Source organism: Daucus carota, chromosome 9, assembly GCF_001625215.2.
Source record: "Daucus carota subsp. sativus chromosome 9, DH1 v3.0, whole genome shotgun sequence".
Lineage (NCBI taxonomy): Eukaryota > Viridiplantae > Streptophyta > Magnoliopsida > Apiales > Apiaceae > Daucus > Daucus carota.
This window is the reverse complement of record NC_030389.2, coordinates 3,232,318-3,356,007: the sequence shown is the minus strand read 5'-3', so window position 1 is coordinate 3,356,007 and position 123,690 is coordinate 3,232,318. Positions and strand designations below refer to the sequence as shown.

The 123,690-nt window shown below is 32.6% G+C and overlaps 13 protein-coding genes and 1 non-coding gene across 23 annotated transcripts; 6 read left to right on the top strand and 8 right to left on the bottom strand.

Annotated features, from left to right (window-relative positions):
- Positions 1-6,410: 6,410 nt before the first annotated feature.
- LOC108201041 (pentatricopeptide repeat-containing protein At1g63330-like) lies at positions 6,411-9,040 on the bottom strand. The gene has a single exon (XM_064084321.1). It carries the CDS (start codon positions 8,857-8,859, stop codon positions 6,976-6,978), a length of 1,884 nt encoding a protein of 627 aa, XP_063940391.1. The 5' UTR covers positions 8,860-9,040; the 3' UTR covers positions 6,411-6,975.
- Positions 9,041-9,846: 806 nt separating this feature from the next.
- On the bottom strand, positions 9,847-18,348 carry LOC108202011 (protein XRI1). The gene is made up of 9 exons (XM_017370369.2): positions 18,207-18,348; positions 12,740-12,789; positions 12,530-12,643; positions 12,219-12,442; positions 11,175-11,229; positions 10,997-11,099; positions 10,851-10,885; positions 10,539-10,622; positions 9,847-10,344 (listed from the first exon to the last, which is right to left on the bottom strand). The coding sequence occupies exons 2-9, from the start codon at positions 12,783-12,785 to the stop codon at positions 10,076-10,078; spliced, it is 930 nt and encodes a 309-aa protein (XP_017225858.1). The 5' UTR covers positions 12,786-12,789; positions 18,207-18,348; the 3' UTR covers positions 9,847-10,075.
- Positions 18,349-22,319: 3,971 nt separating this feature from the next.
- On the top strand, positions 22,320-27,804 carry LOC108203149 (bifunctional riboflavin biosynthesis protein RIBA 1, chloroplastic). 3 transcript variants are annotated; one of them, XR_001803305.2, is made up of 8 exons: positions 22,321-22,541; positions 23,279-23,657; positions 23,748-23,969; positions 24,245-24,567; positions 25,119-25,248; positions 25,354-25,650; positions 26,111-26,441; positions 27,464-27,804. XR_001803305.2 is itself a non-coding variant. In XM_017371909.2 (7 exons), the coding sequence occupies exons 1-7, from the start codon at positions 22,492-22,494 to the stop codon at positions 26,366-26,368; spliced, it is 1,659 nt and encodes a 552-aa protein (XP_017227398.1). In that variant the 5' UTR covers positions 22,320-22,491; the 3' UTR covers positions 26,369-26,860. The 3 variants fall into 3 exon arrangements, 1 of the variants encoding a protein (XP_017227398.1); XR_001803304.2 differs by having other exon boundaries at positions 27,431-27,804; XM_017371909.2 differs by lacking the exon at positions 27,464-27,804 and having other exon boundaries at positions 22,320-22,541; positions 26,111-26,860.
- A 5,975-nt stretch (positions 27,805-33,779) lies between these two features.
- Positions 33,780-37,441, top strand: LOC108200177 (purine permease 1). Of its 6 annotated transcripts, XM_017368227.2 has the most exons (4): positions 33,780-33,857; positions 33,950-34,002; positions 35,572-36,330; positions 36,789-37,441. In XM_017368227.2, the coding sequence occupies exons 3-4, from the start codon at positions 35,578-35,580 to the stop codon at positions 37,185-37,187; spliced, it is 1,152 nt and encodes a 383-aa protein (XP_017223716.1). In that variant the 5' UTR covers positions 33,780-33,857; positions 33,950-34,002; positions 35,572-35,577; the 3' UTR covers positions 37,188-37,441. The 6 variants fall into 6 exon arrangements, with proteins under 6 accessions (XP_017223716.1, XP_017223718.1, XP_017223714.1 ...); XM_017368229.2 differs by lacking the exons at positions 33,780-33,857; positions 33,950-34,002 and adding an exon at positions 34,574-34,706; XM_017368225.2 differs by lacking the exons at positions 33,780-33,857; positions 33,950-34,002 and adding an exon at positions 35,048-35,297.
- Positions 37,442-38,694: 1,253 nt separating this feature from the next.
- On the top strand, positions 38,695-38,778 carry TRNAL-CAA (transfer RNA leucine (anticodon CAA)). Its single transcript has one exon. It is a non-coding gene; the product is annotated as a tRNA-Leu (tRNA).
- LOC108200530 (pentatricopeptide repeat-containing protein At5g09450, mitochondrial) lies at positions 38,770-41,962 on the top strand. Its single transcript, XM_017368719.2, has 3 exons — positions 38,770-38,922; positions 39,052-39,316; positions 40,755-41,962. The coding sequence occupies exons 1-3, from the start codon at positions 38,888-38,890 to the stop codon at positions 41,649-41,651; spliced, it is 1,197 nt and encodes a 398-aa protein (XP_017224208.1). The 5' UTR covers positions 38,770-38,887; the 3' UTR covers positions 41,652-41,962.
- A 4,726-nt stretch (positions 41,963-46,688) lies between these two features.
- On the top strand, positions 46,689-49,602 carry LOC108203159 (root phototropism protein 3). Its single transcript, XM_017371923.2, has 5 exons — positions 46,689-46,873; positions 46,977-47,128; positions 47,285-47,354; positions 47,456-48,718; positions 48,889-49,602. Exons 2-5 carry the CDS (start codon positions 47,016-47,018, stop codon positions 49,429-49,431), a joined length of 1,989 nt encoding a protein of 662 aa, XP_017227412.1. The 5' UTR covers positions 46,689-46,873; positions 46,977-47,015; the 3' UTR covers positions 49,432-49,602.
- A 763-nt stretch (positions 49,603-50,365) lies between these two features.
- LOC108202711 (uncharacterized) lies at positions 50,366-51,166 on the bottom strand. Its single transcript, XM_017371229.2, has one exon. The coding sequence runs from the start codon at positions 51,038-51,040 to the stop codon at positions 50,543-50,545; it is 498 nt and encodes a 165-aa protein (XP_017226718.1). The 5' UTR covers positions 51,041-51,166; the 3' UTR covers positions 50,366-50,542.
- A 2,351-nt stretch (positions 51,167-53,517) lies between these two features.
- LOC108202710 (transcription factor bHLH143) lies at positions 53,518-56,847 on the bottom strand. Of its 2 annotated transcripts, none has more exons than XM_017371230.2 (4): positions 56,708-56,847; positions 55,682-56,281; positions 55,392-55,548; positions 53,518-55,292 (listed from the first exon to the last, which is right to left on the bottom strand). In XM_017371230.2, exon 4 carries the CDS (start codon positions 55,274-55,276, stop codon positions 54,209-54,211), a length of 1,068 nt encoding a protein of 355 aa, XP_017226719.2. In that variant the 5' UTR covers positions 55,277-55,292; positions 55,392-55,548; positions 55,682-56,281; positions 56,708-56,847; the 3' UTR covers positions 53,518-54,208. The 2 variants fall into 2 exon arrangements, with proteins under 2 accessions (XP_017226719.2, XP_017226720.2); XM_017371231.2 differs by lacking the exon at positions 56,708-56,847 and adding an exon at positions 56,591-56,685.
- A 6,259-nt stretch (positions 56,848-63,106) lies between these two features.
- LOC108200259 (probable sphingolipid transporter spinster homolog 2) lies at positions 63,107-69,781 on the bottom strand. 2 transcript variants are annotated; one of them, XM_017368354.2, is made up of 16 exons: positions 69,452-69,781; positions 68,793-68,924; positions 68,484-68,585; positions 68,208-68,312; positions 68,011-68,086; positions 67,747-67,821; positions 67,434-67,536; positions 67,287-67,352; positions 66,901-66,952; positions 66,688-66,785; positions 66,531-66,607; positions 66,224-66,337; positions 64,837-64,956; positions 64,527-64,655; positions 63,772-63,850; positions 63,107-63,451 (listed from the first exon to the last, which is right to left on the bottom strand). In XM_017368354.2, exons 1-16 carry the CDS (start codon positions 69,499-69,501, stop codon positions 63,318-63,320), a joined length of 1,512 nt encoding a protein of 503 aa, XP_017223843.1. In that variant the 5' UTR covers positions 69,502-69,781; the 3' UTR covers positions 63,107-63,317. The 2 variants fall into 2 exon arrangements, with proteins under 2 accessions (XP_017223843.1, XP_017223844.1); XM_017368355.2 differs by having other exon boundaries at positions 66,901-66,949; positions 69,452-69,712.
- Positions 69,782-80,884: 11,103 nt separating this feature from the next.
- On the top strand, positions 80,885-84,404 carry LOC108203150 (glutamyl-tRNA reductase 2). The gene is made up of 3 exons (XM_017371911.2): positions 80,885-81,352; positions 81,898-82,139; positions 82,692-84,404. The coding sequence occupies exons 1-3, from the start codon at positions 81,085-81,087 to the stop codon at positions 83,820-83,822; spliced, it is 1,641 nt and encodes a 546-aa protein (XP_017227400.1). The 5' UTR covers positions 80,885-81,084; the 3' UTR covers positions 83,823-84,404.
- Positions 84,405-97,021: 12,617 nt separating this feature from the next.
- LOC108201040 (AT-hook motif nuclear-localized protein 1-like) lies at positions 97,022-98,758 on the bottom strand. The gene is made up of 5 exons (XM_064084493.1): positions 98,608-98,758; positions 98,022-98,089; positions 97,809-97,940; positions 97,371-97,532; positions 97,022-97,132 (listed from the first exon to the last, which is right to left on the bottom strand). The coding sequence occupies exons 1-5, from the start codon at positions 98,756-98,758 to the stop codon at positions 97,022-97,024; spliced, it is 624 nt and encodes a 207-aa protein (XP_063940563.1).
- A 10,593-nt stretch (positions 98,759-109,351) lies between these two features.
- Positions 109,352-110,276, bottom strand: LOC108202086 (22.0 kDa heat shock protein). Its single transcript, XM_017370462.2, has one exon. The coding sequence runs from the start codon at positions 110,100-110,102 to the stop codon at positions 109,530-109,532; it is 573 nt and encodes a 190-aa protein (XP_017225951.1). The 5' UTR covers positions 110,103-110,276; the 3' UTR covers positions 109,352-109,529.
- Positions 110,277-114,728: 4,452 nt separating this feature from the next.
- Positions 114,729-116,036, bottom strand: LOC108201928 (UDP-glucosyltransferase 29). Its single transcript, XM_017370270.2, has one exon. The coding sequence runs from the start codon at positions 116,034-116,036 to the stop codon at positions 114,729-114,731; it is 1,308 nt and encodes a 435-aa protein (XP_017225759.2).
- Positions 116,037-123,690: the final 7,654 nt, after the last annotated feature.

Sequence of the window (123,690 nt, the reverse complement as noted above, 5' to 3'; positions counted from 1 at the left end):
ATTTTATATTATAAAAATCTTGATGTAATACCAATACTAATATATAAAATTGCAAAATTGGACTATAATTCATGGTGAAAAAATGAAAATAAATTTATACACGTAATTAACAATTTAAAGCACGACGAATCTTAATTTTATTTGTGTTTTTTTTTTTGAAAAGTAATCATGTTCTTACATTGTCACCTTTCTCCAATTTTTTTGGATTGATTGTGCACAAAAACATCTAACTTAAATCTGTGAGGTTGTAATATTGAGTGAGAGTAGGTTGTGTTTAGATGATCCAAAACCCTACAATCTATATGGGTATTTATAGATGCAGAGATACTTGTGTGCTACTCTTTCTCATAATTAAATAATCTGAAACAAAATCAGATTAAAACTTTTAAGCTACTATTTTTTGGATTGATTGTGCACAAAAACATTCAACTTAAATCTGTGAGGTTGTAGTATTGAGTGAGAGTAGGTTGTGTTTAGATGATCCAAAACCCTACAATCTATATGGGTATTTATAGGTGCAGAGATACTTGTGTGCTACTCTTTCTCATAATTAAATAATCTGAAACAAAATCAGATTAAAACTTTTAAGCTACTATATTCCATAAATAATCTGAAACAAAATCAGATTCTGAAATTTTCTTGCAATATACCCGAAACCAAAAAAGGTAGTTCTAATTTTTGATATTTTTCATCCAAAAATTCCAAAAAATTATAAAAATAGAACGGAGCGATGTGAGAGGCGCCACCTACACGCCCCTCGCTTCTCCACCATATTTTCATGTATAAAAAATAAATCATATAAAAATTAACAACAACAAACATGTCCGATGAACAAAACAAATATTATAAAAGAATAACCAATAAACATACATCACTAATAGTTAATTTATTGATATCATCCATCAATATCATGTCAAGACTATATTCTTTTCCCATGTTTGAATTTGTCGACTCCCGCATAGCGGTCTAAAACTACCTTTGCTTGCAACAACCTTTATTTTTTTAATACTATATAAAGAGCCTTCACTTATTGTTGCAGAAGAATAGCACCACCGAGTTAGAAATCAAGCAAGCGAACTATCATTAGAGAGGTAGGGTTGTGGTATTGAGAGAGAGGAGGTTGTATTTAGATGATTCAAAAACCTACGATCTACCGGGGTATTTATAGGTGCAGAAAGACTTATGTGCTACTTTTTCCCATAATTAAATAATCTAAAACAAAATCAGATTAAAACTTTCAAACTACTATATTCCATAAATAATCTGAAACAAAATCAGATTCTGAAACTTGCTTATAATATACCCGAAACTAAAAAAGGTAGTTCTAATTTTTGATATTTTTCATCCAAAAATTCCAGAAATTTAGAAAAATAGAACGGAGCGATGTGAGAGGCGCCACCTACACGCCCCTCGCTTCTCCTTTATATAAGTATATTGATGATTTTAGAGTGTTTATAAATAAGCGAAATTATATTTAACAGGTGTATTTAATTGGGATTTTTAAAGATTTTTCATTCGTGGTATTCAATTGGAATTTTATATCTACAATATATGGTGGTATTTAATCGGATTTTCAATTATGCTATAAAATCTAACGGTATTCAATTGGGATTTTTTAAAATCCATTGAAATGTGATGGTATTCGGATACTGATAGATTTTTTTGAACTTCATAAAATGATATATGGTCGGTATATTTTGAACTTTTTGAAATTCCACCAAAATATATAATATTTTAAAGTATTGTGCTTAAATCCTAACAAAACTATACCAGTTAAACGACATTTTATTAAGAATCCGCCCAAAATCACATACAATCTATTAACATTCATAAATTAATCTATTAAAATCACGACGAATACACCTTCAACTCCCTTAGTTTAATATTCAACATAATTCATATTTCATAGAATTTGTAAAATATAATAATTCAATATATATATAATTTATAGTTTTTTATGGAGTTTCGTGGTAAGTCACTATAAATTCTTAGTTTTATTACAAATTCTATTATCTAATACATATGAAACGTGAATCTAGTATATAATAAATACAACGTCATATATATTATAAATAACATATTTAAAATTTGAAAAAAAAAGGATGATTTTTGAACCTCCTAATGAGCAGCCTAACACAACCCATGTATCGGTCAAAGATACACTTGTGACGATTAAGGGGTCATTTGTTAAATCTGGATCATATTTTCTGGATGAATGAAAATTCTGAATGAGTAAATATCTGGATGATTGTATTTTTGAATCATTTGTTAAATTAAATCTGAATGACTTAAAATTATATATTAAATTTATTTAATAATTATTTTTATTAGAAAATAAGATTTATAATGGATAATTCATTAAATTAACATGAAAAAAATTTACAATACAAATTTCTTATCAATTATCTCTATATAATAATAAATGCATTTCTTTTAAAATAATAATCGATGTGTTAATATATAAGCCACTATTTTATAAGATTCAAATCTTGTTAATTAAAATTAACTATTTATTTTATTAATTTTATAATCATAAATATATTATAATATAAGAAGTTATTATATAAAGCAATTATATGTTAAATTAGCACACATATTCATCAACACACTTACACAAGCAAGATATATGAACCATCCAGCGAAGTTATGTAGCCTCTTTCGTCCAGCGAATTTTCCAGTCGTTCAGTTGAATTACGACAGCAACAAACAATCTGAATAGCTAACCTTTTTCTCGTCCAGCTATATCTGTCTCGTTCACTCGTTAACAAATGAGGCCTAAATCACAAGTATATGGTGGTCCATGAAAATCATGTAAGCTCCTGAGGTGGGCACTCTGGTACTTGCAAAAATAAGACGTTGAGAAGAATTTATTGAACTTGCAAGAGTGGAGGTCCATATTGATAGGTTTGTTGCAACCTATCAATAATGGAACAATACCAGGTTCAATTAGTCTCATTATGCTGAGCTTCTCGAACCAGTGCTCAACCTCCAGAAGTTTGTCATGGGAGATAACCCCCTATAGAGAATGGTGTAGGTAACAACATTTGGCAAAAGAAGACGCTTCATGAAAAAGCATAATAAACTCTATTCAATTGACAACAATAATTAATGACGGTATTAATGGTATATAGATCAACTGGAATGGAGAAACTACAAGTATCAGTAAAAAGAAACAGCAACAGTGTATGGTTATGTTTCAACGATGGCGGATAACAGTTGATTGAAGTCAATCACACAAGAATAGTTAATCAAAACAAACCTCATATTCCGAATGAAGTAACTGCTGAAGCTGCAAATGAGGCATTGATGAAGGAATATAGGGGGATTTGAATACTGGGATTAGGATCAGGTAGTGAAGAAATGAAGAAATGGCAAAGAGACAACGAATAGAATATATAATACAAATAACTAATACATCAATAAATAAATGGAAATAAATGGAAATGTTGGTGTACTTCACATTTGCTGCACTCAAGACACCATTATGCAACTACATGTTAGCCCTACAGTAATTAAGTTAAGTCTTAGCAGCCTGCCAGAAATAAAAGACAAACTTACAATGTAATGCAAGTAAATAATAATGCTGCAGAGTGTTTGCGTCATGAGATTGCAGTACCCATGACAAAATTTTCACCGCAAAGCAAGAGTAGAAGGGTCCAGGTAATTTGTTCCGTACAGGTCTTGTAATGTAATATACTGGTGGTATGCATCTCCAGAGAACCCAGCTTCCTGCATTTGGTCGAAGAAAAAACACAAGCTTTATCATTCTTTTCATTTTGTCAAATAATGCAAATACAACCCAGACACCATTTGCAAAGCTGATATTCAACAAAATTACATATTATCAACTCCAATATCACAATTGCTATTGACGTCAAAGTTTGTAACAAATTATTAGTAAGTCCTGGCATTTTAAAAGTATTTTGTACCATAATTCACTCTCTCCTTGATGTACTCAAGGCATGGAGGTGGTAGAGGCATCTGCTCTTTTGAATGCAGCAAGTCGAATAGCATGGAGGTGGTAGAGGCATCTGCTTTAAAACCATGAGCACAAATCTCATCTATCAGCACATAACCTCCATCATACATCTTATTCTTAAAGCAGCCACGGATAAAAGTGTAGTATTGTAACTTCATTAGGCAAGCAATTATTTTCTTTCAATTCCAAAAGCATTTTATATGCTTCTTCCAGCAATTATTTGATCATAAAGTTGTAGGATATCACTGTAGGGCGTAAACCCTTCAAAGGAAGACTATGAAAAAGGTTTATAGCCTCGTCAACTTTCCCCTCCTTGAGAAATCCATGAATCAGAATGAATCCAAAATAATACCGTAAGTTTCAACAGTAGGTGTTAAACCTTCAAGGGATATCACATTAACACATTATGACATTACTGCAATACTAAACAAATCAACGTTAATGGAGAAAACACACATATCACAACAGAGGGATAGAAAAATGGAACACTATTTAATTCTGACCAAGGTCACTAATATTCAATTAAAGATGACGAAAGAAACAGAGGTTAAATCTGATGCATTTTATATATGCATCAATGAAAACAAAAGTACCACTAATATATAAAACCCTGATCCGAGAAACAGTGAATTGATTCAAGGAGCACTTGAATCCTGCTCTCTTGATTCATCTCGCGGAGTCGCAGGATAATGCAAGCACAGATGTGTTAGACTTAATAACAATTAGTCTGATTATGCTGAACTTCTCAAACCAGTGCTCAACCTCCAGAAGTTTGTCATGGGAGATAACCCCCTATAGAGAATGGTGTAGGTAACAACATTTGGCAAAAGAAGACGCTTCACGAAAAAGCATAATAAACTCTATTCAATTGACAACAATATTTAATGACGGTATTAATGGTATATAGATCAACTGGAATGGAGAAACTACAAGTTTCCGTAAAAATGAACAGCAACAGTGTATTTCATATTGTGGAATATCGGATTTGTTTGGTGGAAGCCTTAAATATGAGGTTTTTAGTTTTTTGGAGGTTTCTATATGGAAGAACTCAAAATAACTTGTAGTAAGTCTGAATGTACTTTATCTTTTGGAATACCGGATTTATTTAGTAAAAGCCTTAAGCATGAAGGTTTTAGTTTTTAGAGGTTTCTATATGACAACACTCATGATAACGATAAAAATATTAATAATCAGGAGATGATACTGTAATTTGACTAAGATGTTTATTCATCACGATGTATATTTCGAAGAATTCTTCATTTCTTAGTTGTCATTGCCCCAGTTTGGGAGAGGGAAGCCGAAACTACTTCTTACTTCTGCTTTACTTGACTAGTTTATGTAAAAAAGTAAAAAGTATTTTTAAAAAATCGTAAGAAAGAAGTTGGAAATAGAAAATGCCACTTCTCTTTATAACTTCTATTTCTTTTGCAAACACTTCAACAACTTATAACTATTTATTTACTTCTCACTTCTACTCAACTTTTTTACTTCAAGCAATAATTCACTTCTTTTAAGTTAACCTAAACGGCCTCATTATGTGTATTTCAAAGAATTTTTCATTTTCTTATGATTGTCGGAGTATAACTTTTCTTTCCAAATGTATAAGAGTAAATATGTATTCAAATGTCTAAATATGTGTATAAATACACATATTTTTGTATTGTCACATTTTATTATATTATTATTTTTATTTAAGTCGTGTTTGTATAAGAAAAAATCTGAGAAAAAAATTGAAAAAATTAATACATAATAATAAGAAAGTTAAACAAAAAAAAAAGATGAGTATCAATATATCACATACTTTATTGGGGATGCTCTTGCAAATTTAAAAATATCATTTTTTTCTGGTTTTTATTGTATATATGCTTTTCACATGTAAATGTTTTTTTGTTTTGGACAGATTTTCATATGTAAATGTTTGAGATATAATAGATATGAAAATTTTAAGGAAAAGAAAAACACCCTGAACCGATTAAGAAACAGTGAAACTGATTCAAGTAGCACTCTTAATTCAAGTTCAATAGCTTATAAATTAACTGTTAAGTTGCGAATGAGGTATAGATGAAGCAGGAGTATAGGGGCATTCAGGATCATAGCTAATTTCATAGCGGAAACTGCTAATGGCCAGCCTAACACAACCTATATATCAGTTAAAGATAAAACTGAAACTGCTAATTCCTAAAGTTACTAATATTGGGTATACAACCTTTCATCTTCATATATTTCAATAATGCACAACACCAGGTTTAATTAGTCTGATTATGCTGAGCTTCTCAGACCAGTGCTCAACCTCCGGAGGTTTGTCATGGGAGATAACCCCCGATACAGAATGGTGCAGGTAACAACATTTGGCAAAAGAAGACGCTTCATGAAAAGGCATACTAAACTCTATTCAATTGACAACAATAATTAATGACGGTATTAATGGTATATAGATCAACTGGAATGGAGAAAGTACAAGTATCACTAAAAAGAAACAGCAACAGTGTATTGTTATGTCTTAAAGATGGCGGATAACAGTTGATTGAAGTCAATCACATAAGAATAGTTAATATCAAAACAAACCTCATATTCCTAATGAAGTAACTGCTGAAGCTTCAAATGAGGTATAGATGAAGAAGGAATATATGGGGATTGAATACTGGGACTAGGATCAGGTAGTGAAGGAATGAGAAATATATGTTGCAGAATCACAATTTTTCATACCACATTTCAACAATATTCAGAGTAACAACAATTTTCATAATGTTGGATTGTAGCATTAATACATGGTCTCACAGAGTCTCAGGATAATACAAGCACGGATATGTTAGACTTTATGTTTAGGTGAAGTGTTAAGCATGAGGGTTAAAAAGGTTTCTATATAACAGCACTGAAGATAAGGGCAAAAGCTTTACTTCAAATTTCTATTGACTTCAAATTTCGTAGCAAACAATTACAAAGTTAGAACGATTTAGAAGTACTTTGTAGCTTACAAAACTCTTTCCTTGATGTAGTCAAGGCATGAACTTCTTCTTCATAGCAAGGAGTGCGGGGTCCTGCTCCTTCGATTGCAGCAAATCAAATAGCATGGAGGTGGTAGAGCCATCTGCTTTGAAACCATGAGCAAACATCTCATCTACAAGTACACAAGCTCCATCATACTTCTTATTCTTAAAGCATCCACGGATAAGAGTGTTGTATGTAACTTCATTAGGCAAGCAATTGTTTTCTTCCATTTCCAAAAGTATTTTATATGCTTCTTCCAGCAACCCCTCTTGACAGAATCCTTGGATCATAATGTTGTAAGATATGAAATCAGGGTGTAAACCCTTCAAACGAACATTATGAAGAAGGTTTCTTGCCTCGTCAACCTTGCCGTCCTTGAACAATCCATGAATCAGAATATTATAAATGTGTATATCAGGAAGTAAGCCACATGACTCCATGTCATGAAACACGGACATTGCTTCACCAGCAAGTCCATTGCAGCAAAGTCCATGCAACAAGATCCTGCATGTCACTATATTCAGTTTAACACCTTGATTTAACATATTCTTATAAAACTTATGTGCTTCATTAAGCCTACGCGCACGAAATAACCCATCCAGAATAGTATTGTACGTTTCAACTGTAGGTGTTAAACCTTTCAGGGTCATTTCTTCTAAGAGATGTATCGCTGTGTCTACTTTCATCTTCTTACAATAACCATTGATCAATATGGTATAGGTCTGAGTGTCAGGAAAAATCCCCTTACTTATCATGGTACTGAGCACTGCAAACGCTTTATCCAATTCTCCTCTCAAGCAGTATCCATCCATAAGTGCACTGTAGGTGACTACATCAGGATGTTGGCCTCTTTGAATCATCAACTCTATAAAATGTTCAGCATCTTTGACCTTTCCATCTCTGGCATGTGCATCAACCAATATACTGTAGGTATGCTTATTTGGAGAAATTTTGTGTCTGTCCATATCTTTTAACAATTGTGTTATATCATCCCACCGATTGAGGTTGCACATGCCATGAATTAAAGAGCTGTAGGTTACAACATCTGGTTGAATGCCTTTGTCACTCATTTCAGCAAGGAGACCCAAAGCATCATCGACTAATCTGTCTTTGGACAAACTATCAATAATAGTGGTGTAAGTCACTAGGCTCGGCATACAACCTTTCTTCTCCATGTATCTAAGCAACCTCATAGCTCGGGAAGTGTTGCCTATTTTGCAGAGGCCGTCAATGATGGTTGTAAAGATAGCTGCATCAGGCTGAATCTGATTGTGCTGGAGAAGGTAAGAGAACATAAGCTCAGCCTCGAGAAACTTGTCCTGGGAAATGAGTCCCCTAACAAGAGTTGTGTAGGTCACAACATCCGGGACAAAACCACGCTTAAAGATGGCAGCCAACAGCGCAAAGCCATAATCAACGCGTTTCAAATGGCAACAACAGTTGATTACAATACTATAAGTAATTATATTAACAGAAATGCTAAAAGAGCACATATCTGAAAAGACGGAGACAGCCGCAGAGTAATGTTTCATCTTGACAAGGGCGGCCAAGAGTTGAGTAAAGTGGATGACAGTAGGAAGAGGCTTCATACGGAGCATTTTGTCAAACACAACAAGAGCATCGTCGAGCTTATCAAAACCAAGCTTACATTTCTCGTTAAGTAATTGTTGAAGTTCCGTGTGATGATTGGGTATGTGATTAGGGTTAGGGCAAGTGGAGGATTGACAAAGTGAATGCAAACGAAGCAATGTAATAACACGACAAGAAGAACTAGTAGTAGTAAGAGCAGTAGTGCCGTGTCTCAGAAATCCAAGAGAGCCCTTGTGAAAAATAGCGTCTGAGCTGAAGCAAGCACTGGAAGCGCTTCTCAGTCTCACCATCATCTTCGTCATTTTAAGCGTAGATATAAGTGATAAAATTGAGTGGTGGATAAGTTGTATTCATCTTCAAGTTCAAATGATATATATAGCTGCTTGGAGTCTTCAACCGTACCCTATTTTCATGGAGATCAAGTTGCTAGCTTGTAGGATGGAGATAAGGTTGTTATTGACCTTTATCTCCTGTTTTGTATGAAAACCGGCTGATATATTTTGATAAATGATACTCTCTCTGTCCCATTTTAACTGATGTTTGACTTTTTAACACGTATATTGAGGTATAAAAAAATAATATCTACACTCAATAAAAAAATTCAATTCTTATATCAAATAAAAGTTCATGTTTAGATGTAATTTTTTTAACATCTTGAAATACGTGTAAAAAAGTCAAAAACAGTTAAAATGGGACGGAGGGAGTAAGTAATATTCTATTAAGGTGATGATTTGAAAACCATCATCCACGTCATCTTAAGTAGACTTGTCAATCAAGTCGTACCGTAAACCATCATCTTCATCACTTTAAATAGACCCGTCAATCAAGTTGTGTTGTCTACTTTATTGTAATGTATTTTCATGTTTCGTGTAATTCAAAGTGAAACCAACCCATATTCGTGCCAAAACATGTTCATGTTGTTTTTGTATAGATTTAATATAAATATATCTATAATTATTACAATATATGTTATATAAACATACGACATTGTGCTTCCGTACAACACCATTTGTGTCATTTGGAAGCTATTGCAGAGCTGGATACATTAGGACAGGATTCATACAAGGATAGCACTCTCATTATGCAGCTTCTTCAGGACAATATGTCAAAATAAACGTACTCTCTAAAAATTTTCTCTGTAGAACTCTAATTATATGCTGAGAGAGAAATGCAGCCTTGGCTGCACTTGCACGGCAAATAAGACAGCTTAAAACACAAGGGTTTTTACTTCAATGTATAAAATTAAAATCCATTGTTTCCAAACAATTTATTTTATGCAAAAATTCTGATGAACAAAAGAAATTATGCCTCGACAAGGTTCTTTCAGGCAGACAACTGACCTCACGGCACAGTTGGTATAAAACAACAGGTATATGTCGCTAAGGTAACCACATTTTTCACTTACTGTGACTATGGAACACCTTAACGATTAAATTTTAATCCAATTATGTACCAGGTGAAATTAAAAGAGAAAAGTGCAAGAACCAACAAAGGATGGCAGGAGAATTATTCATCGAATCAGCCTTTTGTTCTCAAGATTGTTATACAGCCTTTTCCTCCTTCGGTGTGAATTTTCATCTGACCAACAACAGGCTTTCCAGAGAAAGCTGAAGTAGGATATATAGAAGAAAGATCTTCTTTTTGCTTTGACATTGGTGGGGTGCAAATCCGCTGATTGATGTCCTTTAGAGTCATTACTCCATTAACACCACAAGGTTTGATAAATGCAAATGGATACACAACAGAAGATGTTGCCTTTGTTGGAGTTTGCATGTATGACTTCTTACCTGAGATGAAGATTGTTTGTTATAGAGTTATTCTAAGATTACTATCTGCAGCAATTTCACAGCAATATTTATGCATGTTGTGATTATGAATGTGAAGTTGAAAGTTGCACGTTATTCAAAGCATAGGCCTTTTCACAGATTTTGAGCTGATTCCTACTATATTCCAAAAGAGAAGTCTAAGAAGAGAAAAGAACCTTTAAAAACAACATTTTGACGAGATTGAGGGTGATTCTTTTGAACTGCACTAGCCTCCTGTACTGGGAGGGTTCCAGATGACCCTGCAATAGTGTATATTACCAGATGTTAACAGAAATACTAAATTAGATAGCAAAAAGATAATGAGAACAGAAATGACTAAATATATATAAATCTAGAGTACCACAGAACAAGTGAAAAACATAGTTTTTTTGCTATTCAAAGTAAATAGCTTTTATTGGCACTTATCATGATTATAAAATTAGTTATGCACATATGTGATGATGTGAAATATTACTATAAAAAAGTACCAGCATTGTGAGCTTTGGATGCACCAGACCTAACCCTGTAGAAACACAATATAATTCAAAGAAATTAATTTTCCTGGCAAAATAATTACCATAAAGCCACCAACAGTTCCATTAGATGTTATAATGTCAAGTCAGGAGACACTTACACATTATCAGAGTTAAACTGGATCTCATTATTATGAAAGCAATTAGCTAGCTGTCCTTCAGACGATTGAATCAGGTCCTTGTAGCCATACGATGATGCATCCCCTGAGGATCATATTACATATCAAGTTTCTATAATAACATCAATCTATATTCATCTCAGAATTGCAAAAGACAAACCTCCAGGAACCCACTGTGCAATGTTGGAAAACTCTTTTTGTGTATCTTCTCTATCCTAAAAATAGAGAGCACCAAACAGATCTTAACACTAGCCGTGCACCAAAACCATAAAAAAGATCAAACACGCCAACCAATGCATTTGTCTATAATTTCTGCTCATGCTCAAAACAAAATACCAGCAATTGCACTTGCCGTGATATATTTCGTAGAAGATAATACAAATTACAAATGATTAGCTTATATCCTGTTTTATTATACTTCAGCAGAAAAATTATAGCTAGTTTAGTTAATTGTATAAGTTTTAAGAAACAGTATTATGAATAAAACTACAATGACATAACATAACAATGCAGTCTAAAACAAATTAAAGGGTAAAAACAGGAAAAGGGAACTGCATAAGATGTTACTCGGACTCGGGTACGGAGTGTCGGACACGACACATATCCGAGTGTCGGACTTGGGAACTTTGAAAATTGGGGACACGGGGACACTGTCCTATTTTTGGACACGGGTACGGGGACACATCGTAGTACACTAATAAACAAGTATGGTAAGTTAGACAACTTAACAAAAAGGAACAATATAACTCAAATTAGACATGATTTTGTAGGGGATTTTGCAAATTAGGCGTCTTCTGTACTTAATCCCATTCTTGCTTCTTTCTTTTTTCTCACATATTTCTTTTAAATTGTAAAGGTGACTCATATTTGATTTTTAAATTGGTCAAAGTGTCCACATTTTAGTCAAAGGATCCAACACAAAATAAGTGTAGTGTCCGAGTGTCCAAGTGTCCGACACGGGTACGGCAACCTAAAGAGAAGAGTCGGAGTAACATAGATAACTTCCTCAATTCTTCTCTACTAACTTTTCGGGAAATAAGGACACTGCTGATGGGAGAAAACAAGGGGATAAAGACACCCAGTACTTTTCTAGACATTAGACAACTAGAAGCAAACATATCTTGAATATACATGATTATATAGGAATATCGGAATAGGATAATACGGTTAACTATAGACATGGGATATATAAAATGATACAAACCTTTTCTCCTAGGAATGTAGGTGGCATCTCTTCACTGCAATGAGGACCCCGTAAAATTTCTTCTAGGGATGTAGGTGACATCTCTTCATTGCAATAAGGAATCGGTAAAGCCTCACATTCAAATTGCAGCGTCCGGCGCCTTTTTGCTTGTGAACAGTTCATCATGTCCTCCTTCCTTCCCTCCGTATTATCAGCAAATATTCTCTTAGAACTAGATATGTCTCCTGCATATAGTCCATAAGATTCAAGAGTATTAGCATCAACATTATCTACTGTTTATTTCTTATTGAACTTGAGGGGAGTAAAGTTACCACTGTTGGCATTATGGTAAGCCGAATCTCCACAGACTTTTGCTGGAGTGATATCATTAAACCCAAAATATAAGCTTTCCTCACTTTGGCCTAATTCATCCCATATAGGTATATCTAGTTACCCCAAAAAGGGAAGGATACAAATCAGCAATTAGCATCATTAACTTAGACAAGTTTTGTACTTGGTAAAAAAAGATTTGAGGGACTCACTGATGTCATCTTGGAGAAAAAACTCATCATCTTGCCATTCCCCCATTTTTCTGTAAGCATATCAAACAGGAAATATTAAAATGTCAAATTCCCATATAATAAATCACCTTGCAAGGAAACAGGAAATTATACCATCCCATTATGATCTCGATGAATGAAGTACATATTTGAATACAAATATATGTACTTAATTGTACGAATACAACTACAACTTGCAGAGTTTTGAAAGAACAATGCACGAACTGGCAGAAATATAAACTTACATAACTTTAAAGAAAGAATACAGATAGAAAACTAATATCAAGCATTAATATCACAAAAACTTCCGCATAACTACTTCATATCTGGCAAGTGATATAGCAAAGCGAGCAAATATATCTAACATTAATTTATAACTGAAAATGATTTATTATAAATTTTTATAATAAATAATATGGTCACATGTAATAGAAAGGTAATCAACTTGCTTCTAACAAACTTAAAAAAATTAGTTATATCAAGAAAAGATTATTCTATTATTTTTCTTATTTCAATTAAATGGGTTTAATATTTAAATGTACATATTTTAAGTAAAAATATATTTGAATTTTTTAAATTATTATATGAAAAAAAAAATTACATAATTAATTTTGACATTTTGGTTTATTGATAATCATAAGCATTGTACTACTTGGTTCAGCTCTTTATATGTCATTAACATTCACCAACCACATGAAAAATTCAGTACAAACACTATATATCTTTTAGATTAAACTAATAATAAAACATTGAGGAATAATAAATACTAATAAAATATGAACATAACTTTTTGTATAATAGATATGAAGTACTACACACGAAAATCTAAACCGATCTAATTCAGTTCAGTTCAAGTTTTTATGACCAAAAACTGAAAGGTACCGAAATCTAATTCAAACACAAATCGATCTTAATCCTGCATGAAAATCCAAATTATTTGTGTAACAAAAATCCACAAAAAATACATGCTCCACATTATATAATGATTTGTATTTATGAAATATGTTACACATTCAATATTATATTAAATTTTACATATTCGGCAGACTGTAAATGGTTTCAAGTTTCGGCTCACTCAACATAAAAATTGAATCAAAACTTAGACCTTGTCAGTTCAAGACAAAACAAATAAATCGAATAGGAAAATCAGGTTTCGTTTGATCCAATTTTTTGTTCGATCCAATTAGGTTGGACCAAATTGGTGTCTTATATTTGTCATCTTAAAAGCACCCAAACTAGAAAATGAACATGGCCAAATTGATCACCTGAAAATTAATATGTTAATAACAAACAGGTACCGTAAAATCTTTGAGAAAAAACTATATGCACGTCGAGAGTAAAATAAACAACAAATACACGAAATAGTTAATATGGAAAATTATGAGATAGAAAGATAGAGATATAGAGAGACAAGGAGAGAGAGAGTTACTTGAAGAGATAGACCAAAAGATAGTGTTGATGAGATACAGAAGTAATTATATAGCAGGTGAAATAGGAAAATAATGGTTGGGGATATGTTTGCACATTAATGCTACACATATATTTGAGCCTAGTTCCACACCCAAAACTGGAAATAAGTTGATTGTATGAAATGCATCTTACACCGTTAAAAATTACTATCAACGGATTAGATTACGAAATGAAAAACCTTCTTTTCAAGATATTTTTATAGCAAGGTAAATCATCTTTAGATGGACGTTTTTGTAAATGATTATTTAAGTTAGAAAAATCTAACGTAAGGCAAAGTGATGCATACGTTACAAAATGAAACTACTATTGTTTGTCTTAATTCCAAATTGGGGCCCAGCACATACAAAATGCCGATAATCTCAAAGTAACAAAATTGATTGACAAAGCAAATTGAAGAAAAAAACACGGATCCCAGCTATCATTTCATTTATTTACACTATCTATAAAATTTATATGTAATTAAAATAATAACCAAAAATGAGTTAATGGAAATTCAGATAATTAAAAAAAATTATAATATGACAAAGCACTAAAATGACATAACTTATTTCCAATAAATATTTATAATTCTTATAGTGCGAACGAATTCCTTTTCTCGAAAAAGGAATAATTTTCCTCATTCAACTTAAATGTATACAACATTTATTTAAGCATTGATTTAAAAACAATCAGACACTCGAAACAATTTAAAATATTATTTGTACAACACTATTAAGTGTCTCAAATATTAATAGTGGTTGATCGGTTGGTCTGATAGTATTTGACCTATGCTAAAATAACAGGAATATAATTATTAAAACTTTAGTTTGGGATAGACTTAATAAAAAACAAAAACGGATCTTAAAATAAGATATTGATTGGTAACAAAGTGAAAAATATGGGCTTTTCATATATAGGAATTAAAAGCCATGTAATTTACTTACAAATACTTTTTATAATCAACAAAAGATAACTTTTTTCTAAGTAAGATTATAATTGTATATAAATATAGTATTGCTAGATCAATAATATAGTTCTATAATATCTTTACATGTTAATTTTATTTAAGATTTAATTCTAATCACAATCATAATTCTGATTTAAAATCTACTATAAATCCAATTATAGCTTTGACGCCACTTAAATCCACTTTAAATTCAATTATAGCTTTTAATCCATTTATGTAAAATTATTATTTAAAATTTAATAAAATAGTACATATATATAATACAAGTTGTGATTTTTTGAAATTTATTCACATCATAATAATATACAGATTATTTAGCACTCGTACGGGCTCTCAGCCATGTTTATAGACATCATAATGTTAAAGTCAAAGATTTATTATTTGGCGGTCAGTTGTTCGAGATTTTATTTAGGTAAAATGACAAGAAACCAGCTTATAACACATGCGATGCACGAAGGACTTATAATATGTATAATTTTATTGTACAAGTTTTAATGTTAAATCTTATTTCGAAGTTACATTTATATTTTTTCTATAAACAAGATATTAGATTCATATAAATGAGTTAAACTGTTACCTTCTTTTTTTTAACAATATCTATTAGCAATTGACTCATATTATGATATTCCATATATGTTCATTCATATTTAATATTTCTTTTTAATTATATATACATATATTAATATTTATTAGTTTAACTAATTAATGTTAATATACATTCAGAGTGGCTATATATGGTTCTTGTATAATTAATTTTCATATTTTGCTAATTATAGTGTATGCATTGTACAACTTGATTTTATTATTTTTATGTAACTTTCGCTTCAACGAACTTTAAAAAAAAAAAATCGACGCAGATGATAATTCATTATCAAATTGAATCATCAATAAAATAACCAACGATAGTATATAATAGATATAGAAAAGATATCACATATTGTTAACCTGTTAGGAGTTGTACCACATCAATTGTGGGAGGGGCAAATTGTTAGAATACAACCAGATAACTGGAGGTGCCCAAAAATAAATCTGCCCGGTCTCGGCCCAAGGCGGACATTCAATATCATACTATTGTGGAGTTATGGCTCACTTAGCAAGCTTTACAGTGGTATCAGAGCCAGTTATAACGTTCTGTACAATCTTGCAGCAAGATAACTCCATGAGTATAAATCTCGCAGCCAGATAACTCCATGAGTATGAGGCCTTTTGGGACGTGCCTAAAAACAATTTTATGCGGGCTCAGCCCAAAGCGGACAATATAATAATATTGTGGAGTTATAGATCACTTAGCAAGCCTAACATATTCGACATAAAGTACGCTGAAACCAATTTCAAATTCACTACATTTTGTAGTGCATTAGACTATTTTTCTTTCAATTAGACTTCAAGATATTCAGCACTAAAGTAAATAGAGTAGCACTTTTTCGCTTGGATGCATTATTCAAAATAGAGTAAATTGCAGTGTCTAACTTGTATTAGCAAATATAGTATGTTAATAAATTCAACCACTTGTCCTATGTAGCTCATAAACTTTTTCTATATACATAAGTTGTTTACCTTCCGCTAAAAAGTACCTGTCTTCTACTATAAAATCTCTTCCTTTTAATGCATATTTTAGTTTTCTATTAGCAAAGTGGGTTAAGTGCAGCCTCTCTAAATGTGGCTCCTAGAGTTAGAGGTTTAATATAAGTAACAACTTATAGTAACTTAATGTGTACATAAAAATGTATGAAATTAATAAAATTTGATCATAATATAAATGTAATATATGTAATGGTATCCCAACACAAAAAAGAGTAACAAAACTGAAAAATAATTTATCATATCAACACATAACAAAAAAAAGAAGGATAAAGGGAAAAAAATATTACAACAGTAGAAATTGTTTTAATATTTGGTTGACCAATAACCTTTATAGAAATATTACAAACTGGATTTGAAATTAACGAGGCCTGCTTCACCTGTCTACCCCGGTTTTCAAGCTGCCTCAAATCAGACAAGCTATTCGGAAAAGCGAGGCAGCATTGTGCCTCTCACATAGGCGTGCCTTTAAAAACACAAGCATTTGGAATATTTTTTTTATTTTTTTTGTTTCTAGTTCTTACACGATTTTACTAGATTTTGAGTTTTTCTAAGCTGGGCTGGTATATAATTTTAATAGCACACAAAGAATAAGTGCTAGATTTCTCATGACCCACTCTTAGCATGTACATAGTGTGAAAATCCAATAGAAAAAGAATGTGCATAGCTTATACCAAATACCTTGAACCATTCTTATGATTTGGATTAACAAATTTTAAAGTTACTTAAGGCCCTGCATATCTAAATAAATGTGATGCAAGAAGTATTTGAATAAAAGAAAAGTCTGCCTAATGATTTCAAGGAAGTCTTTAAACAAGCCAAAGAAGATTAAGTAATACACCATGAACAATTGCCGAATATCAAACCCAGGCTTGCATAAAAAGGAATCGCAGAACATATAACTTACATACGTTCACAATAGGTATCTACGCCAACACATATATCAAGAGCACGAATACCTTAAAATAATACACATAAGCTACTTCATTTAGAGTTTAATATGCAACAAAGATAGTGAATAGCCAAATATAATTAATGTTACTATTTCGGAAATCAAGTGGTTTCAATCCTCCAATCCTAACGGCTACCCGATAACCAATTACACAAAAGGAAATGGTACTTCCAAAACCACCACAAGGTACCAACTATCTAAATCAGTCTACAAAAACATTAGCCTCAATTCTCCACTAATTTAGCTAAAAATCAACAAACATTTCAATACAGTCATTACCAAAGCACTCAAGAAACACAAAAACTAGAAAAATGAACATGACCCATTTGATCCATTGACAATTTAACACATTAATCTCAAAAGGGTCACCCTTAAATCCCCCAGACAGATGTTATATGCACATAGAGATTAAAATAAAATTACAGAAACCAAGAACATGGCATATATACATGTAATAAAAACAGAGATATAGAGTTACTTTAAGAGAGAGATTGATATACCTTGTTGACTGTGTTCGATGAAGATAAATAATGATCGTTGAAATCGGCAGAAAAACTTGAGGAAATGTAAGAAAACTGCTGGGGGCTGCAACGCAAGGGAGTGAGAGATGTTGAAGCCCAACGAGTAGTTTGCTTATATATGTTCTCCTGGTGGTCCTATGGGCTTCAAATATTTGAATTTCTTTAGGTTTGTCTCGGTAGTTGGGTTTAAAATAAAATTAGGGGCCGTTTTGGGGTTAATTAATAAAAAAAGAAAAATATTGTGAGGGTTTGTTGGATAAAATTATTATTTTTTATTTTTTTTAATTTTAGATTTATTTAATATATCTCCTTATTCATTTTCATCCTTAGTAGATATTCGCTTTTCCTTTCTTATTTTTCTCTTTTTCAATTGATAATTTACATTTGAAATTATTAAAAAACTAAAAATAATATTTTATATACAGAAAATTTAATTTAATTATTAAAAATTAGAAATTAATATAATTTATATATCTATTTAGTAAAAAATTAAATAAAAATTTATATTGAATTTAAAAAATTATTAAATTATGTTATTACACTATCATACGATAGTGATTTTTGAAAATTTCTGGAAACACTTTTATTTAGTAAAACTAAATAAATTTAAGTCATTTTTCATTAGACTACATCCTAAATTTTCAGGGCACCCATCGACCTTGTAACATAGCTCGTTGATCTTAACATAAAGTCTTCTTTATTTTATCGTTTATCTTCTTCACATGAAAATTTAAAATACTAAATATTAGAAGATCATCTCATACCAAAAATACAGACACAACAACTATTATAAAATTACGAGTAAATGACACTTTGCACTCACTAACTTATAGCGCTTTTTCGTATTGGTCTTAAAAAAAAATTGCAGAACACAACTCATATTTTTAATCTCGCTTCGATTTGCACCCTTTGACCACCTCCCGTTAGATTTGACCGTTAACTCTAACTGTGGCGGTTTATTAATGTAATTTACTAACTCTAACGGCTCTAATCGATGTTTAGTATAAACATAAGAACCCTAGACTTCTTATACATAGTCAGACACACACACCCCCATATATCTACATCTTCCATGGTGAAAATCCATGGCTAGCAACTGCTATTATGGGAAATGGGCGGTTCAACAAGCGGCGTGGACAACCGCAAATGCTGGGCGAAGATTCTTGACATGTCCTTATCGTTGTTGTAATTATTATTTCCGGTGGATAGATCCCCTTTGTGTTCACGTGCTCAAGCAATCATTCCTAGTCTTATAAGAAAGATAAACATTCTTGAGGGTGAAAAAAGAGATGGAGAAGAAATGGAAAGGATTGCTGTTGGCAATGTGGAAAAAAAAGATGGTTGTAGCAAGGCCCTGTTGCTACTACTCTGTACTTGATTTATGATTTTCTTGTATTGCTTTTCATCATGGATTGTAGACGAATCTGTAACATCTCCTTTGTCACTGAATGCAATGTAGTTGATCTCTTATTTGTGATTTTATTGTTGTGAAATTGTTGAACATGAAGTGTATATATTTGCCTGTGAATAATGGAAAATAGAAGAACATGTGTAAGAAAGTTCAGATAGATAAATATGTTCGAAAGTATCATAAAGTCTTAGACAAATTTACCAAATGGCAGTTGCAACACTTAAAAGCAACATTTACTGCAAAGCTACCACCAACTCAATAAAATCAAGGATTCAAATCTAAGAACATCATACAACCATAAATGTCTACAAAAACAGTTGGCCAAGAAATAAAGTCTGCAGTGGGTGGTAACTTTGACAAAAACAACTTCTGCAATGTTTCAAATTTTGCTCTTTCTTTTACCAGTTTTCCTCTCATGTAGTGTATCTTTCAAAATTTTAAGAGATGTAAACTTCTAGCCATGTACACTTGTGGTCGTGGTAGATGGTATGATCTTGCCACCACTTTTTATTGGTGAAGTCCTAACATGTTATTGGCCAATTGCTTTGTTCTTGGTGAAGTCCTAACTTCTGTGGTCTGTCCATCCTCTTTGTTGCTTGCAGGTGTGTCTTCGAATTGCACCTTTTTTTTTACAGGAAATTGACAAGTTTTAAAAGTTCTATCATTGACAAAATATTTACACCAATATTAAAAGTTCTTAACATTATACCTTTCTGTCAGCAGCACTAGGTTCCTTTGAGCTAGTAATTGCTCCCTCCTCTTGTAATTTTTTCTCCTCATCAAGTTTCTACCAATTAAGCATAATTAGAGCTCCTTAGAATTGCATAAAAAACATAAAATAAACAAGATAAGTAACATCTTAGAATTGCAAGTCCTAGCGTTTTGTCTACACCGATAGTTTAGTTAGCAAATTACAGCAATAACCCTCCCACAGTTAGAGTTGATGGTCAAATCTAGCGGGAAGTGGTCAAAGGGTGCAAAACGAAGCGAGATTAATATCATGAGTTGTGTTATGCAAAATAAATTCTTTACGACCAAAACGAAAAAGCGTTATAATTTAATGGGTACAAACTGTTATTTACTCTAAAATTACAATTATCTCCAAAGTCCGTTTAAATCAATATAAACACCGGCGATTAGGAAAGATTGAGTAATAACATAAATATAAATTTAATCTAAATTATGCCCTCACATAGTTTTCATTCACACGGGCAAGTTTCAGGCTCTTTATTCAATAATTTAACCAGACCCCCATATTTAGAGAAAGCCTTCTTCACGTAACCACCCGTAGACAACCATACGAAAGACGCATACAAATCCTCTTCGTTCAAACTTCAAAGTGAAAACCACGTACTTAAAGCATATCCCTGATTATAATCGTTAATTGGTTAAATCATACGACATACTTAAAGCATATCCCTGATTATAATCGTTTGTTAATTGGTTAAATTGGATTTGTAAATTTGATGACATCAGTTATATTAGTTAGTTACTACCTCCGTCCCTTTTTACTTGTCACTTTGACTTTTTGCACGTAACTTAAGGTGAGTAAAAAACATAATTCTACTTATTATTTTTAAAATTTTCTTTTTGTGAATAAAAATATAAACTATAAGCTTTAATTCAAAAAAAGAAAATTTTAAAAATAATAAGTAGAAGTATGTTATTTAATCACCTTAAGTTACGTGCAAAAAGTCAAAGTGACAAGTAAAAAGGGACGGAGGTAGTATAATTTAAAAATAATATGTTATCACTTATTAATATTTAGATTATTAAAATAAAATATACAAGTTTAATATGATAATAAATGATATGCAATCTTTGTACATATTTTTTACATACCTATAAAGGCTCGAAAAATATAATATCCACAATAGAGGTATGGATGTTTAAATTATTGTGGATGGTTGGAGTATGATATTTTCTCGGCTTATATTTATATTTTTATATGTTAACTCAATGTTTAGTTAAAAGGTTTTTCATGATTGAAGATATTTTTATATTTAAATATTTTTTTTAAAAAAATATATTATTTAATGATATGTTTGAATATCATAATTTTATTTAAAATTTTGAATTTAAATAAATAAACTGTTTAAGAATATAAATTGTGTTTTCACTTAAAATTCTGTATATTCAAATGTTAGTATAATAAAAAAATCTTATTCTTAAAATACAAATAATTATTATAATCAAAACTCTTAAATTCAAATAAATTAAATAAATTTTAAATTATTTGTTTAATCAATTGTCTTACAAGTTTGGAGCCGCTCAAACTAGCCTAACAAACTCTCACTTATATTATACATAATTTTTTTGACATTTTATACGTAATTTAAGACGCATATTGAAGATATTTTCAAAGTTATTTTTAACATTTTTTCGTATGAACATATAAATCAAAATTTTTATTCATTAAAAAATTTCAAAAACATTAAACAAAATATCCTTTTTATACGGTTGAGAGTATCATTTTGTGAAATTTTCATTCATACTATGCATGCACCTACCTAACCTACCTAACCGTGGACTTTCACTTATCTGCACATGATTTCACTATTTCACGTTATTGGCATGCTTAAACTTCTCGTTTGATTTAATGAAAAATTAATTAAGATAACCAAAAATCACACCAAATCCTCTTGATAAATGCTTATAATATCATTTTTTTCATTAAAGAATCCTGGTTGCTTGGCCCACTTGTTGTTTTGTGTGCTCAAATCTTGTTCATCCTTATAAATCCTGCATAAAGCAAATGAAATATCCAGTTGGGTGTTTCACATATTCCCAAGATTTTGAAACCTCAAATTTCCCAAATAAAGTTTAAGGTTTTAAGGTTAGGACAGAACACAAATGGCTGCCATGAATATGTCTGGTCCATCATCAGCTTTTCCCAGATTACAGTGAGTTCACTCTGTAAATCTTTACTTTGTTTTGATTTTGTTGTTTGCAAATGTGTGTATTGTGATGTTTTTTGACCCCTTTTGTTGATTTTGTTTTAATTGCATGATTTTCTTTAGTTGGTTTAGTTTAGAAATGAGTTCAGAGTGAATAAGAAGAAAATATGGTTCTTTGCTGACTTGTAGATCCAAGATTTTGATGTTTTTTGAAGTTGATTCTGTTACATTGTTTTGTTGAATTAGCAATGCTATTCCAGTTGCTTTGATTGATACAAGCTTGAAATGAGTATATTCGAAACTTTATGTATCTTGTAATTGTTGCTTTGATAAGTGATTACCATACTTTAAGTTGGGATGGGAGTTGTGAAGGTAAAGTTAATTTGATTAGAATATCTTTGGAATGTTACTGCTTTTGGCGGTGTTTTCAAACGGAGAATAACACTGAATTTGGCGGAAAGGGTCAAAGGGGGATTTTTTTTCTCTTACTGATGGCAAGTAGGGTCAAAGCCTTTTCCATTTTATTTTTCTTAGGTGAAAGTTTAGCTAATCATTTAGAGATTGCTATAGGTATTTGGGTGACCGGATGCACGATCGAATGCCATTTACAAGTTTTGGACTGCAAGAATGATCTAACCCATTCATTTTTTTTGCCCGTCTTTGATATGATATTTGTAGCAATGTTACTCACTTCTATTTGATCACCGAGTCTTCATGTGTTCTGATGAGAGTCTCATATGCAGGACACAGAAGGTCTTTTCTTTGTCCAATGCACAACTCGTAAATCTGACTGAGGCAAACATATTTACATCAGACTCTTCTAGTGCAGTGGGTAGTAGATCTGGTTTTTGTATTAAGGCTATTAACAAAGTCAATTCCACTCTACCATCTGGAAGCAGAGGCCTGTATTCTCATCCTAAAAGCTGGAGAAGTACTCTTCACTGTTCATCTTCAGCTGGGATCGAGGTACAGCCTGATTCGATAGCTCTAGGAACACTTTCAGCAGACACCTCTCCTTCAGGCAGTATTTTCCCTGTTGACAGTAATGAATATGACTTGGATCATCCCACAGTTGGATTGTCATCCATTCCGCAGGCCATTGAAGACATTCGTCAAGGAAAGGTTGGTTCTTACTCAGTTATCATGTCGGGCACTTTTTTTAATATATTTGCATCTGTGTAAAAAAATTTATGCTTCATATTAAAACTGCAGATGGTGGTGGTTGTAGATGACGAGGACAGAGAAAATGAAGGAGATCTAATTATGGCGGCATCAAAGGTTACGCCCGAGGCTATGGCTTTTATTGTTAAACATGGAACTGGAATTGTTTGTGTGAGCATGAAAGAAGAGGACTTGGAGAGGTTGCAGCTTCCTCAGATGGTTACTCATAAAGATAATGAGGAGAAACTTACTACTGCATTTACAGTGTCAGTGGTATGTAAATCCCTTACCAGCCTTATTTATACGTCAAAGATATCGTTCCAATATTATTTTTAAATGTTGTGCTTACTGCTTAGTAATATGGCCTATTATTAAAATTCATTAATTTTAAAATCATTAAGTGCACCCCTTGAATTATTATTAAGTGCAAATCTTTGTTTGAAAAGACAGTAGCATGATAATTATTGATCAGATTGTAACATATTTGTGTTGGGGGTTATTTCAGCATTAATTTGTTGACACTTACATCTGCTCATTAAATCCTGTAGGATGCTAAAAAAGGTACAACTACAGGAGTCTCAGCTCGTGATAGGGCAACAACAATACTGACCCTTGCATCCAAAGATTCAAAACCAGAGGATTTCAATCGTCCAGGCCATATATTTCCATTGAGATACAGGGAGGGAGGTGTTTTAAAGAGAGCTGGTCATACAGAAGCTTCTGTTGATCTTACTGTGCTGGCTGGACTTGAACCAGTTTCAGTTTTATGCGAGATTGTAGATGAAGATGGTTCCATGGCTCGATTACCAAAGCTTCAGGAATTCGCAAAAAAGGAGAACATAAAAATTGTGTCTATCGCTGATCTTATCAGGTAGGCTAGGAAATCACATTACGATACATTCTTCAGTGACATTACATTATTATATGGTTCATTTAACATTTAGGTTAGAATTTCAAACATTTCTTTGAATCCTGAATGGAGTTGTAAAAGTATCCCTGGTTATGTGGAGTCGTGGCTTGAGAGTTCTTTTTGAAAATGTGGCATATATATTCGATCTTGTTGCCTCTTTCATTTATAGCCGAAGCCTACAATCTAGTATTTAGTGGTTACTATTATACCTAAGCACATCAGTGATCAGACTGTATGCGTCCTGTATACTTTATTGTTTTATGTAAGAAATTTACCATTGTTTTGCACATATGCTACAGTATAGCAAGGGGAATGTACTTCTAATAAGAGATATAAATGGATTTCCACTAGTCCGTATTTCTTGATCTAAATTATTGTTATGTCCATCTTTTATTGTTTTATATTGGATATTAAAAAGTTCAGACCTCATGGCTATATCAGATCGCATATGCTCTATGAACTTGTATCTACTTTGGTGGTAGCATGCTTAGCTAAGGATTTGTTTTTTGCAGATATAGAAGGAAGAGGGATCACCTGGTGGAACGTGCTTCTTCTGCCAGAATACCTACAATGTGGGGACCATTTACTTCCTACTGTTACCGGTCAATTATAGATGGAATTGAACATATCGCAATGGTTAAGGTGAGTAATTTTCAACTGTTTCTAATTGCATGCACTTTTGGCTGGAAGTTTAAAGTAGCAAACTGGTACTTGGGCCTATGTTCAAAGTTTTTGTGTATTACACAGGGTGAAATAGGGGAGGGAGTAGATATTCTCGTCAGGGTACACTCAGAATGCCTCACAGGAGATATATTTGGGTCCGCAAGATGTGATTGTGGGAACCAGCTTGGACTGGCGATGCAACAAATTGAAGCTGCAGGAAGGGGTGTATTAGTATACCTCCGTGGGCATGAAGGAAGGGGAATCGGATTGGGCCACAAGCTCCGTGCTTATAATCTGCAAGATGATGGACGTGACACTGTTGAAGCAAACGAAGAATTGGGCCTACCTGTTGATTCAAGAGAGTATGGTATTGGTGCTCAGGTATTGCCTAGTGCCTAGTTTCATCACTGATGATTTAATTACAGTGTGGCGTTTGCATAAACTAGTTAAACTAGATATTAATAGAATAAAAGAATAATGCCAATATTCAAATACATTAGTTAATAAAACTGCATTCACATAGTCTTCTCCTCAGTTATATATTATTGACGATTTGACACTGAATAGAAGACCATCAAAAAATAGAAATTTATGAAGGCGTCCTATAGTATGCTTCAGATGTGTGACAAACTTAAGTAAATTATTTTCTGAAAGAAGTTAGCAACTCAATAATGAACTTATGTCTATTAGAATATATGACTGAGCCACATTTTACAAAGATTAAAAGAACATAAAGTTTTTTTTCTTTCTTCACTGTGTGCTACAACAGTAGAATACTTTTCTTGTTCTATGCAAGTGTATTGTCATTTGTCCATAATTCCTACCTCTTTGATTATTTCAGATACTAAGAGATCTAGGGGTTCGAACAATGAAACTAATGACGAACAACCCTGCAAAATATATAGGGCTCAAGGGTTATGGTTTAGCAGTTTCAGGAAGAGTTCCCCTAGTGACCCTTATTACAAAGGAAAACAAGAGATATCTAGAAACAAAACGTGCAAAAATGGGTCATGTTTACAGCCAAGGATTCAATAGCAATGTCATCAATGTTGTCACTGAAGATGGCAAACCAAGCACTGGAGAGCAATCCAAGTTGTAATGTGCCTTCTTCCGATTCAGAAATGACACAACTGAGATGTTTACATAGCTTTTTCTTTAGTATCAACTCAAAGGTAATATATTATATCGTTTTATTGATTAGATTCAGTAAGATCGTATTGATGAGAAGAGAAATCTACAATACAATGCCATAATTATCAAAGTTTTAGCCAAAGGGTATATTAGCCAGTAACCATGACATATTGCATTGGCATAAAATTGGAAGTTCTAATACTACTCTGAATATGGGTGTGGGGAAACCAAGTACAATCAACATTTGTTCTGTCTTAAGCTCTATGGTCCGCAGATTATGATATCTGAAGCAAAATGTAAAAGATATACTGCTAGAGACCCTGAATTGTGTCCCAAAAAAGAATTCCCGAAAGATGTGGCATATGTAACGTGGCCGTATGGTGTATTTTAATCGGTGATATTGATGTGCACATAAGATACGATCTTATTTAATTGCGAATGCATATGATTAGAGAGGTGATATTGATGTGCATATAAGATACGATCTTATTTAATTGCGAAGGCATCTAATTAGAGATTGGCACTCGGGATTTGGGAACAAATGTGGGGTATAGCATTTTTCTTGAAAAAAATGTAAAAATAATTCACCTAGATAATGGTGGATGACTGGTTGTGTGTGCTTCCAGTGACCAATTACTTAAAACTATAAGGGTTTGTGAGCATTAAAATCTATGAATTTTGTGTATTTTGATTGGTGTGGTTGTTGTGAATGCAGGAGGTCTGTCATTATTAAAAAATGTAAGTCAATCAAAATAATGTAAACTTATTAATTTTTGTGCTTATTGTTTGTGCCCACGAGCACACCATTAAAAACCGAAACCGTAATCGACAATAACAAGAAAAAAAGATTCTAATAAGATATCCAAATGATTTAAAGACTAGCCTATTAGAATTCAATATCCATCTAGCTGTTATGCAAAATTTTCAATATATATTAGCAACATACATTGCCAGTTCATTCGCCAAAACTCTCATAACATTTCTATCAGAATGTCACCCTCCTATAATCTTCCTGTTCTCATGCTAGCAGCATTGTTATTTGGATCTCTGATCTCTCATGCAGCGGTGCCACGATCAGGCTCTCCGCTTGTGCAACCACCTTCTCTTATCCATGCTCCGACCCCGACTCCAGCCGTACTACCTTCTCCAGTAAAATCTCCGGTGCCAGCTCCTGAAGGAGGGCCTCCAGTGGTTCCAACACCGTCTCCAGTCATTTCTCAGTCGCCTTCCATGTCGAAACCTCCTGTAGAAGCACCTGCATCAGAAAGCGGTGCTGCATTGAATTGTGTATCTGTTGGATTTGTTGTTTTGGGTGCATTTGTAATTGCTTTTATGGCATAGATTCATGAATGATTTGTTGGAAATTTGTCCTGCTACTTATAATGAGATCTTTTTTGATGCGTTCATGATTTTGCATTATTATTCTTGTCGATATATAATTGGTTTTTAATCGCATGAATCTTCTTTTGATTGAGGCTTAACACGGCAATAACTTGTATGTTAAATCGGGTTAATTTTTGGTTAAGTTTTACGTTTTAGGGTCTAAACGTAAAACTTAATCAAAAATTAACCCAATTTAACATACAATCAAGAACAGTCTCAAATCAGACCATGTACAAAAGTTACGATATTTCTTATGCATCAGATTTACGAAGATGTTCAATTTGAAACCTACTTATTAATGGTTCACTGTTTCTTTGTAATAATCTTAACCTTGATCATCAGAAAATTGTCACTTTACTATTAACACACAACTAAGGTTGCAAGATTTTAAATATGATTCTCAACATAATTCTGAAGTGCAGAGTGATAATTACATCAACTCTGACCGCTAGAGATGATAAAATAGAGTACCAACAAAAAAAAGGAGATTTAGCAAAAAAAGAAAGGGAAAAAGAAAAAAAGGAGGGGCCTGGCAAAGGGAGACACCAATTTTGTTAATGTTTATAAATGGATGTTATCTTTGTTGGAATGATAAGTTTATATATATAAGCAATTGCTCAAATACAAATCACTAAAATAAACACTAAATACAAATCAAAAAAAACTCTACCTAAATGCCATCACTCATCCCCTATATGTCATCACCCATCACGTAGGCCCACTCCCGCCTTCATTCCACCTGGGGCCCGTTAGGGCCTTGCCAAGGCGCCGCACAAGCCTTGAACAGGCTCCAGACAGCCTTAAGAGCCAAAACTTGACCCCACCATAATCCCACTAGGCCCCGCCCCGACCCCGTCTATGCCCATCTCGGGGTCCATTCCTAAATCGTAATAATAGACCTCTTACCACCATTACCACCAGACGTTTCTATAACTGATTTCTAGGCTCATGATCGAATAGAAACCACTCTTAAAATAAAAACTAGAAACCAGTTTCGCTACCACTATTTATGACTACGGGTATCACTAATTTATACTGCACTAAAGACTGTTTTTATACAGTATGTAAACAGCGATTTTTATTATCAAAATTGAGAAAATCTACTTATTTGAACTATTGATAATCGATTATAGATGATCAATTTCATCCGTAAGAAGGTTCTTGGCGGTAAGAAGCCGCAAGAGAAGTTGTATGATGATGATAAGTAGTCGTTAATTTTGTAAGTTATGATAGAAAGTGTATGTGACAATTGGTGATGATAGACAATGGTGGCAAGTCATAAAAACGTCTGGTAATGGTGGTAAGAGGTCCATTATTACGATTTGGGTGAAGATGATGATCATATACGTTGCATATATGTGTATATATATATTGAGTCCTGCTCCAATACAAACCAAATTAGCCTAAAAACTAAAAACCAGTTTCTGGTCAGTTTTTTATCACTATTTTTAACTACAGAAATCACTAATTTGTACATAACATATCACTAATTTATATATAGCATATCTCGCGAATATAAATATATAGACACACACATATTTGCAATGTATATGACCATCATCTTCACCCGAACCGTAATAATGGACATCTCACTACCATTACAAGACGTTTCCATGACTTGCCATCATTGTCTACCATCACCAATAGTCACATACACTTTCTATCATAACTTACCAAAACTAACGACTACTTACCACCATCATACAATTTCTCATGCGGTTTCCTACCACCAAGAACCTTCCTACGACTGAAATTGATCATCTATAATCGATTATCAATAGTTTAGGTAAGTAGATTTTCTCAATTTTAAAAATAAAAATCGTTGTTTATATACTGTATAGAAACAATGATTAGTGCAATATAAATTAGCGATACCCGTAGTTATAAATAGTGGTAGGGAAACTGGTTATTAGTTTGTATTTAAGAGTTGGTTTGTATTTGATCACTTGCATATATATATATATATATATATATATATATATATATATATATATATATGCTCATGATCAAATAGAAACCACTCTTAAAATAAAAACTAGAAACCAATACAAGTTAGTGATATTTTCAGTACAATTTAGTGATATTCTCTTTAGGATTTAGTGATCTGTGTTGCAAGAATTAGTGAAAAGTTGCAGAAACCGCCCAGAATCTCCATATATGTTTCAAAAATTGCTCAAATCTCCAGATCTGTTCACGTTTTCGATTCAGATGGTGGTGACGATGGTGGAGATGGTGGAGGTGAAGGTGGAGATGGAGGAAGGATGATTGTAGCGAAGGTGTGGGCGGCTTGAAGTAGGGGGTTGGAGCGTTGCCGGAATAGTGGTGGCTCCGCCGCGTTGCCGGAATAGTGGTGGCTCCGCCGTGTTTTGAAGTTGAGCCGAGGTGGAGAAAGAAGTATGAACGGGGCTGAAGGAGGTTGAAGCAACGACTAAGATGGGGTTGGTGAAGATGGAGTGGAGATTGTGTTATTAGAGAAATAATGGAGGTAGAGGTGGAGATGGAGGGGGCGGGCAGCATAGAGGTGGTGGTGGTTATGGAGGATGGAGGAGGTGACGACGGAGGTGGTGGCAGTGGCGGATGTGGAGGTGGGGTTGGTGAAGAACTGAAGATGGAGGTGGGGTTGGTGAAGATGGTGGTGGAGATGAGGTTGTTTAAGAATTTAGTGGTATTTGCTTTAGGATTTAGTGATATTTTAGCTTGGTTTTTAGTTTCTAGAATAAGGAGGTTTCTATTGGAGTATGACTATATATATATTGGGTAGCACTCCACAACATACCCTCTTATATGGAGTTACGTAGCACACCGTTATAAATATATACATAATATATATGCTATTATATTTTTTTATGAAATTTAATTGCAAATTCTAATTATTAAACCGAAAACGAAGTTATACAATTTTTTAATTCCAAAGATCATCTAAAATTATGCAATATCTCAACATGATTCTATAACAGAATAATAATCATCCAGAATTATTTTGTTGTAGAATCAGTTTTGAAAATATATTTTTTTTAATCAAATTTTAAGTGTTAAATTACTTAAAATAGATTTATTTTATAGTATTCTATATTAGAATCACGTTTTATATGTATTCTATAACAGAATTTATAATAAAATTGATGATTTATAGTGGCGCACTATGTAACTCCATATAAGCAGTCCCTCTCTGGAATGTTGGCCTATATATATTTCCGACCCATTAATTTCATTTTATATTAATAATTAATTTATATATAATGATATAAATATAGATAAAAAAAATGCTTCCTGAAACTCATATTCATACATCCTATTTGGATAATATTGTAAGCCCGAATCAAACAACCTTGCTATCTTAATACTTCACATGTCTCACTATAAGAGTCATTTTGACTTTTTACACGTAATTTGAGGTAGGGGTGTGCACGGGTCGGTTCGGTTCGGTTTCTCTCTAAAACCGTTACCGAACCATGTATTTCGGTTCGGTTCGGTTTTTAGGTAGAAACCGTAACCGAACCGTTTGAAACGGTTTTTTTCGGTTCGGTTAACCGTTGGTCGGTTTCGGTTTTTTCCGGTTTTTATATGATTATAAACTAGTATATACAAATTTAATACTATTTTTAATTTTAGAAAAATATTTATATACTTATAATATCAATTTCTCTTATTAAACTATATAAATAATATATTGTATCACACACATATATATAATATGTTATATATAATAAATATTATATTTTTATTATATATTATATAAGCGGTTCGGTTTTTCGGTTCGGTTTTAAGAGTAAAACCGTAACCGTAACCAAACCGTTATGTCGGTTCGGTTCGGTTACGGTTTTTTTCGGTTTTTGTCGGTTACGGTTTTTTTCGGTTTGGTTTTTCGGTTTTTCGGCTCGGTTTCGGTTTTTCGGTTTTTTTTGCTCACCCCTAATTTGAGGTGTTCAAAAAACATACTTGTACACATTTTGTTTTAATTTATTTTTTCAAATAAAAGTTATCAATTTATACTTTTATTCAGAAAAAAAAATATTTAAAAAATAATATGTAGAAGTATGTTTTTTTACATCTCAAATTACACGTGTCAAGTGTTAAAGCGACTCTTATTACGAGACAGCGTGAGTAAATGATTTCACATGTCTTTCATGTCCGTATCCCCTCAACTGCTCACCCCTGGTTGCCGTTTACGGACTCAACTTGTTATAATGTCAATTGTTTTGGCATTCTTATCTTATGTGCAAATGTTATCGTATTTTTATCTTAACATTTTCATTCCAGTAATTCCAAATTATTTTAGGGTTAATTATCTTGTTGGTCACTGAAATGAGCTTAATGTATCAAGTTGGTCACTGAACTGAAAACAGTATCAAGATGACCACTAAAGTTATCATAAATATTAAACAAGTACCACAAAATATGACTTTAAGCAGTAAAAATACTATTTATAGAGTTTTACACATTATTTTTAAATGTTACCGCAACCAACTAAAAAGGTTTGATTTCTAACATTTATGACAATATATCTAGATTTTATCAAGTTTATTTATTATATAGTTATTTTTTTTTGTTTTAATTAAAAATAAATAATAAATAAACTTGATAAAATCTAAATATATTATCCTAAATATTAGAAGTCATAACCTTTTACTTGGTTACGGTAACATTCAATAATCATGTGTAAAACTCTATAAATAATATTTTTACTACTTGAATTTATATTTCGGGATACTTGTTTGATATTTATTGTGATTTTAGTGACCATCTTGATACCATTTTCAGTTCAGTGACCAACTTGATACATTAAGCCCACTTTAGTGACCAACTAGATATAATTTCTTCCCTTTTATGATTGACATTCTTCATTAAAATTCGAATTATTATTACTTTTATATAATTGACAAATTTATCATATTTACGTTCTAAAATTTTTCTTTCGATATGATTGCGGGACTAGTCACCAATCACCACCTATCTTATTTTAGGAAAGGGTAATCAATTGATATTTTTAAAGATTATTTAATTTATGAAATCCGGATATATTTTACGGTGATTTTAAAAAAGTATCACAATCTTGGGTATTCACTATTTTTTTTTGAATTATCTTGGGTATTCACTTAGTATCTTAAATTAGTTTATAAAATATGGTGATATTCAATCAGTATTTCAATTTATATTTTAAAATTCAATGATATTGATTATGATTATTTAAAATTCTTTAATTTTGATAATATTCAGATATTTTGATGGATTTTTTGGGACTTATGAAATTGTTCGGTGTATTTTAAATCTTTTGAAGTCCCACCAAAATTCATGAAATTTTGAAGCGGAAAAATGCTAGGCACTATAAAAAAAATTTCTCTATTTTTTTTTACCCAAACGATATGTCAAAGTTAGGATTGACTGTAGTCACTCCAATAATGATGAGACCCCTTTATACATACATCAATCACTCAATCACAATTTTCCACTTGTCTGCCACATCATTTGATAAAGAAATTTAAAAAAATTTCTTAGGACACGGAGTATTATCCTTTGAAGCACCTTTCTTGAATATTAAGATTTTGCATGCGATATTTTATTTATAATTCCGTGTAAAATCAAAATCAAATACAATCTAATAAAATTTCAATTAAATATACTTTTTAAAATCTGATATAAGAGTTTTTGTTTTTTTACAACTTTTAACTTGCACATATATTTTAAATTTTAGCATATTTTCATTTTTAATAATGGACCCGACTCACATATCCTGAACTTTTGGTAAGGATCTACAAAATCCAAATTATTGACCTCCGATAAAAAAATTTGAGATTAACCGAATTTGTCCGCATGTATAAACTAATTCGCAAAAGGTTGGACTTAGACTTGGACTATAATAAGCACAAAACGGGGAACGTAACAACTTTCAAGAAACCAACTTAAGTATTAAATGCATGGATTTGTTTGTTTCCGTTAATTGATAAACATTAACAATTCAATTCAAATGTCAATAAAACAAAATAAAAAATATTAAAACCTAGCTCACTCTACACTCCTACGACTACTAAACACTATAAGCATCAAATATTCTCATCGTTCTTGGATTCTGAAACGTGGGTTTGTTTGCATATGTGTTTGTTTCTTACTAGGACTAATCTTTTTGTTGATTCTACTGATTTTTTATTTTTTATGTGAGTTTTTGCAGATATTGCATTGAACTATAAGGCCGGTTGTGTTCTTGATTCATCATCTCATCAGGTATGCTTATGAATTGTGATTTTTGATTAAGGGGTTGTTTTTATTTTGCGGAATTTCGATTTATGCTATAGGTTTTTACATAAATGGCATGATGGGATGGAGTACTTGACTTTTTTAGTTTCGAAAATGTTGCTTGTTTATGGCTAATTTGATGATTTGGCACATGGGGTGTTTCTGGTTGTGGGAAGTGTTTGTTTTTAAGCCTTAGAGGGTAGATTGATCACATTCACGGACCGTAGCTAGTTGATCATTATCCGGAACTAAACATACCCAATATGTCCCACTCGGTCAGGGGAGGGGGATAAGAATTTGGATGTAGGCATTATACATAATGTTTGGTTCACGTGTTTGTTGAATTGTAATAAGTTAAATTCATTATCCGCAACTAAACATATCCAATATGTCCCATTCAGTCACGGGAGGGGTATAGGAATTTGGATTATACACATTATACATAACGTTTGGTTCACATGTTTGTTGAATTACTTTTCCAAGCTACCAAGCCGAACGCTTGCTCGAAATTAGTAGTTACTGGGGTCTAGCTACTATATAACTCTAAAGCAAGTTGCAAAGATTCCACTCTTTCTATCCCTTTTGGTTGTGGCTCCATTGGCCCATCCTAATTCTTGATTGTGAATTTCAATGATTGATACTTATGAGCAAGATTCCTTGATCTGTGGTTCTACTCTCTTGATACGGAAAGTGTATGTTTTATTACATGAGTGAAATCCCCTGAAAAGTGAATTTCCATCGATCTGTAGAACAATATTATTTTGTTAACAATCTCTTTTGGCTGTAGCCTGTAACACTCTGATTTATTCTTTTCTGATGATTTGCTATCCTAATTTGTGATTACTACATTCTGATGTTAATTTATATGTTGGGACATTAAAGTTTTAGCTTCGCGGCACTGCAATGATTTCAGAATTAGAGTAGGTTGCTAGTCACTCACTCACTCCTTGTCATCATTGATGAAATTGGGGCCAGTCAACAATGTTGGCTTGATTTGTATAATATTGTCCAAGATATGTTGGCCCATAGAACTAAAAGTCACTGATGCATATGCTATATTAGACGTGTTTCGGCTCCTTTAGTTGTAGCAAAGTCTTTGATCTTATATCTATAAGATGATGCAAGCTTTACAAATGTAAGGTGGGCGTTTGTTATGTGTAGTACAAGCCTTTACGTGCTAGAGTTATCAATTTATTCTTGTACTATACAAGTATATAGTCAGAATCAGGGTCGGTGTGAGGCCTCGATTATACACCAGCAAGTTTATATGGTCAGCTGAATCGGTGAGACACTAAGTTACAGTTGTATTTTGTTGCACTTGATGTAAAATATATGTAATCTTCTTCTAGTTCCTGTAACTAAGAAATTACAGAATTTGTGTCTCTATCGACATTGAATCTGCTTGGTGTTCCTCTGTCCGATAAATTCGTGCAAACTGCTTGGTATCTTGTTCATATGTAATTTTATACTTAACTGTGTGCATTTTATTCAACATCATGACTGTGATTTCTTGTTTTACATACTTTTCGCTGCTAATATAATAATTTTCTGAAGCAGCTACTCATGATGGAGGACGGTACACATATAGGCAATCAGTCAAAAGAACCAGAGGCAAAGGGCATGAGCAAAAATATGAAAAAGTTTCTGTTAGTATTCAACTGCTTGATACTAAGTATAGGCAACTGTATTGCTCCTCTTACGAACCGGCTGTATTCTGTCAAAGGCGGAAAGAGAGTTTGGTTGATGTGTGCTTTAGAAACAGCTGGTTTCCCATTTCTCTTGATTCCAATCATAATATCCTACTTTCATCGTCGAAGGAAGGGAGGCCCAAAAACTAAATTTTTTACAATGTCGCCTGTCCTCATCCTTCCATGTATTGTCATAGGAATTCTCACTGGTGCAGATGATTATATGGACTCTGCTGGTGTTTCCCGTCTTCCTGTTTCTACTTATTCTCTGGTACTAGCCAGCCAATTAGGGTTCACTGCTTTCTTTGCCTGGATTCTTGTTAAGCAGAAGTTCACTTTTTTACACTTCAACGCTATATTACTATTGACAGCTGGAGCTGTAGTCCTTGCATTTCATTCAGGTTCCGATCTTCCAGCTAAGGAATCCAAAGCGGATTATATATTAGGATTTTTAATGACACTTGGAGCTGCAACGTTGTATGGATTTGTTCTTCCAGTGATAGAGCTCGTGTACAAGAAAGCTAAACAAACCATTACCTATTCTGTTGTCATGGAGATGCAATTTTATATGGCCTTGGCTGCTACTGCCTTTTGCATGGTCGGGATGAAAATAAATCATGATTTTCAGGTCAGTATCACTTCCCAGTTTTTGCCATCTGCATACCATGGCTAACATTAGGATAACTATATGCTATGCTTCCGTTTTATTTTTTCAAAAACGATAGAAATTAAGAGAAACCTGCTACTACTGCTAGTTGTGCATGATGTATGTTGCAACTTATCCCTATTTAGGATTAAAATAAGAAAAATCTTGACTCTGATGTACAGCATTGATCAAATCAATAATAAATAAAACAAGAATCTTAGTACTCCACAAGCAGTGAATCTCATTCTTTTTGTTAAAGCTCTTTTAACTTAGATCTGCTTCGATCATTTTTTCCTGAATTTAATGATTAATGCTATAGTCAAACATCTATTTTCCATCTAGTACAATAATTATAGGGACAGGATCTAAGCCTAAGATGAAAAAACATATAATTTTCTCTACTGTGTTATATATATTGCTAAATATAACTACTCATACAGGCAATTCCCAGAGAGGCAGAGAAATATGAGCTCGGCAAAGCCATGTATTATTTGGTACTAATAGGCGATGCATTTCTTTGGCAACTATTTTTCTTGGGGGCAGTTGGAGTCATATTTTGTCACAGTTCGTTACTCTCTGGTATACTGATATCAGCTCTGTTACCTCTTTCGGAAGTCTTGGCAGTATTTATCTTCAATGAGAAATTTACACCTGAGAAGGGAATGTCTCTTTTTCTTGCTTGTTGGGGCTCCTTATCCTACTTCTATCAAGAAATTCAGTTAAACAAGAAAAAGACGCTTGCTGCAGAAAACGAATGTAAATCCATAGAAATGCCTGGAGAAATAAAGAAAGAGAATGGCATCACGGAAGATGATGGTCAATCCTCAGATATTCCTTGAAAATCAGTATGGCAAAATTAATATTAGGTATCGAAAATAAGCTAGCCTTGTAACCTGACTATATCTGATTCTTCCACTGTAGGCAGGTTTCTATTGGCAATAGTCGTTAGATTCATATTTAAGTATAGTACATGGAAGAAACAGCTAGACTTGCAGTGTTTTTTCAGTTCTGTTTTTCTTATAAAAAAAATCTGTGTAATAGTTTTCAAAACTTGTTCAGACAACTTATGATCAAACGGGCATTATTTTATCTATTTTCAGCCTAAATTTAGAGAAGGTATCTGATTGCGGTCATCACTTCATGTGCAGTACCAACATGTCCAATTTTTTAAATTTTGCATGTCTAGTGTGGTGCTTATGCGCGATCCTGAGTTGAAAATGAATCACAGGTTGCACAAACAAAACAATTCAGGTAAATTGGTACTATGTTTTCACTATAAAAGTTTTAGACAATGTGATTCCTCCCCATTGAACTGAAATTCAGGATCCTGTTCTGTGTATACACCTCTCCTTGCTATCAAAACAATTGGATATGCAGTGGAAGTCCAGTTAAACTTTCATAAAGTTCTTATTGTTTCTCAATGAAAAAAGCTTCAGATCGCGCTCCTAAATATACGTAGTCTTATTGCTACTGAATGTATTCTGATATGTGATCTCAGAGGTCATTCCATCCCAAGTCCCTCGAAATAGTGCTTTTCAACCTTTAGTTGCTCATTTTTCATAATTTAGTGCAGCATAGCTAGTGTGATAGATATATGTTTAAGTAAAACAATTCTCAGTATGCTTTCACATGTAAACATTGCACTTTTCAGAAGTTCATCCAGAGTCATATTACAAAACCATTGAAATTCTATATAGTTGATGAACACACATCTGATCCTCTTGAAGCAATGCAAAACCTCCAGACACAAGTTGATGCAGTGCAATCTCATATTTCCATTAGATTGGATTTTTCAAGCCAATCAATTCTTTTTATCAAGACCAAGTTCCCCCAGCACAAAAATTAAGTATGATAACTTTATAAATCTCCTTGCAAATATAGTTGATAACTTTGCAGACTAAACTGATTCTCGATTTTACAAACATATAATTATATACATATAATTAATGACCCTTATGTTTTGGAAGTGACGCGTCTAGATGATTTATGATTAGTTCAGCAATTCAAAAACTATGTCAAACAATCTTAATTACAGATTATGCTTCGTTCAGTTCAATTTGTGTCATTCACCCGTTAACAAATGAGACCTAAATCATCAATAAAAAAATTAAATGTTTATGATTTTTCATTAATTTAAAAATGATACAAAATTGATAAATTTCCAAATCCAACACAACACAATAAAGAGACCGGGAGAAATCACTGGGTTTAATCACAGGCCTTTGGTTTCACCCAAACTGCATTTTACATTTTTCATCTCTCAACTTCTACAGGATATGTATTAATATCATATATATAATATTGATATAATATTGATATAACTTGAGAATGAAATATTTTCACATTGTCAGGATGGCCGAGTGGTCTAAGGCGCCAGACTCAAGTTCTGGTCTTCGAGAGAGGGCGTGGGTTCAAATCCCACTTCTGACATTTGTTTTCCCAAAATTTTTCCACCTCCTTTTCCACTTTTTTCTCAGCTTTTTAATCAAGTCCAAACAACCCCTTAATTCTCTTCACTCCAAAGACGCACAGAGCAAAAATGGCAGCTCGCTCCATCTTCACAACTTTCAGCAGGTATTAATACACTCTTATACATGGTATATTTTTCTGTATTTGAGTAGTTAACACAATACCCACTTGTTATTTTTGTGTTTTTATGTGAAAATGTATTGATTTGAGCTTCTTGATTGTATGTTTCTATAGAAATTTGAGGAAGGAAAGAAATTTACTTAGACCCTTTTCATCAGAAGCTGCAAAACCCCAGATCATGTATGAACAAGAGCCCTCAGCTGATCAAGAATCAGTTGATGATTTGAAAAGTAGGATTTTTAGGGTGAGACTTCCCAAGCGTAGTGTTACTAATGTGCTTCAAAATTGGGTGAGTGAAGGGCGTGAGATTGGCGTTTCTGAGCTTCGTAAAATCACGAAGGAGCTAAGACAGTCACAGCGTTTTAAGCATGCCCTTGAGGTAGTTTCTTGGTTGTGGATTTTAGTAAAGATTGTATCTTTTCGTGTTTATAGTTGAATTGAATTGGTTGTTTTGAGAAGTTTATGCCTTTAAAGTTTGTTTCTTTATGCGTTTGTGTTGTACAAAATGTTAAATCGGTGTTTAGTTTGATCTGAAAGATAAAGAAATGTAGAATAGCCTTTGACATAAAGTTATACACTTAAACTTGTGGTACATGACACAAGAATCTTGGGGGTGGGGGTGAGTTCAAGATGTTTTGAATGCAAAAACAGCAAGTTGCAAAGTGACACAAAACTTGTTCTCAGTCAGAATTATTCATTGGCCCAAAGAAAAGAGTCACAAGACCAGGTAGAAATAGGTAAAATCGGTAAGATTGATTCTGCAAAAATGTATTTGTTGACTAAACCAGGGGCACTGGATAGAATCATTAAGATTAGTATAAGAATCTTTATATTATTAATTAGTTACTGAGGGCAATTACCCATTTACCCTCACTACAAATATTGTATCTCCGTCTTTGGTTGCTATAATCATGTTGTCTTAATCTGTTTGTATTGTGTTGTTTCTATGCCCTAGAAATCTAAAACAGCAGCCACCTTTATGATATGGAATAATGAATATCAGAAATGACTTTTTTGAGAATGGTGCGCCTTTTTAGTGATTATTGATTAGTTTTTTCCGTACTTTTGTGCTGTCCAAATGATTTTCATCCGTCTAGTTCAATTTAAGAGAATAACAAAATTGAAGAACAGATCATGCTCTTATACTTTGTTGCATACTTGCGTTTTACAACCGGCTTATCTTTGACATGAGTTGTTCCTATTAGTTATGAATTGTATATATTGTATGTCAAAGTTGTTTGTTGTACATTTTATACTGCATTAGTTTGTAAGGGGATGTCATATGTTGTAGCTATGTAGAGGCTGGAGATCGAAGATAAAATATATTTCTAATTTTCTATGGCTTCTTGCTTTTAGTAAATAGGGTATGAGATCCTGAATAATGGTTAATTTCCTGTCTAAAAATAAAGTATCATTCGAATGGGAAAACTTAACTGGACTAGCTTCATGATTCTAGTATATACATTAGGAGCATATTTGGGTCATTGCTTTTACACATTTCTCGTGTGGTACTTCTGAGTTTTGATGTTTCATGACATTTACTTGTCATTTCGTATTGTAAGCTAAACTTGATTTTGATATACTAGGCTGTATCGTGTCATATATGAGTTTTGAACATATTTTAGTTGTTTCCGGTTGTAGATTGTTTCACTATATCTGTTGGCTCCTATGTTCAAAAAAATTGTTCTCTCATGAATTATATTATTGAAATCGTCGGACTACAAAATCTTTTGAGGTTATATAAGTTAAACGTATATCTCTTGTCATTTCATACTGTGAAATGACAATGTTGAATGGTGAGTGATTTTTAATTGCAGTTATCAGAGTGGATGATTGCTCACAACGAGTGTCAGATGTCAGATTCTGACTATGCAGTCCGCATTGAGTTGATGACCAAAGTTTTCGGGGTTGATGCTGCAGAGCGCTACTTTGAGAGTCTGCCTCCCAGAGCAAAGACTAGTGAAACCTACACATCTCTACTCCATTGCTATGCTGTGTTAAAATTAACTGAAAAGGCTGAGCAACTATATCGAAAAATAAAGGAATCAGACCTGTCTTTTACTGCCATTACCTACAATGAGTTAATGACTTTGTACATGTCGGTAGGGCAAGTTGAGAAGGTATCCGCTGTTGTTGAGGACTTAAAATGTCAAAATGTCGCACCAGATCTGTTTACTTACAACTTGTGGATAAGTGCGAATGCGGCAGCTCTTAAAGTTGATGAAGTCAGAAGGATACTTGATGAAATGAGTCATGACCCTAGCTTTAACGATGATTGGGCAAGATATGTGAAGCTTGTAAAGATTTATCTATCATCAAGCAACCTTGTTAATTCAGAGACAAACTCTGTGGTCGAAACTGAGAAAGGAATTACTCAAAGAGAATGGATAACTTACGACTTTCTTATTATTCTTTACGGAGGTTTAGGAAACAAAGATAAACTCGATCAGATTTGGAAGTCTTTGCGTATGACCAAGCAAAAAATGACCAGTAGAAACTTTCTCTGTATACTTTCTTCATATCTGATGCTTGGAAATTTGAAAGAGGTAGAAGAAGTCATTGATCAGTGGAAGTCATCTACAACAACAGAGTTTCATGATTCCACCTGTAGAAGTCTATCAAAAGCTTTTGCTGAACTGGGATTACAGGATAAGGCAGCAGCTTTCAGTATGATTTTGACCGAGGAATGTGAAATAGTGGATGAATCACAGTAACGTGTATGGGGCCATTCTTGGTGTTATATGATACAGAACAAGATTCTATGTTGATGCATTCTAATGAAATATGCGGATCACCAACATGAATAAACAGCAAATGACGGTACGAGGTCAATTTTTCTATTAATCTTTATTTTTATGACCTAGTTCTGAGATTAAATTGGTTAAAACAGCCTCTTTTTCCTTCAATAGCTGTCAGTTTTGTTTCAATTCAACAGTGCTGTTGTTGCTCTACGAAATTGATAATGATTTGCAAGAACGTGTACTAGCTTGATAATGATTTTATGAAGTTCAGTCGGATTGCACTACATTGTTGTGTAACATATAGACTTTTTCATTCATTGTTTGTAATCAACTCATCATAACAGGGTCTTCATTAGGGGTATGTTCAAAATGTGCTCCAGTCTTGTGGATTTATCATAAAATTTTGGAGAATTCAACGACCCAATTGATATTTAGGAAACAAATGTCATGGCTCTTGGAAAACATTCTATTGTTTGTTCACTATTACATTAGTCAAATTAATACTCCCTCCATCTCAAATTAGATGGCCCCGTTGACTTTGGGCACACAATTTAAGGTTCATTGACCGCATGGATACGTGTCTTATTTTTAAAATTTTATTTTTGTAAATTAAAATTAAAATATGAAATTTTCATTTATAAAAGAAAAAATAAAAAATTAAATTTCGGAAGTAGACGGTCAATGCACTTAAAGTTACGTGCCCAAAGTCAACGGGGACATATAATTTGGGATGGAGGTAGTATCTTTTTATGATCAAGAGGCCTGGGAACTTTGGAAGGTCTGTGAATTAAGATTTTTTTTATTCAATGAACAGTGTGTTTTAAATTAAAGTTAAAATTAGTTGCAAGAACGAAAGGAAAGTGAACAACAGCAGATTAGAAAAATAATCTGTTTTTTCCTTAAACGAGAAATTGTATGGAATATATATATTTCCTTTCCAAATTTTATGGAATAAATCCGCAGTAGCACCGGCTAATATAACTACGTATTCTCCGGGTTCAATTCCTGGCTGCGGAACATTTTTTTTCTCGAAGCTATTATTTTAATTAAATTGAGATTTTTTCTACCGATCAAAAGGCCACACAAACTTATAAGATCTTTGAATTAAGATTCTTTTATTTAATGAACTACGACCGGAATAATTGAAGGGTTCAATTTTATTTTAATAAAAAAGTGTCGAGGCGCTAGAAAAAAATATTGAACGGTGTGTTTTGAACTAAAGTTAAATTTAGTTGCAAGAACAAAAGTTATAGTGAGACTCTAGAAAGTGAACGTCAGATTAGAGGAATTTTCTGTTTTTTCGCTGACGAGAATTTGCCTTTTATAATCTTGTAATATATAGATTTCTTTTCAACATTTTTATTATCGAATCCGCAGTAGCACCGGCTAATATAACTCAGAATTAAAGTTATCTTCCGGGTTCAATTCCTGGCTGCGGAATTTTTTCCCAATTCCTTATGTAACTCTTTTGCTTGTTGCCCCTCAAAAACTCTGACTTCACTTCAATCTCTAGGACTGTAAGCTTTCAGTTATGGCCATACCAAGGCTTTTAACAGAGAGACCTTGGCTTTATGTTGTATACAACAAACAATAGATTTTTTTGCCACCCAACTTATTATTTGTTTAGAAACCTACCACTGAACTATAATTTTTTTCTTTTTTGTCACTAATGTTAGGTTCGGACTTTTTTTTGTCACTAACGTTAGATTCGGATTTGATTATTAACACTATGTTACTTTTTTAATATTATTAAAATATAGTACTAGTCTGCAATATAATGACGATATGATATGTGTCTATATCTTTATGTAGTGTCCTAGGTAGTTTATCTTGGAGAACGAGAGTTGGACACGCATTTTGAGACTCCAAAAAATTTCAAAAATTATTTTATTTTATTTTTTCTGAATAAAATTTAATGTTGGTTTTTTTCCCTTAAAAAAACGTTGGATTTTTTTTTGTCACTAACGTTATGTTTTGATTTGATTATTAACAATATGTTATTTTTTTAGCATTATAAAAACATAATGGTAGTCTGCAATATTATGATGATATGATATGTGTCCATAACATTATATACAGTCATCTATATGTCCCTTACCTAGTTTACCTTGAAGTACGAGAGTTTAACATGCATTTTAAGAACCTAAAAAATTTAGTTTTATGAATTATTTTAAGACTCCACAAAATATATAGTATCACTTGATTTTATAGTTCTTTACCACTACTTGTCACATATTTTAAGGTTCCCACTTTTAATAAATATAGTTCCATAAGTTAATTTTGAGATTTCCTTTCTGAGTAAAAAAATCCGTACTCTCGTCCTCTAAGATAAGCTACCTAGGATACATATGGAGTACTACATATAAAGATATAGACACAGATCACTATTATATTGCAGACTACTGAAAAATAGATTTCTGAAAAATATCGTTTAGATGGTCAAAAAATTTAAATAAAAGTTTGATTTTAATTAAATATAATAAAATTTCCCAAAATGCTCCTTCAAAAGTTAATGGTAACGGCAGAAGATAACGAAAAGGGTGCAAAGTGTCTACGGGTTAAAAGTAAAGGGCTGCATAGTGTTTATTCCAAAACTATTAGGTGTAATGTGCAACATGCTGAAATCAAAGGGGTGTCAAATGCAATTAACTCTAAAAAGAATAACATAGTGTTAATAATCAAATCCGAGCCTAACGTTAGTGACAAAAAAAATCCGAACCTAACATTAGTGGCAAAAAAGAAAAAAATTATAACTCAGTGATAGGTTTCTAAACAAATAATAAGTTGGGTGGCAAAAAAATCTATTTTCCCAAATATTTTGCCAACAAATAATGGTCCCAAAAGAAGTTCATCTCATAAGCTACTTTTGAAGTTTCAGCAGGGCTTGTTTGGCAGAACCCCGACAAGAATACCATTGCATGCAATTATGCAGATGCAATTTGGTGGAAGGCAACCCTGTCCTAGACTCCTTGTCAATTGCTCAAATAATTCTACACGATATTACTATTCATGCCGGTATTTTAGTTATCCGAGAAACCATCTTTTCAACACTAAAAAAAAAAAAAAGATGAATATAATTTGCAAGAAAATTTAGAAAGCTAGTAAAAAGAGTCGTTTCAAGCTGTTCAACATTATATTGATATGAAACAATGTAGTAACAAAAGTGAGTTTCAAGCGGTTTAACATCTCATCGATATGAAACAATGTACTACCACAAATATATATGGGTCTCGGTCGATTGTCACGGACCTTTTAAATGACTACCGTCTACCGGAGAACTTTTCAATAACATGTTAGTTTCTGGCTATTGGATCCAGCAACCAAGGTTATAACAAAATTTTAATACATCCGGAGTTTTTCAACCATTGGACGGATAAGATGACCCCGTCCAGCGATCAAAAAGCCCTATGCATAAAAAAATGTTATAATCATGGCCGGTATCTATTCATGCAATGGCCATAAACTAACATGCCATTTAAACAGTCTAGACAATCGACTGTCAATGACGAGGACCTAATATACAAGAAAATCAAAGGTGACAAGATCTTTATTTTCTAGTTTCTCTAGATTTGTACAGAAACCATATGAAGTTCCAAATAATTCTGCAATTGTACAAACAAAGGACCCTACAATTTAGCCGAAAAGAGTTCATCTCAGCCACACATTTTCGAAAATTATGTCCAATGTTCCAACTCTTCTTCATTGGAAAGTGATGAAAGCTAGTTGTCATGAGCAGATTTGTGTGGCACAATCAGCCTCTACAATGACCATTCATAAGCTTCAAGTTAGAAGATAATCGTTATCTACTGAATGACAGGACTTCAGATAAATATAACTTGAGAAGGATAGTTGGGATCAACTCTAGACCCATCTGCCATAGCTTTCGCAAATATTTTAAAGATTTTATTGTGCATTATGTGCCATTTCGACACAAAAGATTGATACAAATTCAGTGGCGGATCTGACTATGAAGTTAAGGGGGGTCAATTTTTTTGTAAAAAAATTAAAAGGGGTCACAAAAAAATTAAGGGGGGTCAATTTCAATTTTACAACCTAAAAATATGTATAATATTAACAAACAAAAAAATTAAGGGGGGTCAGTTGCCCCCTCTTGCCCCTTCTAAGATCCGCCTCTGGATACAATTATCATGATTGCGACTCTCGCACTCAGTGATGAGTGATGGCCTAGAGGTTTAAATATCATGTTCACTGAAATTTATCTTGCAACTGGCAGATAAACAATTTATTGAATTATTACAGGGAAATGGATGACTAACGAGACGAGCTCTCAGGAACGGCCTTGAGATTTTGCGGGGCTCTGGTGAAAATCTGTTTTAAAGGCCGTAATCTGTATATAATTCTACATATTTCATACATTTACGTATAAAGGATTTCTTAAGCATTGGGGGTCTTAGGCGCAAGTCTTGTCCACTTATAGCGAGACCACCTCGGAGCTGAGGAGTTTAGCAGCTAGTCCTTTCTGGATGACAAAATCAATAATCAGAATACTTTGATGTACTTGCTAATATTAAGTGCGTGTATGGGTAACTATTAGAAGTGCTTATAATGGGGCTTGAGAAGCCTAAAAAAAAGTTAGGAAACCTAGCTTTTTTTAGTTGCAAGCTTCTTCTAACTGAAAAACATAACTTACAAGTCACGGTATCCAAGCACTTTTAACAATTTATAAGTCCAAACCAGCTTTTCACTTATAATCCACTTCTTTACTTTAAACAATAAGTCATTTCTTTTATGACCAGTCAAATGGCCCTGTAACCGTAAAAGTGAAAAAAGCTATAGAAAGTTAAGTTAGTTACACTTTAAAAACATCTCAGAGCTTGTCATCAGTCATGTCAGGTGGTTAGATACATGAAAAATTAATGATTGAAAAGACCTTGAATTACTCATCTACCTCCACATCCACAGAATAAATGGTCCATACCAGAGAGTGCAGAAGTTTGTAAGTATTTATCAGAATATCATTCATTCAAGGTAGAAAGTTCTTACCATTCTATGATATCTACCTTTTTATGTTACAGTGGAACTAGTGCTTCAGACACATCATAAAATTGAGAAACAAAATTATTAGCCAAATGCTCCAAAAATAATAGCATGGCCATTTTGGCTTCACAGCCTGTAATAAGGCATGCAATTATGTAAGAAACTGACAACTAAAGATAATTCCAAGCAAATACCATGTGGGGATCTTTCCTTTTCTCATTTCTCTAGCCATCACAATTTGTCTCCTGTTTTTCCCTTCATGCTCTCTGTTTTTCTTCTGAAAATACCCTCCCTTTTCAGTCTGTAGGATTTCTGGAGTTTTTTTTTCGGGTTTTCGTGATGTGGGATTCAGAGAGTGAAGCAGCTGGAGGGAGAGACTTTGTCACAGGAGAGCTTAACAACACTAAGCATGGTGTTCAGAATGATGGATTTGAACTAAGAGGCCAGTCTTGGTATGTTTGAAGTTTATAGATGAAATTCTGTTGTAATAAATACCAACAATATTGCTTAAGTGATAGAGTTATAAATGAGATTATAGAAGTGATTGTTTTAGTATAAGGTTTGATTGTTTCCAACTTCATATTTGTGTGTGTTTCTTGCAAATTTAGGTTTGTTTCAACAGATGTTCCAACTGATTTTCTAGTTCAAATCGGAGATATTAGTTTCCACTTGCACAAGGTAGCTATTATTTTATTCGATATGAGATATCTGATCTTATGAACTTAAAGGTCTAAGAATAATCCATTAAGGTGACTAATTATTGAATTCATTATGTTTAGTATCCTCTTCTTTCTAAGAGTGGGAAGCTTAACAGAATTGTGTACGACTCACGAGAAGGAGAATTAAACAAGATAGCCTTGGATGATCTTCCAGGAGGGCCAGAGGCTTTTGAGTTGGCAGCAAAGTTCTGTTATGGAATTGCTGTTGATCTAACAGCAACAAACATATCGGGGCTAAGATGTGCGTCAGAATATCTTGAAATGACAGAAGACTTAGAAGAGGGCAATCTGATTTTTAAAACAGAAGCGTTTTTAAGTTATGTAGTGTTGTCATCATGGAGAGACTCGATTCTTGTATTGAAAAGCTGTGAGAAGCTATCGCCTTGGGCTGAGAATCTCCAAATTGTACGAAGATGCAGTGAGTCTATTGCATGGAAAGCTTGTGCCAATCCAAAAGGAATAAGATGGCAGTATACAGGGAAGCCTCCAAAGGTTCCTAGCCCGAATTGGAATGAAATGAGGGATTTAAGTCCAAGTAGAAACCAACAAGTTCCTGCTGATTGGTGGTTTGAAGATGTTTCAATTCTTAGGATTGATCATTTTGTGAGAGTCATGACTGCAATCAAAGTAAAGGGCATGAGGTTTGAACTGATTGGAGCTTCATTAACACACTACGCAATCAAATGGCTCCCGGGGTTCTTAAAGGAGGGCAGTGGCTCTGATGGTAGCCTTAGCAGCCACAGTGATGTTAGTGCAGGTTGGAACGGTGGACTTCATTTGATTGTTGCAGGAACAAAAGAACAGCCACAAACAGTTAAGACTAAAGATCAACAGATGATTATCGAGAGCCTTATAAGCATAATCCCCCCTCAGAAGGACAGTGTATCTTGCAGTTTCCTTCTCCATCTATTGAGAATGGCAAATATGGTGAAAGTGGCTCCTGCTTTGGTTACTGAGTTGGAGAAACGTGTCGGGATGCAGTTCGAGCAGGCTACATTGGAAGACCTTCTCATACCTTCTTACAGTAAAAGTGAGACTATGTATGATATTGATCTGGTTCAAAGACTTTTGGAGCATTTCCTTGTTCAAGAACAGATTGAAAGTTCTAGTCCGAGTAGGCAGTCGATGTATGAAGGATCCCAGAGGAGTCATAATTCGAATGCCAAGATGAGAGTAGCAAGGCTAGTGGATAGTTATCTTACTGAAGTTTCAAGAGACAGAAATCTTTCTTTGACAAAATTTCAAGTGCTAGCAGAGGCTTTGCCTGAGACAGCAAGAAGTTGTGATGATGGACTGTATCGAGCAATTGACTCTTATCTAAAGGTTATATATCTCTAAAACTTATTAGAATAGATTCTTTGAGATCTCCTATAAAAGAATTAGGCATATCTAAAAAATTAAATCAGTTTCTTTTCGAGTGAGTTGTGTGATTTTACTAGTGTCCTTGTGCAATACATTAATACAGTAACCAAAATAATTCTGTATCCTGACAGGCACATCCAACACTGTCAGAGCACGAACGTAAACGCCTCTGTCGTGTGATGGACTGTCAAAAGCTTTCCATTGATGCATGCATGCATGCAGCTCAGAACGAACGACTCCCCTTACGTGTAGTAGTCCAAGTCCTCTTCTCCGAACAAGTGAAAATCAGCAATGCACTAGCCAACCAGTCAGTAAAAGACACTGGAGAATCGCTGTACCAACCGATGGTATCAAACAGGAAGACATTACTTGAAGGAACTCCACAGTCATTTCAGGAAGGATGGGCTACCGCGAAAAAGGACATAAGTACTCTTAAGTTTGAACTCCAGACTGTGAGTGCCAAGTATCTTCAGCTACAAAATGACATGGACAACTTACAAAGACAGTTTGACAAATTGGTGAAGCCAAAACAAGGATCAGCATGGAGCAGTGGATGGAAAAAACTGAGCAAGATGACCAAAATGAGTAATCTAGAAAACAATGATTTGGGGTCTCAGATAAATGCAGAACAGACTAAAAAGACTAATAGAAGGTGGAGGAACTCCATTTCATAGTTTCTTTTGAGGGAGATTGAGTTTTCTACTCTGTTTTTCTTCATTGCATTTGCAAGTCAAATATTCATATGCTTATGAGATGTACTAGTAGAGTAGAATATGATTTGGATCCAATGTGTTTGTAACTTTGAAAGGGTGATTTCAGAAGTTGATTTTTCCGCCAATTATTCAGATTTCTTTTTCCAGTTTTAAATTAAAGCATTACCACACATCTGATCAATGCAAAATGTTTGACCTGAAATGTTTATGTTTGCGCATTTGATAAAAAAAGTTGATGCAATAATGTCATAATGTCTTATATTATTGAGAGCGTCTAGTTGTTTGAGCGTCTAGCTGTTTGATTGTGACGTATGACTTAACTTGACTTAATATGATACGTTAAGAGTTTAAAATGTTAGTTTGGATAAATTCTGACTTGTTAATAATTTATAAATGATTAAAAATGTAATTTAAAAAATAAAAATGATTTATAGGTAAGTTATTTATGAGTAAATTTTATCAAAAAAAAATTTAAATTTTTTAAATTGACGAAAAAAGTAATTCAAACTAAATTCTGACTTTAACTCAGTTTCCGGCTTATTTATGATTTTAAGTCGGTTTTCGACTTATTTTTGATTTTAAGTCAACTTCTAACTTACACAAACGTACATTTTCGGTGTACATTTTCGGTGTTAAAGTCAGAAACAGTTTTAGGCAATGCTTAAAGCTGGACAACCTCTTAAACCATATTTTTAAGTCACCTCTTTTATTATCTTATCTTATATTTTACAATAAATTATTCACACTTTTTCGGTCTTTCAACTTTATATTGTGCTTTATTAAATTATAATAAGTATAAGACTCATTATTGAAATTGAAGATAAATATGTCTTAATTATTAGGACATACTTTTTTATACTATACTAAAGAACTTCACTAACATGCCTCCAAACCGTATCTGGAATTAATTTGTATACAAGTCATATAAGTTATACATATCTGCCGCCATTTCTACATGGTAGAAATAAAACACACCAGCTACTAGCCTACTACGTATAAGAGGTACAACAATTCTCTAATTGTGCGCAAACATTTCAATACGTAAAAAATGCTGAGAAAATCTTGAAAATCTTCATTCAACCGAGCGCATCGATTTCTGGAACATCACAACCGCAAGCGTGACAAGCGAAGCATACACCGAACTCGGAATTCTCCGCACCACTTTCCCCACATGCGGCAGCCCTTCCGTCGCTCTCTTCGTAAGCAACGCAACAGCAGGCGCCACAGCCATACTAATAATCAGCCCCTGACTCACAACCACAAGCGTTTCCGCCGTCAACTCTGTCATAAACCTCTCAAACTCCTCCCTGTCCAGTTCCTGATCAAGGTTCATGTCGCATTCCCTCATCAGATCCCTCACTCTCTCTTTTGTCGGGGGGTCGACATGCGGCCCTGGCAACCGCTTGTTGAGTTCATTGAATGTCAGCAACACGGCAATGTAGAGGTCCTCGAATGTTGGACTAGGTTTTCCAGTTTCAGTCTCTAAACAGTCGAAGAACTTGTCGGAGATCTTCTTTACTTGCTTTTGCCTCCACTCTTTTCCTTTGAATTTGTCCAGGATTTGTCCCATTTGTGTTTGTGTATTGAGAGCATGGAATAGATAAGGAACGAGAGGTTCTGCCCTGGGGATTTGCAGCCATATATAAAGTGTTTACAGCCTGGTATTTGAAGGTATGGAACAAGATATTGCACCTGTCAAATTTTAGAAATACTTTCATAATTTCGATAAAACATTTATATAAAAACAATATGAATTTTAGTTGGACGATTTAAGTTTTGAGTAGCTAAAATTAGTCATGAGAGACGTTGGCTAAACAATTTCACTAGTCATGTCATATAATTCAATATTTTAATTAATTAAATAATCATATTATAATAAGTACATAAGAGAGAATAGGATCATAAGGTTATCCTTTGATATTCTCCCTGAGATCATGCAAATCAATATCCTGAGTACCACAATTTAGCTAATGGGAATTAGGGTTATATTTTTTTTTTATCTGTAACTCTATATATTCTAAGGTTGTCAAAAAAATCTGATATCAGTCTTGAAAAATCCGTTACCGTATCCGGAAAAAAACGGATATAATCCTCATCTGAAATAAAATAGATATCATCCGTATGCGAATCTGGAGATTGCGGATGCAGATATGAATATGCGTACCCGAAATTATTTATATATATATATATAAATAATTATATATAATAGTACTTATATGAATTTATTATATATGAATTTGTTTTTATTTTATTTTGTATATTTTGAACAAGAATTAATATTTTAAGATTAAAGAGAAACATTAAGTTAAAAACAAAAAGAAAATAGAATGGATATATTATATATGAACAAAGTTCCATGTAGTCCACATATTTACTGTAGTACCGTAGACCACGTATGTTCTGCAACTATCGAATGGCATAAAAACATTGCAAAATGTATTATTTTGCAAACCATGTTCTATAAACATCATTATTTTGTTAAAAAATTTTACAATCCTAAACATTCTACAAGTTAAATAGTGAAAAACACATTATTCTGCAAAACTTGTTAAGTTTGCAGAACATATTTACATATTACACAACATATGTGTTCTACTTGTCGAACATAAATGATTTTCAATATTTTTCATGAAATAGTGATATTTATAGAATGTATTTCACAAAATAACAAGTTTCATACATTTTGCAATGTTTTTATGTCATTCTATAGTTGCAGAACATACGTGGTCTATGGTACTACGGTAAATATGTGGACTACATGAACTTAACTCAATTATATATATGATAATTGATGCAGATAATAGAATATAGACGTCGACCCACCAAACAAAATACCTAATCTGATCCCGATGCGCAGCGCAGCCTCTTCTAAACACATCCAGGCCCGGCCCAGAGGGAGGGTAACCAGGGCGACCGCCCAGGGCCCAAAAAATTTAGGGACCCAAAAATTTTATAATTTATGTATTATTATTAGTATATATCAATCCTGTAAGCCTATTCTATCGTCCGTACTTAAACTAATGGTACTATCAATCATGCACTAACGATAAATGTCATCAAACATTTGTTTAATCTTCTTTTTTTACATCATGTACACTTTATCGTTAAACTTGATTATTTTATAGTTATTTTCTTACGGAAGTTGACTAAAATTTGATTTGCATTGCTACAAGGTCATATTTTATCAAATTTACTTAAATAAAAAAAAATAGGGTCCATTTTCTTCTTTCGCCCTTGGGCCCTCCAAAGGTATGGAACGGCCCTGCTTAGATCTTACAATTTCTTCAATTAGTTGTTATAAGATAAATAATTTATTTATTTTTCGAATCTGATTTCATTCTTGTTTCTTAATCTACCAACCGATGATTTGTATCTTGACATCTTGGCTGCTAATCTTGGGCATCTTGGCTTAAATTTTGCTCAGTAATTCTGCAGCATACAGACTTGGTGATGATGGCCATAACAGGGCTAGCCATTTTCTTAGTTGTGATTCCCTTCAAGTTTACTTATGGGCACAAAGCGTTCAAAAAACCAAGGGAAGCAGGCGTTTAAAAGAATGGTGGGACTCCATTCCTTTCATTCCTGTGGAGATTTTAAACAACCCACCGGAACAAGAAATTATTAATCTCAATACAAGCATGTTTTGAATAAATGTTTTATAAATTCAGCCTTTTACACAAGAATATTATATAAAATAAGTATGTGAATTCTTGCTCTGTTCAAGTCGATTTTTTAGATTTTTCTTTCATGAATCCCCGACCCTCACAATTCTCTAAATTTCAAATTGTATCAAAAACTAATAAATTTCTATAATATAAAAGTACTCTCCCTCATACTTACATCTAAATAATTTCCAATAATATAAATTTTATTATTTTCCATCGATGACTTTATTGCTTTTAGTTGCGCAGTTGTATAATTAAATACTACTCTGAATATATATTCAAATATGCCCCAACATTGCTCCTACCACCACTGCTCTTTACCACCATTGTAAAATGGTTGGTCCCCAGCAAGACTCAGAATCACAAGAACACAACCAATCAATTCAAGAATCATACAAAATCTCATAAAAGCCAGTAAATAATATGCAACAAACTCACTCAGCTTATATGTACTAGTTGAAATCAACCCACACCAGATATTCTTACATCAATTCTTTCACTCAAATGCAAAAAAGCGAAAAGAAGAACAAAACAGCAAACCCAATTCTTCGGTCTGTACAAAGATCATTCAATCCTGATGAATCTCGAGGGACCATGAGCTTATTATCAAGAGCATCATTATTACTTTGAGAAAATAGAAAAAGCATAATGTAAATCACTAAAGAGAGGTGGAGGGTGGGACCTGATAGATACCACGCATGCACTTGATCCATGAAATCTCAACAATTCCAGGGAAAAAAAGAGTCCTCATTTGACAGCAATGCTAAGCACTATTAACACCATGCCTTGAATACTTGGACTTTCTTTAATCACCTAAAGCACAAAATAATCATTTCCATCAGACAACTACATCCCATATTTCCTCATTCCCTGCAAGTAAAGTGCGAATTTCATCCCATTACGCCTAGCTTTTATCGCCCATTCATGCATTCATGCATTGTGCTCCCTCTAAAGATTGATAAAGATTGGTCTTGGCAAAGCAAAAGTTGCTATATCATTCTCAAAACCATCGATCAAGTTGGTAAAAGAACTTAATGGCTATATACAAACCTTTTCCTTCTTGCAGAAGTAACTTAAGAATATGCAAGTCCTAGAGCTTTGGCTTTGAGCTTTAAGGACATCAAATAATTTATAGCTTCATCAATAATCAATGTTGGTTCTTTACTCTTTAAACCCGGGATGATAGTCTCAATAATTGTTAACGTCTCGTGAATTTTGTCTTTCCTTGATCGTTTGATGCTTAGATTCGAACTCAGAACATCAGCTATAGCTCTAGGACAGGCACTACTTGATTCCAAATCATTGTTATACTCGCGGGATGTATCATTTTCCCCTGAATTTGCATGTTCAACAACTAATGATTTCTTGTAACCGCCATCAAGCAATCTTTGCCTTTTGGTTGAGCCATCAGAGGTAGCAACTTCTTCAATCATGTCACCAACTTGTTCATCATTGTAAAGATTTTCTTCAACTTTACTTGGAGAACGATCCGTGCTTGTTACTTCCCCATCACAATCTTCGTCACTATAATTATAATCATATTCATCATCAGAGTAAAGCAAGGCATTTATTTCTTCTGAGTCTTCACGAAACTCACTTTCTTCAACGAATATGTGATGATCATCAGATGCTCCTTGAATCTTTGGATTCATTGGAATTGTTTGTTCATTAATGGAAATTTGTTCAACAACACGCGTGCAACCGACTTGCACGGGTTTCACAGGACTATCAATGAGTTTTCCTGTTGAAGGCCCAAACGAACTGAGAAAGACCCTGATGAGATCGTCTGACTGATCACAAATAACATAATTTCTCTGACTAGAGCTAGTCACATTTTTAGCCTGAGTCTCAACCCCGAGTTTATGTGGAAATGCATACTGAGATTCCTTGATATATGGAACAAGAGGGGGAAGCGAGCTTTCGGTCAGTAGTGGCAAACCACCAGACAAGCCATAACTCCCACATAAACCATTACTGGAAAATTTAGGAATAGGCGCATTTGCAGAAAATGCGAAAGGGTTAAAACCAGATACAGCAAAACTCTGTTTGGCAGGAGGTAATACACTTCCCATGTCGTCTGTAAATGGTGCATTCCAATCAGATGGCTGCTTACCTAGCCAAGAATCTTTTGCTTTCACCATCAGCCGAAACAAATACCTAAATATGTCATTAAAAACGACTTTTTAACTATCAACCAATTGATATTATATCGGATGATTGAAGTGCAATACACTAAAAAGTTAAAATCAAACTTACCAGGTTATAAACTGTAGTTTCTTATATCTGCAACTCTCAATCACTTTGAAATACAAACTAATGGAATAATTAAATACTAACTAGCAACTTGATCTAATAACACAATCGAGCAACCAATCTACGTAACAGGCTTAAGCAAAAGCCTGAAGTACTCAGCCTGTAAAATGAACAACTTGTATCAGCTACAATTAAGCATGGAACCAAATCTAGTACTCTAGAGTTATATTTAATATGAATCATAAATAATAAATTTCAATAAAGCAACTATGTAATTAAAGACTTGAACAAACCTGGCAATCTTCCAAATGTTGAAAACATGCTATCACTCTAACTATCACTCTTCCAGAAATTCCATTTTCGTGTTTCAATGCCCTGAATTTCGTCTGACTTGCTGCTTGGCACACCATAACTTCTTTTTGAACTTGATAGAAAAAGGCAATGTATAATCTACTCCGGTGGAATGTTTTCAGAACAGAGACAAAGAAATAGATGATGAAAAGAAAATAAGGAACAAGCTCAAAAGAAGATTTAGAGTAAAAAGTCTGAATAGATGGCAAAGACAGACTAAACGTAGAAAAATAAATTAAAAGAAGATCAACAAGCTGAGTGAGGCTGAACAAAGGTATCGAAAAACTATATGAATATAACAGAGAAAAACATAAACAGAGCAAGACAGCACTGGCAGAGAAGCCAAAACCAATAGTCGAAAATCCAAAAGAAAACTAAGGATCAGGAGAAAGAGAGTAGTTTACAGAATCACCCTACAATACAAGTTCAAGGAAATAACTTTCCGATACACATCAATCGACATTTTTAACCACATTATTTATCTCTGTATTCAAATTATATATCCCTCTGTTCACAAGCTCCGTCCTATATAACCAATTCCCCTGCAACCAAAGCAAAACCAAAGATCAAAATTCAAGAATTCAAATTCACCTTGTCATATAAAAAAAAACCCGAAAACAAAGAACAACATAGCAGCTAATATAACAACATGACACCAAAAATTAAAACTTTACAATACAAAATTTAAACAACCACAATCATATCAGTCATTTGACTCATTTCAATGTTAAATTTGCATAATTCTTCAAATTTACATAATCAAGTTCCTAACAGCCCATCATCAAGAAAAAATAAAAACAATAATATCAAACAAGAAATCATATCTATAGCACAATCAAGAAAAAGGGTACCTCAAAAAACTAAAAAGCACTATAAATTATCAAGAAACAACAGTGCCCATGAAGCATAATTTAAAGATAAAAGTGGGAAGAAGATAAGAATATAAACACAGAAGTGGCAGTACTTACAAAAGAAAGATCTTGTTTGTACTGTATAGCTGCAGGAAGCAGAGAACAGAGAGCTTTTTTAATGTGAAAGACTGAAAAGTTTAGGGAAGACTTGGGGAGATAAAAAGTGAGTGAGAGCAGGTGAAACAGTTGGTTTGCACTTCGCGTACTACGCGCTCTAATCCTTAAGGCCTGTTTGGATATGCGAACTCACACATTGCTTTTTAGTTGTGACCTTTGGTTTTGTGCCGGTTAAATTGACCAAAATTTGATTGAAATTTATTAATATTTTATCAATTGAAAAAATAAAAAATATATGACATTGGAAATAACTTTTAATCTACTTTAAGATGTTGTTTTCAGTTTTTTAAAATAATGAAAGAGTGACTTATAATCTTTGGTCCAAAATTAGTCAATTTGACTAACAAAAATAGGAATATGACAACTAAAAAGGGACGGAGGGAGTAGTACAGTAACTTAATTTAATTTTGAAATATATTGAGATAATTGAGTTAATTGGCAAAAGTATACATTTAATCGGTAGGAAATGTACTTTATTATCTAAATTTTAGTTAATTATTTAAAGTATTTTAACATGTTTTAGGGTCACATGTTTTAATTTATTAGACTATTTTTTTTGAAAAAAAAATTAATTCAATAATGAAAAATCATATGTCATCTACAAGAACAATCGAGTCGAATAAACATAAAACAAATCATATTAATCTAGTCTTTATAAAAACACAATCAAGCGATTTGTTGAAATTAATATATCTACATGTATCGCATTCACCAAAATCAGTTTGAGCTATCGATCGTAATTGCAATCCCATATTAATCTTTATCACTGAATCAAACCCTTGAAAATCCGACCGATCTAATATCCTGGACATTGAATCACACCAAAACCCACCAAAAAACACGTCAGACTCTCACAAGTAGAGAATTAACAAACCCAAATAAATTGGGAACAAATCTCATTCAAAAAAAGATTTTATCAAACAAGAAAACAATCTTAAAAGATGGAAATCCTTATCTGGGAAGGAGTATTATTGAAAAACAAGAATAAAACCAAAAAAATAATTGATTTGGGACTTTCCACTGGTGAAAACCGATGGAAGCCCCTGGGGACGGCTAAAAAAAACAGGTGGAGAGAGAAATTTTTTTGGGTTTAGTGGTTACTATCATTATGTTATATTAAAAAATAAAATAGACTTAAGAATTTATAATTTTTTATCTCTTTAAAAATAGGGGTGGCAGTTTTACCCGACCCGATGGATACCCGACCCGTTCCGACCCGATTGGGTCTACCCGAACCCGATTTTTTTGGATTTGGATCCAGATCTGGATCTTATTTTTGGACCCGAAAAAGTTTGGATCTGGGTCTCAGGTATTCCGAACCGAGACCCGACCCGAAACCCGATTTAAATCCGATCCGAGACCCGACCCGAAACCCGATAAAAATCCGATACAAAATATTATACATATATACATACATACATACATACATACATACATACATACATACATATATGTTAAATGTAAAGTATATATATTGAAATATTATGAATTAATTAGGTATGAATATTAACATTTTACTTAATTTTATATTTGCACTATAGAATTTATATTTATTTCATCAATATTTTATTTTTCCCAATTATTGTGCATTAAAAAATCTAAATACAATAAAAATAATAAAATATAAATGATAAGTTGAATGATTGTATACAATTGAGTTAACATGTTTCACGTGTTTATTGTAATAAATGAAGCCTGTAATTCCCTTTTTTATATTTCTAAAGTTAAAAAAAAATCCATAATCACATTTTTTATAAATATATATATTTTTATTTGTATTTAATATTATTTTTTTAAATACCCGAATTAGACCCGAACCCGAACCGAAACTCGAAAAAACCCGACGGATCGGATCTGGATCTTCATGTTTCGGACCTGGACCCGAACCCGACCCGACCCGAAATATAATGGATCGGGTCTGGATCTCAAAAAACCCGACCCGATCCGACCCGTTGCCATCCATATTTAAAAATAATATATAACATAATGATTTTTACTAATATAAAATATATTCTGAAAGTTTTATATCTAAACAAGGATGGTACAAATAAAAAGACATCGAAAAGAAGGGAAAATCAAATGATACGTCTCTGAATTATTCCGTTTTATGCAATAGATCCCTAAATAAAAGATTCCGCAAATCGGGTCCTTTAACTTTCAATTTTTTTGGATCAGGTCCTTCTGTTAAAAAATTCTAGCGCCGTCAAAATTCTACTGATGTGACAATTAACTTTGAAACCTTGTTAGCTGACGTGTAAATTGACAAAAAAAACATAATTAAAAAAAAGACATGTTTTCTCATATATAGACAGACGTTAATAGAATCCATTGTATATATACATACACATAACATATATCTATTTGTTGGATTAGAGTTTATCTTTGAAATTAGAGGAAATTCATTGATGTCTATGCAAGTAACACACGAATTCTTGCCAAACGAATCTATGCAAGTACACACACAAAAATCCTAATAAAATTAGTAACATATCTTGCATGGAGTGTTTGTAATCTTGAATATAAGGGGTCGTTTGGGTGAGTTTAAAATAAGTGCTTCCTGCTTAAAATAAAAAAGTGGAGTAGAAGTTAGAAGCTAGTTGAGACTTATAAGTGATTAAAGTGTTTGGCAAAGAAGTAGAAATCATGAGACAAAAGCTAGCATTCCTAGCTTTTTATAAGTGCTTCTTGACTTATTACACAAACGGTACGAATAAGTGCTTCTAACTTATAACCGAGAAGCTGGGCTTTTAAGAGGGTAAACAAACACCCACTAAGATACTCAATTGATTGCACTATTTAAAAATTCTAATTAGCTTTGCTGGAATCCTAGTCCCTTTATAACTTAACGTTGTATTGATTTTAAATTACATTATAATATAACGTTTAAAAGAGGCATGTAATGTTCTTTTTATGTTAGTTTCATTTTGTGTGTTTAATTTCGTTTTTTGCGTTGAATTACAGTCCAAGTCAGTAAATTTAATTGCTATGTCAGTAAGATTCTGACGGCGTCACAATCTTTTTAACGGAAGAACCTGATAAAAAAAATTTGAAAATTTAAAAACCTAATTTACAAAATCTTTTATTTAGAAGCCTATCGCATAAAACCGGAATAGTTCGGAGACTGTCGTTTGATTTTCCCCGGAAAAAACGAGGTGAAGTTAACTATCTGAAACTCCCTCCACCTCCCTGAAGGAGGGGAGTACGAGTAACAACCGTGGTAAATTATTTCCACTAGCAAGTAGTATAACGAGAGTAAAATCATGCAAAACAAAGACCTTCAAAGTCGTTTACACCTTGAATAAGCCAAGTACACGCATAAGATGAAAACTTACAGAAGAACAAAATCGGAAAGACATGATCTATATATTTGAAACTACTAGCAAATGTACTAAAACGTGACTCTAGAACACTTCCCATCTTGATTTCAAAAACATCAGAGGCACTTAACCTTGGGCAGGAGGTGCACGAGGAGGCCCGAAGAAGTTAGGGAGTCCGGGGACAGAAGAAACAGGCGGATTGAATCCAGGCAAGCCAGGAATGGAGGAGGGCATCGGGCTCAGTGATCCCGGTAAGAGAGGTGTGGGAATGGAGGGCAAAGGAATCGGAGGAAACGAAGGTGCCAGGGTTGGCAATGTTGGGAAATTCGGCAGCCTAGGAAAGTATGGCTCAGGCCGGCTCGTCGTCTTATCGACCATCGAGCATGCTAGAACCATGACAAGTACCGAGACCATGAACACCTTCGAAGTCACCATAACTTGGCCTAGGTTGCAACTGCTCACAGAGGACAAGAAAGATGCAAATATGGGTTATTTCGGTTGTGGTGAGGAAGTGCATTGTTATGTTATTTGTTTGAGTAATGCTACATGCACATAAACCTCTACAGAATTTTTTCACAGAATGACGTGGCAGAGCCACCTGCGCATAACAGTAATGAGCCTTGTCGGCCACTGACTTTGTATACAGCTTTTTTTTTTTTCATATTCTTTTCCAATAATGAAATTGATGTCTTAGTTCACTTACAAAATGTTACATTTAGTTTTACTTTTCTTATACTTTTAATTTTTGTATATCTTTTTTATATTTAATGATTGTATAATTTTTATATTATTTAATTTTCACTTATATTATTAACTTTTCACTTATATTATTTATATTTTATATTTAATAATTGTGTAATTTTTATATTATTCTTTCAACTTATTATACTTTTCACTTTTTTTATTATTTATATCCTTTTTATGTTATATAATTTTTATACATCTTGTTCAATCGTGTAGTGTATTAATATGGATTTTTTATTTTTGACTTTTTATTTTATATTCATATAAATAAAAAGCCTGATAATGAGAATATTATTTCAAAATATATAAGTGAAATTATACTTATTTATTTAGTTGTAACTATGATTCATATCTCATTGTAATTTTTTAAAATAAAATTAAACTTTTTAAGAAATTGATAAAAGAAATAATAAAAATAAAAATAATAACTTTTATATAGTGGCCGACAAGAGTAAAAGATTGTTTTTTCAAAAAATTTGATATAAGAGGTTAGATATAAAAAATATAAAAGTGTTAAATATAAAAAGTAAATAATATAGAAAATATATAAATAATAAGAAAATTGAAAAGTATAAGAAGTTGAAAAAATAAAAATAACTTTTTCGTAAGTACACTAAACATCAAATCAATTTCAATTTTCGAATAAAAAAATGAGAATAAAATATATATGTACAAGCATAGTGGGCGACAAAAACAAAAAAATTATTTTTTGTGAATTTTTTTATAAAAAGTTAGATATAAAACTCAACAAGTATTAAATGTAAAAAATAAATAATATAAGTGAAAAGTAAATAATATAAAAATTATACAATCATTAAATATAAAAAAGATATACAAAAATTAAAAGTATAAGAAAAGTTAAAACTAAATGTAACATTTTGTAAGTGAACTAAAACATCAATTTCATTATTAAGAAAAGAATATGAAAAAAAAAGCTGTATACAAAGTCAGTGGCCGACAAGGCTCATTACTGTTATGCGCAGGTGGCTCTGCCACGTCATTCTGTGAAAATATTCTGTAGGGGTTTATGTGCATGTAGCATTACTCTATTTGTTTATATAGAATCACAATGTGTCAAGTCTCTGTATGTGGGCTAATGTTAGCCCAAGGGGTTTTGCTTTAATGAACTAAATTAACAATTTTTCAAACTTGCTTTGCAGCACGTTTGGCTGAATTAATGACTTATGACTCAACGTGATTTATGTGATAAGCTAAGAGTTTTAAATATCTGTTTGAATTATTTTGATTTATTGATGACTTATGAGTTATTAAAATATAATAATAATAATTAAAGTGATTTATAGATAATCTATGTCTTATGAGTAACTTTTATCGAAAAAATTGAAAAAATTAATTCACTGGCAAAAATACCACAAACTAACTTCTGACTTTGAAGTCAGTTTCTAGCTTATTTCTGGCTTTAAGTCGGTTTCTGACTTATCACACAAACATTTTTCAGTTTAAAGTCGGAAAGAGTTTTAAGCCGGAACAAACAGACTACTAGTCATGATTGAGGGATGCATTCTCGCCAAGTGGCCCGAACTTTTCGAAAGGAAGAACTGAGAGCCAGCCGCTCAATGTACAATTTGTTTTTGTTTGTGTTTGTGGGTGTGAAATGCATGCAATACTTTCGTGTTCGTGTTTGGTGTATCGTATATTATATCTAGAAGTAAGGGTTGATAAACGTTTTCGAGATGTTTATAATTTAGTAATTAACTACGATTACCTGAGCAGAGGTTGGTTTAGTCCTCTGAATCTCAGAAGAATGTAGTCCCTCTGTCCTCTAGATTCTTTACAGTTTCCTCTTTTGGATGTCTTCCTCATTTCTTTACATTACGAAACTTTCATAAAATAGTTAAAAGGTCCCACTACTTTCCCAGTTTTTCTTCCTTTTCACACTACTTTTACTTCACTATCTCCTTTTTATATATCAAAAATCAATGGATCCCACTACTTTACCTACTTTTCTTTCTTTTTTCTACTCTTTTATACATATTTCTTAAGTTCCGTGCCCAAACTCAAGGTAAACTATTGAAGGGGACGGAGGGAGTATTGTTTTCAGCTTCACACTTAGCGTTGCCAAGACTGAATCTGCATGAATCATGTGTTGATTTTCATGGCACGCCATATGAACTACACTGCATAAAACAAGCAACATGTGCTAGTTATGGGCGAGAAACATGCTTTTCTTTGCCTGCTTTATTCGACAAACAGTGGAAATATAGAGATGCATACTTCCGGTGGGGAAAGAAAGCGATCTGGCATTTACGGCGATCTATTTTGCATAATACAACATTTTCTCTAATGCTTCTATACGGTTTACGATTTGATAAGTGTGTACATGTTTCATCCCAACTACATGAATCAACGTCTACATCTCGATTCTTAAGAACAGGAGTAAAAATGAAGACCATCTTAAGAATTGAGTCATTATGTACAGGCATACTACATATTATCAACATCTCGAGACGTGGAAATTACATTTAAAACTATAGCTCGGCCGTAGGTTCTGCTGTTTCTATTGCATCTTCTTTAAGCAAAGGAATAGAGCTTGAAGCGCCACTTCCATTGACTGAATGCTCACTGTCTTCATTAAATCTGTCCACACTATGAAGGAATATTCCTGCAAAATTTACAAAAGATCAACAAAACATATAGCCAAAGGAATTTCTGATGTAATAAAACAGTGATGCACTGATGCCTGAATATCGATTGTTCTTTGGTAAGACGTAAATTTCGTTTCTTAATGAAAGACTGATGGTTAGTACTATCCACATCTCTAATTATCTCAAACATCCTTCCAAAGAAAATTAATTTCCACAGGCAGAATTTTAATGCAAGAAGTCCAAATTTGTAATAGAAAAGGAAAATGTATGGATAATTGGATATAGTTTGGAGTAATGAAAATTTATCGAAGTGATGTATATAGATAGATTTTTTTACCTATGAACCAAATTGCAGACGCCAAAAAGAAAATAGAGGTTAGGATCAGAGAAGTTTTCCTCCAGTCATTCAGATAATCCTGCAGTATATGCCATGTATTAGATACTTCTATGAACATAGAGTTATGAGCATTGCCTGCAAAAACAATGTAGCTAGAACCAAAACTCTGAAGCACCACAACTGTTAATAAGCCCCGTACCAACATTTTTCATCACACAAAATGTGACCAACTTTTAACTATGATTATTGAATAGATCAAAAATTGGCTTCAAACTGAAAATCTAGTTATTGAAAGGAATTAAAAAGAAGCTAAATAACAGAACATGCTAGTAAGTCCAGGAGACTGGACATATAGGTCAAATAATCAAACAAAAGTTCAAAGGCTATTTGAAATGGGTCAGAGATTTTCGATGTGGAACTAGGGAAATCTAAATATTTTCTTCGCAGTCAGTACATTCTATAAGAAAGAAAGAAAAATCATTTAGAATCAAAAAAGGATGATCAATAGAATAACCACCACCATTAATGCAAGTTCAAAACCCACAGAAGCATAAAGCTCAAAATTGTTGTGTATGCGTAATTAGCAGGTTTCCAAATCGAAGAATGGAGCATGAGAAATTAAAAATAATATAAGCTCAAGCTGTAGAACCTGTCACTATCATCTATTAGTAGGAAACTTGGAAATTTACACAATGAGCAAAGAGCAAAGATAAAATTATGTTCCCAGGGAATAGTTACACTAAAAAAAATCAAACCTGGACTACACCAACGAGGGGAGAAGAAGGCACATCCCCAAAAATATGAATCGAGACGGTAGACATGGCCATAGCTAATGGTCTTACACTTGGTTTAACAGTGTGGAGACATACATAGTTCACAGGGCCCTGCAATTGGGAATTACTTAATAGTGTAAAGCAGAGAAGACTTCACTTCGAATTAAATTTCAAATGACCAATGGTCTGCTATCAAGGCATAATCTGGATATGCTATCATCTATCATGCACAGATTATATTTAATAAATGAAAAAGCTTAAAAAGCAAATTGTCACTTGTAAGGAAATGTACCTGAGTAGCAAATACTAGAAGTTCCCCGATTGCAAAGAAAGCAAGAAAGCCATACAAGCTTTTAAAACAAAAGGCAACGAAGCAAAATATTGCCCCAAAAAATGTTGCCACTGAAAGAAGCTGCAAATATTGAGAAAACACTATAAAGATCCTGATGATAATTATACTAGATATATTAATTACTATATAACTAAAGATTACAAAACCAAATGCCAGAGGTTATGCTTTTCTTTTTACGTCATTTTAACAATTATCAATTGCGGGATTACTTTGTTGAACATCTTCTGATGCCAATTTAAAGAGAACAGAAAACAGAAAGGAAATATATCAAACCTCAGGAATGCTTTTACAAATCACACTAAACACATTCATCGCCTCTGTTATCCGCACTCTTTATTTCAACCCGAATGTCCATGCAAACTTGGACATGGGTATAAAAACGTAACACTTTTGGGACGAAATGTTTGAAAGTTAAAAGCATTACTGAGAAAAACATTTAGAAACTTTTCAACCCATTTAAGACACTTCCACCAGAGTCCAGGAAAAAGAGTTCATCACAGTGGGTATGTGGCTCTCCAAGTGTGAGATCACATTATTACTGATTTAGGGAATCAACAAGAACTCTTTTTATTACTTTATTTATATGAAGTCAAATACATTACAACTAGGTACAGAATTCTCATATTCTCCTTCAAATCAAAAATCTTCTAAATAAAGTTTCATGCTTCGTCTCGAAGCTCAAAATTGATATATGAACCAGACTTGATCACTTAGAATGCAGGTAAAAATTCCAAAGTGGTGGTACACTAGCAGCCAAGTTATGCCAAGTGGGAATATGCTCTGAGCTCAATTATTTCACGCTTGCGGCGCACTTTTACATTTTTTTTCTATAGCAAATCTTATTAGCTATTTTGAAGACAAAATAAGCTAGGAAAAATCTGATCCTTCTTTATCCCACTGGAAACAGGAAAAAGATATGATCCCTACTCCTCTGCGATCAAATCCTTTTACTACAGCATAACATCAAAGAGCTTTAGACCCTAATTTCTAACCGTCTAGCGAGGAAAGAAGCATGTGCGATTTTGCTCTGCTTCTTTCAGAATCGAATTTTTGCCGAAAGTTTTCTTCTTTCTAGAGTTATACAAGCATATATAATTATATATGATATAATTATGGTTATTCTATTTTATTATAACATATATATGTATGTACTTAAAATAGATAGCCAATATATATGGTTAAATGTATAATCCACCTAATGGCCGCCTAAGCTAGCAACTACCAGCCTGAGAAGGTACACAGCGCAATGGCGCCTAGCCCCGCCTTTACGCCTTAACAAGTATGTAGTACAGTTGTCACACAAAATAGATACAAAGCAAGTGTTTACCTTAAAAGCATTGGATATTGTGGCCGTCATAAGATCCAAGATAAAACCTCCAGCTAGTGTTCCAACTATGCCACATACAATTGTGACTCCTCCAAAAACTATATCAGCATTGTTCTGAGGAACAACAAATATAGAGGAAGATAATTAGGTACCACTTTCTTTTACTTTTTACTATAAACATATGGTGCCTAGGGATTGAACAGTTTATTTAACAAAAATAGAAGGCTCTTTCTGTATATCCGTTTTATATTTATAATATAACAAGTTATCTTTTTAATTAGTATATTAATGTTTGTAAAGAGCTCACCATATTATAGATGTTATACCCAGCCTTTGGACCCCAATATGAGTATGCCCCTATGACAAAATTGTAAGCTATGTAACCTGAAAGCAAAATCAGATGTAAAATATCAGCAACAAAATTTTAACAATCTCAAACTTATAAATTCAAATAAGTCAAGTACCTAGAACATTGACAACATAAACCTTGTCGGCCAAAAGCACTTTCATATCTTTCAGAAATCTCGACAACTGAGCCGTGATAGCACTTTCATCTTTTAAACTGTGATAGAGCAACATCAAACAGATTAAACCAAAACATGTGTTTTTAATTAAAACAAGAACTAAAAATGGTGAAATAAGAAGTTTAGTTATAGCAGCAAAACAGAGAGCCTCACCTTGAAGGTTTATAATCCTCGCTTGGAGAATGTGAGCCATTTGGAAAACCTGCTAATATATTAACAAAAGAATCTCGGTTAGGAACTAACAAATATTTGTAATGGATGGGGATATACTGTAATAGAGGATGAAGAAAATTGTGAGATAGCTTAGACATGCTTGCCATTAATGAAAACTGTCAATCTGTAACAGATATAGACAGAGTGTTCAAACGATAAAAGCAAACATGTTTTATCATATGTCATTGTAGAATAATAGCAGTTATTGAACACTTTTTAATCTGTGGGTTATGGATAATAAAATGAAAAACAGGAATTACACCACGATTTAATAATTTATACAATAATATCATTGCACCCACATATACTATTTTCATATGAAATACCTTCAACTTCAGGTACATTGTTTTCTAAGGATCCAAACTTTTTACTCAAGCCAGAAGCTGAGAAACCTGTGTCCACAAACTGCTTAGAAACATTTAAAGTATAATGCAAGTATGCAACAGCAAAGTGATCTCCAACCAAACTAGTACCTTTCATCTGCAATGGTTTCATTACAAAACCTAAAATAGCAAATGGAAGCATTAAAAGTGCCTCCCCCCAAAATGCAAAACGCCAACTAATATACGTTCCAACCTATTAAACAAGAAACATATCAAGGAATACTATTTAACCATCTCAAAGAAGTTCAAATCCACAGCTCAAAGAATATAATCGATATGGCTTAAACAGTACCAGACAATGAAGATATTGTAGTAAAATCAGAATGAATTTATAAATTTATACACCAGTTAACATATTATAGGAGATTCTTATGTAAATTACAAGCCAAATATGTGTACGTACCAGACCACCATACACATAACCAAGTGCAATTCCAGATGGTATGCACATGTAGAAAATACCAAGCCAAGCCGTTTTCTGTATATAAGTCACTTGAAAAGATTAAGATATACAGGGAGGAACTACTACTTCAATAACCAAAAAAATAAGATCAACCTAATGCTTTTAAATTATACTAATATATGAAGACCTTTAAAATGTTTCTGAGAATTTTAACATGAATATGAAATTCATTCTAGTGAGATAGATCACAGAAGTAATCAGAACCTGATGGACTGGGGCGTGATCATCAATAAATGGAGCTGCAAGACTTATAAAAGACGCCTCACCAACACCCACTAACCTGAAGAAACACTTAAGTAAAAAATGAACAGTGTGACACATAATCTATAATTATATATTGATATGTTCCAAAAAGTGAAGCACGCCCCAAATAAGATTAATTACACAGATAATGTACTTACATGCGGCAGACAGCAATAGACCAGAAATTAAAAGAAATGCCACAGCCCACAACAGCAACAGTCCAGACTGTCAATCCAACCCCGATCAACCTAAAAGGATTAACCCTGCAAATACATGTACATATAACCAAAATCACATTTCAATTGAAAATAACATCACAAATTCCACCTCTGACGACTCTGAAATGTACAAAATGCCTGTTTGATAATACCTCACTTCAAGTAATCTCATATTAAAAGTCCAGCATGAAAGTTTTCTGACAAGTAGACTAGTACCTGTGTGCCAAGGATGCAAATATGGGGGATGCTAGAAGAAGCCCAACCATGAATGCAGATGATATAACACCATCTTCAAAGTTGTTCAAGTTAAAATCACCTCTGCGCATGTTATAAGGGTTCAATTAACTCAAGTGAAGTTTTTACAATAATTGCTAAAAATGTTTTATCCTTCATACTTAATTGGAAAAGGTTTATATTAGCAAGAGAGTGCTGGATATTTTTCCTGTATCACGACATACTATCAAAAGAACTACTGAAGCTAGTAATAAATATATTATTTGGACCAAATACTTAAAAATGACTCACTGAATTCCACTACCAGAAGAACAAGTACCGCCTGTTTCGCAAATCCTTTGACTCCCATTCACTCCGTTACTGGCAATTGCGCCACGATCTACGTAGTTTATCAAATTAATCACACAAAATATCACAAGTAACCTGCAAACACACCAACATTGATCATAACACAATACAAATGACATAGTCCTTGAAATACATCCCTTTTCAACTGTATACAACTTCCACAAAAACGCTTCATCATACAAGTCAAGATTATGAAAATTTAAAATCATTAAATCTCCAAACAAATTACTCTAATTGTCCATATAAACGTACCCAACTTCAAATTCGCCAAAACTACATCAAATTCCATGACCCAACAACCCCTCAATGATCTATTCATCAAAATCTTGCTCAAATTCAACTAAACACTCAAACTTCCTATGATCCAATTAAGAAAAACACTCAAACATGATCACAAATCTCTAGCATGCTACAGTACCATTCAAGAATCAAATGATTAATTCACCAAAATCTTCCTTAAATTCAACTAAATATTCAAACTTTCAATCACCCAATTGACCAAAACAGTCCAACATGACCACAAATCTCTGCCATTTTAATATTACCAACCAAGAATCAAGATTCAAACACATTTATAAATACACATAGAATTGAAATGATACCTTTTGGGAGAAAACCAAGAAGGGTCAGAAGCGGTTGAAGCTGTGGCCATGACTGTTCTGTTGTGTTGTCAAGGCGCAACTACCAAAGAGTTAATGACCTGTTGGTTTCGTGCGTTTATTTTGTGCGTATATGTGAGAAGATATATTGTAATGAGTTTTGACTTGGTGGGTTAAAAGAGTGAATAGGATCAGATCTTCTTCTTGTTTGTTTCTAATCAAAGTTGAATCTTGAAAGATCAGTTAAAGCCAGATGACTTACGCAAGAATTTAATTACTCCCCGGAAGCTGATCTTTAGGCTAACGAGCTACTCACTCATTTGTAATAGTGTTAAGAAAAATTTCTCATATTACTTGTCCTCCTTAATTTATTTAAGGGATAAATATCAAGTTGTGACTCGTTTCGTCCAAAAGTATCAATTGAGTTACTGATTCCCAAATTAACTCAAATGAGACACTCATTAGAAAAATTTGTATAAAAAATATCAATTTATCGTTAGTCGAAATTTTAAATATATTATATATTGAGTTTCGCACATTTTTTAAGAATGGTATTACATCCAAATGAAAGATTCCGAGTCCTACTATTTTTACTAATATTTTTAGATTTTTAAAATTTTATCAACTATTTATTTTTATTTTTTTGATTGTTTTATTTGATTTAAATAAAAATACATAGGAGATTAATTTTTAAAAATCTAAAAATATTATCTAAAATACTAGAACTGATAATCTTTCATTTAGATATAATACCATTCATAAAAAATGTGCGAAACTCAATATATAATACTTTCAAAATTTCGACTAACGATAGAGTGATATTTTTGATACAAAATTTTTTAATGAGTGTCTCATTTGAGTCAATTTGGAAATCGGTAACTCAATTGATACATTTGGACGAAACGAGTCACCAACTTGATATTTATCCCCTTTATTTAATGCTCCCTACAAATCTCTTTTGGATTTTTTTCCCCTCATATTACTGGTTTATTTTTAATTTTCAATGCAAATATATTGACATTATTTCAAAATTACTCTTCTTAAAAGTTGTAGCAAAATTAATGAGGTTGAATAAGAGTCTACATTCATACATTTATTAGGGATACAAGTGAAAAAATATTATCTAATTAATGTTTTTATAATATGCGTAATTTTTTCAAAAGAGACTTGTACTGTGGGACGGAGGGACTATAAATTTTATACAAGTTTCAATGTCGACATTTATCAGCCCACACAAATTTCATAATTTATGATGCAAATTATATTGACTTTTAACAAAATGGATGAAATAGTAGTAGTATTTTGTATAACCAATGCATGGCTATGATAACAACATATCACATTTAATACTCCATCTGTCTCAATATACATGTCGTTTTTGACTTTTGACTAGTCAACTTGACTATACGTTGACTGAAATATATATGTATTATATAATTGAAATTTTTTTAAAGAAAAATATCATCAAAAAGTAAATCTAGTCTATTTTAATATGTAACTTTTTATTTTCTAAAACAACGAATAAATATTTTTTTAATAGCTGGTCAAAAATTAGTCAATTTGACTTCTCGGAAAGCAAAAGGGACATGTGAATTGAGACGAAGGGAGTATTTTGTAATATGTGTGATTTTGTGCAATGTGGACTATTAAAATGGGAAAGAGTGAGTATTTATTATCAAAAAACATTTTTTCGGGAAAAATGTCCTAAGGGGAGTAAAATTTCGATAAATTAATAACATCGTGTGTTATGTAATATAGGTTACACTGTAGAGTGAAGAGGATTAATCTTATGTCTTGTAAGCTCAAGTATAAGGTTTATTTATAGACCTACAAGCATGAGTCACATGTATTTATAAAGTCAAGAGATATGAAGTTGTAAAATCAAAGATAATTAAATGAAGGTGAAAGATCAAAGGTCAGAGTTTGGAATATTGAAAGATCATCTACTAATATACATAACATTCCTCAGATGACACGTACAGATATCATGTCTCGTTAAAACCTTACTAGGAAAAAGTAGGGAAAATCATAGTGAAGGAAATAAAGTATATGTGTTGTACATATTGTAATAGGGGAAATAGATTTTTTTGCCACTCAACTTATAGCGTTTTTAGAAATTTACCACTCAACTAATTTATTTTTTCTTTTAGTCACTAATGTTAGGTTTGGTTTTATTTTTAGCCACCAACTTAGGTTCGGATTTGATTACTAGCATTATGATAATTTTTTGTAGCATCATTTATACATAGTGATAGTATGTAATATTTTGATGATGTGTCGTATGTTTATATCTTTATATATAACAATAATAATATAAAATGATCCGATGAAAATTAAAATCAGAAAAAATCGTAATTAAATTCTAAAAATTCAATAAATCATGAATATGAAATTAATTACTTCAAACAATTCACCTCCTCTCATATGATAAAGTGTAATTGAGTGATATGACGTATCATCTTTCGCTATTAAAGTTTCAATCGACTAACTCAGTCTAAGATCTCTTTTAAATTTATCTTCAAAAATTTTAATAACTTTATCCTATTACAATTTTCAAGATAAATAAATAGAGGTGAAAACTTAATTTTCGATGATTGTCCTCTATATATAATGCATCATTTTATATTATTATTACTCCCTCTGTCCCTCTCATTAGTTTACAGTTTTTTCAACTGCTTAGCACGTATTTAAGACTCTTAATAAACACAGTTCCATAACTTATTTTTGTGGGTTTTTTTGTGTGAAAATTCAAACGCTGAATTTTCATTCGGAAGAAAAAAATAAAGTTATATTTGAAACTACATCTTTTAAAGGCGATGAAATGCGTGTAAAATTCTTATCATCCAAGATAAACGACCTTAGAGACATAAAAAGTACTATATATAAATATACAAATATATATCAAATCATCAAAATATTATAGACTACCACTATATTTTAATAATGCTACACATAATATGTAATGCTAATAATTAAATCCGAACCTAATTTCAGTGACAAAAAAAAAGCTGAATCTAACACTAGTGAGTAAAATAAAAAAATTATAGTTGAGTGGTTGGATTCTAAAGACGTAATAAGTTTAGTGACAAAAAAATATCGTAATACTAGTAATCAAATCCGAACCTAAGTTGGTGGCTGAAAGAAAAACCAAACCTAACATTAGTGACTAAAAGAAAAAATAAATTAGTTGGGTGGTAAATTTCTAAAAACGCTATAAGTTGAGTGGTAAAAAAATCTATTTTCCCTATTGTAATATGAAAGGAGTATCATGTCTACTCCTCATTTTAATATTTGATTTAACATGTTCTAGTCTATTATGTTCGCTATGTTTGTCCTATTATATTCATTTGACTGTTTTGACTTGAAAGATAATATAAAAATATGTTTTGAGATATTCAAATATTTGTTTTGTGATTTTCAAAATTTTTAAAAATTATAATTTGTTCAATTCATTGAAATATCTGTATCATGTCATTGCGGCACCAGTGATATGACATTTCCGTGACAGTGTGATTGGTCATGACGTATCATTTTGTTAGCTTTTGGGATGAGCTTTGACCATTGTGATTATTTGTTGAAGAGACGTGGGTGCATCCAGTTTGATTTGATTTGTAATTGACGGAGACGTTGCATGTGTTGTACACGTTATTTAATTTGTTGCGCATATTAGGTACCTATGATATGTGTATTTGTATATGTTCTGTTTTGATCTCGGTATGAAATATTCTAACCACTCGTTGTTTTAGCCTGCTTATTTTTAAAATTACGTTTTTATGTTATTGTCAAAATAATCTAATTATTTCTTGTTTCATAAGTGTTCTTTATCTGTAGTGGACATTTGGCTTATGTCGTAGTCATCTTCAGGCAGGTACTCATAGGATATGAGATGGTGTGATAGAAAGCCGTCATTCTTTTTCATTGATTAAGATTTATGAACTTCAAATATAATTTAGAGATTTTATATGTTTATATTTTTCAAATTAAATAATTCCAAAAAATAAATTATTTTAGAAATTGATAAACTTGTTTATTATCATTTGAAATATATTAATACTTCATTTATAAATTTCGGATATGTAGGTAGCCTCACGTCTTACTGTAAGAGACGGGGAGTTGCACTTTCTTATTGATTAATACAATTGGTTTGAAGTTTTATTTATGTCTATCGTCAGATGTATTTGTTTCTCTTATTTCACAATATTTACATTTGGATTTAAAATTTCATTTTTGATTTAACAAGCTCGATTCAATGTCATGAATCTGAGTAGAGATATTTGAATATATAATTTAAATAATAGTTATATTATAATATTAGTCTAGTTGTAAAGATAATATTGATTATATAAGTCTTTTAAGATGCAAGTGTTGGTCGTAATGAAATTTTGTTAATATCATTTTAGTATATTTCACTCACCCATCCTAAATTATACGAAATCATTGGCTTGGAACATACAGATTAAGGTTCATTAACCGCATAATTATATAATTTGTTTTTATAAATAAACATTTTGAGACAAAATTTTATTTACAAAAGAAATAATTAAAAAAATATTGAAACTAAAAGGACAATGTGGGAGTATTTCTTTTTGCAAGATGATTATTAGTCATCTGTTCAAATTACTCCCTCCGTCCCATTTTATGTGACCTACTTTTCTTTTAGGGATGTCTCGAAAAGAATGATCTACACTCCTCATGAAAAGAATCTTTAATATGAAAAATATACTAATATGTATTTTAAAAGTACACATCGTCTGAGACAAGTATGGATACAGTGCATGCATTTAAACTAAAATACGTAAAAGCACAAAAATAGAAGTCTATCATAATTTAGTGCCAAAACCATACAAACAAACTTACTTACAGTTGATTGTCCATAACATACAAATATTTTTACAATGCTCTTCAAGAACACAAAAGTCATGCCTCCACCAAAAACATGTTTCTCACAAAAGTTACGTTCTCTTACTAGTGTATCTATTGGGTTTGTAAACAACAGCAGCTTGTTGGACATCAACAACATCACAAGTCATGGTCACAGGAAGTTACCCACACGAGCAAACTGACCCTTACCAATGTGAGGCAATTTATATCTATTGTCACCAAAAGACTTGATAATCTGAACCATGCATGACTGGAGTGACAAAAACAAATTATTAACGCGACGAGGAGATAATTCATTGAAAGCCTTTTCTACAGTAGCTTATAAGTCATCGATTTTTTTTGGAGCTTCTTGGTGTTGAAGTGCTTGTATCGATTTTAAAAAGCCAAGATCTAGTACATGTAGATCTGGGCTATTTGGTGGTTGACAAACCAAGTTAATATTATCTTGCTTTGCTGCACGTATAAATTCATCATTATCAATTCTTGTATGATGCCTAGCATTATCTTGTTGGATGTGTACAGTTGGTGAGGATAAAAGGGGTCATTTCTGTCGAATTTGAGGTAAGACTTGATGGAGCAAACATGATCTATAAACATCTTTGGTAACCGATGTGCATGCCTTCGTTTCTAGTGTGCCGGTGATCCGATTTTTACTACTTCTTTGAGCTGGTTCTTTATACACAAACGGAAAATTTCTGATTTTACCATCAAACAATGTATTGTTATCTTGATCAAATTGAGGATGAGCAATCGCCGCGAGAAACATTATTTTTGTTACAAATCTTTTATTCTTTCAAGTTCTTACGAGACCAGTTTCCTCCGGTAATAGATAGTATCTCTCTGTTTCTTTGGTTTGAAAAAATCATTTTTCATCGATGTACACGACATCAAACATCTCCTCAAACTCAAGTTTTGTATTCAATGATTCTTGTTTGAGTTTTTTTTAACAAAATGCAAGCCTAGACATTTTATTTCCATCAGTAAGATGAGGTTTAACGACATTAGTATGAGATCGAATATTACCTCTTTCTTTGATTCGTCAGTGAAGTGTTGATTTAGCCATGGTTAGAGCACATGCCAAGGATCGTATATTTGTTTGGTGATGTAATGAATTTTGTGAGATCTCATTCCGATCAATTTCAATCTTTCTCCGGCCTACTCTGCCTTTTAGTTTAGATGATACATCAATTGGCAGATCTCTATCAAAAGAGTTTTTAACTTGCAATCATATTCGTTAGATAGTAATCATAGAACATGAAAATTTATGACTACCTTCAACCATCGTACAATTTTTTAATTTTCCATCTGTTGATCTCTCTAATGAGAAATGAAACACAACTTGTAATTCACTTTCTGTCAACCGTTTTACCATCTCAGCATACAAGTAGATGCATAAAATGAGTTGGGTTAATATATACAAATGGTTTTGACATGTATAAAATGGTTTTGATAGAAATTTTGAATAAATGGAATGGAGATGTATGTGCTGAACTTTTATGAAATAATGACGCCACAATTATTATTATTACTTGACCAAAAGAGAAGGAATGTTGCCACTCATTCTTTCCCTCACAAGTCAAATGATATTTTTAAAAGAAAACGTTGGCCACCTGTTAGTTTCTTAAACTTTGTGCATCATTGATCAGGTCACATTAACCTGGATAGAGGGAGTAATAGTTTATTTTGTATTTTTTTAATCAAATACTCTTTCTTATTTAAAATGCTTGTTAAATACTTTTTCCGGACATAAAAAATTGTGGAAAATAAAAGGATTACATTTTAATTAAAAGTTACATATATAGTATAAATGAAATATATTATAAATATTATATAAATAAAATATATATTCTTCTTTGAACTGTATCTTATAATTTCTTAGAATTGTGAATACCTAAATTATAATTTTTAATTTAAAATTGTTTAATTTGATGATAATAATACATCAAAAAAATGAATTATTAGTATGAAACAAAAGGATGTACATATCATTTATCAAAAATCAAATTCATATGGAACATTTCTAACGGGATCGACTGGAATAATTTACTATAATAATATGAAATATAAATTAGGTGAGATTGTTTAATTTATAAACGTTGTGTTTTAGTGGTTATATTAACTATATTTTAAAAATATTACTCCCTCTGTCCCCTCATTTCTTTACATTATTTTTTGACACGCTTTTTAACACTCATTTAAAGTATAGTTTCATCATATATTTTTTAATTTTTTTTGCTCTGAATAAAAATTTGATCTATAAACTTTTATTCAAAAAAAGAATATTTTGAAAAAATATTATGGAACTATACTTTATGTGAGCCTCAAAATGCGTGCAAACAGTGAACGTAAACAACTGAGAGGGATTACTCCCTCCGTCCCATTTTATTTGAACCACTTTTTTCTTTTTTGGATGTTCCAAAGAGAATGAACCTTCTGTTTGTAACATCTTTTGAAGAATACTACCTCCATCCCAAATTAGATGTCCCCTTTGACTTTGGGCACGTAACTTTAGCTGCATTGACCGTCTACTTCCGAAATTTATTTTTTTATTTTTTCTTTTATAAATGAAAATTTCATATTTTAATTTTTATTTGCAAAAATAAAATTTTAAAAATAAGCCACGTATCTATGCGGTCAATGAACCTTAAATTGTGTGCCCAAAATCAACGGGGTCATCTAATTTGGGATGGAGGGAGTATTACAACCACACATTCATAAACTACACTCATTTAATATCCACCAACTCTCTTTATGTGGTTGAAAATGAGTCAAGGATTTATTTCTTAAAAACAGCGCTAGTCGAACCAGCTCAAACAAAATGGGATGGAGGAAGTATTTTTTTTATATTGTTATAAATAGAATTTAATATGATAACGGATGATTACGTAAATTTTTTATAGATACTTGTCAAATATAGCTAATATAACGACGTTGACTAAAATTACAGCCACAAACATGAGGTTACTTTTGGCGTTTCGGTCACTCAACTAACCGCAAACTTGCAATTGGGTAATCCAACTCAAAAAGTTTTCACTCACATTATTATACTCTTAAAATTTTTCATTCAGGTCACTAACCGTTACACTTTGTTAAAAATTTGACGACAAGCTGATAAAACTTGTTGACTTGGCTTGAAAAAATTCACGGTGGCATGTATAGTCACTTGAAAATGGCTCTTTGATCACTCAACTGACTCGAAACTTGAAATTTGGTCATCAAACTGATGAAACTTTTATTCAGGTTATTGACCATTACATTCGTTAAAAGTCGAAAAGAAATCGGGCGAAGAGTTTTCCTTCAACAACGTCAAATGTTTTTCTACAACTCCTTTTTTACAATAAAATACACACATTATCATCAATGATTTCTCTCACAAAACTTCATCTTTATTAGTCATTATTCATTATATATATATATTTTGATCATTGTGGAGAAGTCTATAAAAATTTAATGAGTTTTTCCAAAATGGCCTTAAGATATATAAAAAGAGATAAACATAGATTAAGTTTTTGTAGGTGAAACCTTTGATTTTATGTGTGTATATTTGTTTCATTTATCAATAAGTTTCAAAAATTATAAGAGAGAAAAAAAGTGTTGCAAGAGAGCTCTTTGTTCATTTTTTTTTCAATTTTTAACGGATATTATGACCAGTGACCTAAATGAAAGTCTCTTGAGGGATTTAAATTATAAGAGAGAAAAAAAGGGATGGGCATTCACTCCGCCCCGCTCGACCCCGATCCGATTCCCACCCCGTGCGGGTCGGGGATTTGGGGAATTTTTCGGGGGCGGGGCGGGGAACGGGGAAAATTTTATAAAAATTCGGGGATCGGGGCGGGGATTCGTGTCTCCCCGCCTCGATCCCCGACCCCGATTGTATATATATATATATATATATATATATATATATATATATATATATATATGTAAATAATAATATATTTATATATATTATACTAAATATATTATTAAAAATAGATACCTTTTATCATATTATTAAAATTTAAAAAATAATCTTTATTGATCGATTATTATTATATTATAAAATAATATATTTAATAATTTTAAATTGTCATTTATTTATATTATAAATTAATTTTAATATGATTTGATGTAAAAAAATGAGGTAATATCATTTTATTAGTATATTATGAGTTAATAGTTTGTTTTTATTAGAAAGTGTATTATATATTATAAAATTATCATTTTTTTATTAAAATTTAAAATTCTCCGAATCTCCGCGGGGATCCCCTTTCCCCGTTCGGGGTGGGGATCGGGAAGGAAAAGAATCCCCGTTCGGGGTTCAGGGCGGGGTCAGGGATGAGTATTGAATTCGGGGATCGGGGGCGGGGATAGCACTCCTCGACCCCGAAGTGCCCCCGTGCCCAACCCTACTTGAGTTTGATGACCCGATTGCAAGTTTGTAGTCAATTGAGTGGAGTTGTAATTCGAGTCGGTTGGTTCGCGAGCTCGCCCGGCTCGAACTCGTTTAACTAGGCTCGATTCGTTAAACGAGCCGAATTCGAACAAAGGTTCAGGCTTGTTTAATTAAACGATCCGCCTCGACTCGACTCGTGAAATTAGACGAGTCAAGTTCGAGCAGAGGTTTAAGCTCGATTATGTGTAAAATTATGCGAGCTGGCTCGGTCGACTTGTTAAAACCAGCTTGTTTAGCTAAACGAGCCGACTCGACTCGACCCGTGAAATTTTACGAGTCGAGTTCGGGCAAAGGTTTAGACTCGATTAACTAAACGAGCAGGCTCGACTAGAGGTTTAGGCTCGATTAACATAACGCTATTTCATGTAGCGTTCTGTTAGTGTTAAAAGAACATAATGTTATATCAGGTAGCGTTTTGTTCGAGTTAAAAGAATAAAACGCTACACAATCTAACGTTTCCCTCCAAAATTGAACACGCTAGATTATCCGGACATTACATCATGTAGTGTTTTGTTGGGGTTAAAAGAATAAAACACTACACAATCTAACGTTTTCCTCCAAAATTGAAGACGCTAGATTATCCTGTGTTACTGAAAGGTATTTGAGGACATTTTTTCCAATCATATTATTTTAGACATTATCTCTATATTTTATGACATCTGGAACTTTTTTTAGATTTTTTTACATATAATTCATAGTTTGAAGTTACAACATTTTCCGACTACATTGAGCTAAGATATTTGTGTGATATATGTTCCGGTGATTTGACATGGATATTTTACCTTTTACTACAAATAATTTTATATTCCTAATTTTTAATTTTAAAAAGGAAAAAAGTCAACCTACACAAACCAATGGATGAAATAGTCCAGGAGTGAAGGAAAAATTCATTACTATTTTTGAATAAAAAAAGTTATTATTTATTTAAAAAATAAACTTTTTTAATTTATTAAGACACAAAAAATCTATTTCCCTTAGAAAAGTTCAAAAAAGCATCATTCGACCGAATATTTCATTCATCAAAATACAGCACAGGATTCGTAGCTTCCAAACCCAATATCCTTTTCTACCCTTGCTTGTCTTGACCTGGCCGGTGTAGCTGCGTGTGTACGCCAAAAGCAATTCAACCGCCCCCCAAGATCCAACTAATAATTGGACCAATACAACCATTTTGACAAGTCAATTCTATCCCATTTTGTCTAATTTCAAACAACCCTCCTAACAAGAATCTACACATGGTCAAACATTTTGCTCCACATGACATGTATACAATTATACATGTTTTATTCATTATATTGATTGATTGTTATTGATAAACTACCTTTCATAAAATAATAATAATATAATATATATCTTAATCATATTACAAATTTTACAAAATAATATTCATATAATACTATCTTAATATTAAATGAAAATATTAAATTTCATCGGTATAAAATTATTCCTTTATTTGTTATTTCAAAAATATTGCGTAATTTTGAATCAAAATCAAAAATTACAATATTCGAATTTATATAGGGAATTGATAAATAAGCTCCACATTTTACTATTTAAGCTCCAATTCCATATTTTATACCATATTTACTCATGCTTTCTACACATGTTTCATCCATATTATAGGTGATTATGCTATTTGGGTAAAAGAAAAAATTGAAATGGAGCTTAAATAGTAAAGTTTGGAGCTTATTTATCAATTCCCTTTATATATATTATAGATTTTATGTGATATATATGAATCACATGAAAATAGAACAAAAATTATCATGACATTTGTTTTTGGGTGCTAATATATGCACAGCCTAAATTTATTTCTGCACACTCTTCCATCTATTTTGTACCAAATTATCTTTTTGAATTGATGATATATTTAGTTGAAATGATAAATGACAAGAATAATTTGATATAAATCAGGATATAAGATGTGCATAAATAAATTTAGAGTATCAACACCCTTATTTTTTCCATGCGAGATTCAATTATTATTGTCTTTTTACGGTATTCATTATCATATTTACGATATTTTCATTCCGAAATTTTCGATTAACTTAGTATCACTCGTGAATTAATTACCTATCCAAACACCATTTACACAAATCAGCTATCCAAACGCGTTGCTACCACACTACCAAATCCCACAAATAAAAACCAGAATCCTTTGAATCATTCCTCATTTTCGTCACAATACACCAAACCCAACTCCCATCTCCTCTCTTTCACCTGCTCAAACCACCCATACACACAGATATACATAAATACACACAATTGGGCTGGCCTCAAAGATCATTTTATAGATTATAATTTCTGGGGTTTCCACAAAATGGCTATTTCAAGTGGATTGGCTGCTACATGTAACCCTGGCCTAATTATCAAGAACAGATTTTTTCTGCAAAGATCCAATCTTTCCTACAATTTCGCATCAAAGACTCGATTTCTTGACAACCCATGTAAGAAAAGCGATGAATTTGGTCAAAGGTTGTCTTTTTTGAGGCCTAGGTGTGAGGCTGTTTCTGTTGACAATGGTGAGGTTGAGTCAAAGGTTAATAGCTTGTCTGCTCTTGAGCTTCTCAAATCATCTGCAGCTGACAGTAAGTAGATTTACATATTTTTGTTTATGTTTGTGTTTGTTTGGTATTTAGTGTTTGATGAAATGGATGATCTAGATTGTTGACTTGATTTTAGTAAATTTTGTTTGAGATGAATAATGTTCGCCTATTTATATATGTGTGTTTGTGTATTGGTGTTTAAAGATAGGTTTTTAGGTTTATGAATAGAAAAAAGAGTTGTGAAATATTAGGACATTCCCGGGGTAAAACGATGTGGGGGAGATAACAAACACGAGCCAAGGATCTTTACGATTTTAGCTTGAGTATTGGTTTGTAGATTTTAATTGTAATGGATCAAGGATCATAACTTTTTTTTTTTTTGTTTCCGTTTCTTTGGAAATGAATGTGGCTGTCTGTTTTAGTTTGATAAGCTACATGGATTTTTCCTGTTCGTGTTGAGGGTAAAACTGAAGTGTTTAAGATTTATTTTGTTCGTTGTATTTGTTTGACTGCGTTTTGGATCGTGAGTGTGTGAAACCATGTGGAGCTATCTTCTTATAAGATTGTCAAATTTGTCTGTGATGCAGGATATACGAAAGAAAAGAGTAGTATTTTTGTGATTGGGCTTAATATTCACACAGCACCACTTGATATACGTGAGAAACTTTCTATTCCTGAAGCACAATGGGCTCAAGCTATTGGTGAATTATGCGCTTTAAATCATATTGAAGAAGCGGCAGTTTTGTCTACTTGTAACAGATTGGAAATATATGTTGTGGCTCTTTCTCAGCATCGTGGCATTAAAGAAGTGACTGAATGGATGTCTAAGGTACTAACAACTGTAAAATACATATTTCTTAGGCTCTCCCTTGCCCCTCCCAAGATAAGATTAAAAATTGAATTATTGAGCTGTACTAGAGTCTCGTGATATTAATAAAGCACTTTTTAATGGCAGCAACGAACTATTTGTTTAACAAGCACTCATGAGTTGCACATATGATATCATTAGTGCATTCACTTAAATATGCTTATGACAAGTACTAATATTACTTAAGTTGGTCTTACATTTGAAATGATGATCCTTGGCCATAGCTCTAGCCTCTTCAACCAGATTTTTGCATTCTACTCCCCTAGGTTTTCTGATAAATTTTCTATCCACTGTAATTTGACGAATGAAGCATATTGTGATGTCAAGAAATAGACAGTAAAGAGTGTCAAAAAATAGTTATAAGAAATGCAGACTTCCGTGTACCTTCCTATGGGGCAATTCTTTGGGTTTTAGGATTTTTCTTAGTTTATGGCCTTATATTCTGATTTTGTTTGCATAAGCACATGTTAATGCATTTGATACTCAAAATGAACCTTGTGTTTCTCTTGGCAGATTAGTGGGGTTCCAGTTTCAGAGCTAAGTGATCACCGGTTTATGCTTTACAATAAAGATGCGGTGCGCCACCTTTTTGAGGTATCTGCTGGACTTGATTCTCTCGTTCTAGGGGAAGGCCAAATTCTATCTCAGGTTAAACAAGTTGTAAAAACAGGACAGGGAGTTCCAGGTTTTGATAGGAAAATCAGTGGGCTGTTCAAGCATGCAATAACAGCAGGGAAGCGTGTCAGGAGTGAGACTAATATTTCCACAGGGTCAGTTTCAGTTAGTTCAGCTGCTGTTGAGCTGGCCTTGTTAAAGATTCCAAATTCTTCATATGCTAGTGCCAGAGTTTTAGTTGTTGGAGCAGGGAAGATGGGGAAATTGGTGATTAAACATTTAGTTGCCAAAGGGTGTAAAAAGATGGTGGTGGTTAACAGGACCCCGGATAGAGTTGCCGCCATCTGTGAGGAGCTTAAGAATGTTGAAATAGTGTATCGACCTCTCTCAGATTTGCAATCTTGCGCCGCGGAAGCTGATGTAGTTTTCACTAGTACTGCTACAGAAACTCCTTTGTTCTTAAGAGAGCAGGTGCAGAAGTTTCCACCGGTGAGCTCTCAGATTGGAGGGCTAAGGCTTTTTGTTGACATCTCTGTTCCTAGGGCCGTGGAATCATGCGTATCTGCTGTTGAAACCGCATCTGTTTATAATGTGGATGATCTTAAAGAGGTTGTGGAAGCTAACAAAGAGGACCGGCTTAGAAAAGCCATGGAAGCTCAAGTAATTATCACAGAGGAGGTCAAACAGTTTGAAGCTTGGAAAGACTCCCTCGAGACTGTTCCAACAATTAAAAAACTGAGGGCATATGCCGAAAGAATAAGAGCTTCTGAGGTGGATAGGTGCTTATCAAAGATGGGGGATAATATCACCAAGAAGCAGAAGGCTGCTATTTATGATCTTAGTCTAGGTATAGTGAACAAACTTCTTCATGGTCCAATGCAGCACCTGAGATGTGACGGGACAGACAATCGTAATCTGAGTGAAATATTAGATAATATGCATACTCTTAACAGAATATTTGGACTAGATACAGATGTATCTCTCTTGGAAGAAAAGATCCGAGCTAAGATAGAGCAGAGCAAGAAGTAATCTTTCTCGAAATCAACTAAAATATTCTTTGATTGCTTGAAGTCGCAATTTCTCCAGCTGAGAGCACATAATCTTCAGCACATACTCGTTCATTCAGGCTGATTGTTACGTCGGATGGAGGTTTTTGTATTTTTAATAAGTGTATCCCCTGGTTGGCAGTGGTTATACGTATATGATACGATAGGCCTCTAGTGACGGAGGCTCATTTAACTTTGAGGTTAGTAGACTATTTGAATGGTTGGACGATGCACGATCTTTTTTCATCTACTTTAACTGTTCTGATACCCTGTTTCAAAAACTACTTGGAAATCATCTTATACATATATAGAGTTACTTACTACTGAGGATAGTTTGTCAAAAAACGCTGTCTCTGTTATAATGTTTAGTGATTTGGCGAGACATTCTCTTCAAATTGGGCTCTCCCAAAACCTAATAGCTTTGTTTAGTCTTTTGATTCTTAAGTTGTTTTACATTCAAAGAATCTTAGTTATCTGTACTGAAGTCTATTGGTTATACTGAGAGTTGTGTACAAGTGTTTGTTTGATTGAGGTCAGATAAATAGAATTCCACGTTTCATATTTACTGATCCGCTTTAAAATTTCGACAGGTCAAATTACATAACTTTTAATTGAAATTTTAAATTTTTTTAATAATAAAAAGTCAAAGAAGTGGGACGGAGGAGTATTTGAGAAGTTAAAAGTAAAAAAATAGACTAATATTTTGAAATGGAAGGAATATTAACTTTACGATATTATTATATATTTGAACTTTCGTTTTCGTGTTTTTGGAATTATGACCAAAAGTATAATCAAAATTGTTTATTTATTTTTGACCGAAATCTTTCAAAACCCAATATTTATTTCTCTCCCCGTAGTCCCATCAAATCCTATTTCCTTTTTCTATCAAATCTGTTCATTCTGACTTTCACTGATTCACCTTTCTTGTATGTTTATCGGATCCAAATAAAACCAAAAGTCACAATATATAATATTTCATTTTATACCCAAAATTTAATATGAATTAAATTATATGGGCTTGACTTGGGTAGGGGTTGAACACACTGTCATGGACTGACAATTGGTTCAACAAACAGGTGATTGACGTAGGAAGCGGCCACCGTAAAAGGCGCCCTGAAATAACTTCCACTGGGAAATGCCCTGGATAAAAGAAGATTTGATAATACTTAACCAAATGAAGAAATGACGTATGTAAGGCTAGAAGGATGAGAAAAATCATTTTCTGTTAGGGGTACGCTCTTGGGTGCAAATGAAATCTGTCTACAGTAGAGGAAGACCCCACTATGTATTCTGGTCAGTTACCCTCGTCAGGGAGTAGTTGAAGATGATGATGGAAGGTCTTACTCTGTATTCTAGTCTGTTGTCCTTGTTAAGGAGCTCATAGGATCTTCTCAAAAATATTTTCAGGAAGACCCTGCTTGGAGTTTGATGGGTTGTCCACATCGAGGAGCAGGGATGCGTCCTTGCATTTTAAATTAAGTCATGGAGCGGCGGTTATGTCGAGTTTGGGAGAATCTGAGTCCAAATATAATTCGAAAAGTCTTGGGTCAACACATTTCGAGACCCATTACCAAGTCTCATCGTATTGGGCCCCTTCTAGAAGGGCGTGAAGGGGAAACTGAATTCTAAGTAGGTTTCTTAGGCGACAAGAACTACGTGTGGCTTGGATGACATAGTGAATGAATTGGACAAAGGAACCTCTGATGCTAGGAAGAGAGCTCAAGCACTTTATGTCACACATGACTACTATGGATGGAACAAAAAAAGCGATTACGCAAGAGACAGAGACATGAAACAGAGTCCTGGTCGATGACCGTTATCCTATCATACAAAAAGTAGAATCTAAGAGCGCTAGCAGTGTTCGGAGGCAGGATTGTCCACAAACGAATTTGGCCCACAAGCAATTGACAAACATTACACAAAGATCAGGTGCATCCTACTCTCCATCCTCTTAATACTAGTAATAAAAATGTTGTGCCTCCCATAGAGCACTTGAAGAGAAAAACATTATTCAGAATACCATCAATGCCACTACCAACACACCGACTCCACCTCTGGTCAAAGATCTAGGCAAGAGGGTGTCACCCCAACCCCACCTCCTCAACCCAACATTTAGAACGTTTTGAGAATAGGAGGAACTGACTTAGATGGTTTGAGGAAGCTTATGGAACATTATGAAGGAAGAAAAGAAGCCCTGTCATGATTATTATAAACGATTAGGTAGCTAATATATTGCGAGACGTATGATTACGTCAACTGAGTTTCTCAGCGTAAGTAAATCAATACTTTTGATTTATAAAGTCGAGAGTCCCGTGATAACAACAAGTGCTAGATAGAGTGTCACTAGTTAGTGTGCATAACAGACGTATTCCTATTCATCAGTTATGATTGAAAAGCAAGTTTTTTATCTATAACTTGTAGTTCCCGCTAGTGATTTTATTTCACAACTTATATTTATTGCAACTACATTTCTTGTCATATTCTGTATTAAATTAGAGAATGTCATACACTTGACTTTTAACTACTGTTCTATATATCATTATGGGACAATATGACGGATACTCTATTGATTCGTAAAGTGATTATATTCTAGTAATCGCTTTACTAGAAATCTAAGTTGCTTTTAGATATATAGTGAAAACTATACAATCCAGACACACTCTATACAACAAAAAACTAATTATTCTAGTTGTCTTGCCATCAATTGTAGTAATAATTACTCCGGACCAGTAACAAAAATACTTTTATGGATCAGATGTATGCGTTAGAGGCCGTGACGACGGTCCAGTGAAGAGCTATATGGGTATTATATGAAATATTATAATGCTTTGTTGTCAAAGATCAACGTGTTGCCTTGTATTTGGTACTTATTATTTGGAACAACTTCTACAAAGTGTGATCGTGTGCTATCACATGGACTGATCAACTGTGATAGTGCACCCGTAATAAGGATTCCAATCTAAAATTTATGATTTACTGCTTAAGCTGATATAGCTTCTATTTTCATTGGATACCGTTGTTGATTATCTCATTTCTTTCATAAATTAGCACTTATTACTCCTTTAATTTTGAGCATTATACAAACACACACACACACGCGCACACACACACATTGAGCATTCCAGTTGCTCATCCTTGTTCTGTTGCTATTATTGTTGTGTTGATCTTTTAGTTGGGACTAGTTATGCCCATTAGTAGACACACGGCCAGGAAGAGGGCGCCTGCTGATCATCCTCAAATCTTCACGTTCCACTTACCCGTACAGGTAGGGAAATCCAGAGGCGTGTACATGGTACAATAGTAAATTGTATTAAAATCTAAACTAGTTGTAGAACTTAACTAGACTTGTGGAGGTTAGTATGACTTCATGTAGAAGTTATTCTAATCAAGTTTGTAGATAATTCTTTAATAGTTTTATTTTACGGTCTGTTTCATATAATAATTTGTGATCATCCAATTGCGTGCATGGATCATATTATTGTCATTTTATTCCGCTGTGTATGATATTATTGTGACTTAGTTTGTGACAACATCTAGACCCTTTGTTTAGAGGGTGTCACACTTGAATTTATATCTTGATAAAATTATTTTTATTTAAAAAAAATAATTATTCGATGTGTAACATAGTAAAACGCTACTAATATTAATTAGGATTTTGCAGAACACAAGACGTCACAAAGATATTTATCTTTGTTACAAAGAGGTTTTCCCGGACAACACCAGCAAAACAATCCTCCGCATAGTGATGGCAAACAGAATATCTGTGGTAACTTATGATAATTGATTTCATTGCTGTTATCATGCATCATCTCGGATTGGGAAATCTCTGCACCTGTCTCGTATAAACTCAACATGCAAAGTTTAGTTGAATATGCACCAATCAAGTGTAAGAAAAGAGAAAGTTATGGATATACTTACATTGGTGAAAAGATAACTCTGAAACGAGAAGAACACAAAAGAGAACAAGCCAAGCTTTCGTTACATTAGCCATGAGTGCAGAAATTTTGTTATTTTATATCGGACGACTTGGAAAACAGTGGGGGATGTTCACTTGTGAGTTGCGAGCTTTATACAAAAAATAGAGTATTAATTGGTTGATATAAGAAAGAGGAGAGCTTATGAAAAAATAAATGTAATATTAAAATCTTGCAAATCTTATAAAGATGTGGATATTGCAAATCCATCAAAAATGCAGATGTGATCACATCTATCCTGAGCAACCACCTAACTTTAATAGGCAAGATCTTGTTATAAATTTATTAATGTATTATATTATTTTAAATATACAAATCCAAGCTACCTGAATTGAGAAATAAAAAAAATATGAAAAAGTTTCTTTTCCCTGCTTCTTATAATTGGTCAAGACGTTAAGACTTAAGCCTGTTTGTCTGGATTAAAGCCCATGATTTATGTTATTTTTGGCTTTAATATGAAAATATCTGTTTGTGTAACGAGTCAGAAGTCTGCTTAAAGTAAAAAAAAAGCCGGAAACTGACTTAAAATAGCCAGTTTGATCTACTTTTTTCGGTGACTTAATTTTTTTATAATAAATTTATCATAAATCATAAGTTACCCACAAAACACTTTGATTTTTATTATTATATTTTTAGTAATCCACAAGTCATTAATAAATCAAATTAATGAAACAGATGTTTTAAACTCCAAGCTTATCACATAAGTCACAAGTCACGTTAAGTCATAAGGTATAAGCAGAATGTGTCTCCATCGATGAACTTGTTTGACATATGATGAACGTAAGAATACTTAATATTTCAATCAATAAAACAGTTTTTTCAAGTTATTGATAAATCATAATTATTAATAGTGAAGGGTACGGGTACATATATATTTACAATCGCTACGCTGCTTGAAGTCTTATATTTATTTTTCGATTGTTTTAGGACGTCATGTACGCTGGTGTGACGTTCATTACTCAAATTTATGACCATCATCATCCAATTGACTTACACTAAGCAAATTATATTTTAAGCCTTTGACAGATCTAACATTAGAAATAGAGGTTGTGTCATTACCAATTTTACCTTTACCTAGAATATGGAGAGTCTTACTATTGGCAATAGTTACTCCTCTTTTTTATCTTTAGACTTCTAAACTAAGTTTTGTCTCCACTCATATGCCTTGTGCATCCACTATTAATTATCCATTGTATAGACTTAATCCTTGCAGCAAGACACATCTGCCAAACAAAGAAAAACAAAACTCAACCTTTTGGTACCCAAATTGGTTTGGATCCACTTTGGCTAGAAACAAGAACATACAAAGCATTTAGATCAGTTTTCTTGATCGACTTTTGGACCACAGTAGGATACTTCTGCTATAGCTTATGTTTGGAAAATTCTCGTAAGTTGTTTTATTTCTTATTCTAGTTGGTTGTTTTCCCTTCTTGTCTTTTCTGGAAGTATTATCTTTGAGGTCGGACTCTACAATTCTAAGTCACATGTCCCTTTATTCCATATTTAGCATAATCCTACCATGGCATAGCATATTTGTATGGTTTACCATGCCTTCCCTCATATTTAAGAGCATTTGCCTTCTTGTTGAAGTTTAGACCAACTCCTTCTTTATCCAATGTAACCTTGATGTACTTCATCATAAATTTTAGTCCTTATTCTCCTTGAACAAAAGTTTCCATTCCTTTTTAGATCTTTAATACTTAAGTTTCAAGTGTTTTCATCTTTTCAACTTGCTGTTTTACTGTAACAGTAGGCTCTGATTACTGATAGCAGGCTGAGATGTACTGACAAGCTAAGATGAGTGAATCTTTGTTGATTCCTTTACTTTGAATATCTCTAGGCATGCATCTCTAGTTTTAATGTCAAGCTTCAATTGGGAGATCTCTTCTTTTCTGAACTTCATTCCTCCTTATCAGTATTTTATGAAAACTTTTTGCTTGATCGAGTTTTTCTTGAAGTTTTACAGGATAAAACTTTTGTAATGACAAGTATGTATAAAAGCAATACTCCTCTTAATTCATTAACAATATTGACTTGTGCTGTTTTGCATAATTCACAGAAAATATTAAAATCAAAGATTTTAGAGAATGAAAAGAATAAATTCCACCAGGGACCAACTTTGGAACAAAAAGCTGAATAACAACTAAAACTAATTTGTTAACCACTAAGAAACAAAAATCCTCAGGCATGTGTAGATATAAAGAGATAAAGAGTGACAAAAAAAAAAGTATATCGAGCCATATCTACGCACAGGACTTTCTTTTTTCTTTTCCCAATTATACTATCAGCTCAAGAATTGTGTGAGAGATAGATGATGGAGAAGTGTATTCATGACCATAAAAGAGTAAGGACATTTAAAAGAAGGCCTCTAGAGCACTACCCATTCATTCTATTAAACATTTCTGCTAAGATTATGTATACAAATTTAACTAAATACCTAGTAACAACCTTATAGAAATATTATAAGATCGGTTCGTATTACTGGCGCTAAGAGTAATACAGTGAACCTTTCCTTACCACAACGGGTTAAGAGCGACAATCTACCTACTAGTTTCTGCTAATCTAAAACCACCTCAATCATGCCAATGCACCTTCTCCTTGCTTAGGTATACTACGTCGTTCCCAGGAATATGATTAGCAGTTCTTTTAGTCTGTGTCGTGTTCATGCCTTTATTCGGATTCATTAACACACAAAATGCTCTATTTTAACTTAGGGTAACTAAGAAAAAATACTCATGAAAAAAAATTAACAGATGTGGGGTGCAAAGTGCAAAGTGTGGGGTGCAAAGTGTAAATCCCACATCTGTTAACTTTAACGGTCAATTAAACGGAGAGTGGTCAAAGGGGTGCAAAACGAAGCGCTTAAACATAAGGGGTGCAAAGTGTCAATCACTCTTATTAATTACTATTCAAAGTCTGATTTTACCACAAAAAATCAAACCAGACAAATAAATTGGGACGGAGGGAGTATATAAGTCGGCGAATTCAGGGAAATAAAACAAGCCCTTCTCAAGGGAAAAAATATTTTGTATCAAGTATTGTTCTAATTTTACGATAATATCTTGAACTAGCTCTTTTCAGTTAGATATTTCTGGGATGAAGGGATATATTGACAATCTGTACGTTTTTAAATGAAACACATATCAGAGAGGATTGTTTCCCAAACAAAATTACTATTTGTGTTTTATCGAATATGTCACGATAAGTACAGTTTTATCGAATATGTCACGGTAAGACACCGTACTGCAAAAATCACTATTTGAATATATTATAGGTCATTCTTTGGTGGACAATCATGTGTATTGAGTGCCCCCAATAAATATTTTGTTCAATTTTAAAATCTCATTGATATTTTTAACATTATTAATAGTACTTAGGCATAAATTTGGATTCTAAAGCAAGCAACTAATTATGTATAAGTTGGACAAATAGTTTTGACACATACAATCTTAACAAAAAACTTGATTTACAAATTTGGTTCTAGTGTAGAACAATTTGAATGATATGATTCTACTGTAAAATCACTTTTTTAATTATGATTACTTTGAACAATATTTTGAAGGAAAAATAATGATATGTTTTTTTAGTAATTATATATTTGAGGAAGAATGATATTGATAAACCAATTTTATGTGTATGTAGAGGTGTTGCTATTAGACTCTATGTAAGATGGTTGTACATAAAGTGTGGAGTGTGACTCTCTCTCTCCATAACCACCACCTCCATGTCGGCCTCCATTATTTATATCACCACCCACCAAATCCAAACCCCCTCCACGCCGGTTTCATTCCACCCCCACCTCCATCTCCACCCGCACCTTCGTCCCCACCTCCAACTCGTTCTTCCTCACCTCCACTACTGTATGCCCAGCTTAATGCTGATTTCAATTCCTGATATTTGCCAAAAACTGCAGGACAGGGCTCCTTCCATGTCCACCACCTCCATCTCCACCTTCACCTCCACTATCTCCACCACTACAACCACCACCTGAATCGGCAACTAGAACAGATCTGGAGATTCTGAGCAGTTTCGGGAACAAATGTGGAGATCCTGGCAGTTTCTGCAAGTTTTCACTAAAACCAGCAACACAGATCACTAAATCCTAAAGAGAATATCACTAAATTGTGATGAGAATATCACTAAACTCACTTGGTTTTTAGTGTTTACATTAAGAATGTTTTCTATTTGATCATGAGCCTCTACACACACACACACTATTATTTCATAGAGAATGATTATATATAGAGTCCGGTGGAGAACCATTTGATTGTACTTTAGAATCTCATTAAATATATTAAAATAGTCATACTTATAAATAAAATTTGGTTTGAATATAGAATACCAATCCTAACCAATACTATAATAAGCCAACATGGTTATAATTTGTAACTTTTTAGTTATATTTTTTGGTTTGGTACTCTCCCTCTGAAACTACAAGTCTACAACTTATGGAGGTCTATTACTTTTACATTCTTAAACAGTTTGGCAAATAGTTTTAAATACTAAAAACACTCATGACAATAAATTATTATATAATATTTTACAAAAAAATTATAATGATGTTAAAAATAAAATTATACACATCCAATTTTGAATATTGTTTTTTAAAAAACCTTCATATAACTTTTTTTAACTCTCACGCGACATATTTCAATACAAAAACTAATCATTACGTACCGTTTTCTAACTCTAATCTATTACACGATAATTTTTTTTTCATACATATATTCTATGAAAAAATTTAATTTGATATTAATTGTATAATAAATTATCACATATTAATAACAGAAAAATATTTATAAATAGAAAATAAATTATAAATGCTAAATTTTCGTGAGAACGTATAATCAGTTTGTTAATATAATTTAATTAAAATTTAAATCATTAGTACTAAAATATTAATAAAATGATGTTAAAATTTAAATAATAAATTACAAATTATATATCCGCACATGCTTCACACGGGTTAAAGGCTAGTATATATAATAAGTGTAAGGAGGATAATTTGGTCGCATATTCTTATTACTATCAAAAGCTTATCATCCATCGGATCATAATATAAATAAGAGCGGTTTGATTAGAAGAAAAATATGTTCTACCCTATAAATCAACTCATATCTAGTTGAATATTTATCTTTTTTTGAACTCAAAACGAATTCTGCTTTTTACATGTTTCTGATTTCTTTTTAATTCATAACAAATATTACATACACATGAAAAAGTGAAATCCAAAAACACAACCTACACACACTACACACACAAACCTTAAAAATGGCCGACGATGATTTCTCCGGCGCGTCACTCCCAACTCCAGGCCGTTCTATTTTGTCCTTATCTTAACAAAAATCATTCTTTTCTTACAAACTCCTCTTCCAAAGCTTACTCAACAAAGATTTCTACGTGGCTGCGAACCAGACGTGCCAGATTCTTGTATGCGTACCAAGTGTTTGTAAAAATACGGCACTTAAAGTGCTGTAACTCAGTTTCTTTTGCATACGATTGTATTCAAATATTATTTTTTTCGTTGGCCGACTCAAAATGTTCAAGTTTGTCATGGCTCATTTCTTCGTAAATACATTAAAAAAAGAGGTGTGATCTTTTCAAAACATAAACCTACATGATTATGATTATGTGATTGTTTATTGTTTTACTGTATATATTATTGTGTCGTGGTTCATATTTCATGATTAGGTATAATTAGGTGCTTAAATTTATTATTGTATGGGTTGTTTTCGTATCCACATTTCGTCTTTTTCTATCTATTTTTGTCCGAATTTGAGAAGATTGGGTAGGTGTTATAAATCTTATATTATATGAGCAATTACGTTTTTGTGTTTTGTATCTTCATGTTCGATTCTTAGTTTTTTGCTAGTATTCATGATGATTGTTTTGCGGTTCTTAGATGAAGACGATGGAGCTCGTGCAGTGGTGACTTAATTAGTGCGTGTTGTAATATTAGATTAGCCTGATTGACTAATTTTATTGCTTGATTCTAGTTTTAGCTTTGTTATATTTGGATATTATTTGATGTTGATAGTAGTAATTGTAGATATTAATTTTAGTTATTTTTGAATGGCTAGTTGACTCTTTTTAAATTTGTTTATCTTTGCTTTAATTTGACTTTTCACTACATGCTTTAATTTGAATTTTTGTGTTTTAATTTGAGTAAATTGTCCTTTAACTTGAATAATTAATTGACTGTTTATGTACAAGTGAATTGTCCTAAATTGTCCATTCTTCAGGTAATGATCTGATAAACTTTGTGTTAGAATCCTCAGCTTCATATTCTTTTCCAGTAAGAGATAATTTGTTCAATAGATTAAGAAAACGATCATATGAGTCGGTAAGATCTTCATCAGGATTTGTCTCATATCTTTCATAATCTTCAACAAGCAGTGCTCTTCGATTCTTTTTAATCGCTTCTGTTCCTTGACATTGAACTTTTAATGTATCCATATCTTTTTAGAAGTTTTACATGCAATTACTCTATTTGACATGACGGAATCAAGACTGTTGTGGAGAATTGATTTTACCTTTGAGTCTTTGAGTACTTCAAGTCTTTCTTCACGTGTCAACTCTTCTCTAGTTTTATCCACATAGTGTTCAGGTGTCGTTCCTTCTTTGGGGATCAGTTTCTTTGGCACATGAGGACCATCAGTAATTCTATCGATGAAGTCAGGGTCTACGGCTTCGAAGTAGAGTATTATCTTAACTTTCCAGGTCGGATAATCAACTTTGTTGAGGACTGGAATTTTGAGTGATTCTTGTTTGGTTGTAGACATGATTCAATCTTTACTTGTGGTATTTAACCAGCCTGCTCTGATACCACTTGTTAAGCCTTAATTTGAATCAATAGACTTAAGCGGAATTTATCTATTGATCAATCAAGTATCAAACAAGCTAGAATTAACAACAAAACAAGATTCAATTTAACTCAGCTTTTATTGATCACTTTAAGAACTGTTACAACAATTTCTCAAAAAAACAACGTTCTCAAGAGCTACTAGGTTACACAAATATTACTCGTGTTGTGCTTCTTACTCTTCTCTTCATAAGACCTAATAATCTGTGTTTATATAGTACACAGCTTCTACAATACCAACTTGATTTACTCTAACAGAGGTATATACCTATAAAAAGCTATATCGTATCAATCTTCTTTCTTTCCTTCTCAAACTCAATCTCCAGATACTTATTATACTTGATACTGATCAACTATCCGCTTACTGATGTGGTTCCATCAGTTGCTGATGCGGTCATCAGTTTTTGTCAATTGTATTGTTCCTTGTCGCTTCATTGTGATGATCTCCTGATGCATAAATGAATCTTCTTATGTAACATATGTTTGAAATCACATGATATATTTAATAGTAAGCAAAAGCTATTATAAGCTTAAACAGTACACGACCAGTTTTTGGATTAGAATCTTAACAAACGTGTACACTATAACAACTGATCAGACCATGTGATAGCACTAGATCATGCTTCGTAGAATTATATCCGTTACAATAGGTACTAAATAGAACACACTGGCATTTGGCTGAAATAGTGTTATAAATATTCATATAATACCTAGCCGTTCACTGGACCGCCGTCCAGGCCTCTTACGCATACTCTTACGCATACATATAATCAAAACAAAGTATTTTTGCCGGCCTTTACAATCATCTCTTTTAAACCTTTCCTGAAACATTTTTTTCTTTTCAATCTCAAAATACTGTGAAAATCAATTTTATCAAAGTCTAATTACAATGTTAAAATCTATCGCAATACAGCTCAAAGGAATTAACAAAGATATTTCGCTATTGAAAATCCAAGATTTAAGTGTGGGACAGAAGACTAGTCTTATATTATAGTATCAAAATGGTACTACTATAGTGTCAACAACAGTTTCAAATTGTAAAAGAACTCAAAAGTATCGAACTTGAGACATTCGATATTTTAAACAGTAAAAAGGATCGAACTTGAGACATTCGATATTTTAAATCAAAAGTAATGAATAAAACCATTTGCACTTTTAAATATCAAAAATAGATAGTCATGCTTCTAGGAATATAAGTCATAGATAGAAAACTTGCTTAATCAAAAGAAGGAGTTGAAATATTTTCTCTTTAATTATAAGAGAAAATTTTAAATACTTGCATCTGACAGAAATACATGTGACAACTAGGTCACTCTACTCAAGATCGCTACACAGGTCTCAACTCTACTAATATCTACAATGACTATACTATACTCAACTATCTTACGGCACAGTTCCGCCTTATCACTACTGGTATCGTAATTATTATCTCTTGCCATCCACAGAATATTGCACAACTGGTTTATAAGCAGCGAAAAACCTCCAACTTCACACGCTTGATGTTTAGATTCAATTTTTCTGAGAATCAGCGGGCTAAAATTGCAAGACATTCCCTATTATATGAGGAAAATATTCCCTATCCAGCACTTTAAATTTCATATCATTCTCATTTCCATCCCCTCGCACCTACCGAAACCTTCGAATTTCATATCATTCTCATTTTCATTGGCTCGTAACTATCCAAACCCTTAAATTTCATATCGTTGTGCTTCAATCATTTTTCTAGTATTGTATGTTAAGTCCATCTTTATTGGCCAAGTCCATGATTTGTAGAGTTGCATCATCATCTCCCAGAAGATACCGTGAAAAAGAAATGAAATTGGTTCAGACACAATGAAAAGGTTTATTAACAAGATATCGGTATCTAAACACAACTACATCTTTACCTTCACAAAATTTGGAATTTTAACATTATAATGTTGAGTGGGTGTCAACCCAAGTCCCACATCGTAATGATAGAAAAATGTATTGAATATAAGCAAAAAAAGAACTCCATTAGATTAAGGTCTTTTGAACAAATCCGGTCTTTACCACCTATTTAGAAAAGAAATAAGTTTTGTGCGAAGATATGCCGGGGCTAAGAGCTAAGGCTAATATATATAACTGTTAAAAGGTTGATTCTTCGTCTATAGCTTACTTTCATTTTCTAACACAAATAGTTTTGGAGTTTCCAACACACAATAACCAAATCAGAAAAGTAAAAAACGAAGTACCAGAAAATGATCATTATTACAAAAAAAAACCAAAGTACACATGAACAAAAACCAAAGTACCAGAAAATGATCATTATTACAAAAAAAAACAAGGGATCAACAAGAAATCCCATTCTTTGGACGGACCGGGATCTCATTTAGAAGCTCCCTGAGTCTCGCCTTCTCCTGTAGCATGAACACAGGAGGAAGTTGGTGCAAACTGTTTTGGCTCCTGATAGCTAGGAAGACAGCTTGTAATCGCGACCTGATTATGTGCACAAAAGTTTTGATCAGTAATGATTCCTAAGTGTTCCTATTATAGGCTAAACCATAAGCCATCTTTTTCTTATACTCGCACAATCATAGGTGATGTCAATTTTAGTAAACAATAATATGTAACTAATAATTAAGCTCTCATGAATAAAAGAATTTGGTACAAATATTATAAGCTTTCACTTTTTTGTTTTCACTTTTTTCTATTATAGTTTAGAGGAGTATCTAACCTGGACAGGAGCAGCAGCGGTTAACAAACCAGCAAGTTCACCACCCATGACACGTCCATCTGGACCTGCCACCGAGACATTCATGTTCCCAAATATGCTTTTCATTCCACCATTATCGTCTGGAATGAAGAATCCAGACAAAGAAAGAATGTCAAAACTCCCCTGCGAAAAACATAATATTACAAATATAAATCCATCAAAGCAATTCATCTTTGCCAATAAGAAGAATAAATTCAGACCTTGTAGAAAATAAACAACCTATCCAATATCTGGTTGCTACGTATGCGTTTTATTTTTCTCTATTTTACGTGATATATTGTACAGTAGTTGTACTTCATACAATAAACAGTTATAATTGAAGATGTGGCACTTCATGAATCTCAATGTAATTATTATGGAAAGCAAATTCAAATTTATAAAGTGAAAAAAGATTCACACCTCGTAGTTCATAGTATCCCCGTATGGATTTGATTGACGAAGAGTCACGGCAGACACGACACCGCTTCCAGAAAGAACACATATGATCTTAGCCTCTCTTTTTGAAATTGACATTAATTTGTGTAAGACATCCTGCAAGCAAACAGAGATCTAAGATTAAAAAGGTGAATATTAAATATATTGGTCATAATAATTAAGAATGCTAAATGATACCTCGCCAGGATCTACCGTCACTACATGAGAACCGAGGTTGGCACAAACACAAAATGCCACCTGTCCACCTATAAAAAACAAAATATGTGGTAGAGCATCTTTCCTTGAGAAGAAACAGAAAGATTAATCCCTCAAACTTTTTATTCATATATATATGACCATATCAAACAGTGTCTCAGTCCCACTGACTCACATATTGTTCAACTAGTACTAGTAAAGAATCTTCCAAAATTGACCAAACAATGAGAATCACACAAGATTTCACATAAACCCGGACACACATTTATTACATATACATTCCACAAAAAAAATCTTATACATCACAACTGCTGCTTGATAAATCTAATTTTTGTAACACTATTTTTGCAACAACATTTCATACCATATAAACTACGAACAATCAATCAATTAAAGATGAAATAATAAATCAATTAAACACAACACAAACACATATATAGAAACACCAACACCAACAAAGGGTTGGTGCAGTGGTTGAGTTCTTGTCCCCCATACGGGCCGACAGGAGTTCGACTCGTGTTGTGTGCGTGGAATTGATTACGAAAAAAAAGAACATATAAAAACAAACCTTGGGGACTCTCAACATCCAACCTTTGCTTCTTTTTTGGTCCATACTTTTTTGGCCTCCCCCTCTTCTTCTTCCCTTCCGCATACACCGAAGCCACTCCCTCCGTCGCCGCTGCCGGAGCAGAATAATGAATTACTTTTTCTCCCTCCATCCTACAGACAATCAAACACAACTTGCAAGATCAATACTTACAATTGATGTATCTATATCTTCTTTTATGATTTTTAGCACCTACAAGTTACAAGTTCAACCCTTACAATGAATACAAAACCATGAAGATTTAATCTTTACAAGAATAGAGTACAAAATCATAAAGATTTACATAACAACATCAAGAATTGAATACAAAACTAATTCAATCTACAGTAAAATTCTTACGGTAAATATTGAACAATTCTTGTTCGCCGGAGAAAAGTTTTGAAATTGTAAGATGAAGGAAATAAATTATGTTCGTTCCCTATTTATAACAAATAATTAGTAGCTTTTGGCAGGAAAGAACGGGGAATAAAATAAATTAATAATAATTAATTGCAAGATTTTTCATGTAGGTACTCGGAATATGGATTTTTATGGTACATAGATGCATCTTCGATGAATAAACCCGTAAAACCGTCCGGCCACAGATTATATTATCTAATTAATTAAATAATTTTTATACAACGTGTATCTTATCCTTGGAAAATTTTTGATAAGCGCATCTAATTGATTGACTGATTAATAATAAAAACCGTCCACCATAATTTAAGAGATTATTTCACCAATTAACTTTGGCCCTGTTTGGGAATTAGGGCTTAACGGTTAGCTGTTAGCGGATTGAATTAGACGTTTTGACTAGCTGATTGAAGTAGATGTTTTGACTAGCGGACTGAATTAACAGTTTCTCGTAAAAACTGTTTGGTAAATAGCTGATTGATTAGCTTTTTATGACACAAACCAAAACCTCTAACTCAAAAAGCTCATCAAATTAGGTTTTTCAAAATTAGCTTTTTAAATCCAAACCTCTATTTCAATCCGCTACCTCTCAAACACTAATATTAGCTTATTCTAGTGGTCAAACCTCTAAAACACCTCAAACCTCTAATTTTGTCCAAAACCTCTAAGTTCTGTTTGCCCTTTAATAATCCAATAATACTTTAATAGAATATTTTTAAATCTTAAAATTTTGAATTTCAACAATATAAGATATTTCAGATTCGAGATCGAATACACCCATTAGATTTATTGGATTTTAAATTTTTGTACTTATATTTGATCTAATTTTCAAACACCCCAACAGTTATCACATTATATCGCCTTAGACCCAACATGTGACATGTAAATCAGACTGATTGAATGATAAAATGATGGGATTTGAACCCTTGACCTCATGGTTATAAGCCTTACGAGCTACCAAACTCACCCTACATTGAAGGAAAAAATGAATACAATTCTTACACTAACTCACCCTACATTGAAGAAAAAAATGAATACAATTCTTAGACTAGGCTTGTTATTTAAAGCAATATAGTACAAAATCATAAAGATTTGCATTTCAAGATCAAGAACTTAATACAAAAGTAATACAATTTAGCGTAAAATTCTTACAATAAATTTTTAACTATTCTTTTTCGGTGGAAAAAAGTCTTGAAATTGAAAGAGAAAGTAAATTAAATCATGTTGATTAATGACTGTTTATAATAAATAATTTGGGGTTTGAAAGGAAAGGATAAAGATTAAAATAAAACTAAATAAATAATAAATAATAATTAATTCAAAGATTTTTATGTAGGTACTCGGAACATGAACTTTTTTGGTACATGCATCGTCAATGAATAACCCCGTAAAACCGTCTTGTTATGGATTATATTATCTAATCAATTAAATAATTTTTCTTCAACGTGTATCTTATCTGTTGGAGAATTATTGGCACGACATCTAATTGATTTACTGAATAACACAGAAAAACGTCCGCGATAATTAACAGATTATATCACCAATTAATTAAAGAATCTTTTCATGATACACATATGATTAATTGAAAGATTTTATGGTACTTACACCTAATGCCGGTGTGGGTAGACTTAAAATTGTGATTTATGGCTTATAATAACTTAATATGGTAAATGCTCAATTTAAATTGTCTTTTTAAATAATTTAATAATAATAAAAATAAATTTTATAGTTTATTTATTTTAGTGTTTAAATTTATTTTTATTAAGAAAAACTATATAAATAAAATAAACTTATTAAAAAAGTACATCATACTAGTTTCCGACTAAATTCTAATTTTAAGTCGACTTCTGAATTATTACAAAACCATACTTTTTTAAACTTAAAGTGACTTAAAAATCAACATAAAAGCACAAACAAACACGAACCTGATTAATTGAAGGATTTTTCAGGTACACGTACCGAGTCAATTAAAGAAGTTTTTGTCTGTTATTAACACATAATCGAATGATTACGATGTACTCCCTTCGAAAGATAAGTAGGTAAAGTGGTGGGACCTGTTAATATTTAAGTGATGGATTTGAAAAGGTAGATGAAAGTAGTGGGTGAGTGAGATTTTTGTATTATAAAAATTTACTATTTGAGGAGGGTTTTGAAATGTATAGAATTGAATGGGACATCGCGAAAGGAAAGTGTATAGAAATCATAGGGACGGAGGGAGTATTATTTAAGTTCTCGTGTATTCAATCATTAATTTAAATTATTTTATTAATTTTATGTATTGAAAACCTTGAACACTTAATTATGATTTGAAATTAATATTAAAAATTAATGACATAAAATTAGGATTATATAAAGTATTTGAGAATTTATTATTCAAACATGATCATTTTTCATATATGATAAAATATTGAATTTGTCATGAATTTATTTTATATTTCAAGTAAGTCTTAAGCCTAAATTCTTTATGATCTAACTAGTTGAGAAGCCGAGCGTTGCGGCGGTCTATAAAAATTATACTAATCATTTAAAATTAGTATTTGTGAGATAAAATAAATATGTGGCAGTCTATAAAAATTATATTAATAATTCAAAAGTAATATTCATAGAATAAAATAAATTTTATATTGTAAACATCTCGATGCAATACCAATATTAATATATAAAATTACAAAATTGGACTATAATTCATGAGTGAAAAACATGTAAACAAATTTCCACATATAATTAACGATTTAAAGCATGACGAATCTCAATTTTAGTTGTGTTTTTTTTTAAGTAATCATGTTTTTCATCAACATTGTCATTAATTTCCAAACACTACTTCTTAGACATATACACCATGCCCTATATGTAAAAAGCATACAGTTCTTTAACATAATTAATTGATGACATCTAACAGAACTGATTCATGCAGGTGTATATTATTGACTCCTTCCTTCAATTTGTTTGGATTGGTTGTCCGCAAAAACATCAATTTAAATTCATGAGATATCAGTCTACTTCCACACCCGACAAATTCTTACTATTGTCAATCAATCATCTCTATCGTCATTCAAAAAATCTATCACAGTGTAACTCATTATTGTATGTGTAGAACGATAACTTCCCAATAAAACGGGTTATGATGTCGTTACAAACGAACGACACCACCACGATTAGGGTTGTGGTATTGAGAGAGAGAGTAGGTTGTGTTTAGATGATCCAAAACCCTACCACCTATAGGGGTATTTATAGGTGCGGAGAGACTTGTGTGCTACTCTTTTCCATAATTAAATAATCTGAAGAAAAAAAACTGCAAGCCACTATATTCCATAAATAATCTGAAACAGAATCAGATTAATTTATGTCAATATATATATACCATATCAATTAATCTGAAACAAAAAAAATAGTTTTATTTTTGATATTTTTCATCCAAAAATTCTAGAAAATTAGAAAAATAGAATGGAGTTATCTGAGAGGCGCCACCTACACGCCCCTCGCTTCTCCTTTATATAAGTATATTGATAGATTTAGAACAGTTTTTTAAAATATATAACATATACTAACAAATTAATGACAATGTGATATTTTATATAAAGTAATTTTTTTAATAAGTATTACCATATTTTTAAATACTTTACACAAACTCTATTGACTATCCGGCCTTTCAAGAAAATTTAAAATTAAGAATAGGTGATTTGAACCCATGACCTCAAGATTATAAGGCTTTCTCAACCCTATGTTGAACAAAAAAATAATAGAATTCTTATTTTGTTGAAAAAACAGAAGGATTTTGTGACAGCCGCTTTTGGCTGCCAAATCAATGGCTTGTTGTGTTAATGATTTATAGACTATGATACAGGGAGCCATGCTCATGCATGCAAGAAAATTTACAAAGTTTTAGGCTACTCTACTACTTTGCATAGGGCTGTTCACGAACAGAGTCGAGTCAAGTCGAGCTTTAAATTTTTTCCTATCGAATCGAATCGAGCCGAGTCGAGTTTTCTTATCGAACAAAAAAGTGTATTCGAGCTCGAGCTCACATATTTGGACTTTCTCCTTATTTATCCTCATCCTTGTCCAACACAGTTTCTTTTATAACTTTCGCAATGTTGCCCTCATGGGACCTCCGATCCCTTCATTGCTATCTCTCTTAACCTCTTCACCAAACCCAACCTCCTCCAGTACTACTCAGGCCCGGTCGGTAGTCTAAAAGGGCAACGGCCTGGGCTCAAACTTTAAAGGAGGTCTAAAATTTTTCAGTTAAAATTCTGTGAAGACTGCTTTTTATTGGAGACCATCATGCATTTTCAACCACTAAAATATTACAAAATTTAATTTTTTAAAAAGCATGTTATATAAATAAAGTTATTTCATTATATATCCAAAAAAAAGTGTACATTTTACAAGTTAGACATGTTTTGCAGGACATATGTTCCTCAATATCCTCCTCGCAATATATATATATATAGTTAAGTTCTATGGAGTACATAAAAATATTGGAGTATTGGAGTACAAATCATAATTTTTTAGTTTGATCCTATATAATATCTTTGATTATCCAAATTTTAATATAATCTATCATTTATAAGTTGTCTTGCACATAATTGTCAATTAATCATTAATATCTTTCAATTTTAACAAGTATTAAGATTATTGTTCTGTTTATTAGTTATATTGCAGAACATTGAGTCCTATGATTTATAAAAGTAATTATTCTACCATTTGATCACGATATTTATGTTGCAGAACATAATGTGCAGGTTGTCAAATATTTACAAATATTATTGGACAAAAAAAATTAAAATTTAGATGACTAGATTACATTTTATCAAACTTTGTACTCCAATACTCCATTTTTTTTGTACTCCATAGAACTTAACTCTATATATATATATGATTTTTCAAGATTTTTAATTAAATTTTGATTTTTATTAATATGATTGGAAAAATTGTACAGTTTTGTAATATTTTAGTTGTAGAACATGAATGATCTCAATTTTCTCAAAGGTCCCCATTGAAATTTCCTCTATATAATTATAATATCACATTTTTTGTCATAGGAGCAAATATTAAAATTGATTAATAAAGAATTAGTATAGATCCAAAGTTTCTGGTACGGTGACATTAGGAAAAAGAAGTTATTCAAAGTTAAAGACTTAAAGTTGATAAGACTTACTTTATATTCTCAATATCTCGACGATTATTGAATGATCATGTAGTTTTATCAATTAAAAAGGTACTTTAAAAAAACATTAATTTGGATGATATTATCAATGATTTATATTTTGAAATATTCTTGGAACTAATTTTCTATGAATTGTTAGATTGTGTATTAAATCATGACTTATCAGTTGATTGTATTTTTTAATATTTGTTAGTAAATATTTGATGATTTTAAATATTTTCAAAATTTTTTAAGGGGTCTCAATTTAGTTTTTAGCCTATGAAAAGTTTGGGATGGGCCTGGTACCACTCTAGAATTTAGCGGCTCATCATATTGCATTGTTACGACAATTATCACAGAGTAATAGTTCACGCTAAAATTTATATCACTATAGGAATTCAATCATTTTCGGCCCGATATATATATGTACACTATAACACTTCTTTAGAACTATTGATAAACTTAGTTTCTTTTTATTATTTTGATTAAAATTTTTAAACACACATTTTTAAATCATATATTTAAACTCTAGTACAAGATATTATTTTTGCAATTTCTCGGTAACTATATCTAAATATTGGTCTCCATTCTCTTAAGCACACTTGCAAGGACCCGCCTATATATGCATGTAATCATGTATGTTTTATTTACATCACATAATATCGGTAAGAATATTTTAAGCGCCGTAAAAGTTGGTAATCTAGTCAGATTTCTTTTACATTTTAATTGGCTATTTTATAAAATAAACACTAATTTTTTAGTTAAAATATATTTTTGATCTAATTTTTAATCATTTTTTGATGGGTTAAACTTATTAATTGTTAAATAAAAAATTTATTTACTCCTAATAAAAATATAGTAACTTATATCTTTATTAAGCAGAGAGACTTATATTTATTTATAACAACCGATGTAGGTGCGAGCAAGTAATCACCGACAGATCATCATACTGTTTGCTTGTATCTAGAAAACGGGTTGAATATTTGAAACTATCATCATCCAAAAAAAGAATTATACGGTTTTACAGCATCTATTATATATATAACTAGTATTTGCCCATGCTACGCATAGGGTATAATTGTTTTATAATTCTATTTAAAGAAAAATATAAGTTTAGTATATTAAATAATATATAATATTATATATACATGTATTAGAGAAAATTCCACATATATCATAATTTTAATAGCTGATTGCCCAAAATGTCTATTCTACCCACTCAAATACGCATATTCCACATGCGTGTGTGGAATATGGAAGCATCTTAACCATGCTTTAATAACTTAAACTTTCCAGCATAGACTTGTGATTTACACATACACAAATGATTCAAAAGTACCAACAAATTCAGTATATATACATGCTCTCTTCTTCAACATCATCCCCCGAATCTTCTCCATCTTTTCTTGAAGTGTATCATGTCTTTATAATTTATATTCAAAATACGCATCTCAAATCTGCGTGTTTGAAAGCTTGCATCCTCCTATCCGTAAGTAAACTTGACATGTTAGGTGAATTTTGCAGAAGTCCAATTTAATGTGTCTCCTCTTCTACTAATGTGTATTTGTCCATCTAATTTATGCAATACTTTGTGTCCTTCATTATTGTGGACATGATACACGCATGTTGAGTATGCGTTCTCGGGTGCTCGCATTTTCCAACTGCGTGATTACAGTGTGTTTTTAGAATTATAACTACACGCATTTCTTGTATGCGTGTTTGTTTGGGTATTTAGGGCACGTTTTAAGTCCGTGGTTATTCTGGAAACTCTTGAAGGAGATGTGGTTAAAAAAGTCATTCACCCCATGTATTACATATATATATTTTGTTTGTAGGTATTCATATATATATTGACCAAAATAATTATTAAATGTGAGAGTATAATTAAATTTTTTAATTATTCAAATCCAGTTACTACTTCATCGTGAAGCATCGTACTTGAATTTGAATAATTAAAAAATAAGATATATTTAAAAAATAATAACAATTATATATTAATGTTGCTGAAATACACGTACACATATAAATATATTAAGTGGAGATTTTTAAGACAAACTAATTAGAGAGTGTTAATTAACTTATACTTCAATTCTATTAAAAAAAACTTATACTTCAATTAAAACATTTACCAACACTTTATTAATCACATATCTTTAACTTAATAAGAAGGTGAAATTAACGTAAAAAAAAAAAGAGTTGAAGTTTAACTGTCACCAATATCAATAAAATTATATGTTTTATTCATAAAAGAATTGAATTACTCTACTTATAAATTTTGTTTATAGACTTATATAAATTTAAAAAAATATAGAAAAAACTAAAACTTTAAATTTTCATGATCTCGAAGAAAGAAACTTTAAAAACACAAATTACTTTGTCCAAGTATAAAAATAATGACAACTTAAGTTATACCTTTACTATCTTGATTCAACTAAAAAGAACAGCATATCTTCAAATTCTTAATATATGTTATATAAATTAATTCTATTTGTGAAAATCTTCACCAAAATAAGGAGAGCCTTCACTTCATCCCAGCCCCCAACAACCCCAAAATCTGCTGGGTTTGTACTGCCATCATGAATCTACTTTATAGGTTTCCCATGTCGAGTAGAAGGATTCTTGAGTGCAAATAAAAGTTTAAATTTCTACTCCATGTCTTGCCAGAAAAGTTGCAGCCTTCTTCCTTCTCGGTTGCACACAATAATTTGTACACCAACAAAACTTGACAATCCACTTTGGTGATTAATTCTCCGTCATTAATCAAATTCATTCTGTTTGTAACAGTTCCTGCTCATTATCCAATACACAAAAATCCTTTTAATAAAAATGTTAAACATATCATGCAATTTCAGCAATACTGCAAATAACAAACCCCGCTACAATTAAACAACTCGTCCTACAAATAGAACATTATTAACTTAATAATAATGTTACTAACATGAGACTTCAGACTACCAACACGGAACATAGTAATTGAATATTGGGATCTTGGATAAGATTCTTCAGCTCCAATCACTTGCACTTCAATTATAGTTTCTACAACTTTGTAGAGCATATGCATAAAAAAAATTAAATTATTAAGGAGGTTACTAATAGTGCTACTAATAGTGCACATACTTTACCAGGCAAAACTACAGCACCCACCAGGCAGAAGTACAGCACCAGGCAACATCAGCAAGTACAATGTCTCTGAAAATGCAGATATTTACCTTGTAAAAATAACACCTTTCTAACTCCGTAATGCTGGAGCTAGTTTAATCATTATAAAAATTTATAATTCAGTTTTACACATGGCCTCCCAGATTATTGAGCCGAGCCCGACTAACACCGCTAGCTAGCTCACATATATATGTAGAATTGTACCTTCATCGGCAGAAACATTTATTCCTTACAATCCAGTCCTTTAGCTTATCAGCCTTAGTCTCTGACGTCCCGCCAAAATTTCCTCCCCACTTCAGCCTAAGTTAATTTTTAAAAACTCAAAAATAATCAGCAAGCTGAACACTCTTTGTTAATTATTCAGCCTAAGCTATAGTGAAAAACATAATGAGAATTCACAACTAAATAAAAGCAAAATATATATAGTATATAGTATACACAATGTAAAAGGTCCATATAGTAAACAATTTAAATAATTGAATAAGAGGAAGGATGGTAAACTCGAAGCATATAATATCCATAAATGATTCTTTAACCCAATTCGTAACTAATGATTAAGAAAGAACAGACACAAACTTGTTTGATCCATGATGGTAAAATAAAAATAATCTGAAATGTGAAAATTGTTTTTAAATTTGAAGATGATCGAAGACTTGGTGATGGTCTTTATTATCAAAAGGAAAAAGACTCCAAGGTGATTGGATATTGCGATAGTGACTGGCCGGGAGTGTTGATGATAGTAAAAGCACTTCAGGAAATGTTTTCTTCATAGGCTCAAGTGCCATTACATGGATGTCAAAGAAACAACAAGTTGTGGCTCGCTCAACGGTGTAGGCGGAACATATTTCTTTGTCATTGGCCAGTTGCCAAGCTTTGTGGATCACATGGGTGTTGGAGGATCTAAAACATGCCACGAAAGAAAGTCCAATTATATATTGTGATAGCAAGTCTGCTATAGCACTCACTGAAAATCCTGTGTTTCATGGGAAGAGCAAGCATATAAGAATCAAATATCATTTTATTCGAGATTTGGTGAAGAAAGAGAAGTTGAAAACATTGCAAGTCACAAGAGCAGATTGGAGATATCTTTACGAAACCTTTGAGGCCGGACATTTTCAAGGAGTTGAAGAATAAACTTGGCATGAGAAAAAGTTTAGCTTAAGGGGGCTGTTAAAATAATAAGCTAAACTTTATTAATATTTTTATTATTTAGAATATTCCTAAAAGCTTCTAGAATGGACCTTTGAGTTTATGGACTTTCGAGTTGGTAGTCTTTTGAGTTGATGTCCTTTTGCATTTCAAGATGGTTCATGTACCTAGTATTAAGTGTTATGTGCAAATATTTTAGTAGGTTCCATATAGTCCTATAAATAGGACCATCTTCAAGTTTTGTAATCATAAAAAAATATTAAGCTCTTTGAGTGAAATATATTTGTGAGTTTTGTATATTTTGTGTGAGAAGTTGTGTGGATTATTGAGAACAAGTTTCTTCTCTTTAATCCCCAACATATATTATATTTATATTCCTACATATTTTTGGTCGTTGTGCGGGATTGCTAGCTGCCCGTGCTGGCCGAAGTTTGGTAGGGGTGGAGGTCGAAAACATTAACAGGGGAAAACATTATGATGCCGAAGCATGTAATTAAGAGTATGAAGTTCATGATGTATGATTCGAAGAAGAGAGCTAGAGAGAGAAGTAGGGCTAGCGGTGGAGAGAAAAGTAGGGCTTGGTAGAGGAAGAGGGAGAGACTACCTGCTAATTTTCTGTTTTTACATAACTACCCCTTCAATTTATGTTTTTTTAAGTGAGTTAACGGACGAAAACTAACGGACTTCACGGGAGCCAAAGTTTTAAAAGGCGAAGGCAAACTCTAGCCACGCTTTTGTCATTTTTAAAGTGCAGCCACAAGTTTGCTAATTGGTATAAACTTCAGCCAAACTCTTGGAATTTACTCTTTGTAAGAAATATTTTGTAGGTTCTTGATTCAGATTCAAGATTTTACATTGTAGTGAAAGAGTAGAAATACAACTTATTTCTATTAAGCGAATTACATTACTTACATTTATTGACACAAAATTAGCAAACCTCAATCACACACAAACTACAAGCTCTTCCTCTGCTAGCTGTTCTACACACACACACAGCAAAATGTTGAGACTAGATCAACAGGTATTGATCCTTCTAAAGCTCGGCTTTCGACGTCTTGACACTCTCACCAGAACTTCCACTGTCTCCAGCAATACTAATCACCCTCGGCTCCTTCTTCTTCTCCTCAGCCAACTTGGGCACAACAATCTTCAACACCCCATGATCAAGATTTGCTGAAACTCTCTCCAAGTCAGCATTTCCAGGCAACCTAAACTGTCTCCAGAACTTGCCACTAGTCCTCTCCGCTCTATGCCATTTCTCTCCTTCAATCTCTTCCTCTGCTTTCAGCTCCCCGCTCACTCTCAACACTCGGTTCTCCTCCACCTCGATCTTCACATCCTCTCTCTTGATCCCCGGGATCTCCAGGGAGATGATGTGGGCTGCTGAGGTCTCCTTCCAGTCAGCCCGAGCCATGGCCACGGATTCCACAAGTCCTTTAGGCATTGTCATTGGAGTTTGTTCAAGAATTCTGAAAGGGTCTTCCATTGGCAGCATCAGCATGTCCAGCAGGCTCTTACCAGCATAGGGTGCCAATGCATCTGTCTTCATCAAAATTATTGCAAATAGGACTAAAAGGGTGATGGGAAAAGATCTCGAAATCGCCATCTCTCGAAAAGGTGTGAACTTTGAATATTGTGTTTTGCAGTGCTTTCTTGGCTTATGATCTGATGGTAAAGGCAGGAGGGTGAGGGATTTATATAGAGTTAAGAAAGCTCTGGAGTCTTCAGCTGAATTCTTGAAGTGGAGAGAGACTTTTATTGAAAGCAAATTGAGCCTGGAATGTTCAGGAGTTGAGTGTAAATGAAATTGAAAGACACTTCAGTGAAAATCCCCACACTTCCGAGAAAGAACATGCATGTTCTGGAACATTTTAGGCGTGTCCCTATCGTCCTGTATAACATCTTTTCTATGATATTTAAACTTATCATCTTGGCTATAATTTATAGAAAAATGGCAATTGGTCTCTTTTTGACAAAACAAAATCCCAACTTTCAAAATCAAATCCCAATTGAACTGAATCGAAATATATAGTTTATTGGATTTTCGGTTCGGATCTCTTTAATTTAAATCGAAACCTCAAAATTATATAATAAATTCAGATATATATATATATATGTATATATATATATATATATATATATATATATATCAAAATATAGGTTTACAAACAAGTTTTTGTTTAAAAAATTAACATATCCTTAAATTATTACAAGCATATTAAAATATGCATGACTAAATTAGGAATTATATTAATTCATAATTAAAAAAAGAAGCTGTATTTTAATTCAGCTTTTAAAAGAAATATTAATCCAGCTTATAAAAAATATTATATGTAGGTTTTTTTATATAAAAGAAAATAAAGCAACATGTTTCAATATTATAAAATTGTATGGATTTTATTTTACTTATTTGGATAAACAAAATTTTTTATGATATTTTTTTTTTAGAAAAATATTTGATACTAGATCAACTTAGTATCAGTTCATATATCATAATTAATTAGTTTTTATACTTTTGATGGTGTGATTATATTTACTGATGTTATTTTTAATTACATACAACACACATACTTCGTCCGTTTTATATGAACCTTTTCGTTTTTGGACCCCATGAAGCTATTATGTTTACTATTTTTAAACACTACTTTTCACTATTAGAATCACTCCTTCTCTATTTTATTCTCTTTTTTTATTAAATAAACACTATTACAGCATCTCCAAAGGTGTTGGTTATAATCGTCGGCTAAATTAGACCGGTAAGACATTATGTAAAATTTGCTGAATCTGTAAGATATTGTACTTTAATGTTATTGGCTATATCGGTTGGTTATAATTTAAAAATAATATGTTATTAATATTTTAGATTGTTAAAATAGAATATATGAGTTCAGTATGGTAATAAATGATGTACAAATTTCTTATAGAGGTTCGACAAATATAATCATCCATAACAGGATGGCTAAAATTATAGACAATGTATGATTATGGTTGGAGTGACATTTTTTCACGTGGTTGGCGATATTTTTTAATTTTGATATGCCAACTCACATTTTTTAGGTAAGGGCTTGCTATGGTTGGAGATGCTCTTACACCCCTGCTTTCCTTTACTATCTCAAATTTATTATCAAATTTTGATAGGTCCCTAAATTTACTTTTTTTTACTACCTTTTTCTTAATCCGTGAAAATAAAACAAACTCACATAAAATGAGACCGAGGGGTATATAATAGTATAACCATACTTATTAATTTGAAATTTTATATTAATTGTTGATACTAACTTTTATAACAAATTGTGAATTTGTTACGTCTTGTGTTTAAAGGGTGGGAGTACATAAACTTTTTTTCTAAACATACATGTTGTGATCCAAAGATTATGATTGGTGATGACATTCAATGAAATTATAACACCCAAGTGGCACAATTAACTGCTAACTAATTAATGTTCTAAAAATTAAATTTCAATTTTGAATTGGTAAGCCTATATATCAAGTAATGAGTACTCATGTTAATTAAAAAGTACTTATTTAAAAAGTTTGAAAAAATTTGAATATATTTGTAGAGTCGCGCTCGAGAGAGAACCCGTCGAACGAGACAATCACTAAAATTCTGATGCAGAACTCTAAGTTTTAGATAGAATTTTAGGATCTAAATTTCATGTTTTTTCCATGTTTGTTTTGCATCGTTGTGTGTTCAAAAATAATTGCAAAATATAATACTGACATTTTTTGCATGTGAAGTTCTGCTGCAGAATCCTAACTAATACTAGAAATAAGATACTGATTGTAAGGGTCCTCTCCCTCCCAAATGATTATCTCTGGAACATGATATAGGTAAAGATTAAATCATTAATACTAAACATTGATTGCTTTTCTTTCAACTAAGCTCTGTGATTCAATCCGCCATAAGCATGAAATAGTTCAAATCTTTCTCCAATAAAATCAAGTTTCCCTCTAAAAATTTTAAGAAAAAACTTGAATTTTTTTTATCTGAAATGAATTATGTAGTTCAAAATTTAAATCTTCCACCAATATTTTAGCCTGTAAATTGAAGGAGGGTTATATACATATATACCTGTAAGAAATTTCGTATGCTTCCTTTTTTAGCAGAATTATTCTATATAAGCATGGTGAGTACTGTGAAAATTTATGATTTATTACAGTTTATGTATACTTTATACTAAGACTTGACAATCTAAGTAGATTTAGAAAATGTATAGAAGAAGAAGTTTCAAATACGAACAAAGTCAAGTAGCAAGAAATATAGATATAGCCAGCTTCTGCTTCTGGGCTTCTGGTTTTTCTGACCCATTTGTGTAAATAAGTAGAAGCACTTTTAAGAAGTTGAGAATGCTAGCTTATTTTGTTTCCCGGAAGCAGGAGCGGCTTCCGGCTTCTGTTTTTCTTGACCCGTTTGTGTAAATAAGCGCACGCACTTTTAAGAAGCTGAGAATGCTAACTTCTCTTTCAGAGCTTCTGCTTCTTTTCCAAACACTTCATTAACTTATTTACTTTTCACTTCTACTCCACTTCTCTAATTTAAGTAAGGATTCATTTCTTTTAAGCTAACCCAAATGGCCCTTATGTCTCAGAGCTTCTACTTCTTTTCGAAACACTTTAGTAACTTATTTACTTCTCACATCTAATCTACCTTTTTTATTTTAAGCAAGAAGTCACTTTTTTTAAACTTGGTCAAACGGCCCCATAAATCATAGTAACCAGTTATACTAAAATGATGAACCTGATCACCTGGTTTATAGAGCCTATCCTTCACATTCTCCGGTTACTATGAGAGTTAGCAAAGGCAAGATCTGTCTATGAGAACTAACCTGTCACTAAACAGGACCACAACGTGGACTTGGATAAGCAATATGAAAAAACTAAATAACCAAGAATAGCAGTAAATAGTAAGATAGGTTGGTGGAGGGAGCTCTTTGTTGGCTAAACGGAATCCAGACTTAACAACCTTTTGTTACATAAATATTTATGGACATAAGGATATCATTCATCATCTCCCTATAATGTTATATTCAATCTAGAATTATAATGAGCAAATAGTTTTAAGATATACATTTCTCGTAGGGCGATTTTCATTCAGTACGAACGTCCAATGAACCCAGCAAGTTTCAACAGATATTATTTGACCAAAACAAATGAACCGATGATCCAGACATCTATCTACCACAGCTAAATTATCAAAAACTCTTTTCAGTTTAATAATATATATTTGATATTTTTTTGGTTATGTGCAAAAATTTATCAAAAAAATACTCCCTCCACCACATAGCAAAGTCTTATGAGAAAAGGACATTAAGAAACTTTAATTGCTTTGGGCTGCACCTATTTTGCTTTAACTTTTCAGAAATACTGAATTAATTAGCTTGTTGTCTTGATGATTTATTGACTCTGATACAGGGAGCCATGCTCAATGCTATCTCTCTTAACCTCTTCACCGAACCCAGCCTCCTACAGTACTATCACTCTAGCATCTAGTGGTTCATCATATTGAATTGGTATGGCAATTATCATAGAGTAAGGTCACCCTAAAATATATTCATTATGTGAATTAATTTATGAATATAATCGTTATCCGCCCGTTCATTTAACTCTTTCACAGGACTACCTGGTGGGACCCACAATTTTATTCATGACGGAAATTAAGTCTAAAATCAATCGTAAGTAGTTCCAAATTTACGACCGCATATTTCCGTCGTTTTTGCTCAAGTAGTAAGTTCAAAAAAAACGTAACAATTTTTCACATGCGTCGTAAGTATGATCAAGCATCGTAAATATAGTCAAGCGTCGTACGTTATACCTAGTGGACTCACAATTTCGTTGAAGTAATAACTAAACTTACGTCGTAAGTTACTAATATAAAAACAACACCGTACTCGTACTCGGAACTGGAAGTTTGTTAATTTAAAAAATATTAAAATAACAAACTTACGACAGAAGATCATATTCCGTCGTAGGTTACTCGTATAAAAAGGACACCGTACCCAGAACTAGAATTTTTTGATTTTTTTTAGTTTAAAAAATATTAAAATAAGGAACTTACGACGGAATTATAAATTTTTCGTAATAAATTTTCTGTCATAAATTTTCCGTCGTAAATTCCCTCTTTTGTTGTAGTGAGCTAGCAGTTCTTTGGAACTATCAATAGAACAAAATTTATTTATTATTATTATTGAATAAAAATGTTACACACACACATTAGACCACATAAACTCTCCGACTAGATATTACAAAGTTTATGCAATTCATCCACAACTATATCTAAATATTTGTCTTCATTCTCCTTGTGGCTCGCACTCAAATTTTTGATCTTCCTCCTTATTTCATTCCCATCCTGGTGGAACACAATTTTCTTTATGACTTTTGCAATATTGCCCTCTTGAAGCCTCCCATTGCTATCTCTCTTAACCTCCTCGGCCAATTTGGCCTCCTCCAGCACTCTAGCATTAAGTGGCTGATCGTATTGCATTGGTATCGCAATTATGGGAACGCCATATGCCAGGGCTTCAGTCACAGAACCCCTTCCACAATGACTCACGAACCCCCCGATGCTTGAATGCTGTAATATCCTTGCCTGAGGTGCCCAGGTCTCTAAAATTATTCCCTTTTCTCCCATATTTCTCTCGCGGAATTTTTTGAGAAACTCCCCCATGAAATCTCCATCCGGAAACTTAACAAACCATATGAAGTTTACGCCACTTAGCTCTAGGCCATTAGCTATGTCCTCAACATCTTCCTTTGACAAGTGACACTCGGTCCCGGTTGAAACAAACACCGTTGATGCCTTATCTTTCTTGTTAAGCCATTCAAAGATCTCGGTGTCCTCATCTTCTTTCCAATCAACAGTTTCAGAAACAATTAGACCAGCTGGTAGAACTTTTTTCCCAGAAAGAGTGGAAAGATAGTGGATATACTTTTCCTCTATCTCATTGCAGCTCTTGACTAAAACCATTTGCGATTGACTAACGCAAGAGCTGACACGTTCTAGAGTTGTCATGCCATGAGCATTTACTTTAAAGGAATTCTCATTCTTTGCCTTCTCATAGTCTGTGAAATATATTTCAGGGAAGGGAAAAGGGGAGTGAGGGTTGTTGTGTTGATGATGGAAGTGACAGGCTGTCACGGCGCCGGATGTGATGTACAGAACTGATGGAACATTCTGGGGCAGAGCAACTTCTGGCGCCCAGTATTGGAAAACATCATATATAAGCAAATCTGGTTTTAGGGTTTGAAGGATATGGGAAAATTCAGGGGCTGCCATGTCAAAAGCCTTCTTGAGAGTTGACAAGAGGTTTGGTGGGAGGCCATTTACTGTGTGGTGCTGTGGAGGAAGTTCCGGCCAGGTGGGAAGATGAAGCTCGACTGTTTTTATGGAGGGGTTATTGACAAGGGCTTGTTGGACTGATTTTAGATTGACAGGTGTTGAACATAGGTATATAGAAACGCCTCTTCTTGCCAGTCTTTTCCCAAGCTGCAGGTAAGATGACACATGGCTATGCCCTAACCATGGCAGCATCAGAACCGTCATGTCTCTCCCTTTACTTTCCATTCTCTCTCTCTCTCTCTCTCTCTCTCTTTCTCTCTCTCTCACTCTCTCCCTCTCCCTCCCTGTCTCTCCTCTCTCTCTCTCTCTCTCTCTCCCTCTTCTCTCTCTCTCCGTGCCTTTCTCTCTATATAATCAGATAGGGACAGATATATTACACTGTGTATGAAAGAAGAGAAAAGAAACCCACATCTACCTCTACAATTTCATTATGTTACACTTGCACCCGCCCCCCTATATATATGCTTCAGGCATGCTACAGCACTTAATATCGCAGTACCAATATTTTAAGGGAACGTACAAAGTTTGGTTACAGTCGTTGTCCTTAATTCACGTTTTAAATGGGTATTTCTATTATATCCAAAATAAATATTAAATTTTTATACGTTCCAATTTTTGATTATTTTTTGATGAACTTAAATTTATATAATATGTTAAATAAAAAATTTATTTTGCACTCCTAATAATAATATATTAACTTAATTATGTGTTTATGAATTATTTAAATATCTATTTTAGTTAAAAAAAATAAAATTATTTTCATATAATATTAGTAAAACAATAAAGTCAAGTAAATATTAAAATATATACCATCAAATAAAATGGATCGAGAAGGGCCTGTGTTTTGTACATGAGAAAGAAAGACAAAATGGATGGAGAAGGATTTTCTAATTAATTTTCTCTATCTTACTCAATTATATACATTCATAAAGAGATCAAAAAAAATATATAGAAAATGAGTAAATCTAGATGGAAAATAGGTAAAGTAATGTGATTCATTTATATTTAACAATAGATTTGAGATAGTAAAAAAAAGTAATAGATATAATATTATTTTATATTATTATACAATATTAATAGAGATTGTGAAAAAAGATAACGGATCTAAAAATATGCTATATATTAAAGTTTATCATTTTGGAAATGTATGAAAAAGATAATGGATCTAAAAATATTTTATATACATACATATATATATATAGGTTCATGATCAAATAGGAACCACTCTTAAAATAAAAACTAGAAACCAGTTTCCTACCACTATTTATAACTATGGCTATCACTAATTTATCCTGCACTAATCACTGTTTTTATACCATATGTAAACAGCGATTTTTATTATCAAAATTGAGAAAATCTACTTATCTAAACTCTATATATATATATATATAGAGTCCTACTCCAATAGAAACCAAATTAGCCTAAAAACTAATAACCAGTTTCTGGACAGTTTTTTATCACTATTTTTAACTACAGAAATCACTAATTTGTATATAAAATATCACTAATTTATATATAGCATATCTCGCGAATATAAATATATATATATACACATATATTCAACGTATATGACCATCATCTTCACCCAAATCGTATATATGACCTCTTACCACCATTACCAAATGTTTCTATAACTTGCCACCATTGTCTATCATCATCAATAGTCACATACACTTTCCATCATAACTTACAAAACTAACGACTACTTACCACCATCATACAACTTCTTTTGCGGCTTCCTACCACCAAGAACCTTCCTACGGATGAAATTAATCATCTATAATCGATTATCAATAATTTAGATAAGTAGATTTTCTCAATTTTGATAATAAAAATCGCTGTTTACATACTGTATAAAAACAGTGATTAGTGCAGTATAAATTAGTGATACCCGTAGTTATAAATAGTGGTAGGGTAACTGGTTTCTAGTTTTTATTTTAAGAGTAGTTTCTATTTGATCATGAGCCTATATATATATATATATATATATATATATATATATATATATATATATATATATATATATATATATATATATACATACATACACACACACATATATATATATATATATATATTGTGCTCATGGATATTTTGTGAAAATATATTTTATTTTGATAATTCTTTGGTAAAATATGATTAAGTATGTTATTTTATTTACAAAAGTACTCCTTTTATTGTAATAATAATCATATTCAATATACAAAACATCCTTTTATCTAGTTTTGGATAAAAAAGTCATTTGCAAAAAAAAGAGAGAGAATAAAAATAATATTTTAATTACAAAATCTACTTATATATGATTTTAACAAAACCTCAACCTATTTTGAACATAGAAAGAACCGGAGACAAAACATTTTATTATTCTCTACTTTAGTCTTATATGTGTTATTTGGAGTATATTCCAAATAAGACATATGTAATATAATTATTTAAAATAAATTACAATATATCTATCTCTAAATAATAGTATATCATAGATATAACTACTAAATTTATGGTCAACATGCGTCTGTTGCTTTACAAATTATAATATGGTTGGTGTGGAGATGATGAGATAGTAGTGATACAAGAACCATGCATGCATGATCATGTCAAGAATTTATGAAAGGGTTACCTAACAGACTAATATGCGCATATATATTGTCATGCACTTTAATGTCCTTGTACTAAGTAGCTAGTTGGATTTTCATTTGACCTAGACATCTATCTACCACAGCTAGATTATTAAAAACTCTTTTCAGTTAAATTTTACTCCATATATCAATATTTTTTGGTCATATGCATAAGTTTATGGAAAAAATACTACGTCTACCCCGTAGCAAAGTCTTATGAGAAGGAGATTAAAAAACTTTAACTGCTTTGCGCTGCACCTATTTTGCTGAAAAAACAGATGGATTTTGGGACAGAGCCGCTTGTGGCTGCCAAATCAATGGCTTGTTGTGTTAATGATTTATAGACCATGATACAGGGAGGCGGGAGCTAGGGGTGTATACGGGTCGGTGAAACTGATCGAACCAATCCAAACCGATCATATTTCACCCGAACCAATTCGAACTTTTTTTACCCGATTGATAATTGGATTAAAAAATGAGTGACCCGATTTAATTGGGTTGGACACGGGTTTCGATTTTTCTTAACCGATCCAACCCAACCCGATTAAAAAATATTAAATTACATATAAAAGTTATTCACCCCACTCCGGTAACCCATAATATGTTAGCCTAGTCCATTTAACAAATTGTTGATTTGTTGTGCTTTGCTAATTGTTGATTTGTTGTGCTTTATTAATTGTTTCTGTTCAACTTAATTTTTAAATTTATTGCTGTAATTCTGAAGTTTCTGGTATCAAGCTTGACTTAGTATCGAGCTTTAATCATTTTGCTCAGTAGTGCATGTTTGATGTTATAGTGCTCAACTCATTTTGCATACACTAGGTATTTCACCTGCTTGGTGTAGTGCATTCAATTAAAGTTTTTATCTTTTGATGTGTTGAAATTTGATTTTACTAGATTATAAAAGAGAAATTATTTTATATTTCATAACCCGATCAAACCGATCCGAACCGATCCTAACCGAAGTAATACAAATTGGTTTGGGTTATATATTTAATTTTTATGGTTTGGGTTGAGAATTTGAAAACCCGATTTAATTGGGTTGGATCGTTAAATTTTTTAACCCGCTCAACCCGAACCGTGTACACCCCTAGCGGGAGCCATGCTCATGCATGCAAGAAGGTTTACAAAGTTTTAGGCAACACGTTTTCTTTTACGACTTTCGCAATGTTGCCCCTACGGGACCTTTTTCATTAATATCTCTCTTAACCTCTTCACCAAACCCATCCACCTATAGTACAACTCAGGCCGGTCAGGGTAGTCTAGAAAGGCAAAGGCCCAGGCCCAAACTTAAAATGAGGCCCAAAATTTTCCAGTTAAAAATCTGTGAAGACTACTTTATATTGGAAACTTCCAAAATCATGCATTTTCAACAACTAAAATATTACACAATTTAATTTTTTACGAAGCATGTTATATAAATAGTTTTATTTCATTTTAAATTGAAAAAAAATGTATATTTTACAAGTTAGACATATTTTGCGGAGCATATGTTCCGCAATGTAAAAATATATATATGATTTTTCAAGATTTCTAATTAAATTTTGATTTTTATTAATATGATTGGTAAAATTATACGTTTTGTAATGTTTTAGTTGCAGAACATGCATTGTCTCAAAGGTCTTCATTGAAATTTACTCTATATAATTATAATATCACTTTTTTTGTCAAAGGAGCAAATATTAAAATTGATTAAAAAATTTAGTAAAGTTCCAAAGTTCCAGTGAAGGTGACATCGTCACATCGGGGAAAAGAAGTTATTCAAAGTTAAAGACTTAAAATTGATAAAAAGTTACTTCATATTCTCAATGTCATGGGAATTATTCAATGATCTTGCAATTTTATCAATCAAAAAGGTATTTGAAGAAAACATTAACTCGGATGATATTATCAACTATTTGTATTTCGAAATACTCTTGGAATTAATTTTCTATGAATTATTAGACTGTATATTAAATCATGACGTATAAACAGTTTGTACATTTTTTTAATATTTGTTAGTAAATACTTGATGATTTCAAATATTTTCAAAAAAATTTAAAGGGACTCAATTTAGTTTTTAGCCCAGAGAAAGTTCAGGATGGGGCCTGGTACCCCACTCTAGAATTTAGCAGCTCATCATATTGCATTCTTACAGGAATTATCACAGAGTTCACCAAAATTTATATCACTATAGGACTTCAATCATTTCCGGCCCGCTATATATATATTTATATGTATATTATAAAATTTCTCTAAAACTATTAATAAACTTAATTTTTTTATTATTTTGAAAAAAAAATTTAAACACGCATCTTTAAACCATATATTTAAACTCTAAGACAAGATATTATTTATGCAATTTATGGGCAACCATGTCGGGATCCGCCTATATATACATGTCATCATGTATGTTTTATTTACATCACATAATATCGGTAATAAGAATATCACATAATATCGGTAATAAGAATATTTTAAGCGCAGTAAAAGTCGGTAATCTAATCAGTCTTCTTTTACCTTTTAATTAGCTATTTTATAAAATAAACACTAAGTTTTTAATTAAAATATATTTTTTATCTAATTTTTATCATTTTTTGAAGGCTTAAACTTATTAAATGTTAAATATTTACTCCTAATAAATATATAATAACTTATATCTTTTTTAACTAGAGAGACTTATTTGTTTGAGAAAAAAAAAAAGAAGAAAAAACTAGATGGACTTATATTTCTTTATAACAACCGACATAGGTGCGAGCAGGTAATCACCGTCATATATATCATCATACCGTTTGCTGATATCTAGAAAACGGGTTGAATATTTGAAACTATCATCATCCACAAAAAAAATTATACTGTTTTTACTGCATTTGAAAAAAAAAAGTAAAAAATAATATTATGAAAAAAAAAACTAATATGCATATATATTGTCATGCTCTTTAATGTCCTCGTACCGAGTACGTAGCTAGTTGGATTTTCATTTGATCTGGACATCTATCTACCAAAGCTAGATTATTAAAAACTCTTTTCAGTTAAATATTATATATCAATATTTTTTGGTCATATGCATAAGTTTATGGACAAAATACTACGTCTACCCCGTAGCAAAGCGGGTGAAAGCCCTAACTAACAACTTTTCATGTACTGGTGCCCAAAATGACTATATGTTCAGAATGTGCCCAAAATACCTATTCAAACACGCACACAAGGAATGCGTGTGCCGTAAATACGCATCATAAGGATAGGAATGTTGAGCTGCACATCTGAATTAAACACACATGGACTTGGAATACATACACATAGACTGTGCACGCATATTTCAGATGCGCAAGTGTACACACGCATGTGGCTCATGCGCGGGTGTTGTACCGCAGGTGACTACACACCACTTGCAACTTGCAAGCGCACACGTGAAATGCGTACATGATGCCTCATTTTAAGCTTTTCTTATGTCATCATCTTTAAACTTTTGGAAGAAATAGGTGAAGCAAAGTGCTGCACTGTAAGACTCGACTCCCGAGAAGCCTCGAGAGAAAGAGAGTGAGTAGATGAATGAATTTATAAAACACAGGATAGTTTCGCATGTTTATGAATTCTCATACACGCATTTCAAGTATGCGTGCTTGAATGGATAAAAAAGGCAGTAATCCCGCTAATTGATATTTCGGGCATTTCAGTTATCAAATTACGAGATTTTGGGCATTTTCTCTAGCAAAGTCTTATGAGAAGGAGATTAAAAAACTTTAACTGCTTTGCGCTGCACCTATTTTGCTCAAAAAAACAGATGGATTTTGGGACAGAGCCATGCTCATGCATGCAAGAAGATTTACAAAGTTTTAGGCTACTCCTTTGCAAGTGTATCTGAATATTTGTCTCCACTCTCTTTCCCACTCTTGCTCGCATATTTGGACTTTCTCCTTATTTTATCCCCATCCTTGTCCAACACAGTTTCTTTTACAACTTTGGCAATGTTGCCCCTACGGGACCTCTTTCATTAATATCTCTCTTAACCTCTTCACCAAACCCATCCTCCTATAGTACAACTCAGGCCGGTCCTGATCGGGTAGTCTAGAAGGGCAAACGCCCAGGCCTAAACTTAAAATGAGGCCCAAAATTTTCCTGTTAAAATTCCGTAAAGACTACTTTATATTGGAGACCTAGCAAATCATGCATTTTCAACAACTAAAATATTACACAATTTAATTTTTTACGAAGCATGTTATATAAACAGTTTTATTTCATTATAATTTTAAAAAAAGTGTACATTTTACAAGTTAGACATATTTTGCGGGGCATATGTTCCGCAATGTCAAAATATATATGATTTTTCAAGATTTTTAATTAAACTTTGATTTTTATTAATATGATTGGTAAAATTATACGTTTTGTAATGTTTTAGTTGTAGAATATGCATGGTCTCCAAAGTCTCCATTGAAATTTACTCTATATAATTATAATATCACTTTTTTTGTCAAATTAAAGAGCAAATATTAAAATTGATTAAAAAAATTAGTAGAGTTCCAAAGTTCCGGTGAAGGTGACATCAAGGAAAAGAAGTTATTCAAAGTTATACACTTAAAGTTGATAAAAAGTTACTTCATATTCTCAATGTCACGGGAATTATTGAATGATCTTACTATTTTATCAATCAAAAAGGTATTTCAAGAAAACATTAACACGGATGATATTATCAACGATTTGTATTTCGAAATACTCTTGGAACTAATTTTCTATAAATTGTTAGATTGTGTATTAAATCATGACTTATAAATCGTTTGTAGTGTTTTTTAATATTTGTTAGTAAATACTTGATAATTTTAGATATTTTCTAAATTTTTTAAGGAATTGTTATTGCATTGTTACGACAATTTTCACAAAGTAACACAGTTCACACTAAAATTTATATCACTGCAAGAATTCAATCATTTCCGGCCCGCTATATATATATATATTTATATGTATACTATAACACTTCCGTAGAAGTATTAATAAACTTAATTTTTTTAATATTTTTGATTAAAAATTTTAAACACGCATCTTTAAACCATATATTTAAACTCTAGGACTAGATATTATTTATGCAATTTCTCCGAAACTATATCTAAATATTGGTCCCCATTCACTTAAGCCCATATACCTCTACACTTGCAAGTAGGGCTGAGGAAAACCGAACCAAAAACGAACCGAACTGTGAAAATTCGGTCCAGTTTTGTTTCTTTTTTTCAGAAATTCGGTTTTTTCGATTTTTCGGTCCGGACCGAATT

What these genes read in the sequence shown, in the direction of transcription:
- LOC108200259 (XM_017368354.2), bottom strand. Translation starts at nt 69,501, where the DNA reads ATGGCCACAGCTTCAACCGCTTCTGACCCTTCTTGGTTTTCTCCCAAA. An exon ending in TCTTGGTTTTCTCCCAAAAG is followed by an intron (nt 68,925 to 69,451) that starts GTATCATTTCAA and finishes GTGTGTTTGCAG; the next exon opens with GTTACTTGTGATATTTTGTG. An exon ending in TTTGCATCCTTGGCACACAG is followed by an intron (nt 68,313 to 68,483) that starts GTACTAGTCTAC and finishes ATGTATTTGCAG; the next exon opens with GGTTAATCCTTTTAGGTTGA.
- LOC108203149 (XM_017371909.2), top strand. Translation starts at nt 22,492, where the DNA reads ATGGCTGCCATGAATATGTCTGGTCCATCATCAGCTTTTCCCAGATTA. An exon ending in CTGCATTTACAGTGTCAGTG is followed by an intron (nt 23,970 to 24,244) that starts GTATGTAAATCC and finishes TAAATCCTGTAG; the next exon opens with GATGCTAAAAAAGGTACAAC. An exon ending in AGTATGGTATTGGTGCTCAG is followed by an intron (nt 25,651 to 26,110) that starts GTATTGCCTAGT and finishes TGATTATTTCAG; the next exon opens with ATACTAAGAGATCTAGGGGT.
- LOC108201040 (XM_064084493.1), bottom strand. Translation starts at nt 98,758, where the DNA reads ATGGAGGGAGAAAAAGTAATTCATTATTCTGCTCCGGCAGCGGCGACG. An exon ending in GGATGTTGAGAGTCCCCAAG is followed by an intron (nt 98,090 to 98,607) that starts GTTTGTTTTTAT and finishes TGTTTTTTATAG; the next exon opens with GTGGACAGGTGGCATTTTGT. An exon ending in CCGCTGCTGCTCCTGTCCAG is followed by an intron (nt 97,133 to 97,370) that starts GTTAGATACTCC and finishes GCACATAATCAG; the next exon opens with GTCGCGATTACAAGCTGTCT.
- LOC108202011 (XM_017370369.2), bottom strand. Translation starts at nt 12,785, where the DNA reads ATGGGGGAATGGCAAGATGATGAGTTTTTTCTCCAAGATGACATCA. An exon ending in CTACATTCCTAGGAGAAAAG is followed by an intron (nt 11,230 to 12,218) that starts GTTTGTATCATT and finishes CTCTATTTTTAG; the next exon opens with GATAGAGAAGATACACAAAA. An exon ending in TGCACAGTGGGTTCCTGGAG is followed by an intron (nt 11,100 to 11,174) that starts GTTTGTCTTTTG and finishes TATGATCCTCAG; the next exon opens with GGGATGCATCATCGTATGGC.
- LOC108200177 (XM_017368227.2), top strand. Translation starts at nt 35,578, where the DNA reads ATGATGGAGGACGGTACACATATAGGCAATCAGTCAAAAGAACCAGAG. An exon ending in AAATAAATCATGATTTTCAG is followed by an intron (nt 36,331 to 36,788) that starts GTCAGTATCACT and finishes CTACTCATACAG; the next exon opens with GCAATTCCCAGAGAGGCAGA.
- LOC108203150 (XM_017371911.2), top strand. Translation starts at nt 81,085, where the DNA reads ATGGCTATTTCAAGTGGATTGGCTGCTACATGTAACCCTGGCCTAATT. An exon ending in CAAATCATCTGCAGCTGACA is followed by an intron (nt 81,353 to 81,897) that starts GTAAGTAGATTT and finishes TCTGTGATGCAG; the next exon opens with GATATACGAAAGAAAAGAGT. An exon ending in TGACTGAATGGATGTCTAAG is followed by an intron (nt 82,140 to 82,691) that starts GTACTAACAACT and finishes TTCTCTTGGCAG; the next exon opens with ATTAGTGGGGTTCCAGTTTC.
- LOC108201041 (XM_064084321.1), bottom strand. Translation starts at nt 8,859, where the DNA reads ATGACGAAGATGATGGTGAGACTGAGAAGCGCTTCCAGTGCTTGCTTC.
- LOC108202086 (XM_017370462.2), bottom strand. Translation starts at nt 110,102, where the DNA reads ATGGCGATTTCGAGATCTTTTCCCATCACCCTTTTAGTCCTATTTGCA.
- LOC108201928 (XM_017370270.2), bottom strand. Translation starts at nt 116,036, where the DNA reads ATGACGGTTCTGATGCTGCCATGGTTAGGGCATAGCCATGTGTCATCT.
- LOC108202710 (XM_017371230.2), bottom strand. Translation starts at nt 55,276, where the DNA reads ATGGTGAAAGCAAAAGATTCTTGGCTAGGTAAGCAGCCATCTGATTGG.
- LOC108203159 (XM_017371923.2), top strand. Translation starts at nt 47,016, where the DNA reads ATGTGGGATTCAGAGAGTGAAGCAGCTGGAGGGAGAGACTTTGTCACA. An exon ending in GAACTAAGAGGCCAGTCTTG is followed by an intron (nt 47,129 to 47,284) that starts GTATGTTTGAAG and finishes TTGCAAATTTAG; the next exon opens with GTTTGTTTCAACAGATGTTC. An exon ending in CAATTGACTCTTATCTAAAG is followed by an intron (nt 48,719 to 48,888) that starts GTTATATATCTC and finishes GTATCCTGACAG; the next exon opens with GCACATCCAACACTGTCAGA.
- LOC108200530 (XM_017368719.2), top strand. Translation starts at nt 38,888, where the DNA reads ATGGCAGCTCGCTCCATCTTCACAACTTTCAGCAG. An exon ending in ATCTTCACAACTTTCAGCAG is followed by an intron (nt 38,923 to 39,051) that starts GTATTAATACAC and finishes ATGTTTCTATAG; the next exon opens with AAATTTGAGGAAGGAAAGAA. An exon ending in GTTTTAAGCATGCCCTTGAG is followed by an intron (nt 39,317 to 40,754) that starts GTAGTTTCTTGG and finishes TTTTAATTGCAG; the next exon opens with TTATCAGAGTGGATGATTGC.
- LOC108202711 (XM_017371229.2), bottom strand. Translation starts at nt 51,040, where the DNA reads ATGGGACAAATCCTGGACAAATTCAAAGGAAAAGAGTGGAGGCAAAAG.